The sequence below is a fragment of the Carcharhinus amblyrhynchos genome, chromosome 31 (genome assembly GCF_965287045.1).
Source record: "Carcharhinus amblyrhynchos chromosome 31, sCarAmb.v2.hapA, whole genome shotgun sequence".
NCBI lineage: Eukaryota > Metazoa > Chordata > Chondrichthyes > Carcharhiniformes > Carcharhinidae > Carcharhinus > Carcharhinus amblyrhynchos.
The window spans coordinates 19,641,388-19,785,566 of record NC_137354.1 but is presented as its reverse complement, the minus strand read 5'-3'; the positions used below and the strand labels follow the sequence as shown (position 1 = coordinate 19,785,566).

The 144,179-nt window shown below is 46.6% G+C and overlaps 1 protein-coding gene across 2 annotated transcripts; it reads left to right on the top strand.

The window, feature by feature from the left end:
* Window positions 1-45,014: 45,014 nt before the first annotated feature.
* Window positions 45,015-141,256, top strand: LOC145360420 (transmembrane protein 150A). 2 transcript variants are annotated; one of them, XM_080215620.1, is made up of 8 exons: window positions 45,017-45,304; window positions 46,552-46,675; window positions 73,335-73,382; window positions 95,346-95,429; window positions 99,146-99,213; window positions 117,844-117,971; window positions 138,092-138,269; window positions 140,538-141,256. In XM_080215620.1, exons 2-8 carry the CDS (start codon window positions 46,611-46,613, stop codon window positions 140,774-140,776), a joined length of 810 nt encoding a protein of 269 aa, XP_080071746.1. In that variant the 5' UTR covers window positions 45,017-45,304; window positions 46,552-46,610; the 3' UTR covers window positions 140,777-141,256. The 2 variants fall into 2 exon arrangements, with proteins under 2 accessions (XP_080071747.1, XP_080071746.1); XM_080215621.1 differs by lacking the exon at window positions 73,335-73,382 and having other exon boundaries at window positions 45,015-45,304.
* The last annotated feature ends 2,923 nt before the right edge of the window (window positions 141,257-144,179 follow it).

Below are 144,179 nucleotides of genomic sequence, written 5' to 3'. Positions count from 1 at the left end.
TGTTTGTGGATTTGGAGTCACATGTGGGCTAACTTCATAGAACCCCTGCAATGTAGAAAGAGGCTATTTGGCCCATCAAGCCTCCTCTGACAATGACGTCCCTGTAACCCCATGTATTTACCCTGATAATCCCCATCACACTATGGCGCAATTTAGCAATGGCCAATCCACCTAATCTGTACATCTTCAGATACTAAGGGGCAATTTAGCATGGCCAATCCACCTAATCTGCACATCTTTTGGACTGTGAGAAGAAACCGGAGCATGCAGAGGAAACTCACGCAGACACGGGGAGAATGTGCAGATTCCATGCAAACAGTGACCTGAGGCCAGAATTGAACTCGGGTCTCTGGCGGTGTGAGGCAGCAGTGCTAACCACTGTGCCACTGCGGAGGGTGTTGGTTACAGAACAGTGTCTTTTGAAGAAGTCTTCTCTGGCTTTAGTGGGTTAAATGTTAGTCTTTATTATCAGGTAAAACTATTTACACATGTATTAGCAAAGACAACAGTTTAGGAGATAACTCCAGATAAAAGTAAATTACTGCAGATGCTGGAATCTGAAACCAAAAGAGAAAATGCTGGAAAATGTGGAGGTCTGGCAGCATCTGTAAGGAGAGAAAAGAGCTGATGTTTCTAGTCCAGATAACCTGGACTGGAACCTGGACTTGAAACATCAGCTCTTTTCTCCTTACAGATGCTGCCAGACCTGCTGAGATTTTCCAGCATTTTTTCTTTTGGTAAGAGATACCTCCATTTCGTTTAGCAAAAATATACATTTTCGTAAAATAACAGAAAGAAACATGTCAAAATGTTTTAAATTGTCACAGCAGGAAAGTGCAATGATATTCACATTTTCCATAAAGATTAAGATGTTCTCTGAGGCGCTTCAGTACAGTATTGAGGACATTACAAACATTTCAATATTTTCATTTCAAATGTTTCAACATTTACTATACACAGTCAAGAACACGGTTTAAGTTGGAGGGGTTTTGCCTGGTTACTAGCCTTTTAATGAACCTTGGCTGAGAGGCCATACACAGTGATCATCACCCATTGCGCTTTGGCGACATGCCCCAAGCTTGAGTGCATCCCTTGACACATAGTCCTGGACCTTTGCAATGTGCCAGTCTCATTGCAAAGGACAACTCCTTGCACCGGAAGATCAACAAGTTTTGGGCTGACCAAAAAGTGTCTTTCACCGAGTAAGTCTCCTCTGTAAGTAACCAGTGGCCAATACAGACCCCTTAGGATGATAGGTCATAGTCTTAGGATTAGGGGTAGCAAATTTGAAACAGAGTTGATGAGAAAGTACTTCTCCCAAAGGGTTGTGAATCTGTGGAATTTGCTGCCCCGAAGTGTGATGGATGCTGGACAGTGAGTAAATTTAAGGAGGAGTTAGATTTTTAATTGGTTATGGGTTGGAGGGTTATGGGGAGAAGGCAGGAAAATGGGAATGAGGAGCATATCAGCCATGATCGAATGGCAGAGCAGACTAGATGAGCCAAATGGCCTAATTCTGCTCCTATATCTTATGAACTTATGATGTTCCTCCAGCAACAGTTGTTGTTTGTCATGGGCTATGCGTCCCTGGGAACAGCCCGTAGAGCACAGAATTCTGCGTTGAGGAGCTGTTCAGGAAGAACCTCGACAAGTACCACCTCAGCTTTCTAAATACCACCTCAGCTCTCTCCAGATTGTCTATGCAAAGGCACATTCCACAAGGAGGTGTGCAAATGTATCTTCCTTCCCCATCTTCAAAGGCAGTGGTGTCGAGATTTTGGGTGTACACGAAGGATTTGACGGGAAGTGCCCTTCTCATCACTAGCCAAGCTGGATCGTGATGTAGGAGCTACCTCCATGCTTAGGCCTTTACCAGACCCTGCTCAATATCACACTGATTCCTGGGTTGTACGTTACCGTGTGGATGGTATTGTACTCAATCCCGCGTTAACCCTCTATGGGTGTAACAGTGGCACAGTGGTTAGCAAAGCTGCCTCTCAGCGCTAGGAATCCGGGTTCGATTCTCGGCTTGGGTCACTGTCCGTGTGGAGTTTGCACATTCTCCCCATGTCGGTGTGGGTTTCCTCTGGGTGCTCCAGTTTCTTCCCACAGTCTAAAAGATGTATTGATTAGGTGCATTTCTAAATTCTCCCTCAGTGTATCCGAAAGTGTGCCAGAGTGTGATGACTAGGGGATTTTCATACTAACATTATTGCAGTGTTAATGTAAGCCTACTTGTGACATGAATAAACCCTCATACTACGGGCCAGACTGGGTAAGGATGGCAGATTTCCTTCCCTAAAGGACTTTGAAGAACCAGGTGGATTTTTGGACCAATCAATGACAATATTGTGACCATGAGATTGAGACGAGCTTTCAACTCCAGAGAATTAATTTATTATTTAAATGAATTTGATCGAAAAATCAAAGCAACCTTTTTTTAACTCACCCGAGGTGGAGAGAGTGGGAATACACCTCCTGGGCTTGACTTCAATCTATGCTCTGTTGTCGGCCACTCTTTGAAGCCCGTACTAACACTCTCATGGGGTCTGTCCTAAAGCAGCTGCCCGATGGAGTCCTAACTAGTGCCTGAATCTCACTGGGAATAAGCATATGAGACTGGTGGACCAATTGACCATGGTCTTTGTACTGGCCTCCTTAGGTTTGGACCCAATTCAATCGCTAGGCTCTTTGTAGTTAAGGAAGTATCTGTCATTTGCTCAAAATGCCATGAAGCCTTGACTCTGAAGAGTGAGGGAATGTGGATCACTCTCTGTCTTCATATCCCTCAGTTCTTCATGAGGGAGTTTGAGTGATGTGCCTCCATAATATAGTGTTGAAGACTGGTGTAAGGTTTATTGACCTTTCTGGCTGATATCTTTAACGTCTTATTGATGGGTGAATTGCTGAGCAATTGTTTTGATTACTTCATCCATGTTATCTTAATTATTGTCATATGCTTGTATCTTGTTTCTGTCCCAGGGTGGCTTCTGGGAAACAGCAAGATAACAGCGATTTACGCACAAAGGAACCTTTGGTTTGAAGCCCTAAAAGGATTGAGGTTTTGCAATCATGTGCTGTGAATCCTTTACCTGAAGTCTTGGGAGGGCTATTTTCAGTATGGTGAATCAGAAGCCCCTCTCCCCACCAAACTCAGCACCCTTCCCCAAACCCCAGCCATTCTCTCAAACTGCAATCCAGTGGGCTGTTAGCATTCTCAGTGTGGGGACATCCTCAGCCATATATCCTTGATGCAAGGTGTTGATAGAAAATCTGCTTAAGTTCTGACCAATACTATCAGGACAAAGTAGCCTGCTTGATTGCTATCTCTGCCACAAACATTCACTCCCTCCACCACCGAAGCTCAGTGGCAGCTGTGTGTACCATCTACAAGATGCACTGCAGCAATTCACCAAGCTTTCTTAGGCAGCACTTTCCAAATGCATGACTGCTACCACCTAGAAGGACAAGGGCAGCAGCCATATGGAAACATCACCACCTGGAGGCTCCCCTCCAAGTCACTCACTATCCAGGTTTGGAAATATATCACCTGTTCCTTCACTGTTGTGAGTCATCCTGAAATTTCCTCCCTAACAGCATTATGGATGTACCTACACCCTAGGGACAAGAAGGCAGCTCACCACTATCTTCAAGGGCAATAGGGATGGGTAATAAACACTAGCCCAGCCAGCAATGCCCACATCCCATAAGATGAATTTTTAAAAAAATCATTCCCATTCCCCACACCTTCCACTGCACTGGAACTTCCCACCCTCCCTCTGAGTAGGACCCAATCTTGATCAAACCAGGTTTCCCTCACTCACATGAGGGCTGAATTTACTTCCCGAGCAGTGTTTGAATTTGAATTCTCATGGTTCCATGCACACCCATCACAAAACTCACCCAATTTCTGCTTTGCAACTAAGGCAGAGAATATGTGTTTACATTCAAGTCTGGAAATATCGGCTACTGATGCCAATTGTCCCCATGCTTAGAGACTGTAAGACACAGAAGCGGAAGTAGGCCGTTTGGCCCATCAAGTCTGCTTCACCATTCAATGAGATCATTCATGACTGATGTGATATGACAATCCTCAACTGCACTTTCCCCCCTTATCCCCATAACCCTTGATTCCCTTACCAATTTAAAATCTGTCTATCTCAGCCTTGAACATATTTGATGACCCAACCTCTACAGCCCCCAGCGGTAATGAATTCCACAGATTCACTACCCTCTGAGAGACAGACCCCTTACTCTGAGATTATGTCCTCTGGTCCTAGCATCTACCCTGTCAAGCCCCCCTGAGACTCCTATATGTCTCAATAAGGTCACCCTTCATTCTTTTCTAAACTCCAATGAGTACAGGCCCAATCTACTCAACCTCTCCTCATAAGAAAATCCCTACCCAGGATCAACATAATGAATCTTTTTTGTACTGTCTCCAATGCTAGTATATCTTTCCTCAGACCTGTTCACAGGTACTGTATGTGAAATACAACAAATCTGCTTCTTTATTTCCCCTTATTTATATTTGTCACAACAATGTAGTTCCCATAGAGCTGCACTCATTGTGATCAGAGCTGTCACCATTGTGTTTGCTGCAATTGGGAGTGAGATACTGCATGCTAAACAAGTTTATCTTCTACTAAGTTCTTTCAGGCAGTATATATCATGAGGTTTATTTGCCTTCTGCACCAGCAGATGTGTTGAAACCATGCCCCGGGCTAAAACCACATGCCAAATTTATCGTTGGAAAAAAATTTGCACGAAAGCAAAATTTCTACAGCTGAACAAAATACTGTTCTAAATGTGTATACTTTCTGACTGGACTTGAGAAAATCAGAGTGCACCAAATCTTGTTTTGGATTGTAACACAAAATGAGTGGCATTACATTGGCTGCCAATTACTTGCCCTGTTTGATACTGATCTGTGGTACTGAGTGTTAATTGGCTACCATAAATGAGGGATCAGATAAACATAAGAAACAGGGAGTAGGAGTAGGCTATTCAGGCCTTTTGACACATTCAGAGAAGTCAAGGCTGCTGCCCTATTCCAATGCTATTTCGCTCCATAATCCCCGTCACCCTCTATGTTTTTAATATGTAGAAATCTATCGATCTCCATCATGAACATAGAACCACAGAACAGAACGATAGAATCCCTACGGTGCAGAAAGAGGCCATTTGGTCCATTAAGTCTGCACTGATTCCCCGAAAGAGCATTCCAGCCAGTCCTCCCCTCCAACCTATCTCCGTAACACTGCACATTTACCTTGGCCAATCCACCTAACCTGCACATCTTTGGACTATGTGAGAAAACCAGAGGAAACCTACGCAGGCACAGGGAGAACATGCAAACTCCACACAGACAGTGACCCGAGGCTAGCATCGAACCTGGGTTCCTGGCGCTATGAGGCAGCAGTGCTAACCACTGTGCCACTCATACTGAGTGACTGAGCCCTCACAGCCCTATGGGCCAGAGAATTCAAAAGAGTCACCAGCGTTTAAGTGAAGAAATCCCTCCTCATCTCTGTCCTAAATGACCTTGCCTTTGTTCTGAGATTGTGCCCCTGTTTGTAGTTCATCCTCCCATAGGAGAAACATTCTTCCTGTATCTACCCTATGGAGCCCTGTAAGAATTTTGTATATTTGAGTGCGATCACCACTCATTGTTGTAAACTCCAGAGAATAAAGGCCCAGTCTATTCAATCATTTCTCAGAGGACACCCTTCCATCCCAGGAACTAATTTAGTAGATTTTCATTATACCCTCTCTATGGCAAGTATATCTCTCTTTAGAAATGGAGACCACACAACACTCCACATCTGATCTCACCAAAGCTTGATATAATAACAGTAAAACATCTTTACTCCGACTGTCAAATCCTCTTGTAATAAAGGCCAACATAGGACAAACCGTTATGAATTATCACTGCCTTTTATGGTGTCAGATCTGTATTCATTATAATTTCACTTAGTGAAGGAAGTTAGTCATAGATTCTTCACCCTGAGAGATATTGCCTACAAGCACTTAAATAAGGTGATGCATGCCGCTCCCCACATCCCTTTTGAAGTTATTCTCCTACAGAAGCTGAAAACGTGACAAAATATTACCAGAAACACACCAGAGAAAAGCCTGGAAGTTGAAGGCAGAGACAGTCATTAACGATTGCATTGTATGTTGCTTTCAAGTAGGCTTCCATCCAAACAGGATGAACCCGCATTGGCAGAGTGTGATATTTTGTCCAGTCCCACAAGAGGGAGAACAAAAACAGAAAGTTTATTTATTAGTGTCGCAAGTAGGCTTACGTTAACAATGCAATGAAGTTACTGTGAAAATCCCCTATTTGCCACACTCTGGCACCTGTTTGGGTCAATGCATCTAACGACTGTGGGAGGAAACCGGAGCACCCTGAGGAAACCCATGCAGACATGGGGAGAACGTACATACTCTGCACAGACAATGACCCAACCCAGGAATCGAACTCAGTTCCCTGTGCTGTGAGGCAGCAGTGCCAACTGTGGTACCGTGCCAGAAGACACCGTAGCTGAGATTTCACAGCCCTGGGAAGTTCAGTGGCCCAGCCAGAAGTCCATTGACTTGCAGTGAGTGGGTCTGGATGATCCCAACAGCAGGTGGGGTTTGATGAAAAGGATGGAGATGCACCATCAGGTGGAGGGTGCAAAGGAGGAGGGTCAGTAAGAGGAGTGTGTTCCACAGAAGATAGAAAGCGCTGAAGGGCTACAACAGTGAAGAGGCAAGTAATCAGCAAATTCCAGGTGCCTGGAATTTAACTGACAGAAATAGACAAGTTCAAGGAAAGCAGTGGAAAAATTAAGAATGAGTGAGGGAGAGCGTCAAAACAATATGAAACTATGGGTGGAATTTTCTGGTCTGCATCCGCAGTGGGACCCATTGCAAGCGGGAATGGGGAAGTTGATGTTCCAGCCAAAACACCATCCACTCTCAGCAACACTGGGAGAATTCAAGGCATGAGTGAGGGTGGAGGATTTCAGGGTGCCAGAAGCTGCATAACCTGCTGAACATTTCCTGTTTCAGATTCGGAGAGTCTGCAGTGTCTTTCCTTTGTGATATTTAAGCAGTGTGAGTGGAGTGGTGTGAATAATTCTGTTTATGTTGCTCCCCTGCCCCCCATCCCTCCCCGACAGTGAGCTGCGAATTCTGGGCCAATCCTTTGTTGATAAAACCCACCAATGCAGGTCTTTGTTCCACTGGTGTGAAAGAGATTGAAGCCATCATCAGACCTTCAAGATGGTGAGGGCCAAATGTTGCTTGTGATCCTGGGTGAACGCAATCGCTGAAGGTCCTTTCAGGAGCTCGAGTGAGGCCATTGACCCAATTAGTACTCACTTTGTGTCTCGAACAAGCTGTCCTTGCTTCAAGCGTGTTATACAGATCCACAAGAAAATAAGCCTTTGTTTAGACTGCACAGGGCGCCTGAGTTACTCAGCGGCGAGAGGAAAATAATAACAGGAATTTAAATGGAACAAAGGCTTGAAAATAGGAGATGTGGCTCTTTGTACCCCAAGTGTCTCAAATAGGAATGACCTTCCTGAAATTGTTACTGTTATAATTTTTAGTCAAAGTCAATCTTGTCTGCCTTAACACAAGTGTCTCCCTTGAGATTTTTGTGGTTCAGATCCCAAAGTTCGATGTTGCTATTGACCTTGTGACTATCAAGTTCCTGTGCACTATCTTAAGAAAGGCTTTTGGATGCTAATATTAAATTACATAGAATTTAAAACGTGGAGTCAGACCATCCTGGCAGGCAGTACGTTGAGAACAGCTCACCGTGTAAAATATAAGTTTCCTGACCTCACCTCTGGCTCTTTTGGCAATCACCACAAATCTGTGTCCTTCAGTTAGCAGCCATCTGAAAACAGATTCTCATTAGTGATGTTGAATATCTCTATTGTATCTCTCCTGAACCTTTGCTTCCCCGGGGAATTGAATTGATTTATTATTGTATTGGGATACAGTGAAAAGTATTTGTTTCTTGTGTGCTATACAGACAAAGCATACTGTTCATAGAGTACACGGGGAGAGGGAAAGGTGCAGAATGTAGTTATTGTTGGGGTGTAGAGAAAGATCAGCTTAATATACGGTAGGTCCATTCAAAAGTCTGCTGGCAGCAGGAAAGAAGCTGATCTTGAGTCGGTTGGTACGTGTTTTCAGACTTTTGTATCTTTTACCCAACAAAATAAGGCGAGAAAGAGTATGTCCGAGATGCATGGGATCCTTGATCATGCTGGCTGCTTTTGCAAGGCAGTGGGAAGTGTAGACAGAGTCAATTGATGGGAGGCTGGTTTACATGATGGACTGTGCTACGTTCACAGCCCTTTTGTAGCTTCTTGCAATCTTGGTCAGAGCAGGAACCATACCAAGCTGTGATAAATCTGGAGAAAGCTATTCCAGTTTCTTCATTTTCAATTCTATTCCCTCTCCTAGTGGTACAATCAGGCACAAGAGCAGGGATGTCTTGCTGCAATTATACAGTGCCTTGGTGAGGCCATACCTGGAATATTGTGTGCAGTGTTGCTCTCCTTATCCGATCAAGGGATGTTCTTCCTATGGAGGGAATGCAGCAAGAATCCTGGGATGGCAGGACAGATGTATGAGGAGAGATTGAGTCAATTAGGATTATATTCTCAGTAGTTCAGAAGAATGAGGGGGATCTCATAGAAGCCTATAAAATTCTAACAGGACTAGCCAGGATCAACGCAAGAAGAATGTTCCTGATGGTAGGTGTTTCCAGAACAAAGATTCACAATCTGAGGATACAGGGTAAGCCGTTTAGGACAGACATGAGGAGAAATTTCTTCACCCAGAGAGTGGTCAGGCTGTGGAATTCACTACCACAGAATGTAATTGAGGCCAAAACATTGTGGGTGGGATTTTATGGCATCCGTCGTCCCAAAACCATAAAATCCCACTTGAGGTCAACAGACCTTTCCATTGTCCATCCCTCGCCCACTCCGATTCCCAGTGTGGGTGGGGTGGTAAAATTCTGGCCTGTATGTTTTCAAGAAAGAGTTAGATATAGCTCTTGGGGTGAAGGGGAACCAAAGGATATGGCAGGAAGACGGTGTCTGGCTATTGAGTTAGATGATCAACCATGATCATAATGAACGGGGGAGCAAGCTTGAAGGACCGAATGGCCTCCTCCTGCTCCTATTTTCTAAGATAGACTTTTGTCTGTTTCCATAGCTAGTCATTCCCGGAACAGGTCACTAGTCTGTTGCTAGGGGCTTATAGCTTGAGGGGTAGCCACTTCACATCAAGCTTGACTGACCAGGAGACTCTCCCACTTTTACCACCAGCCCATTGGCATGTTTGGAAGGATTTACAAGTTGACATTAAACCTGTTTGACCGCGTTATGAATGCGTCTTCCTCGGCCATCAGGTCCTGAGGTGGGACTCAAACCCGGAGCTTCTGACTCAGAGGCAGGGGCGCTAACGCACTGCGCCTCAAGGCCCCCAGCTCCTAACCTTTTAGTGAGCCAAAGCTCTCATCCCAAATACCATTCTAGTAATCTCCTCTGCACTCTCTTTAAGATCTGGACACTCTCCCTAAAGATAATGGTGCCCAGAATTATTCCTTATCACTGCTTTCTAAAGACATTTCTGCGCAAGGGTGGTAGATACTGATTTTGGATGATAATGCCTGCTTGCATTATCAAGTTATCCATTTTGCATTTGGAAAAGACGTTAAAAAAAGCCCAAATTATAACAGCTAGAACCTGTGGGGGGGGGGGGCGGAATTTCCTGATCTCGTCCATTCCCACCACAGCTGCCAGTGAGAACGGAGAATTTGGCGGCCAGCCAAAACTCCATTCACTGCAGTGGGACTGGAAAATCCCAGCCACAGATGGGGTCAGCGGTTTCTGGCGCAGATCTTTAACCTACTTTCTGCAAATTGAAGTCTAAACATCCACAGGCACTGGACCCTTTGTCTGGGAAGCCCGAGACTGGATATGTGCTGAATTTGGGGTCGGAAATCCAGCACGTACTTACAAAACACAAGACAAAATATGAAAAATGAACAATAAAATGATTTTATTTAAGTTGCTACTCAGAGGGACAGCTTTGAATGTCACTGGAGTTTGGATCCTTCTGGAGTTTGAGATATGGGATAAAGAGGTTTGACACCTGTACTGAAACAATATGTGACTATGCATTGCCTCTGAGGAAATATGGATTCTGACCACTCGGAACAGTTTTCTTTTCTTAGTCTGTTTGTTAACTTGGGCAACACTCCTATTCTGGGCAGGAATCAGTGCCAGAAATGTAAGGTTATCTCAGCCTTTGCACCCTTACATTTCAAACAAAAAGGTTTCGCAACAATGAATCTACTAATCCAACACCACAGAACAAATACAGGAACAAATAAACAGGACATTCAGCCCCTTGAACATTCAGTGAGATTGTGCTGATCTGCACCTTAATTTCACCAAACCCATCTCCTTGTCACATTGGGATATCCAAACACATTCTTTTCTTTGAACGTTTCTCTTCACCAGTTATAAAGACATTGAAAATTGGAAAATAAAAGTCAGTGTACCTGAACAGGCGCTGGAGTGTGGCAATTAGGTGATTTTCACATTAACTTCATTGCAGTGTTAATGGAAGCCAACTTGTGACTAATAATTAAACATTACTTTAACTTTTGTGTCTTCCTCCGTTGAGACAAAAATAAAGTAATGTTTAATTGTTCTGTCATTTCCTCGATTAGAAGTTCATCTGTTTCAGACTATAAGGGACCTACATTTGTCTTCGCTAATCTTCTTTTTATATACTTATAGAAACTTTTGCAGTCTGCTTCTCTGTCATTCGCAAATTTACTGTCACATTCTAGTTTAGCCTCTCAATCAACCTTCTTTGCTGAATTCTGAACTGTAACCAATTCTATTACTTTTTCTAGGGACTATCTGACTCCCCTTTGGATCTAATACTCTCCTTAATTCTTTTTGTAAGCCAAAGTTGAGCTGATTTTCTTTCTTTGTTTTTGCACCAGAAGGAGCAAATAATTGTTGCTATGCATGCCTTTGATCCTTCAGTATTAGCCAATGGCTATCCTCTATCATGTCTTTCAATGAAATTTCCCAATCTATCTTGACTAACTTATGCCTCATACTTTCGTAGTTATCACTATAATCATTGACAACCTTGGACTTTCTTTTTTGATTACATTTATTGATCTGATTTGATTTATTATTGTCACATGTATTGGCATACACTGAAAAGTATTGGGTGGGATTCTCCCCCAAAAATTCCAAGGGCCCCATTTTACCATTTTCATTCTAAGTGCTCCGCAGACTTGAACCTGGGAGTGTTTCAGATCCAACTTTTAGACCTGTTCTGAGGTGTCTGACTCTGCCTGCAAAAATATCAGTGAGTCGAATTGCACTGTGCAAGCCTGAGCACAATGCTTAACATGAAATCCTGCAACAGTGCGTTGCGCAGAAAAAAAAGATAGAATTCCGTTCCCCTGCCACATCCCTCCTGGGCCAGATAATGCCTCCCCCTGGTTCCCACTGACATTGCCCCACCCCCATAACATTACTGAACCACTTATCCCCCACCCTCTCTGTCACCCAGACCAATCTCAGACAGAGTGATCCATCCTCCCCATTCCCTTCCACCAATTGCAGGCAGAGTAGCAGCGGACCCCCTCACTAGCCCTCACTGATGGAGCGCCTGAATTGGACTTATATGGAGCACGTCTGTTTCACACTGTTTCTGGATGGGTAAACGCAGTGGTAAAGGGGGAAGTGCTGGTAAAATTGGCGTGCAGCCCATTAAGTCAATTTAAATGCATGCATTGCGTCCATTTTTGGGCCTTGGTAAAGGGGCACTGTGGAGGCAACCCGCCTCCCGCCTGACTTTACCAAGTTTTCACGCCCGAAAATGGGCACAACGTGATGGTAAAATTGGGCCCTAAGTGATGAATTTGCATAAAAACTAGAGTAAATCCTGCTGGTTTTTTCAGTGGGATTTTCGAAATGTATCTTCCCCATTCTGTGCGCTGCAAAGCGCCTGAGGGTGAATCATGCTGAAAAACAGTATTACTGCTGGAGAGGCTGGCAGTATAGTGGGCCTCTGTGCATGTGCCCGACCATCAGCGCTGAGATCGGTGCATGCGCAGTGGCCCCGCACTGCGGGCCACCTGATTGCTGGCCGTCTGACCGTCCCACCCCCTGATCGCTGGGCTACTGGATGTATCCAGGCCAGCCCCGACTCCTGTCACCCTCACCCTGCCCCTCAATCCCACCCCAGCTGTCCCAATCTCGTGAACCCCACTCCCCCGCAGCCCCAATCCCTCCCAACCCCACCCGACAGGCCGCCCTCAGTACCCCCCATGCCAATGACCAGCCCTAATTGCCAGTGTCCCTCCCTCTGTCACCACTGAGTGCAGAGTGGCAAAGGGACCCCCTCCATCCCCACCGATCACCCACTCCTGAGCGCCCTGCCCCCATCTGGACCAGCCCTCTTGGCACTGCCTCATGCCATGGGAAAAGGCTCATTCTACACTCTCTCCTTTCCTTCTCTATGAACAGTATGCTTTGTCTGTACAGTGCACAACAAATGATACTTTTCACTAATACATGTGACAATAATAAATCAAATGAAAAAATCAAAGACTCTGGGTGAAAATTCATCAAAAATGGCTGATCTACCTTATATTAAGTTGATCTTTCTCTACACCCCAGCTATGACTGCATGGCAGCCATAGCAGGCAATGCTGAGTGGCTACCTCTCTTACACCTGACCTGCTGGGGGGGCCTCGGTGGCCTCCCGTCACTCCAGCGAGGTTGGGCTCCAGCTTCCCACGAGTTGTGGTAAAGCCTGCAGGAATGAAATACTCCTGGTCAGGATGGAGGGAGGTTAGCGGGCCAGGACAATACAGTCCCAGGTCAGCTAACAATATTTAAATCCTCACTGCCATAATTTATTCAGCTTTGTGCCGATTTCAGTCACAGAGCTGATGATGTCAGAAATCCAGCGGCCAGAGATGTGTGGAGGCCTTGGCGCTCAGCGAGAAGCCTGCTACATGGCCTCCAGCTAAGTCTCCCAGCCCGCTGTGTTGCTATCGTCCCCATTGTTCCTTGCATACTGGACAGACAAAGCATACTGTTCATAGAGTACAAAGAGAAGTAGGAAAGGAGAGGGTGCAGAATGTAGCATAGTCGTAGGGTGTAGAGAAAGATTAGCTTAATATAAGGTAGGTCCATTCAAAAGTCTGATGGCAACAGGGAAGTTGGTTGGTTGGTACGTGACCTCAGACGTTTATATCTTTTTCCTTATAGGAGGAGGTGGAAAAGAAAATGTCCGGGTACATGTGGGTCCTTGATTATGCTGGCTGCTTTTCCGAGGCAGCGGGAAGTGTAGACAGAGTCAACGGATGGAAGGCTGGTTTGTTTGATGGACTGGGCTACCTTCACAACCCGTTGTAGTTTCTTGCAGTCTTGGTCAGAGCAGGAGACATACCAAACTGTGATATCTGGAAAGGGTGCTTTCTACAGGGCACCTGTAAGCTCTGTAGAAAGAAGTATATAGAAATTAGGAACAGAAGTAGGCCATTCAGCCCCTCAAGACTGTTCCAAAATTCAATGAGATTGTGGTTGATCTGTGGCCTAACAGATTTTGGTGAGAGTTGTAGCAGAAAATAATCAAGAAGGCTAATAGAATGCTGGCTTTTACATTGAGAGGCCTGGAGGCTGCAGCTTTACAAAACCCTCGTTAGATCCCACTTGGAGTTACTTTGAACAGATTTGTGCACCAGACCTCAGGAAGGATATATTGGCCTTGGAGGGAATGCAGCATAGTTTTACAGGATGATACCTGAATTTCAAGAGTTGAATTATGGGGAGAGATTATATAAATTAGACTTGTTTTCTCAAGCATTTAGAAGAGTAAGGGGTGATTTGATTTAAGTCTTTGAGATACTAACAGGAAAAGACAGGATGGATAAAGATAAACTATTTCCATTGGTTGGAGATTCTAGAACTAGGGAGCATAGTCTAAACATTAGAGCCAGACCGTTCAGGAGAGATGTTAGGAAGCATTTTTAATCACACAGGATGGTAGAGATTTGGAACTCTCTTCCACAGGTGGCACTTGATGTAAGATTAGTTGCTGTCTTTAGATCTGAGATAGATACATTTTTGTTAAGCAAAGGGATATAGGCCAAAGACAGGTACATGGAGTTAGGCCGCAGATCAGCCACAATCTCATTGAATTTTGGAACAGTCTTGAGGGGCTGAATGGCCCACTTCTGTTCCTAATTTCTATATACCATAAAAGGTTGGATTTTTTTTGGATATATTGTTAGCCTTTATTTTCCACTAGTTGTTTAGTACTGACTATTTCTTTTTACTTCCAAAGGTGTTAACTAATTTATTATCCAGATTACGTCATGGTTTTGACCATTGTCACAACTGTCTAAATGAAAAGCCTTAAAATCTTCATGAGCCAATTCTTCAGAGACATAAGGTCATCAAAACCTCTGCTGCTGCTTTCAAACTTGCAACAAGTCTGACCACCCATCTTCCTTGTGTTTGCTGAACCATCTTAGCTTCCAGTTCACCGAATCCTCAGTTTTAATGTTCTTACTCCTGTGTACTTTGACCCTGCGACCTCCCCTGGCCCAACAACCCTCTGTACTCCTCCAATTATTTCTTTTATTCATAGAATCCCTACCGTGCAGAGAGAGGCCATTTGGCCCATTGTGTCTGCACTGACAAGAATCCTACCCAGATTCTATCCCTGTAACCCACCATATTAATCCTGCTAATCCCTCTAACCTACACATTCTGGGTCACTAAGAGACAATTTAGCATGACCAATCCACCTAACCCGCACATCTTTTGATTCAATCAAGGGATGTGGACATTGCTAGCTAGGCCCAAAAGCATTGCCCATTCCTAATTGCCCCTTGAAAAGGTGATGGGTGAGGCACCTTCTTGAACCACTGCAGTCCATGTGGTGCAGGTACATCCACTGTGCTGTTAGGAAGGGAATTCCAGGATTTTGACCCAGTGGCCAATATATTTCCAAGTCAGGATGGTGACTGGCTTGGAGTCATTTACGGTACAGGAGGGTCATTCAGCCCATCAGTCTGTGCTAGCTCTCTGTGAAGCATTTCAGTCAGTCCCATTCCACTGGTTACTGCCTGTGGCCCTACAAGTGTGTTTGTCTCATGTGTCCATTTGATTTCCTTTTGATACCATCCATTGTCACATCTTGAGCCATCTTCACAAATGGTGGGTCTCTGGTTATTACTGAATTCTGGCCTCTTATTGTCATTCCCATCAGCCCCTCATTGGCAGCCGTGCCTTCAGCTATATAGGCCTTCACCTTTTCCCTAACCCTGTCCATCTCTCTCCCTCTTTTAAAACACCTTAAAACCTATTTTTACTTGACCAACATTTTGGTTGCCTATTTTAATGTCCCCTTCTTTAGCTTCAGAGATGTTCCTAGGGAGCAACTTGGGGACATTTTACGATAAGTCCAAGTTCTTGCTCTTGAGACCTTAACCACCGATGGTTCCACAGCCTCAATACCGACGACAGACTCGTGAGGTCCCACCTGTCAGTCGCAGGAAACCCCTTTCAATCGAGCACAGACTCTTTGGAACGCTGTTCCATAGAATCATGGAAAAGTTACAGCACAGAAAGAGGCAATTTGGCCCATCTTGTCCATGCTAGCCCAAGGACATCCAGATGCCCGTTATAATCCCACCTTCCTGCACCCAAGCCATAGCCCTGTGACCTACAGCACTTAAGATGTAGATCCAGATACTTGTTAAAAAGAGTTTAGGGTCTCTGCCTCCACCACCAACTGTGGAACCAAACTTCAGACATCCACCACCCTCTGCATAAAAAAGCTGTTCTTCATGTCCCCTCTACACCTACCACCACTTATCTTGAATGGGCGGCATTGTGGAACAGTGGTTAGCATAGTGCCAACGTCTCAGGTTCAATTCTAGCCTTGGGTCACTCTGTGTCCGTGTGTGTGCACATGTGTGTGTGTGTGTGTGTGTGTGTAGTTTGCATGTTCTCCCATGTCTGCATAGGTTTCCTCCAGGTGCTTCTGTTTCCTCTTGCAGTCTGAAAGATGTGCAGATTAGGTGGATTGGCCATGTTAAATTGCCCCTTAGTGTCAGGGGGACTAGCTAAAATAAATGCATGGGGTTATGGGGATAGGGCTTGTGTAGGATTGTGGTTGGTGCAGACTCAATGGGCCAAATGGCCTCCTTCTGCACTGTTGGGATTCTGTGAATCCTATTGCTAGAACTCTCCACCAAGGGAAACAATTTTATCCTGTCCACTATATCTCTGCCCCTCAATTTTGCACACCTCTATCAAGTCACCCTTTGTCAGCCCTTCTTTGTTCCAAGGAAAATAACCCCAACCTCTCCAATCCTTTAGAACCATATAACCCTACAGTGTAGAAAGAGGCCCTTCGGCCCATCGAGTCCACCCCGAACACAATCCCACCCAGGCCCTACCCCCATATCCCTACATATTATACCCACTAATCCCAGCTACCCTGGCCACTGAGGGACAATTTCTTAGTATGGCCAATCAACCTAACGCGCACATCTTTGGACTGTGGGAGGAACCTGGAGTACCCGGAGGAAACCCACACAGACACGAGGGGAATGTGCAAACTCCACACAGACAGTGACCTGAGCCAAGAATCAAACCCAGGACCCTGGAGTTGTGAAGCAGCAGCGCTAAACTCTGTGCTACCATGCCGCCCTTCTCACGGCTATGACTGGGTGGTTTTGACTGGGTAATGGGGCTATTATCTCGGTAACTTTATTCACCACAAGCTCAGCCAGCCTCACAACAAGGTGTGCAGCCCCACAGCACCACTGATGTTTTTGGGATTGGAATGCCTTGGGGAAAGGGGTGTCGGAGCGAGTCTGAATTCGGATCCTCAGAATGCTGTGGCCTGTCAGGGTGGCAGCTTCCCCCCAGGGGCAGCTGTCCAAATATAAAGTACCCTGTCCCAGAAGAAAGAACTCAAGGCAAAAACTGTTGTGGTAACACGGAAAGAGTGTGAATCCGGAGCAGACGGTGCTCAGAGACGTGGAGAGAGTGTGAGACAATGCCTTTAATTCCAGATCATTCCTGTATGGCTGGCCAATGCAGAGAAGATGGCCTTTGCAGCTTTGTTTGTGAAGTGATCTTCATTGTTTTTTCATTTGAGGGTGGACTGATTCCCCACATCTTCATTCAAGAACAGAAATTTATAAAATTGAGGGGTTTATAATAAGGTGAACAGTTGGACGCTTTCTCCCAGGGCAGAAACGACAATTACAAGGGGGCACCAGTTCAAGGTAGAGAAGGGAAAGGCTCAGTGGAGATTGTGCGGGGGAAGTTTTACACAGAGGGTGATGGTGACCTGGAATGCACTGCCAAATGAAATGGTTGAGGCAGATACATGAGTGGCATTTAAGACTTATCTGGATACACATATGAACAAATTGGGAATAGAGAGATACAGGTAGATAGGACAACATGATTGGCGCAAGCTTGAAAGGCTGAAGGGTCTATTTCTGTGCTGTTCTTTGTAAAGTATCTATTTGTAGAACAGAATTTTCAAGTATTTAGGAAAACATGCTCGCACAACCCATGATTTTACATCTTTTAACCTCAATGTCAGGTTTACCAGTGCAATCTTCTAACAAACCCAGGCACCAAAGATCACGCAATTGGAAATAAATCGTTAAATATCCAAGGTGCCTTAGATCTTTAAACCACAGCTCAAGGACCTCATATTGCCCTGTGTAAGTTCTGAATATTTATTTGCACCCAGTAAGGATCCCTAATGGCGGTCCTTTGTTTCCGCAATACAGATTAACAAGTTGCTGAAGGCTGATTGGTTCAGATGCACCAATGGAAGAAGACTGTGCTAGGGTGGCACAATGACACAGTGGTTAGCACTGCTGCCTCACAGCGCCGGAGATCCAGGTTTGATTCCTGGCTTAGGTTACTGTCTGTGTAGAATCTGCACGTTCTCCCCACGTCTGCGTGGGTTTCCTCCAGGTACTCCGGTTTCCTCCCACATTCTGAAAGACATGCTGGTTAGGGTGCATTGGCCATGCTAACTTATCCCTCAATGTACCTAAACAAGCGCTGGAGTGTGGCGACTAGGGGATTTTCACAGTAACTTCATTGCAGTGTTAATGTAGCCTTCTTGTGACTAATAAATAACCTGTAAAAATTTAACTTTCACTCTATAGGCCTTTGGCACCATCTTGTGGAGCTGTTGTGGACCTACAAGGGAGAAAATCATTCTATCTTTCTATATTTATTCATGGGTTGTGGACATCGCTGGGGCAGCATTTGTTGTCCATCCCTAATTGCCCTTGAACTGAGTGGCTTGTGGGGTCATTTCAGAGCGCAGTTAAAAGTCAACAATCTCGCTTTGGCCCTGGAGTCACATATAGGCCAGACCGGGTAAGGATGGCAGATTTCCTTCCTGACATTAGTGAACCAGATGGGTTTTTACACTAATCGATGATAGTTTCATGCTCACCATCACTGAGATAGGGCTCAGAATTCCCACATCCTGCCCGTGGCAGGAGCTGAAGAGTTGGAAACCCATTGGCATGGAAACGGATTGAAATTCTCCTGAAGGCGGGTTGATTATCTTGCCGGCTGGTGGTGTTTGCTCATTGCGTTTATTTGCTCATTGAAATGACTGCTCGCTTGAATCTCGTCAGGTCATCCGATCGAGTCTCGTGTTGGCCACAAACCCATTTGAAAAAGAGCGTTGCACAGAGGGAGGAGCTCAGCACATGCAAGAATTCATCTTTCAGGAAGGTACTTACCCTCCCCGCCATAGTGTGTGCTGTTCCTGTTGTCCTGGATGCCAGTCTGTCTGGGCAGTTGGGTTGGTGCCCTCCAGTTCCATGCCGAGCTGATCTTTATGGACGCTAGGTGCAAAAATAGCAAATAAGATTGGTTCTGTCATGGAGGGGTTTGAAGAAGTGTAGGAGGATCACTAAGGTGGACTATGGGGCTCCTTCTGGGAAGCTCACTCGCTTATTAAAAGTTTTAAAGTTTCTTTATTGGTGTCACAAGTAGGCTTACATTAACACTACAATGAAGTTACTGTGAAAATCCCCTAGTCGCCACACTCCGGCGCCTGTTTAGGTACACTGAGGGAGAATTTAGCATGGCCAATGCATCTAACCAGCACATTTTTCAGGCTGTGGGAGGAAACTGGAGCACCCAGAGGAAACCCATGCAGACATGGGGAGAACGTGCAGACTCCGCACAGACAGTGATCCAAGCCAGGAACTAAACCTGATGCTGTGAGGCAGCAGTGCTAACTATTTTGCCACCTTGCTGCTAGAGTGGACAGGATCCAATTACAAAGGGCAGAAAGACAAAAATGTAATAAATCACATTTGCTACATCCTTCATGAAGACCTAGCGCTACATGTGAGGTTGGAGGTCTCCCCCTTGCCAGTGGTCCTGAAGGTGATGGCAGCACTCAATTTCTCTGCCTTTGGGTCTTTCCAGGGACTAACAGGGGACCTGTGTGATAAATCACATTCCGCAATGCATCAGTACATAATGGAGGCCCTTTACAGAAGGGTCCATCGTTTTGTCAGGTTTGCCCAGGACGAGGATAGCTGTGCTCAAGTAATACCAGCTTCGCAGCGACGCAGGCCTTCCCCAGGGTCCAGGGTGCAATCGACTGTATCCATGTGGCTCTACGGGCTCACTGACTGCAGCCCCTAATATTTATAAACCACAATAGCTAACATTCCATCAATATCCTATACCTGTGATCATTGTAAGCATGTACTGCAAATGTACACACATTACCCTGGGAGTTGCTATGACTTCTACATCTTCAGTCACTCCCAGGCACCAGGGATCTCCAGGGGCCAAGGATGCAGGGATGGTTACTTGGGGAAGAGGGTTACCCACTGAAGTACTCACTCATGATGGTGGGCAGCACCATGGCACAGTGGTTAGCACTGCTGCCTCACAGTGCCAGGGCCCTAGTTCAATTCCTGGCTTGGGTCACTGTCTATGTGGAGTTCTCCCCGAGTCTGTGTGGGTTTCCTCCTGGTGCTCCAGTTTCCTCCCACACTCCAAAGATGTGCAGGTTAGATGGATTGGCCATGCTAAATTGCCCCTTAATATCAGGGAGACTAGTTAGAGTAAATGCATGGGGTTATGGGAATAGAACCTGGGTGGGATTGTAGTCAGTGCAGACTCAATGGGCTGAATGGTCTCCTCCTGCACTATAGAGGTTCGATGATGACGCCAGTGCTTCAGCCTCAGATTCTAGCTGTGGGAAGGTACAACACTGCTCACACCCACCACACCCTCCCTCAGAGTGCAGACCATTGAATTGCTGCAGATATGATTCAGATACTCGATCTATTCAGGCGCTTCTCTGCAATACGCAGCAGAGAGGGTTTGCTGCACCTTCGCGGTTTGCTGCTCCCCTTACAATCAGCTGGGCAGAGAGACGAGCCCTCTCCAGAAGGGGGATGGAATGTGAGCAACGTGGCAGAAAGGATGGTGAGTGATGTGAAAGTGTCCCTGAGAGAATGATTGATGTCACCCCGCTAGTTGCTGTGTGAAACCTGTGAAGACAGTCGCTATCTGAGTACACAACACCAGGAGAGACATCAGCCACCCAAGAGAGACACTTGCTTGCCCATAATTAAGGAGGTTCCAAGTGTGGAATTGGTCTCGAGCTTATGGCATTCCAGCTAACAGGAGTGGTGCTGTTGGAACCATCACAACCATCGCTTTTCAATGCAGATTTACTAATTGAATTTAAATTCCACTAGCTGCCGTGATGGGATTGGAACCTGATCATTTGGTGCGTCTCTTGATTAATGCAGTGACAATACCACCACGTCATGGCTTCAGTCATCTACCCTCTGTCATCACGTGCAGCAATAACTCTCCAGTGAGGTGTGTGATGTGGAGGGGACAAGATGTTACAAACAGATATGGACAGTAGGCAAAATGGTGGAAGATGGAGTTCAAAGTGGAGAGGTGCAAGGTCAACCAGGGTTAAAAGTTAATGCAGAGGTGTGTGAAGTGATTCATTTCAGTGAAAAGGACTTAGACCATAAGACATAGGAGCAGAATTAGGCCACTCGGCCCATTGAGTCTGCTCCACTATTCAGTCATGGCTGATTTTTTTCTTATCCCCATTCTCCTGCCCTTTTCCCCATAACCCCTGATCCCCTTATTAATGAAGAACCTATCTTTTTCTGTCTTAAAGATAGTCAATGACCCGGCCTTTACAGACTTCTGAGTCAGAGAGTTCCACAGATTCACCACCCTTGGACTGAAGAAATTCCTACTCATCTCTGTTTTAAAAGATTGCCCCTTTAGCCTGAGCTTGTGCCCTCTGGTTCTAGTTTTTCCTACTAATAGAAATATCCTCTCCATGTCCACTCTATCCAGGCCTCGCAGTATTCTGCAAGTTTCAACGAGATCCCCCCTCATCCTTCTAAATTCCAACAAGTACAGACCCAGAGTCCTCAACTGTTCATCATATGACAAGCTCTTCATTCCAGGGATCATTCTTGTGAACCTCCTCTGCACTCTTTCCAAGGCCAGCACATCTTTCCTTGGATACGGGGCCCAAAACTGCTCACTGTGTCCAGATGGGGTCTGATCAGAGCTTTATACAGCCTCAGAAGTACATCCCTGCTCTTGTATTCTAGTCCTCTCGACATGAATGCTAACATTGCATTTGCCTTCCTAACTGCTGACTGAACCTGCACGTTAACCTTAAGAGAATCGTGAACAATGACTCCCAAGTTCCTTTGTGTTTCCGATTTCCTAAGCATTTTCCCATTTAGAAAATAGTCTATTCCTCCTTCCAAAGTGCATAACCTGACACTTTTCCATATTGTGTTCCATCTGCCACTTCTTTGCCCACTCTGCTAGCCCATCCAAGTCCTTTTGTAGCTCCCTGCTTCCTCAATACTACCTGTTCCTCTACATATCTTTGTATTATTTGCAAACTTAGCAACAGTGCCTTCAGTTCCTTCCTCCAAATCGTTAATGTATATTGTGAAAAGTTTGTGGTCCCAGCACTGACCCCTGAGGCACACCACTAGTCCTGCAAACAAATCAACTGAATGTTGAAAAAGGGCTTTGTAAAAGTTTATCCTGATATCCTTGCTACTGGGACCCTTACTCAAAATCCAAGAAGCTTACCATTCTCCCAACTTGCCTCGCCACCTTCAGATTTGTGCACAGTTATCCCCCAGGTGCTGCTGCACAATCTTTAGAATTGAATTTTAGAATTGATATAGGTATATAATGTATGTTGGGATTTGGGATGTGTACTGCCCCTTTGAGAGTATAGCTCAGGTGATCCCTGGAGGATTAACTCCTCCTAGTGTGGGTTGTGCAGTCTTAGATCTGACTGTGGAACAGAGCACACTGACAAAGAACTCCTAGTGTTGAAGTTACCCAGCCTATCTCATGGTTCCTTAATCACCCTAAGCCAACAGGTGCAAATCTAACAGGACCCCTTATTTTGCTTCTCCAAGTCTTTGTCAAAGGAAGGTCATGTCTGACAAATCTGTTAGAGTTCTTTGAGAAGGTACCAAGGAAGTTAGATAAAGGAGAACCAGTGGACGTGATTTATTTAGATTTCCAGAAGGCCTTTGACAAGGTACCGCATAGGAGACTGTTAAATAAGAGACCATGGTGTTAAGGATAAGATCCTGACATGGATAGAGGATTGGCTGACTGGCAAAAGGCAGAGAATGGAAATAAAAGAGTCTTTCCCAGGATGGCAAAGAACGCTAACAGTTCCACGCTGGGAGGAGCTAATCCTCCAGGGATCACCTGAACTACAAAGGGGCAGTACGCATCCCAAATCCCAACATGCATTATATACATATATCAATTCTAAAATCCAATTCTAAAGAGTGTGCAGCAGCAGACGGACCTGGGGCATAACTGTGCACAAATCTGGAGGAGGCGGGGCAAGTTGGGAGATTCTGGGATTTTGAGTGAGGGGCCCTGTAGCAAGGATATTGGGATAAACATTTACAACATACCTCTTTCAACATTCAGTTGATTGGTTTGTGGGACTCCCATTTCATTCTGATTGGGGTCTGCTGAAGGAAATTAAACAGGAGTGAGTAAGTCTACAATTATCAGAATTGGAGTCTGCACGTTCTCCCCATGTCTGCGTGGGTTTCCTCCAGGTGCTCCCACAGTCCAAAGATTTGCAGGTTAGATGGATTAGCCATGGGGAATGTGTGGGGTTACGGGACTAGGAGCTGGGTAAGTTATATTATCAGAGCGTTGACGCAGACTCAATGGGCCGATTGGCCTCTTCTGCATTGTAGCGCTTGTATGAATTGTACCTGGTGTTGAAAGGGGCCACTGGTCTTATCCTGCTTTCTGATTGATATATAGTTGTAGAGCATCTCCTACAACTTTTCTTTATAGCAGTGCTGGACAGCCAGTTAGGGTCAATTGAGGGTCCAATTAAGGGCAGGATGCTTCCACTGCTGGACCAGTCCCGTGCTGAACTGGGAGGCCAGCTACAAGGCAAGATGGCTGCCCTGCCACAGAGCAGAGGGGCCAGTGCTCCCTCATCTCCATTATCATGCTACGTAATTGCAAAAGAAGGGGACTGGACCAGGCCCTTTCCTGTGGGTGTGTTTCTCCTCCACCCTGACGGGCCTATGAGTTGTGGACTTTCCAAATCTTAGGCAGGCTTTTCCAAGGGAGCCATTGTGTTTCCCACCTGTCTCCGGAGCACCCACCATCATGATGGGGCTGCCATCCAATCAGGCACTGCAGCCCTCTGATTGGACCTCCTGTCTCAAGAACCCACCCACAGTCCTAACAGGATGGTGAAAGAGGCCAATAGCTCCAATTAAATATTTTGTCACCACTCCATCTCCTAGTCACAAACTCCATCCCTCCCCCTGGCAACAATCTGAGAGATTAAACCACAACAGCAAAAATAAAATACTGTAGATGCTGGAGATCTGAAACAAAAACAGAAAATGCTGGAAAAACGCAGACCAGGCAGTGTCCTTGGAGAAAGAAGGAAAAGAGAGTGAACTTTATGTGTCTGTATGACTCTTTACCAGAGCCTCCTCTTATGAAGAGTCTTGCAACTCAAAACATTAACTTTGTTTCTCTCTCCACAGATGCTGCCAGACTTGCTTAATTTTCCCAGCATTTTCTGAGATTAAACCATTCTTTTTTTAACCCCGGTGTCACATTTGACCCTGAGATGAGTTTCTGACCTCATCTCTAACTCCGGAACATCACTTGTCTTTGCCCCAGTCTCAGCTTAACTGCAGCTGAAACTCTCATTCCCACCCCCGTTACATTGAGGCCTTTCCACATATGCCAGGTTGCATTCCACCCTCTATAAACCGGAGACTATCAATACTCTGGGACATGTCATTATGTTAAAGATGCTATGGGAAAAGTTATTGTGGTTTAACCCTGAAATCTATCATTTTACGGATGTTAATTATCTATCTCATTCTCTTAGTTGTTCTCCCTCAATCTCTTAAACACTCTTTATCTCCATCACACAATTTCCCTCAATCCTTCCATCTTTCTCTCAATTTTCCTCAATCCCTCCACCTCCCTCACATGACTTCCCTCAATCCCTGCATCTCTCACACAATTTCCCTCAACCCCTCCATCTCTTTCTCTCTTTTGCTGGTATTACCTTTCTGTTTCCTTTGCTCTTTCATATTCCCACTGGAACTATCACATCAGAAATTGCTGCTTTTCTGAATTGTTTTAGACATAACCTTACTAAGTTCTAGCACTGGGTGGCGCTCACAGCCGTACATTCCAACATAGGGTATATTGAAGGAAAACTGATGATGAATTGATGTCCCAGTCTGTGAATATTGGCTGGCAATTTCTGGATCAAACAGAAACTATACTGGGATTTAGGCTGGTTTCAGCATCAAATTTATGAGCCCAAATCTCTTTACTGGGAAACCCATCAAACCGCTTTGACCTGCTGAACTTGTTCGGGGGGCCTTTGGGAGAAGTTGGATGTCTGACAAATTTCCAGTATATTGAGATTGTTGGCACTTCAGTGAAATTAATAGACCTTCAGGTGAGGCCAAAATGTTGACTGATTTCAAGAACAAATTAGATATAGCTCTTGGGGCTAAAGAGATCAAGGGATATGAGGGAAAGGGGAGGAATCAGGATATTGAATTCAATGATCAATCATGATCAATGGTAGAACAGGCTCAAAGGGCCGAATGGCCTATTCCTACCTCTAGTTTCTATGAACAATCATAGAATCCTACGTTACAGAAGGAAGCCATTTGGCCCATCAAGTCTGCACTGACTCTCTAATAGAGTATCTTACCCTGGCCTGTCCCGATAACCCCACATATTTACCCTGCTAATCCTCCTCACCTACACATCTTGGGACACAAAAAGGCAATTTAGCATGGCCAATCCACCTAACCAATACACCTTTGGACTGTGGGAGGAAACCCATGCAGACACGGGGAGAATGTGCAGACTCCACACAGTCACTTAAGGCCAGAGAGAGAGAGAGATTGGAGATTGAGGGATTAAGAAAGCGAGATTGAGGGAAAGTGCTTGAGAGGTCAGGTCTCAATAAGAAAGCTTCAAAAGGGAATACTGCCTCAAACTCTCGAAGCTTCATTGACATCAGGCGGCTTTGTATGAATGTTTGTTGACCTGAATCGACACTAGTGATCAAAAGTCATAAAACATTAATTTCTGCTCAGGTTTTCAGAGCTAATTACTTGTTGAGAGCATCGTCATCACGCATCCTGTTTGAGTACACCCTGGTTTGGGATTCTGATGTTGGGACCGAATCCAGGTTAGGGCTTTGCAACATTATCGGAGTGGTCAACTGGCATTGGTTTCCTGGTGAGGTAGCCAGAAGGTGTGCCGGTTGCCCAAATTCAGAACAGCGGGTGCTGCACTCATAACCCGGCCTTCTCAAAAAAGGCTGGAGTGTAGGTTGGTGCCAGGAAACTAGCATGTCAACCTGAGGTACCAAACTGCATGCACACCCAACCTCCCTACTCCATCAGCCTTTGAAAGTCTTATCCCTATGCTCGATATTCCATCACCATTTCTGAAATCTACCCTTTCAGATTTCAACAGTTGTAATTTCTCCCTTTATCATGTCTGTATATAGGGATAAACATCAGGAGCATTTGTCAGTTATGCCATTCTTCATAGAATCCTGAGAGTGCAGGAGGAGGCCATTTGGCCCTTCGAGTCTGCATCAGCTCTCTGACAGAGAATTACCCAGGCCCTCTCCATCACCCTATCCCGTACGTTCACCATGGCTAACCCATCTAACCTATGCATTTTTGGATACTAAGGGGCAATTTAGGATGGCCAATCTACCTAATCTATGCATCTTTGGACTGTGGGAGGAAACCAGAGCACCCAGAGGAAACCCATGCAGACACAGGGAGAACGTGCAAACTCCACACAGTCAGTGACCCAAGATCAGAATTAAGGCTGGGTCCCTGACACTGTGAGGCAGTAGTGCTAATCACTGTGCCACCCTATCTGGTGACCTATCTATTAATTTTAGCTGCTGCCTTTGAGCAACAGCATTAACATATTACAACAGTATTAATGAGATAACATGAAGGTTGGAGAATTGTGCCTATAGAATCTTTTGATTTGTCACATGTATTAACATACAGTGAAATGTTATTTCTTGCACACTATACAGACAAGGCATACCGTTCATAGAGAACATAATGAGAGAGTGCAGATCATAGCTAGGGTGTAGCGAAAGATCAATTTAATACAAGGTAGGTCCATTCAAAAGTTTGATGGCATCAGGGAAGAAGCTGTTCTTGAGTCGGTTGGCACGTGACCTCAGACTTTTGTATTATTTTCCCGATGGAAGAAGGTAGAAAAGAAAACGTCTGGGATATATGGGGTCCTAAATTTGGCTGGTTTCCCAAGACAGTGGGAAGTGTAGATCGTGTCAATGGATGAGAGACTAGTTTGAGTGGTGGACTAGGCTTCGTTCATGACCATTTGTAGTTTCTTGTGGTCTAGGACAGAGCAGGAGACATACCAAGCTGTGATACAACCAGGAAGAATGCTTTATTTCTTTGATGCAACTCCACACATGATTCTTCACCAACCTCTAATGCCACCTGTGGCCCCTTTATATATTAGTGACTTCTATTGGATAATTGACATCAAATTAGGACTTAGTTGGAAGGTCTGTTAACCCATTCCTAACTATCTCCCCTTCCTTGGAGAAAAGATATTTTGATCACTGTTGTTTCCACAGAAAAAACAAAACATGCTCTATTTCCTCTTCCTTTTTATAAAAACACATTTCTTGAAGAACAAAAACAGAAAGATAAGCCCTTCCTTAATAATGTCCAAAAGTTTCTTCAAACTAGACCCGAACTGTAATTGATAGCTATTATCCACCAATTTAATGTTTAATATTTCTTTCCACTTTGTCCAGCATCTGCTTTAAACTGGCTATGACAATACTCAAATTCTCACTTTTGCTTTTTGTGGAATGCTATTTTCCCACAGGGATTTATTGTCAATGTAACACTCATAGAAGAAGAGTAGAACTCATAGAAACCCTACAGTACAGGAAGAGGCCATTCAGCCCATTGAGTCTGCACCAACCACAATCCCACCCAGGCCCTACCCCATATCTCTACATATTTACCTGCTAATCCCTCTAACCTACGCATCTCAGGACACTAAGGGACAATTTTAGCATGGCCAATCAACCTAACCTGCATATCTTTGGACTGTGAGAGAAAACTGGAGCACCCAGAGGAAACCCACACAGACACGAGGAGAATGTGCAAACTCCACACAGACAGTTGACCCAAGCTGGGAATTGAACCCAGGTCCCTGGAGCTATGAAGCAGCAGTGCTAACCACTGTGCTACAGTGTCGCCCAATGGGTATTTTACCCGAATTCCCTAACCCTACAATTTCTGGGATATATATAAGGCACTGTATCTACAAGGCTTAGTATCTTGGCGTTGTACCCATTATACTTTTTAACCATGCTTCTCATTTTTTCTCCCATTAAGGGGGCAATATTTTCCATTTTCCCCTCCAAAAGAAATATTATAAAACCTTTTGTGCTTGAAAACCCATCACACATTGGCATAGGATGCAGCACTATAAACTACAAGTTTCAGATGCCTGAGATCACCCAAAAACAGGAACCTCAAAACACTCCTGCATTCTTAGTTTGGTCAATGTTTTGCTTACTCTCATTATGGCCTCCACTGTAGGTCATTCACTTTTGTACACAACTCTAGGACATCAAAACTAGCATCCGGTCCATCCTATCTACTTAGCCAATTCAGTTGCCCAATCAAACTTTGGAGTGCCTCTTTTTTTCCATCTTAGAAACCACCGTGTCCTTTTATGAAGCCATTCCACAACTAATTGCTATTGTGCTGATACTCTCCAAATAGGATTGCTGAGGTAAAGACTCAGTCTGTCCCATTTCCAGCCCAATATATTTGAAAGCTTCTGAAGCCTGACTTCCAACCCTGAATTCTAACCCTGAATTCCTTCCACAGCCCAGAAACTACAATAGCTTCAAAATCATGACTGCCACACTATAAATCATTGATGTGCAGCATAAAAATATCAGAAAGATTTCCTTCATAGTGCCAATAAACATCGCAGGTTCTGCCTTCAATTGGCAGTAACCTAGTTTTAATAAAACCTTACTAAAAAATACCAAACTCTAGATGCATCATTTAGCCCATACACACTTTTATTTAACTTCCAAAGTACCCTTTCTGTGTTATCAGTCTCTTTCGGAGGACAGAAAAAAATGTCTCCCTGAAGCTGATGCTCCTGTAAAAAGGCAGCTTTTATATCAATAGATTTTCATTCCCATGCCTGGGGCTAACAAAGCCAGGAAGATCTTTAAAATAACCTTTCCTGCAGTAGGTGAATCCACCCTAAATGTCCTGGTCTAAATTTTCTTCAAATCCCCCTACCACAAGCCTGGCCTTTGCCTATAAACTCCATCAAGAAGCACCTTTTCTGTGCAAATCCATTTGTCAGATAGTGCTCTTTGTCCCCTATCTGGTACCTTCGTGTATACCCCAAGTTCCCTCCAACTATGCAGTTTGGCATGTTTTATAACTTTTTCATCTAATTTATTGGAGTTTTACGAGCATGTAGGCTTCTACTCCTAGTAGCATTCGTAGTCTTACCCCTATTCCGAGACCGTGTCAATCTACGCCCCCTATCCTGTCTGATAACTTGTTCTGGACAACCACTGCTTGATCTTTCCCTCCTGTTGTGGGATGTTTTTTCAATAGTTCTCAATCTCTCCCTGTGATCAAATTGGACTTATTTTCTGAACTGACACCTTGTTTCTGAGCACTCCATTTTTGAATTTCGTGTTCCCAATCCGTGGTCCTGATGGCCCTCCCCTGTACTCTGTACGTTTAACCAGTGTTTATACTTCATAGTGGCCTGCCCTACTGTACTAATGACAGTTACATCCTTCCATTGACTGAACCCTTCAGGCAAGTATGTCACTTTTGTACCAACTTTTGGCAGTTATCCTTTTGGAAAAATGGTCTGTTCAAGTTTATCAGAAGTATTGTGTTCCTCTACAGGTGCCCTGTCTATTTCAGCTAACTGGTCCTCATAGTTCTGTAAAATGCGAGTACTAATGACCCTGGGTTCCTCATCATGTTTGTCTACTCTTTATAAATTCACAAGCTTGTAATCTGTACCCATTATCCTTGATGACCCTAACAGTCTGATTACCATGTGGCAAAACATTAGGTTTAGGGGGCACAGCCTCAAGATAAAAGGGGGGCGGTTTAGAACGGAGTTGAGGAGGAACTTCTTCACTCAAAGGGTGGTGAATCTCTGGAATTCTCTGCCCGTTGAAGTGGTGGAGGCTACCTCGCTAAATATTTTTAAGACGCGGGTTGATGGGTTTTTGATAAGCGAGGGGATTAAGGGTTATGGGGAGAGGGCGGGAATGTGGAAATGAGCCACGACAGATCAGCCATGATCTTATTGAATGGCAGGGCAGGCTCGAAGGGCCAGATGGCCTACTCCTGCTCCTATTTCTTATGCTCTTAAAACATGTTTGCCAACTATGCCTATTCTTTCCCTGGGCCTTTCCATTCATTAACATTCTCTCTCGTACAGTATACTATGTCTCCTTGCTGGAAAACAGTGCTTGATGGCTCTACGTTGTGCTTTAAATCTTTGCAAATTCTTTCAGAAGCTTCTGCTTCCAGAAATGCATATTTATATGCATTTAAATGCTTAGCTAAGACAGAACTAATTGTAGTCCCTCCCTAAGCTGGAAGCTGGTCAAAATGGACAGAATTTTAGGATTTCTACAAATACTAATTGATAACGGACTCTAGCCCCTAACCATCTGCAACAAATTCTTTGCATGTACTACACATGCTGCGGCTGAATTTAACTTACTGAAAAAGTTTGGCAGATACACCAAATCGTAAGAAGTTTCATAACACCAGATTAAAGTCCAACAGGTTTATTTGGAATCATGAGCTTTTGGAGCACTGCCTCTTCAGCAGTTGAGTGGACATCAAAATTTTCCAGAGCATGTCATCTATTACTGCATGGTTCCTCTCACACACCCCATTACTAAATGGGCTTCCTGCAGCCATTTTCACGACTATGACATTCATGTTTTCGCACATATTCCCAAACTCATCATTAGCAAATTCCCCTCCCTCCCTCACCCCGCCATTGTCTGTAAGGAACTTTGCCGATGGCCCTATTCCTGTTCCTATCCATTTTTCCATGATCTGGTCCAGGATTACTCTTTTCTTTATTATGGACAGTGGTTGATTGATTAAATCTGGTGGCTAAAACTACAAAGTGAAAAATGAATATATTGTTTGCTGTATCCCAGATTTTAAGGTCCATGGCCACAATGTCGTTAAAATCTTTGGCCAAACATAGAGTTACTATCGGTCCTGATGGTGCCCTTCCGTCCTCCCTAGTAACCTCTCACAAATTACTGACCTGTTCTATAAGCTTAGTATAATCCTCATCTCTTGCCTCTTAGTGTCCAAAGATATGCTGGTTAGGTGCATTGGCTATGCTAAATTCTCCCTGAGTGTACCTGAACAGGTGCCAAAGTATGGTGACTTAGGTATTTTCACAGTAACTTCATTGCAGTGTTAATGTAAGCCTACTTGTGACAATGATAAATAGACTTAAAAAAATAGAGAGATGCAACGGGGGAGTGGGGAGACAGAGAGAGAGAGACAGCTGAAGGGGACAGAGAGGGATGGAAGAGAGAATTTCACTGGTGTACTTGTTTTAGTAAACCGCTGGAAAGCAGAGCACCTCTGTGGAAATGAATGGAAACACGGCAATTGTAAGCAGAATTGCTTGGGCCAAAGAGGAACAAGAGAAAGCCACTTCAGGACCAGTTGAAGATCTATCTGGCTGGAACTGATAGGAACAAAGTTTGAACTGGCCTCAGCTGGATTCTATCGGGAGCAACCAATTAATTGCCAAATCTTCTGGATTCAGCAGAATTCCAGCAACATCTCCATAGGTTTTGAGTTAGTTTTTCAGCTGGAATCCTTTCACCTGTTGTCAACTTTACAAAAACCAGTACACCAGTGAAATCCTCCCCCCCATCCCTCTCTGTCCCCTCCAGCTGTCTCACTCTCTCTGTCTCCCCACTCCCCTGTTGCATCCCTCTTTTTTTTAATGTTTATTTATCATTGTCACAAGTAGGCTTACATTGACACTGAAATGAAGTTACTGTGAAAAGCCCCCAGTTGCCACACTCCGGCTCCTGTTCTTGTACACTGAGGGAGAATTTAGCACGGCCAATGCATCTAACCAGCATGTCTTTCAGACTGTGAGAGGAAACCGGAGCACCTGGAGGAAACCCACGCAGATACAGGGAGAACGTGCAGGCTCTGCACAGGCAGTGATCCAAGCCGGGAATCGAACCCGGATCCCTGGCGCTGTGAAGCAGCAGTGCTAACCACTGTGCCAGGGAGTAGGCTAATTTGATTGGCCATGATAAATTGCCCCTTTGTGTCAGGGGGCTTAGCAGGGTAACTATGTGGGGCTACAGAGATAGGGTCTGGGTGGGATTGTTGTCGGTGCAGGCTCGATAAGTTGAATGTCTTCCTTCTGATTTGATTTACTTTATTATTATCACATATATTGGGATACAGTGAAAATATTGTTTCTTGCACGCTTTACTGTCTCCCTCAATCTCCGCTCTCCCCACTTCTGCACCCCCTCACCTTGATTTTTTATTGTCTCCAACGGCTCAATCACTAACTCATTTTTCAAAGCTCCCTCCAGAAGCAAAATTGCAAGTATTACCAGTGACAATTTTAATGTTGATGTGCAAGTGTTTGAATCGTGATCATATTTAGCCGTTCAGAATAAACTCAGGTGAATTTGCGATATTGCATCTCACAATGACAATAAAAAGATGATTTAATCATCTCAATTACACACTGTCTTCATTTCATTTCAGGAATTTTTATCTGGATTAGATTTACTCTTCTGCACCCATCCTCCCCCCCCCCTCCCACACACACACACACGCAAGTGTGTGCACACATACACACACAGCACAGCCTAATCAACCAGATGCGCCAATGCTCCCTGCCCCACACCGCCCATCCCCACCTTGCCATCAGCCCTCACACCCCTTAAGCCCCAGATTGCAGCAAATCCACCACCCCCCTCCACTGGCAGCACCTTTGCCGTTAACCCCAAGTTACAGAACCTCCCCCTTAACCCCAAATTACAGCACCTCAGTCCTTAACCCCTGATTACGACACCTCATTCCTTAACCCGAAATTACAGCAACTCCTCCCTTAACCCTAAATTATAGCATCTTCTGCTTACTACAACACCTCACTCCTTAATAATAGGAATAATGGTAGGAAGGGTTATTACTTAAGTGGCGAAAAACTGCAGCAGGCGACGGTGCAGAGGGACCTCGGGGTCCTTGTGCATGAGTCACAAAAACCCAGCTTGCAGGTGCAGCAGGTGGTCAGGAAGGCGAATGGGATGCTGGCCTTCATAGCGAGGGGGATTGAATATAAAAGTAGGGAGGTCTTGCTGCGGCTGTATAGGGCATTGGTGAGGCCGCAGCTGGAGTACTGTGTGCAGTTTTGGGCGCCGTACTTACGCAAGGATATTTTGGCCTTGGAGGGAGTGCAGAGGAGGTTTACTAGGCTGATGCCGGAGTTGAGGGGGTTGAGCTATGAGGAGAGGCTGAATAAATTAGGCTTGTACTCGTTAGAGTTTAGAAGAATGAGGGGAGATCTCATTGAGACGTATAAGATGATGAATGGGATGGATAGGATAGAGGTGGAGAGACTCTTCCCGCTCAGAAAGGACAGTAGGATTAGGGGGCACAGCCTCAAGATAAAGGGGGGGCGGTTTAGAACGGAGTTGAGGAGGAACTTCTTCACTCAAAGGGTGGTGAATCTCTGGAATTCTCTGCCCGTTGAAGTGGTGGAGGCTGCCTCGCTAAATATTTTTAAGACGTGGGTTGATGGGTTTTTGATAAGAGAGGGGATTAAGGGTTATGGGGAGAGGGCGGGAATGTGGAACTGAGCCACGACAGATCAGCCATGATCTTATTGAATGGCGGGGCAGGCTCGAAGGGCTAGATGGCCTACTCCTGCTCCTATTTCTTATGTTCTTATGTTCTTATTAACCCCAAATTACAGCACCTCACTCCTTAACCCCAGATTTTAGCACCACCCCCTTAACCCCACATTATAGCACTACCCCCCCTTAACCCCAGATTACGGCACCACCCCGTTTAACCCCAGATTACAGCATCCCATCACTGCCCCCCCACCACCCTGTATTCCAGTCAAACATAATGAATCAGTGAACAGATGAATGTTCTGTTGAGGAAACAATTGCTGCTATTCATCCATTTGCAAATCAGAATCGAAACATGAAAACAGGGATCTGGTCAGTGACTGACGCTGTTGTGATTCTCCATGACGAATCAGACTCGATGCCCAGGTGTCCCCAAGCTGGGGCCTTCCATTTACGTCCAACTATTTCAGGAGTTTAAGCTGGCATCACCGAGTGGTTGCCAGACCCAGGCTGGCAGTGAGGAACCTGACCCATGCCCTGCCCACGCTGCCTGGAGCCTTCTCACCTTTGCTGCACACTCAGTAAATCTGCCCTCTGACCTCTTCACCTTATCCTATCCTTCAGCCAATACCTGACGTTCCTCTTTCCATGTGATCTTTGATCTCGGGAACGCCGGATCTGGGATCAATTTCTGTTTATTTGCTTCACTTGAGAGAAAAAAAGTGGACTAGCTGACCTCCTGTGGCATTGATTTGATTTGACATGATTTATTATTGTCACATATGTTAGTATACAGAGAAAAGTATTGTTTCTTTCACGCTATACAGACAATGCACACCGTACATAGAGAAGGAAAGGAGAGGGTGCAGAATGTAATCTTATTGTCAGAGCTAGGGTGTAGAGAAAGATCAACTTAATGCGAGATACGCCCATTCAAAAATCTGACAGCAGCAGGGAAGAAAATGTTCTTGAGTTGGTTCGTACATGACCTCAGACTTTTATATCTTTTTCCCTAATGGAAGAAGGTAGAAGAGAGAATGTCCGGGGTGCGTGGGATCCTTGATTATGCTGGCTGCTTTGCTGAGGCAGCGGGGAGTGTAGACAGAGTCAATGGATGGGAGGCTGGTTTGCGTGATGGATTGTTTGTGGTAGGTGTTACTTCTGGCATTTGCACTGGGGTCATTTTTCCAAAGCTACACACCCACATGAAATCTTACCAGCCAGGATTTTCCACATGATCCCACCCCAGCTCTTGCATCCTGACTGTGATATTCCAGGATGAATCTTCTAGGAATCGTAGCCGGCAGGAAAAAAAATTTGGCGGATCATTTAAAGATCCGTTGACCTTGGATGGGAATTTCTAGTCTTGGGGCACGCGCTACTGGAAAATCCCACCCGGATCTTACAGTAGAAAATCAGGAAGACCACACCCAGATGTGACAGAGCGGTGCACAATTCCACACACAATGCAACATTTTGCTGAAATGATCCCTAAACATCATTCCTAATGGTGTGCCTGGCAAAATAAAATATTCCCAATTTTCCAGTCACTTCCACGGAAGGTGTTAGGATAGCTCAGTATCAGCATGCACCCACCTGAATCAGAGTAGTGGTAGGTTCGAGTCCCGCAAAATGAAAGAGATTGTCATTGACTTCAGGAAGCGTAGTGGAGAACGTGCCCCTGTCTATATAAAGGGGGTTGAAGTAGAAATGGACAACAGCTTCAAGTTTTTAGGTGTCTTGGTTCCGCCATGCCGACACTATAATTAAGAAAGCCCACCAACGAAGACTAAGGAAATTTGGCATATCAGCTGCGACTTTCACCAACTTTTACAGATGCACCATTCAAAGCATTCTTTCTGGTTGTATCACAGCTTGTTATGGTATGGTATGGTATGCCTCCTGCTCTGCCCAAGACTGCAAGAAACTACAAATGGTTTTTGACGTCACTCAAACTGCCTCTCTCTACACTTTCTGCTGCTTTGGAAAAGCAGCCAGCGTAATTAAGGACCACATGTACCCTGGACATTCTCTCTTCCACTTCTTCCGCCAGGAAAAAGATACAAAAATCTGAGTTTACGTACCAGTCAACTCTAGAATAACTACTTTCCTGCTGCCATCAGACTTTTGAATAGACCTATCTTGCATTAAGTTAATCTTTTGCTACACCCTAGCTATGACTATAACACTACACTCTGCACTCTCTTCGTTCCTTCTTTATGAATGGTATGTTTTGTCTGTATAGCATACAGGAAACAATACTTTTCATTGTATGCTAATACATGTGACAATAATAAATCAAATCAAATCACGGCAGGGACTGGAGCACATAATGAAGGTACACACTCCAGTGCAATACTAAGAGAGTGCAGCATTGCCAGAGGAGCCATATTCTAGATGAGATATTAAACCCAGTCACTGTCCTCCCTCACAAGTCTTATCATTTCTGAGGAGAGCATTTGAGCTAGCTATAAGGAGAGACTGGATAGACTAGGGTTGATTTCTTCAGAGCAGAGAAGGATGAGGGGGGACTGATTGAGGTATATAAGATTATGAGGGCTATGGGCAGGGTGAGTAGGGAGAAGCTGTTCCCCTTGGTTGGGGGGTCAATAACGAGGGGGCATAGGTTTAGCATAAGGGGCAAGAGATTAGAGGGCAGCACTGGCATGGTAGTATTGTCACTGGACTAATAAACTAGAGAGCCAGGGTAATGTTTTGGGGACCTGGGTTCCAATCCCAGCATGGCAGATGGTGGAATTTGAATTCAATAAAAAAAATTGAAATTAAAAGTCTAATGATGACCATGAAACCATTGTGGATTGTAGTAAGCATCCATCAGATTTACTAATAGCCTTTAGGGAAAGAAGTCTGCCATCCTTATCTGGTCTGGCCTACATGGGATTCCAGAACCACAGCACTGTGGTTGACTCTCAGCTGCCCTCTGAAATGGAGGGCAGTCAGGGATGGGCAATAGATGCTGCTCTGCCAATGACGCCCACATCCCATAAATGAAGATTCAGAGGGGATTTGAAAGAAAAATTCACTCAGAGGGTGGTGGGAATGTGGAATGCGCTAACTGGGAAAGTAATAGAGGCCAGAAACCTTACGACCTTTAAAAGGTATTTGGATGAGCACTTGAAACATTGTAACATCCAAGGATATAGGACAAGTGCTGGAAAATGGGATTAGTTTAGTGGTAGTTATAGTGGTATTGACTTTGGTGGTAGCTATTGTTAGTGCTGACTTGATGGGCCAAAGGGCCTTCCTGTGCTGTACAACTCTATGATTCTATGAGAGTTGCTTCCTCCCTGACATTTTTCAAAAATGATTTCATTTGATTTATTGTTGTTACATGTATTAGCGTACAGTGAAAAGTATTGTTTCTTGCGCTATACAGACAAAGCATACTGTTCATAGAGAAGGAAAGGCAAGGGTGCAAAATGTAGTGTTACAGTCACAGCTAGGGTGCAGAGAAAGATTGACTTAATGCGAGGTAGGTCAATTCAAAAGTCTGATGGCAGCAGGGAAGAAGCTGTTCTTGAGTCAGTTGGTGCATGACCTCAGACTTTTGTATCATTTTCTCTATGGAAGGTGAAAGACAGCATGTCCAGGATGCGTGGGGTCCTTGATTATACTGGCTGTTTTTCCAGGGCAGCGGGAAGTGTGGACAGAGTCAATGGATTGGAGGCTGGTTTGAGTGATAGACTGGGTTACGTTCATAACACTTTGTATTTTTTGCAGTCTTGGACAGAGCAGGAGCCATACCAAGCGATAACACATCAGAAAGAATGCTTTCTATGATGCATCTGTAATGAGAGGTTCTTCCCAAAGCAGTTTCTATGTTGTGCACAGCAAGATCCCACAAACACATTGACTGGATATTTTGCTGGATGAGGGAATAATTATTGCCTGGGAGAAATTCCCTGCTCCGCTTCAAAATATTGTGGCAAGATTCTTCCTCGCACCTGGGGCTCCGTTTAACACCTCATTGGACAGACACTCCACCCCACAGCGCAGCACTCCCTCCGGAGAATGGGGGATCTTTCTGGAATGAAGGATTGCTCATATCATCCCTGAACTCACAGGGGAGGGTGTCAGCACTGAGCGTTGCCTGATATCCACTGAATCCACCCCCAGCTAAGATACTTGCCCAATCAATCATTTTTGACTATCATCAGCATCAAGTTATGTCAATCTAGCACCTACGTTCGGTTATGGTTAATCAGTCTAAAAACTGACCATCTACTTAAAACAATAGTGGTGCTATCAGAAGATGATGACTAGTTCAGTAGATCAACACATTAATTGGGTTACAATAGGAGTCTGGACTGCTGGTATCCCAAGCTGTAAGCTATTGTGCAACACCCACACAGTGGTGATCCAAGTGTCTGTGTGTGGAACACCCCCCTCTATTTCTATCCCTAACCTTTTCCGCCCTACCACCCTCCCAGAACTCGGCACTCTTCTGTTGTGGCTGTGCCTTCAGCCGTTAGACCCTAAGCTCTGGAATTACTCCTCCCCATTTACCAACTCTCCTTCCTCCAAAGTACACTCCTCAGATGCCACCACTTTGACCAGACTTGGCCACCTCGAGCACATGTTGACTTGTTGTCAAGTTTTTGTTTGATAACTTTCCTGCGAGCTACCTTGCGATGTTTCACTATATTAAACAAGCCTTTTTTTTAATTCGTTCATGGGATGTGAGTATCGTAGGCTGGGCCAGCATTTGTTGCCCATCCCTAATTGCTTTTGAATCTCACTCAGCCATTTCAGAGGGCATTTAAGAGTCAACCACATTGCTGTGGCTCTCGAGTCACATATAGGCCAGTCCAGGTAAGGACGGCAGATTTCCTTCAAGATAAAGGGGGGGGGCGGTTTAGAACGGAATTGAGGAGGAACTTCTTCACTCAAAGGGTGGTGAATCTCTGGAATTCTCTGCCCGTTGAAGTGGTGGAGGCTGCCTCGCTAAAAATATTTAAGACGCGGGTTGATAGGTTTTTGATAGACAAGGGGATTAAGGGTTATGGGGAGAGGGCGGGAAAGTGGAACTGAGCCACGACAGATCAGCCATGATCTTATTGAATGGCGGGGCAGGCTCGAAGGCCTAGATGGCCTACTCCTGCTCCTATTTCTTATGTTCTTATGTTCTTCCCTAAAGGGACATTAGTGAACCAGATGGGTTTTTAGGACAATTGATAATGGTTTCATGGTCATCACTAGACTTTTAATTCCAGATTTTTATTGAATTCAAATTTAAACATCTGCTGTAGTGGGATTTGAACTGTTTTACTTGTGTTGGTATCACAGACTGGTATCCATATCCTGCCAACGTTTATATGGGTAGCACTAGCTAAACTGGGCATGAGCAGCCAAGATGGTCATTTGATGGTGAAAAATTTTAAATGGAAATAATGTAAAGGTGGATCTTATAGCTCATAGAACCCTACAGTGCAGAAAGAGGCCCTTCGGCCCATTGAGTCTGCACCGAACATAATCCCACCCAGGCCCTACCTCCATATCCCTACATATTATACCCACTAATCTTTGCATCCCTGGACACTAAGTGGCAATTTCTTAGCATGGCCAATCAACCTAACCCTGCACATCTTTGGACTGTGGAAGGAAACCAGAGTACCCGGAGGAAACCCACACAGATACAAGGAGAATGTGCAAACTCCACACAGACAGTGACCCGAGCCAGGAATTGAACTCGGGTCCCTGGAGCTGTGAAGCAGCAGTGCTAACTACTGTGCTACCGTGGTCTTGGAGAGTTCAAGTGATGGGACTGTCACTATTTCCTCAGGGAAGAAGCTGTTCTTGGGTTCAATCATGGCCTCAGGTGACTGTGTGGAGACACGTTCTCCCTTAAACTGCGTGGGTTTCCTTTGCGTGTTCCAGTTCCCTCCCATAGTCTAAAGGTCTGCAGGTTTGCTGGATTGGCCATGGTAAATTGCTCTTAGTGTCCAAAGGTGTGCAGGTTAGGTGGATTGGCCATACTAAATTGCCCCTGAGTGTCCAAAAATATGCAGGTTAGGGGGCCTGGTCATGCTAAATTGCCCCTTAGTGTCCAAAGATGTATAGTTAAGAGGGATTGGCTATGCCCCTTTGTCCCTTAGTGTCCAAAGACGTGCAGATTTGGTGTTATGTATGGTAAATGCATGGAGTTGGAGCATAGGTCAGGGGTAAGCTCCTGGGTGGGATGCTGTTTTGGAGAGTTGGTGCAGACTTCATAGGCTGAATGGCCTCCTTTGGCACTATAGGGATTCTATGTTCTACGGTTTATTCATTTATTCCAGCATGGGATTGCCTTTGGGTAGAAAGATTGTTTACACACTGTCTTGGAAACAAATGGTTTGTGTTTGTACAGGTGGTTACCACGTGTTCTGTCATTCCTGGATGGCATGAGGCATTTCTTTCTGTCAACCCCTGCCCCTGCGCCCCCCTAGTACATTCCACACTTTACAGGATATGCTCAGTCAATTCTTTTCCTCTCCTTTGCTATTCCCATTCCAAACTTTGAAACTGGTTTATTTCCCACACTGAATTATTTAGACCCATCTATGGATTACTTCCATCTAATTTTTATCTAATCTGAGACCTAAAGTTTTAAAGATTGATTTTTAGTGTCCAAGTAGGCTTACAATAACACTGTAATGAAGTTACTATGAAAATCTCCTAGTCGCCATACTCTAGAGCCTATTTGGGTAGACAGAGAGAATTTAACATGGCCAGTGCATCTAACCAGCATGTCTTTCGGATGAAACCGGAGCACCCAAAGGAAACCCACGCAGACAAGGGGAGAGTGTGCAGACTCCATGCAGATAGTCACCCAAGCCAGGAATTGAACCCGGATCCCTGGCGCTGTGAGACAGCAGTGCTAACCACTATTCCACTGTGCCACCTCTAAACTGTGCCACCATGCCATGACCTGGCCTCACCTACAGTGTAGCATTCTCGTGCTAGACGCTGGAGTGTCAACACTGTCATTCTGAGCTGAAATCCCTGGAGTGGGGCTTCTGAGTTGAGGGTGCTACCAAAATGGACATGTCAATATTTATGCTCCATATGAGTCTCTTGTCCCACTCACCACTGGAATATCCTTTCATGTTTACCCAGCATCTCCCACTGTCCTGACACAGATCGCCAGCTTCTAAATAGAGTCATGTTACCCAATTAAAGAGTCAAAACTAGCCATATGATTGATTAGATTTGATTTGAATTGATTTGTTATTGTCACATGAATTGGGATACATTGAAAAGTATTGTTTCTTACATGCTTACATGCTATACAGGCAAAACATACCGTTCAAAGAATACATAGGGGAGAAGGAAAGAAGAGGGTGCAGAATGTAGTGTTACAGTCATAGCTAGGATGCAGAGGAAGAGGTAATGTGAGGTAGATCCATTCAAAAGTCTGATGGCAGCAGGGAAGAAGCTGTTCTTGAGTTGGTTGGTACATGACTTCAAACTTCTGTATCTCTTTCCTGATGGAAGGAGGTGGAAGAGAGAATGTCCGGGGTGCATGGGATCTTTGATTATGCTGGCTGCTTTTCCAAGGCACTGGGAAGTGTAGAAAGAGTCACAGGATGGGAGGCTGGTTTGCTTGATAGACTGGGCTACGTTCACAACCCTTCGTAGTTTGTTGCGGACTTGATCAGAGCAGGTGCTATACCAAGCAGATACAACCGGAAAGGTTACTTTCTTGGGTGCACCTGTAAAAATTGTTGAGAATCTTAGCAGACTTGCCAAATGTACTTCGGCTTCTGGGAAAATAGAGGCATTAGTGGGATTTCTTAACTAGCGTGGGGGTACCAGGACAGGTTGTTGGTGATCTGGCCACCTAGAAACTTGAAGCTCTCAACCATTTCCACTTTGCTTCCGTTGATGTAAAAAGGGGCATGTCCTCCACGTCACTTCCTGAAGTCAATGACTATCTCCTTTCTTTTACTGACATCGAGGGAGAGGTTATTGTCGTGACACAAGATCATTTCACGAGATTGTCTTTCCTGTACTCCACCTTGTCATTGCATGAGATCTGACCCGCTACAGTGGTATCATCAGCAAACTTGAAAAATGAAATCTCAGCTAATTGCACCCCTGCGTTTCAGTGAGAAATATAATCTCAGCTTCACTTCTGGCTAATATACGGGGTTCATAAGAGATGTTGATTTATTTTAGTTTGGGAAGTGGCGTCTGGGAGATGATCATTTCTAAGAGATAAACCATAATTAAAGAAATGGAGATGTTGTTCATTACCCGGGTGCGCCACAGGCTCAAACTAGTCAGGGGTAATTTTGTGACTGATATCAGAGATTCTTCACACATTGATGTTCAACAGTTCAACAAACTCCAAGGGAAAGAAAAACCATCTGAACAATTTTTGCAGTGATGGAGGTAGTTCAAAATCTCTCTCTGGGTGGATCAGTTGAAGTAGGGCAGCTTTAGCTGCGAAGACTTTGCATTTATATGGTGCTTTTCACAACCTCAGGACATTGCAAAATGCTTTACTGGTAAAATGAAGCACAGTGGTTAGTGTTGCTGCCTCACAGCGCCGGCACCTCTGTTTGATTCTAGCCTCAGGTCACTGTCTGTGTGGAGTCTGCACATTCTCCCTATGTTTGCGTGGGTTTTCTCTGGGTGCTCCAGTTTCCTCCCACACTTCTAAGATGAGCAGGTTAGAATCATAGAATCTCTACAGTGCAGAGGGAGGCTATTCAGCCTATCAAATCTGCACCAACTACAATCCTAGCTAGGCCCTATTTCTGTAACCCCACGTATTTACTCTGCTAATTCCCCTGACACTAAGGGGCAATTTAGCATGGCCAGTCTCCTAACCTGGGTGGGGGGTCAGTTTAATATTTTATTCAACCTCTGATGATCCAGCACTCCCTCAGTGCTGCCCAGAGGAGTCAGCCTGAGCTCTGGCCGTCTGGAGTGAGAGGTGTCAACTACAGCACTTCGTCACAAGTGATGATAGTGTGTCCCCTCCACTTCCTGAGTGTCCTTACTCCCACTTACTGAGTGACTCCCCCTCCCGAGTGTCCCTACTCCCACTCCCTGAGTGAGTCCCCTCCTGAGCGTCCCCACTCCCACTCTCTGAGTGAGTCCCCTCTCGAGTGTCCCCATTCCCACTCCTTGAGTGACTCCCCTCCCAAGTGTTCCCACTCCCACTCCCTGAGTGACTCCCCTCCCAAGTGTCCCCCCCACTCCCTGAGTGACTCCCCTCCCGAGTGTCCCCACTCCCACTCCCTGAATGAGTCCCCCTCCTGAGTGTCCCCACTCCCACTCCCTGAGTAAGTCCCCCTCCCCAGTGTGTCCCCCTCCCGAGTTTTCCCACTCCCACTCCCTGAGTGAGTCCCCCTCCCGAGTGTCCCCACTCCCACTCCCTGAGTGAGTCCCCCTCCCGAGTGTCCCCCTCCCGAGTGTCCCCACTCCCACTCCCTGAGTGAGTCCCCCTCCTGAGTGTCCCCACTCCCACTCCCACTCCCTGAGTGAGTCCCCCTCCCGAGTGTCCCCACTCCCAATCCCTGAGTGACTCCCCCTCCTGAGTGTCCCCACTCCCAGAGTGACTCCCCCCTCCCAGAGTGACTCCCCCTCCCGAGTGTCCCCACTCCCACTCTCTGAGTGACTCCCCCTCTTGAGTGTCCCTACTCCCAATCCCTGAGTGACTCCCCCTCCCAAGTGTCCCCATTCCCAGAGTGACTTCCCCCTCCCAGAGTGACTCCCCCTCCCAAGTGTCCCCACTCCCAGAGTGACTCCCCCCTCCCAGAGTGACTCCCCCTCCCGAGTGTCCCCACTCCCACTCCCTGAGTGACTCCCCCTCCCGAGTGTCCCCACTCCCACTCCCTGAGCGACTCCCCCTCCCGGGTGTCCCCACTCCCACTCCCACTCCCACTCCCTGAGTGAATCCCCCTCCGGAGTGTCCCCACTCCCACTCCCACTCCCACTCCCTGAGCGACTCCCCCTCCCGGGTGTCCCCATTCCCTGGGTTGGCGCTCATACCCTGGTAATGTGCAATTTCATTTGAATCTGATCTCCCCACCCTCCCTCAAATACAGAAAGTGGAGTCTGAGATCACTCTTTCAGTCTCCGTCTCTGTCTGTCTGTCTCTCGCTCGGTCTCAGTGTCCCTATCTCTCTCTCTCTCTCTCTCTGTGTCTCAGTGTCCCTATCTCTCTGTCTCAGTCTCTCTCTATCTGTCTCTCTCAGTCTCAGTCTCCCTATCTATCTCAGTCTCTCTCTCTCTGTCGCTCTGTTTCTCTGTCTATATATCTTACTCTCTATCTGTCTCTCTATCGTTCTCTATCTCTCTATCTGTCTCAGTCTTTCTATTTGTTTCTTTGTCTCAGTCTCTCACTCTCTCTCTATATATCTGTCTCTCTCTCTTTATGTCTCTATCTATCTCTGTTTCTCTCTATCTGTCTCAGTCTCTCTATCTGTCTTTCTATCTCAGTTTCTCAGTCTCTCTATCTGTCTCTCTGTCTCAGTCATTCTCTTGCAGTCCCTGGATCTCTCTTCCTCAGTCACTGCTGCCTCTTCAGTTTTCCAGTGTACCCCTCTCTGTTTCTTTACAGAATCAGCTTCTTTGTCACTCCTTCCCATTCCCTGTCTTCCTCAGTCTCTCTGTCAGTCTCCCAGCTAGTCTCAGCTTATTTCTCCATCTGCCCTTTTCTCCTGTCCCTCCCACCCCATCCCCAACCTCACTCTCTGTCAGTCAGACCTCCCTGTAAGTTTACCAGTCTCTGTCTGTTTTATCAGTACCTGTCCCTCTTTGGCCGTCTAAATTTTTCAGTTATTTTAGCTCTCTCTTCTTGTTAGTTTATCCCTGTACCAGTCTGTCTCTCTCTCTTACCCTGTGAGTGTACCTCACTGTCTCTTTGTCTTTTCTCTTATTAGTCCATCTGTCTCAATCTCTCTCTCTGTCCCTTCCCCTGTCAGTGTACCTGTGTGTCTTTCTCTCTCTTTCTGTGTGTGTTCCTCTGATCTGTCTCTGTCTGTTACACTGTCAGGGTACCTGTGTCTCTCTGTCTCTGTGAGTGTACCTTTTTCTGTCTGTGTTTTTATCACTGAGTCCCTCTGTCTCTTTGTGTGTATGTCTCTCTCTGTCTCTCACTCTTTCTCTCTGAGCATCTCACTCCCTCTCTCTCTCTGTCTCTCACCCCCTCTGAGTATCTTTCACTCTCACTTTGAGTGTCTCTCACTCTAAGTGTCTCTCTCTCGCTCTCCGAGTGTCTCACTCCCTCTTTCTGAGTGTTTCTCATTCCCTCTCTGAGTGTCTCTGTCTCTGCGTGTCTCACTCCCTATCTGTGTCCCTTACTCCCTCTCTGAGTGTCTCTCTCTCTCACTCCCTCTGAGTGTCTCTCGCTCTCTCTCTCTGAGTGTGTCTCTCTCTCTGAGTGTCCCTTATTCCCTCTCTGAGTGTCTCTCTCTCACTCTCTCTTTCTGAGTGTCTCTCACTCTGCCTATCTCAGTCTATGCCAGTCTCAGAGGAGCCCTCTAGCGCCGCACTGACCCACTCGGACTGCAGTTGCAGCAGAAGGGAAGGGAAGGGAAGCGAAGCCGCTTTTGGAGCAGTGAAGTTGCAGAAATTGATGTGTAGCTGACACTTCCCGGAGGCTGGGGGTCCCCGGAGCAAGGTCCACACCAGTAAGTGATGGAGAGAGAGAGAGAGAGATAGAAGGAGGGAGAGAGTTAGAGGGACTTCTATTTCACTGAGGCTCTTCCGAACTCTGGATACGGGACTGAGCTGAATGAAGCGAAATCCCATCTGTGTAAAAACAGCAGCTGAGCGCAGGGAGAAGTCAACACAAGCAGAAAAAAGGGAGAGAATGAGTAACATTTATTAATGGGACAGTGCTGGGGCTGTGTTTATTGGAGGTGGGTTAGTGCCGGGGCTGTGTTTATTGGGAGTGGGTTAGTGTTGGGGCTGTGTTTATTGGAGGTGGGTTAGTGCCGGGGCTGTGTTTGTTGGAGATGGGTTAGTGCCGGGGCTGTGTTTGTTGGAGGTGGGTCGGTGCCAGGGCTGTGTTTATTGGGAGTGGGTTAGTGTTGGGGCTGTGTTTATTGGAGGTGGGTCGGTGCCAGGGCTGTGTTTATTGGGAGTGGGTCGGTGCCAGGGCTGTGTTTATTGGGAGTGGGTTAGTGTTGGGGCTGTGTTTATTGGGAGTGGGTCGGTGTTGGGGCTGTGTTTATTGGGAGTGGGTCGGTGTTGGGGCTATGTCTGTTGGGGGTGGGTCGGTGCCGGGGCTGTGTCTGTTGGGGGTGGGGTCGGTGCCGGGGCTGTGTCTGTTGGGGGTGGGGGTCGGTGCCGGGGCTGCGTTAGTTGGGGGCAGGGGCGGGGGCGGAGCTGGGGCCGGGGCTGTGTCTGTTGGGGGTGGGGGTCGGTGCCGGGACTGCGTTAGTTGGGGGCAGGGGCGGGGGCGGAGCTGGGGCCGGGGCTGCGTTTGTTGGGGGAGGGGGCGGAGCTGGGGCCGGGGCTGTGTTTGTTGGGGGCGGGGGCGGAGCTGGGGCCGGGGGGCCGCGTTTGTTGGGGGCGGGGGCAGAACTGGGGCCGGGGGGCTGTGTTTGTTGGGGGCGGGGCCGGGGGGCCGTGTTTGTTGGGGGTGGGGCCGGGGGGGGCCACGTTTGTTGGGGGCGGGGGCACCTTTGTTGGGGGGGCGCGTTTGTTGGGGGCGGGGGCAGGGCCGGGGGGCTGCGTTTGTTGGGGGTGGGGCTGGGGGGGGCCGCGTTTGTTGGGGGCGGGGGCAGGGCCAGGGCCAGGGCTGCGTTTGTTGGGGGCGGGGCCAGGGCCAGGGCTGCGTTTGTTGGGGGTGGGTGTTTGTGCTGGGCTGCAGTCTCTCTTGCTCCTGGTTCCAATGTGACCCTCTAACTCCTGCTCCCGGTTGTGTTTGCAGTGACAGACTGAGACTGTCCACATGTCTCTCACCGTGCCAGAATCTGCCTGTCTCCTGGAATGACAGCCTGGCTCATCCTGCCCGTTAGCCTCTCCGTCTCCACAATCACTGCCCTGTGGGTCGTGTGAGTATCCCACAAAGATACACACACACACACACACACACACACACACACACACACACACAGATAGACAGAGTCTCACACACAGACAACCATAAGCAGATATACACACAGATGTACTCACACACACCACTTCACTCATGTCTTAATATGTTCAGCTGTTATGTGTCTGTTGCCAGCACTGTACTAGCCACTATCCCCTCTCTACTATTCCCGAAATAGCTATGTTCTCTCTTCATTATCAATATCTTGCTGAATGTATTCTTGCATTTCAATACACTCTGTGCTGTAGCTTGCTCTCAGTGCTGTCTGTACTGATACCTTTCAGTTGTAGATGACATTGATATGGCTGTTATCGTGGTAAACAATCCCTCCTCCCTCTCTCTGGACTTGTCTGTGGCTTAACCCTGTCCACCGCAACTCCTGTTCTTAACTAAATCATTTGCAATGCAATCTCTCCTGGCTTCCCCTCTGTTAACTCAAGTACCCTTCCCTACACCCTGAGCCCAAGGATCCAGCCCTGGCCCCACCCTTTTTCCATCCTGCCCATGGTGGGAATCGTAGAGAATTTGGCAGATTGTTTAAAAGTATGTTGACCCCAGGCAGGAATTTCCATTCTTGGGGTGTGTGCAACTGGAAAATCCCATTTCTTCTTTCTCATCTACATTCAGCCCCTTTGTGACATGGTATGAAAACATATCATCAATGACATATTCGTTGACAATGCCCAGTGTGACCTTGCCAGCACCTCTCTCTTGACCTTTGCACTGTTGCGGATTTGTCACACTGCCTGCCTGTCTGACACCAGGGACTGATCCAGCCCAGGTTTCTGCCAACTAATTACCGGGAAAGTCAAAGTCATCGGGTGGGAGTTTCAAGCCCATACTGCTGATGGGATCTTTGGGACCTAGAAGAGGACCCCTCCCTCCTTCCCTCCCCCGCCACCCCTCCCCCGCCACGCCACCCCTCCCTCCTTCCCTCCCATGCCCCGCCACCCCTCCCTCCCCCCCGCCACCCCTCCCTCCCTCCCCCCCGCCACCCCTCCCCCCCTCCCCCCCGCCACCCCTCCCCCCCTCCCCCCCGCCACCCCTCCCCCCCTCCCCCCCTCCCTCACTCCCCTGCGGAGGATTCCCTGACAGGTGGAACAGGCAAGCAATGCAAATTGCTGGAGACATCGGTGGGACTGAAAAATCCCATGGTGAGCTGCCTCCTCTGTTGGAAAACAGGTCATGGTGGAGGCTGGAAAATCTCCACACCCCACCCCATTTTAAACCCTGGACTCTGCTTTCTAGCTACTCACTGCATCTTGCAGACTAGGGTCTCCCCCCCCCCACCCTAGGCAATAGTCTGAGTTGTACCAAGATATTTGAAACTTTGATCTTGTTTTTGACCCTGGAATTTCTTTCTGACCACTAATGAGTACCAACGCTGCCTATATCTACCTCCGTCTCATTGCCTGACCTCACCTCAGCCAATCAGCTCCTGAGACCCTTGTTGCTAGGCCGCACTATTCCCCCCCCTGCCCCCCCATCCTGCCACACATCACCCCTGTGTGCATTGACACACATTGGCCCCTGGTTCTTGTGGGGCTTTTGATTTTCATATTCTCATCCTGGCTTTCAAAATCTTCCCCGGCCTCCCTCCCTCCCTCCTCCTCCCCCCCCCCCCGTTCCAGTTTCACAACTCTGAGTCATCTTTTAAACCTGCAGTTTATAATCTCTGGCTTTTACTGCCCTCCGTGGCCTGGCGTTCTGTTGTCTGAAACCCTTGATTTCTGTCATTCCACCTTATGACTGCCTCTGGTCTTAATACGCTCCTTAAAATCTATCCCTCTGTCCAAGCTTTTGGATATTTGTCCCACTATCTCCTCGTAGCAGGGTTCACACTCCAGTGAAGTGCTATGTGTTGTTTTACTGTGTTAATGGGTTATATGAATGCAAGTTATTGTTGTTGCTCGAGGGGGTTTGAGCAGTTATCTATTCTTGATGTATTGTGTACAGCAATAGAGATCATAGAACCAGTAGGTAACAGTGGAGAGAGAGCCTCATGAGTGCAGGTGACTGTACAAACAATGATGGTTTTGCCAATGCAGACCTTGTCAAGGTTGGGTGGCAGGACGTGACTCGCCATCAGCAATAGGTAACAGGATCAGATTCTAGCAATTCTTTATGTGCTGGATTATAATTCCAATGAGTGGCACTCATCAAAACAGTGGCACAGTGGTTAGCACTGCTGCCTCTCAGGCGAGGGACCTGGATTCGATTCCTGGCTTGGGTCACTGTCTATGCAGAGCCTGCATGTTCTCCCCGTGTCTGCATGGGTTTCCTCCTGCAGTTGAAAAAATGTGCAGGTTAGGAGGGTTGGCCATGCTAAATTACCCCTCAGCGTCAGGGGGATTAGCAGGTAAATACAGGGATAGGGCCCGGATGGCATTGTTGTCAGTGCAGACTCGATGGGCTGAATGGCCTTTTCTCAACTGTAGGGATTCTATGAAATGAAGTAGTTTCATAGATTTCACAGAACCCCTACAGTACAGAAGGAGGCCATTCGGCCCAATGAGCCTGTGCCAACAACAATCCCCATATTTACCCTGCTAACCCCCCCTCCCCCGAAACTGGGATCAATTTAGCATGGCCAATCAACCTAACCTGCACATCTTTGGTTGACGGTGGCTGACACTTTGTTAATGGCCAGATGATGTTGCAATGGAGACATCAATGGATTAGTAATCAGGAAGCCCAGGCCCCTGATCTGGGCATATGGCTTCCAGTCGCAACACTACAGTGGGTGGTATTTAAATAGAACAAATTACTAATTTTAAAAGTAAGGAATTAGATGTTTGCCTCTGTGATGGTGACCATGAAATTGTCACTGAGTGTTGTAAAAACCCATCTGGCTCACTAACGTCCTTCAGGAAAGGAAATCTGCTGTTTTTACCCGGTCTGGTCTACGTGTGACTCCAGAGCCACAGCAAAGTGATTGACTCTTTACCCCCTCACTGTGTGTGGGTGTACCTGCGCCAGATGGACTGCGGTGGTTCAAGAAGATGGCTTGTCACAGTCTTCTGGAGGTGCAGTTGAGGATGGGCAATAAATTCTGACCTTGTAATTGATGTCCATGAATGAATTTAAAAAGATCTCTCACCTCCTGAAACTATAATCTGATTTTAGGGTCACTACTCTTGCTTCAAACTTCACTGGTCTGAACTGTCATTGATACACTCTGTGCTGGGACATACTCTCGATGTAACCGGCATCACTAGATTATTCATAGAACCCTACAGTCCACTCTTTAATGGCACTTCCTACTTCTTTTAAGGAGTAAAGAGAGTATTTACAGGTGGATGTCTTGTCCATAGTGATTGCAGTGTCTCAGAGCATTATCCACAAGTCAGGAGTGTGACTTCAAGCTGCTTTTGAAACTTTCCAGGGCCTTAATAATAGAGTGAAGGACAGAGTTCCTTATTGAGGTGGAGTTTCTAGACTTAGCAGGTTTTTCTTAATCATTCGTAGGGCATGGACATTGCTGGCTGGTCAGCATTTATTGTCCATTCCTAGTTGCCCAAGAGCAGTTGAGAGTCAACCACATTGCTGTGGCTCTGGAGTCACATGTAGAGTCATAGAATCCCTACAGTATGGAAGGAGGCCATTCAGCCCATCGAGCCTGCACTGATGACAGTTCCATCCAGGCCCTATCGCTGTAGCCTCACATATTTACCCTTCTAATCCCCCCAAAACTAGGGTCAACTTAGCATGGCCAAGTGAATAATTTGCCGGGTGTTAGAGATGGAAAGGTGGTAGGACTGGAGGGTCTCAATGACATTACTGTTACTAGAGAGGTGGTGCTCGACAGACTGGAGGGGCTGATTGTGGACAAGTCCCCAGGACTGGTTGGAATGCATCCGAGGGTTCTGAAAGAAATGGCGGAGGTGATAGTGGATGCCTTGGTGGTTATTTTCCAGACGTTGCTGGATTCCAGGGAAGTGCCGGAAGATTGGAAAGCGGCTAATGTCACGCCGTTGTTTAAGAAGGGTGCCAGGCAAAAGGTGGGGAATTATAGGCCGGTTAGTTTAACGTCTGTTGTAGGTAAAATGTTGGAATCCGTCATCAAGGAGGAAATAGTGAGGCATCTTGAGGGGAATTGCTTGATAGAGCAGACGCAGCACGGTTTCGTTAAGGGGAAGTCGTGTCTGACGAATTTACTGGAGTTCTATGAGGATGTGTCTAGGGCGGTGGATAGAGGAGAGCCGGTGGATGTGGTCTTTCTTGATTTTCAGAAGGCATTTGACAAGTAACCTCACAAGAGGTTATTGCAGAAGGTCAGGGGACATGGAGTTGGGGGTAGGGTGTTAGCGTGGATAGAGGACTAGGAGGCAGAGAATAGGGGTCAATGGGTGCTATTCGGATTGGCGGTTGGTGACTAGTGGAGTGCCTCAGGGGTCGGTGCTGGGGCCTCAGCTATTTACCATTTATATAGATGATCTGGAGGAGGGAACCGAATGTATCGAGTGTATGGTGTCGAAATTTGCTGATGACATCAAGATTGGTGGAAAGGCAAATTGTGCGGAGGGTGTGGAGAGTCTGCAGAAGGATCTAGATAGGCTGGGCGAATGGGCCAGGAACTGGCAAATGGAATTTAATGTTGGCAAGTGCGAGGTGGTACACTTTGGTAGGAATAATGGTAGGAAGGATTATTACTTACGTGGAGAAAAACTGCAGCAGGCGACGGTGCAGAGGGACCTCGGGGTCGCAAAAACCCAGCTTGCAGGTGCAGCAGGTGGTCAGGAAGGCGAATGGGATGCTGGCCTTCATAGCGAGGGGGATTGAATATAAAAGTAGGGAGGTCTTGCTGCGGCTATATAGGGCATTGGTGAGGCCGCAGCTGGAGTACTGTGTGCAGTTTTGGGCGCCGTACTTACGCAAGGATATTTTGGCCTTGGAGGGAGTGCAGAGGAGGTTTACTAGGCTGATGCCGGAGTTGAGGGGGTTGAGCTATGAGGAGAGGCTGAATAAACTAGGCTTGTACTCGTTAGAGTTTAGAAGAATGAGGGGAGATCTCATTGAGACGTATAAGATGATGAATGGGATGGATAGGATAGAGGTGGAGAGACTCTTCCCGCTCAGAAAGGACAGTAGGACTAGGGGGCACAGCCTCAAGATAAAGGGGGGGCGGTTTAGAACGGAGTTGAGGAGGAACTTCTTCACTCAAAGGGTGGTGAATCTCTGGAATTCTCTGCCCGTTGAAGTGGTGGAGGCTACCTCGCTAAATATTTTTAAGAAGCGGGTTGATGGGTTTTTGATAAGAGAGGGGATTAAGGGTTATGGGGAGAGGGCGGGAATGTGGAACTGAGCCACAACAGATCAGCCATGATCTTATTGAATGGCGGGGCAGGCTCGAAGGGCCAGATGGCCTACTCCTGCTCCTATTTCTTATGTTCTTATTATCAGCCTAACCCACACATCTTTGGACTGTGGGAGGAAACTGAAACATCTGGAGGAAACCCACGCAGAGATGGGGAGACTGTGCAAACTCCACAGACAGTGACCCAAGACAGGGATCAAATGCAAGTCCCTGGTGCTGTGAGGCAGCAGTGCTAACTACTGTGCCGCCCCTGTAGACCAGGCCAGGCAAGGACAGCAGATTTTCTTCCCTAAGGGATATTAGTGAACCAGATGGGTTTTTCTGACAATTGACAATGGTTTCAAGGTCATCAGTAGATTCTTAATTCCATTTTTTTTTAATTGAATTCAAATTCCACCATCTGCCGTGGTAGGATTTGAACAAAGTCCCCAGAACATTAGTTGAGTTTCTGGATTAATAATCTAGTGATAATATCACTAGGCTATTGCTACCCCAAGCTGTCACAAGGTTTAGGGTATTGCAAAGGGTGTTAGGATGTTGGGAGCCCCTCAACACTTTCCGCACTGGGCCAGGGTCTTTGTGCAGCAATTCTGCACAGGTGGGACTTTGTAGGGAGCCCGGATTGCCGCTGTAGTGCTCCCCTTCCCAATGAATGACTCTCATTTCTGAAGACTGCCCTCTGTGCACAGAGCTTCACTTCATCCCTGAGGAAGCAATCTCCTGACTCGGTACTTACTGAACAAGCTGAAAGGAAAAAGGGGAGTCACCAAGGTCAGAAATGGATTTGGTAAAGGTAAAATCTCCATCGTTCCAAATGACCTATGAGGGGGAGAGCTGACTGGTGGTGATTTAACATGGGGGCCACCACACCTCGGGCAAGGGGTAAGGTTGAGAAGGCAGGGCCGGTACGGGAATTGAACCCATGCTGTTGGCATCACTCTGTATTGTGAACCATACGGATGACGAGGGGTGACTTGAAATACATAAGATCCCGAACATCCTTGGGAAGATGGACGTTGAAAGAATGATTCCTCATGAGTGAGTCCTGAACTAGGGGGCACTGTTGCAAAATTAGGAGTCACCTTTTAGGACAGAGATGAGAAAGTTTCTTCTCTGTGGGTTGTACAACTTTGGAACTCTGCCTCAGAAGGCGCTGGAAGTGGATCATTGAATATTTTTAAGGCAGAGGTACTTGGGCAAGGGAGTCGAACGTTATCCGGGGTAGATGGGAATGTGGAATTCGGAACACAAACAGGTCGCTGCTGCCTCACAGCACCAGGGACCTGGGTTCGATTCTGGCCTTGGGTGCCGGTCTGTATGAAGTTTGCACATTCTCCCCATGTCTGCGTGGGTTTCCTCCAGGTGCTCCGGTTTCCTCCCACAATCCAATGATGTGAAGGTTAGGTGGATTGGCCATGCTAGATTGCCCCTTAGTGTCCAAAGATGTGCAGGTTACGTGGATTAACTATGGTAAACGCAGGATTGCTGGGATAGAACAGGGAGGTGGGGCTGGGTCAGATGCTCTTTTGGAGGCTGTTGTGGAGTCAGTGGGCTGAATGGTTTCCGTTTGTACTCAAGGATTCTATGGCTCTAAGGTAATATGTAGGAGGAAATAAATGGGTTGTGTAAAAAAAAAAGATTCTGCTATAATCACAGGTACTTTCAACCTATTATTTCACATTCACCTGAAGTGTCTGACAGCACTGCAACAGTGCAGGACCCCTGGAGCAGCTGAGGCTCATTTAGTAACTACAAACGCACCTCACAAGGAAATACATCTCCCCAGCCAGCCTTAGAGGTGCCGTGGCCTACACTGGCGCTCGGGAGGTGCCGTGGCCTACACTGGCGCTCGGGAGGTGCCATGGCGTACACTGGCGCTCGGGAGGTGCCATGGCGTACACTGGCGCTCGGGAGGTGCCATGGCGTACACTGGCGCTCGGGAGGTGCCGTGGCCTACACTGGTGCTCGGGAGGTGCCATGGCGTACACTGGCGCTCGGGAGGTGCCATGGCGTACACTGGCGCTCGGGAGGTACACCACTTTCTTTGTGGTTGCTTTCCTGCAAGCATTTATTTAGGCTGATTGCCCAGAACAGATACTAATCTGGAGACGTGTCATTAGCACTAATTTGGGTTGAACTAAACGTCAGTGGCTCCAGATGTTCTTTACTCTTCTCTACTCCAGCCTTTGAGGTGTGTCCAAAGTAACACATGGGAAGTGTTTTTGTTTTCTTAGTGGAATTAACATAGCCCTCCAAATCCCTTAATGAACATTTGTGATTCTAATCACCCCTGCTGGCTTTTAAATACTTGCAAGGGTGGTACAGTGATTAACCTCACAGTGCCAGAGATCCAGGTTCAGTTCCAGCATCGGGTGACTATCTGTGCGGAAGTTGCACGTCCACCCCTGTGTCTGTGTGGGTTTCCTCAGGGTGCTCCAGTTTCCTCCACAGTTCAAAATGTGCAGATTAAGTAAATTGGTCCTGCTAAATTGACTCTTAATTGCTGAATTTTGTGGCCTCGCTCAGGTGAGACTGTAAGATCCCACCTGAGGTCAACAAAGATGTCTGTTGTGGGACCCTCGCCCGCACTGATTCCAGAGCTGGCGAGGTGATAGAGTTTGGGCCTTAGTGTCCAAAGATGTGCAGGTTAGGTGGATTGGCCATGTTAAATTGCCCCTTAGTGTCAGGGGAACTAGCTTGGGTAAATACGAATAGGTGGAATTGTGGTTGGTGGAGACTTGTTGGGCCGAATGGCCTCCTTCTGCACTGTAGGATTCTATTATTATCTATGTGTGGGTTAGGTGGATTGACTATGCTAAATGTGTGGGGTTACGGGGATAGAGTGGGGAAGAGAGCTTGGGTGAGATGCTCTGTCAGAGTTGGCGCAGACTGAATGGGTCAAATGGCCTCTTCTGCACTGTAGGGATTCTATGATTCCATTGTAACAATATCTCAGAGTTATTACTAGGGTATTGCAGTTAACAATCTCATATTAGAACTGGCTGGTGCAGTTCAACTCAAATGAAATATAGCTTTCTTGGTTAAGTTAAGACAGTAAAGTTACAGCAGTGTTAAGGCTAACCTTGCATGTTAGACCATAACAACCAAAGAAAGAAGAGTTGGGGTAAGGCCATTTGGCCCCTCGATTCAATACGATCATGGCTAGTCTTCCCCTTCTATCCCACCTTTCAGTAATCGACAGAGGGCTCACGGCCATCATTAGACTTTTAATTCTGATATTTATTGAATTCAAATTTCACCATCTGCCCTTGGTTGGATTCGAAATGTGGATTATTAGTCCTGGGACAACATAAATAGTATTTTCCCCTAACAGGACGGTACTTCCATGCGAAAAAGACATCGGGGTAAATTTTACTGTCCCACCTGCCACAGGAATTGTAGCGGGTGAGGAGTGGACCATGGAAAGGTCCATTGACCTGGGCAGGATTTTCCTAATGATGGCCGTGAGCCCTCTGTCGATTACTGAAAGGTGGCATGGAAGTGGAAGACTAGCCATGATCGTATTGAATCGAGGGGCCAAATGGCCTTACCCCGACTCTTTTTTCTTTGATTGTTATGGTTTTGGGGTGAGCAAGGCTGGAAAATCCTGCTCATCCTGCCTACACACAAATTGAGTCAAGTGGTATATGAATTTCAATGTCAGTGCATTGCCAATTTGTAGGCCGTGTGCTTCAAGTGCCCAGTGATACCCAAAAACAAGTTCCTTTGACTGATCACAATAGAAAAGTGATGACTGTACTCAACCAGTTTGGGCTATCGAAACTCATATGTACATTTCCTGCAGTGCAGAAGGAGGCCATTTGGCCCATCAAACCTGCACCGACAACAATCCCACCCAGGCCCTATCCCCATAACTTCCATGTATTTACCCTGCTAGTCCCCCTGATGCTAAGGGGCAATTTAGCATGGCCAATCCACCTAACCCGCAGATCTTTGGACTGTGGGAGGAAATCGGAACATTCAGTGGAAACACAGAGGGAGAACATGCAAACTCCACATGGGCAGTCACCCAAGGCTGGAATTGAACCTGTGTCCTTGGCGCAGCGAGGCAGCAGTGCTGACCATTGTTCTGCTGCCGCTCAGAACATAATGTCTAACATTAGGTGTGGTTCTGAGAATGAGCAGCACTGGCTGCACAATACTAGTGTGCTAGGAATTAAGTTAACGACCAATTAAAGCCATGATGTGGAGATGCTGGCGTTGGACTGGGGTAGGCACAGTAAGTAGTCTCACAACAACAGGTCAAAGTCCAACAGGTTTATTTGGTAGCACGGATTTTCGGAGCATTGCCCCTTCATCAGGTGAGTCCTGATGAAGGAGCAACGCTCCTAAAGCTCATGCTACCAAATAAACCTGTTGGACTTTGACTTGGTGTTGTGAGATTACTTACTGGACCAATTGAAGATTATCAGTCAGGGTCACCATACACTTGCTAGAAGTGACATTTACTCATGCATAAGAACCTGTCCCCTGCAAGAATAAGGAACATGGCCAGGCATTGTGCTTTTCTTTATATAAAGCAAAAGCTTGAGGGAACAGTAGTTCCCTGGTGCATCCTCTATGGCAACACATTGACCAATCAGACTTGACTTGCCAACCAATCAGAACCCTTTTTTTTCCACGGAGTATAAATTGTTGCTGCCTTTGAAATTTGGCATTCTTGTATTTGTCCTGATGAATGGAATTTGAAAATCTTTGCCAATGTGTCTTTTTTTTTAGCCATTTCTTCAGTAATCGGTCTGTCACCACTTGAAAAAAATATTCTGCTCAATTATTATCCTTCCCAAAGTGGATACTTCTCCCACATTGGGCCCATGCTGCCTGGAGTTTAGAAGAATGAGAGATGATCTCATTGAAACAGGTACAATTCTGACAGGAAAGAGTAAGGCTGTTGCTGCTGGCTGGAAGATTTGAACAGATCAAGGGAGCATCGTTTTGGGATAAGGGGCTGATCATTCAGGACTGATCAGAAATTTCTTCACTTAAAGTGGTTTATTTTATTAGTCATAAGTTATGCTTACATTAACACTGCAATGAATTTACTGTGAAATTCCCCTAATGTGTTGGCAAATCTTTGGAACTCTACCACAGAGCATTGTGGGTGTTCCATTGTTGAATAAATTTGAGGCTGGGATTGAGAAATCTTTGGACTCTGAGATTTAAGGCTTATGGGGAATGGGAAAGTGGAAGTCCAAAATCAGCCATGATCTTGTTAAATGGTGTACCCATGTGTAGGGGAGTCAGTGGCATAGTGGCATTGTCACTGGACTTGTAATTCAGAGACCCAGGGGAAGATGCGAGTTTGAATCCCGCCCCAGCAGGTGGTGAAATTTGAATTCAATAAAAAAAATCAGGAATTAAAAAGTCTACTGATGACCATGAAACCATTGTCGGAAAACCCCATTTGGTTCACTAATGTCCCTTTTGGGGAAGGAAACTGTCCTTACCTGGTCTGGCCTACATCTGACTTCAGAACAGCATGGCTGATTCTCAACTGCCCTCTATAATGGAGGGCAGTGAAGGACAAGACAATAAATGCTGGGTCCAGCCAGAGATACCCACATCCCGTAAAATGAATAAAGAAAAAAACCCAGGCTTGCCAGAGTGGATGGTCTATCCTTGCTCCTATCACTTGTGTTCCTGTATTGTATTCCATTCACTGCAGCCACTCACTCAACTATCTGAATCCTTTTGCCGAGAGAGATGGACTGCCAGTCCTGATAACTGTTCACAGCTTGTGTCTTTCTGTCTCCCTGCAGGTGATCAAAACACTCAGGGTTGGGGCAAAGGGGAGTGGGTGTGACAAATGTTGCAATAGTCAGACTGAATTTGACTTGCATTACTTCTTGCCTTAAAATAAAACATGTTTCCTGACAGTTCAACGTTTAGATCGCAGGCCCAATCAGTCCATTGGGCCTAGCCCCCCACCCCACTTTCCATCTGATATGAATTTATTTAAAAAGCAGTAGGCCATTTGGCCCTTTGAGACAGCACTACCATTCAATGAGACCATGGCTAATCCTCCAACTCAACACCATATTCCCATGCTCATTGATGCATTTAGCATCTAGAAATCTATCTAAGACCGTAAGACATTGGAGCAGAAGTAGACCATTTGGCCCATCAAGTCTGCTCTGCCATTCAATGAGATCATGACTGATCTGGTGGGATAATCCTCAACTCCGCTTTCCCATCTTATCCCCATAACCCTCGATTCCTTTACTGATTAAAAATCTGCCTATCTCAGCCTTGAACATAATGACCCAGTCTCTGCAGCCCTCTGTGGGAAAGAATTCCACAGATTCACCACCCTCTGAGAGAAGAAATTCCTCCTCATCTCTGTCTCAAATTCATATCCCCTTTTTTTGAGGTTATGCCCTCTCATCCTAGACGCTCGCACAAGGGGAAACAGCCTCTCAGCATCCACCCTGTCAAACCCTCTGAGAATTATATAAATCTCAATAAGGTCGCCTCTCATTCTTCTAAGCGCCAATGAGTACAGGCCCAATCTACTCAACCTCTCCTCATGAGGAAACGCCTCCATACCTGGGATCAACCTAGTGAACCTTCTCTGGACTGCCTCCAATGCCAGGACATCTTTCCTTGGACAAGGAATCAAAACCAGATGTGATTATAATCATTTGCAAATCAAAATAGCGGAACTCCCTCCCTAACAGCACTGTGGGCTACCTGAACATAGGGATATAGGCATAAGGAGCAGAAGTAGGCAATTCAGCCCTTCGAGCCTGCTCTGCCATTCAATCAGATCATGGCTGCTCTCTCTCTGGTCTCAAATCTACCTCCCCACCTGTCCCCCATATTCCCTTATCCCTTATTTTATCAAAAATATATCTATCTCCTTCTTGAAACCAATTAATGATTCAGACTCCCCCGCACTATGGGGCAGTGAGTTCCACAAGTTTACCACCCTCTGAGAAGTAGTTCCTCCTCAGCTTAATTGTAGATCTATCACCTCTCAACCTATACCTGTGATCTGTTGTTCGAGATTGCCCCACAAGGGGAAACATTTGGTCTACGTTTCCTTTTAAAATTTTATATACCTCAATCAGATCCCCTCTCATCCTTCTTAACCAGCGAGTATAAACCCAAACAGTTTAATCTCTTCTCATACATCAACCTTTTTATCCCCGGAATCAATCTGATGATCCTCCTCTGAACTGTCTCCAAAGCCACCACATCCTTCCTCAAATAAGGAGACCAAAACTGGACACGATAATTCAGATGTTGCCTCACTAACACCCTATACAACTGCAACAACACTTCTCTGCTTTTATCCACTGCGGGGACTGCAACTATTCAAGAGGACAGACCACCACCACCGCAAGAGGGTTAATACGTGGGGTTACAGGAATAGGACCTGTGTGGGATTGTTCTTGGTGCAGACTCGATGGGCCTAATGGCCTCCTTCTGCACTGTAGATTCCCATGATTCTATTCTGAAGGGAAATTAGAGATAGTCAATAAATGCTGGACTAGTCAGTGACACCCATGTCCTGTAGAATAAATTTTTAGAACATTTTTAAGTGTTCAGACAGCAATTTTAGCTCAGGCAGTAAGCGTTTCAGAACAATGCCAGCAATCTTTAAAGTGTTTTATTGTTTAAGGATTGTGTGAGTTGGAGGAGATGTTGTGTTCTGGCACCCACAGTGTTGTACTAGCTGGATTGAGACATGGCAGATGAAATGTAACTGAGAAATATGAAGTTATTCCTCTAATGGGGGAGGGGGGAGGGGTGGGAAGCGAGGTGAGCCAATACAAACTAAATGGTGCATTTTTAGAAGGAGTTGGCAGGAGATGCTTCAGCTCAGACCAATCTTTCAATGAGGACTTGTGAGGACACTCATTTACAGATGTAAGAGAATGAAGCCAGTTTCCATCACATGACCATTATTTGGCTCTGACCAATATGGTGGGTTGTGCATTGCCAGATGACATTTGAGCTTGTAAAGTATGGTAACTATTGAGGACTTAGGATGCCACAAAGTGTGTAAAAAATGCTGCATAGCTGAATTTCTGACTTCAACTCTTCCATCCCTTCGTTCCCGTTTTCCCCCCCCGCCCCATCGCCCTCCCCCACCACCCTCCCAACCAATATAACTGGTGATAAATACACAGCCTGTTCTAATGTGGATCAAGACGTCCTCATTATTAGGAGCAGTAGTAGGCTACATGGCCCCACCTTTCATTAACACCATTGACAAATGTTTGTATTAACTGCCACATCTCCATATTCCTGAGTGTCCAACAATCTCTCAGTCTCAATCTTCAGTAGGCTCATCAACTGAGCATTAACATCTCGCTGGGGTAGAGATTTCCAAACATTCACAGTCCACTGACTACGGAAAATTTCCTTCCTAAATGGTTGACCCTTTATTCTGAGATTAAAACCCTTGGTTCTGGACTCCCCTGCCAAAGGAAGCTACTTCTCAGCAGCTATCCTATTAGTCATGCTTAGAGTTTACGGATGGGATTTTCCAGCCCCTCCATGTGTTGTATTTTTCAGAGATGGAGGCAGCCTCCCATTGGCTGTTGGTGAGATCTTCCAGTCCCACTGATGTTGACAGGGCTTTGCATGCATTGCAGTCTCCACCGCCAGAGAACATGACATGAGGGTGGGGGTGGGGATGGGGGTGGTGTGGTCATCAGGACTGGAAGATCCCACGTGGGAAGTTCTGGAAAGTTTTGGCCTACTTGTTTCAAATTATATCATCTCGGTCCAAATTCCAGGGAATTTAGTGTCAGCCTTGGACCCGTTGGCTGAGCCAGAGGTGCTGAGTTCCACTGGAGATGGTGGTGTAGTGGTAATGGCATTGACTTAGTCACGCAGAGGTCTGGCAGACATGGGTTCAATCCCACCTCAGTAGCTGCTGGAATTTAAATTTGATTAATTAGTAAGAGTCTGGAATTGAATCTGGTGTCAATACTGGTAAATCAGTTGTTGCAAAAAGAAATCCAGTCTGATTCACTGAAGACGGGAAAGTTAACAGCTGCCCTTGCCTGGGTTGGTTTACATGCGATTCCAGACCTTAGCAATGTGGTTGGCTCTCAAACTGAGTGGCTTACCAGGCCATTTAACGGCAATTAGGGATGGGCAGTGAACAGGCCTTGGCCAGTAACACACGTCAGATGAAAGAATAAACAAGTCTCAATCCAAACTTAGGCAAATAGCCATTTGCTTCAATAACTACTTGCCGTGCTGGTGAGACTTGCGGACAAGGACACTTAAATCCTTTTGCACTCCAGGTAAGGAAGTGAACGTGGGGGTGGTCTTTTTGGGAATAGGAAAGGAAGCCCCCCCCCCCCCAACTCAGTTGATGCTCAAATGCTGGGATTCCCTGGCTTCCCCATGGCGTTTTATTGGGCAGTGGGAGGTGACACGCCATTGGCCAGTGGCAGGATCTTCTGGTTCCGCTGCATTAATGGGAATTCCCATTGAATCCACTCCACACTGCCGGAAATCAGTGGCAGAGGGTGCGCCGTTAGTGGGAACAGAAGATCCCGCTCAATGCTCAATTTCTGGTGATGGATCTAAATTGATATTTTGTTTCATTCATTTGTGGGACATGGGCGTTGCTGGCTGGCCAGCATTTATTACCCATCCCTAGCTGCCCGAGAGCAGTTAAGAGTGAACCACATTGCTGTGTCTCTGGAGTCACATATAGGCCAAACCAGGTAAGGACAGTAAATTCCCCTCCTCAAAGGACATTACTGAACCAGGTAGGTTTTTCTGACAATCGACAATGGTTTCATGGCCATCAGTAGATTCTTAATTCCAGGTATTTTTTTATTGAATTCAAATTCTGTCATCTGCCATGGCGGGATACGAACCCTGGTCCCCAGAACATTAGCTGAGTTTCTGGATTAATAGTCTAATGATAATACCACTAGGCCATCACCTCCCCTAAATGGAGGGACATAGCTGGGCTCCACACCTCTGCTGGACATGTAACCTTATTTGGATGCTTTTCCATTGCATTTCTTTAGACAGAGTACTACATTGTAAGTCAGCTGGTCCCTGCATCCAGATACTGCTACCATCCCACCCCCACCACCCTGTCCTGTTTCATAGCACTGAGAGAGCGAATGCAAGTTTGTAGTCACTGAAAATTGTTGCCAGTCATGATGAAGATGCTTTGTAGCCATGGAGCGAATCATACCAGTGGCACAGTGGTTAGCACTGCTGCCTCTCAGCTCTAGGGACCAGCTTGGATCACTGTCTGTGTGGAGTTGCATGTTCCCCGTCTGTCTGCGTGTGTTTCCTCCGGGTGCTCCAGTTTCTTAGCACAGTCTGAAAGACATGTTGGTTAGGTGCATTGGCCATGCTAAATTCTCCCTCAGTGTACCTGAACAGGCACCAGAATGTGGTGACTATGCGATTTTCGCAGTAACTTCATTGCAATGTTAATGTTAGCCTACTTGTGACAAATAAATAAACTTTACTTTGCTTTACAGTGCATAGGGGAAGGCCATTTGGCCCATCGTGCCTGTGCTGACTCTCCCCACATCCCTGCAATTTCTTCCTCCTTTTTGAAAAGAGATTCGGTCCCCGTCTTATGAAATTTGGCTCTTGGCACTCCATCACAGCTTTGGCCTACGTTGTTGCATTGTTCTATGTCCAGTTTTCATTGGGGAGGGGCCCGGGGAGATGGTCACTGACTCAAAGGGTGTCCAGTTTAGCCACACGTCCCTGTCCACCTCTATGTCATCTCATTCAGTTGGTGGCTATGTGTTGACCATTAGAATTTCCCACAGGCTACAATCCCACAGTGTGAAATTCTCGGTCTCCTTCAATCCTGACAGAATCTGCTTTCCGGGAGTTGAAGATAACTAATGAAATGTGGCTTTTCCTAAGAACAATTTGGAAGAAACAGGGGCCAAGAATGTTAGGATGAGATTTGTGTTTTGGACAGAAATGGTTTGGAGCAAGAAGTTTCTCTTTGGATTACAAAGTAGAGCAAGGTGCTGTATTATCCAAGGGGACAGCGGTAGTGTCATTGGACATAAGTTATACCTCGGGGAATGGGTGACTGACCTCCTCGTGACAGGCAGTGAAAAATAGTCATGAGACTAGATGGGTTTTTTGACTTATTTCCACGTGGGCTGCTTTTCCCAAGCTTGGAAAGCCTGGCAGCTGAAGGAAAGTGAGGTGGGCTTGTTCCAGTGGGTAAGGAACTTTCCAGCACTGCTTGTGGGTCAGGAGGAGAAAGAGAGATCCCTACCTCAACACTGGCCTTTCAAGAAAACATGCTTCCCACTCCAAGCTTGGCTATGCTTTCCCTGCTGAGCTACAACAGATTCAACTCCGCTCCCTCGCTCCCAGTGCCCTACTCCACCTGCCCCTCCACCACCTTCACCCCAGCTCTGCCTCCTCACTGCTCCTTAGGTGTGGCGTACCAGAACAGGCCTCTCTAGCCTTGTAGTGGACCCCCATGTTAACTTTCTTATCAGCTTGCCTGGGTGCATCAAATTGCACCCACACCACTCACCCTCCTCAATGCTGCATAAATACTGGGCCAAAAGTATCACTCGAGTCACTGAGATGGGGATGGAGGTTTTACAATGTGCTCTGGGTACAATTCAGAAATCACATAACAGCAGCTGGCTTATACCACACTATTTCCCTTTCAGTTTTTTTTCATTCATTCATTGGATCTAAACATCGTTGGCTAGGCCAGCATTTATTGCCCATCCTTAATTCCCTTGAGAAGGTGCTGGTGAGCTGCGTTCTTGAACCGCAGCAGTCCCTGAGGCGTCGTTACACCCACAATGCTGTTAGGGAGGGATTCTGACCCAGCGACGGTGAGGAATGGCTGATATATTTCCAAGTCAGGATGGTGAGTGGCTTGGAGAGGAACCTCCAGGTGATGGTGTTCCTGTGTTTGTATTCACAATATATATTAATGATTTAGGTGAGAGAATTGAATGTAATATCTCGAAATTTGCAGATGACACAAAGCTGGGTGGGAGGGTGAGCTGTGAGGATGATGCAGAGATGCTTCAGTGTGATTCAGACAAGTTGAGTGAGTGGGCAAATGATTGGCAGAATCAGTAGAAGGTGGATAAGTGTGAGGTTGTCCACTTTGGTAGCAAAAACAGGTGGATTATTATATGAATGGCTATGGAATTGAGAGAAGAGAATGTGCAATGAGACCTGGGTGTCCTTGTGCACCACTTACTGAAGGTAAGCGTGCAAGTGCAGCAAGCGGTAAAAAAGGCAAATGGTATGCTGGTCTTCATTGCGGGAGGATTCGAGTACAGAAGTAGGGATGTTTTGCTGCAATTATACAGAGCCTTGGTGAGGCCACTCTTGGAATATTGTGTGCAGTTTTGGTTTCCTTATTCGAGGAAGGTTTTTCTTGCTCTCAAGGGAATTCTGTGAAGGTTTACCAGACTGATTCCTGGGATGGCAGGACTGATATATGAGGAGAGATTGAGTCGGTTAGGATTATATTTGTTGGAATTTAGAAGAATGAGGGGGGATTTTATAAAATTGTAACAGAACTAGGCAGGGTGTGTGCAGGAAGGATGTTTTCTGTGGTAGGGGAGTCCAGAATCGGGGGTCACAGGCTGATTATACAGGGTAAACTATTTAGGACTGAGATGAGGAGAACTTTCTTCACCCAGAGAGTGGTAAATGAATGGAATTCACTACCACAGAATGCAGTTGAGACTAAAACATTGAATGGTTTCAAGAAGAAGTTAGAAATAGCACTTGAGGTGAAGGGGATCAAAGGATATGGAGGGAAAAGTGGGAACAAGTTACTGAGTTGGATGATCAGTCATGACCATAAGCATGGCAGAGCAGGCTTGAAGGGCCAAATTTTTTCTATATTTCTATGTGTTCCTGCGACCCTTGCCCTGCTAGGTGGTAGAGATCACGGGTTTGGAAGATGCTTTTGAAGGAGCCTTGGTGAGTGCGTTCTGTAGATGGTATATACGCCTGTCATTGTAGTGGAGGGAATGAATGTTTAAAATGGTGGCCGAGCAAACTGGGCTACTTTGTCCTGGATAGTGTAGAGCTTCTTGAACGTAGTTGCCATGTCAGCAAGCGTAGAGTGAGTGTGCTGTCCACATTATATGTGGACAACCGTAGTGACAGGATCCATGTCTGTGTCTCAGACCACACTGACGTGGAATGTGTTAAAGATGTGCAGACGGCAGCGAAAGGCTGATGTCGAAGTCGAGAAGCTGAGTCATTAACACTGGGAGCCAACTCTAAAATAAACAATTATTACTCGTGTCAGGCCAAAAGGGAACTGAAAGCACAAACTTGGAGGATCATCACAGGTTCCACAAGTTGATGTCGCTTTTAATCATTTCTGAGGAATCAGTCAGAATTAAAGCATGCTGGCATTTTCACTCAGAAAGCAGACTTTATTTTCCTTGGCTTTGTGTTCTGTTTTCTCAAAATTATCTTCATCTGATAATCAGCTGTCACCGAAATTACCTCTTCTACTCTCACCCTAAGGCTCCTTCCCTCCCTTTGGAGCTCTGGGCTGTCTGACCCAGCTCCTCCGCGAGAAGCAGCAGCTCCTGGATATGGACTTAACCTCAGGGCCTACCTGGCTAGGGTGAACATTGGACCCTTAGAGGATGAGAGGGGGGACTTAGTGGTGGGGGATGGGGAAATGGCTGAGGCCTTGAATAACTTTTTTGTTTCGGTCTTCACGGAGGAGGACGTGAATAGTTTGCCGGGTGTTAGCGATGGAAAGATGGTAGGAGTGGAGGGCCTGAATGACATTATTGTTACTAGAGAGGCAGTGCTCGACAGACTGGAGGGACTGACTGTGGACAAGTCCCCAGGACTGGATGGAATGCATCCAAGGGTTCTGAAAGACATGGCGGAGGTGATAGTGGATGCCTTGATGATTATTTTCCAAACCTCGCTGGATTCCGGGGAAGTGCCGGAAGATTGGAAAACGGCTAATGTTACGCCGTTGTTTAAGAAGGGTAGCAGGCAAAAGGCAGGGAATTATAGGCCGGTTAGTTTAACGTCTGTTGTAGGTAAAATACTTGAATCCATAATCAAGGAGAAAATAGCGAGGCATCTTGAGAATTGTTTGATAGAGCAGACACAGCATGGTTTCGTTAAGGGGAAGTCGTGTCTGACGAATTTATTGGAATTCTATGAGGATGTGTCTAGTGCGGTGGATAGAGGAGAACCGGTGGATGTGATGTTTCTTGATTTTCAGAAGGCGTTTGATAAGGTGCCGCACAAGAGGTTGTTACAGAAGGTTAGGGGGCATGGAGTTGGGGGTAGGGTGTTAGCGTGGATAGGGGATTGGCTGTCAAATAGGAGGCAGAGAGTGGGGGTCAGTGGGTGCTATTCGGATTGGCGGTTGGTGACTAGTGGAGTGCCCCAGGGATCGGTGCTGGGGCCTCAGCTATTTACCATTTATATAGATGATCTGGAGGAGGGAACCGAGTGTATGGTGTCGAAATTTGCTGATGACACCAAGATTGGTGGAACGGCAAATTGTGTGGAGGGTGTGGAAAGTCTGCAGAGGGATCTAGATAGGCTGGGCGAATGGGCCAGGAAATGGCAAATGGAATTTAATGTTGGCAAGTGTGAAGTTGTCCACTTTGGTAGGAATAATGGTAGGAAGCACTACTACTTACATGGCGAAAAACTGCAGCATGCTACAGTGCAGAGGGACCTCGGGGTCCTTGTGCATGAGTCGCAAAAACCCAGCCTGCAGGTGCAGCAGGTGGTCAGGAAGGCGAATGGGATGCTGGCCTTCATAGCGAGGGGGATTGAATATAAAAGTAGGGAGGTCTTGCTGCAACTGTACAGGGCACTGGTGAGGCAGCAGCTGGAGTACTGTGTGCAGTTTTGGTCGCTGCACTTACGCAAGGATATTTTGGCCTTGGAGGGAGTGCAGAGGAGGTTTACTAGGCTGATGCTGGAGTTGAGGGGGTTGAGCTATGAGGAGAGGCTGAATAAACTAGGCTTGTACTCGTTAGAGTTTAGAAGAATGAGGCGAGATCTCATTGAGACGTATAAGATGATGAATGGGACGGATAGGATAGAGGTGGAGAGGCTCTTCCCGCTCAGAAAGGACAGTAGGACTAGAGGGCACAGCCTCAAGATAAAGGGGGGGCGGTTTAGAACGGAGTTGAGGAGGAACTTCTTCACTCAAAGGGTGATGAATCTCTGGAATTCTCTGCCTGTTGAAGTGGTGGAGGCTGCCTTGCTAAATATATTTAAGACGCGAGTAGATAGGTTTTTGATAGGATTAAGGGTTATGGGGAGAAGGTGGGAAAGTGGAACTGAGACATGACAGATCAGCCATGATCTTATTGAATGGCGGGGCAGGCTCGAGGGGCTAGATGGCCTACTCCTGCTCCTATTTCTTATGTTCTCCCAGGGTGGAGGGTGACAGACTGGGCCCCTGGCGCTCTCACAGAGCAGGTTGGACAGGGAGAAAGGGGGCTGGTTCCCATTGCTAATGGACGATCTCTTGACTAGTCAGTGGACAAGACCCGGAGTAGAAATCTTATGTTCCTCTTCACCACCACCACCACCACCAGCACACACCGCCCCCACCCCCCCCACCCCTCTGCCAATGAGTTTGTAAGGGGGTGGGGGTTGGGTGGAGCCAAAATTCCTCGGCTGGGCTTCCCACTGGTCCCACTCACCCTGATCTTAATGCTGGAGCAAGTGAGGCCTGGGATGGGCTGCATGCCCTTTTCCCCAATTGAAGCCCTCAAGTAGCCAACTGTTGACAACCTAAGGGCTGTTCCCCGCTCAGCCTCAATTTTCAGAAGGTGGGCGAAATGTCAGGGGAAGCAGAAAAATAAATTGGATCCAGGCTTCATGTGGGAAGTGGGGTGGAGAGGGATTCGCCTCCATCATCAGACCTCCCACCCACCACCTTACTTCCAGTAACCTTAGGACCTGCTTCCCCAACCCCCCACAGCCTCTCCACCGACACCTCACCCCTCTTTCTTCAAGCCCGCTTGCAGTTCCAGTTGTGGCTACCGCAGTTACTGCTCCTGCAGGGGGAGAGAGATTGTCCGGCATTCCAAGGCGGGAATTGCTTCCGAGTGTGATTCGCGAGTCCCACCTGCACTGCACTAACGCTTGGCGAATGGGGAGATGGCTGTGGGATGGGCAGTGTCGGCAGGGATGTGCTCCCCCCGATGGGGAAGGGATTCCCCAACCCTCCAAAAAACCCTGGTCCTGTCGGAGTGGAGCTTGCATTAACCAAGCGCCTGTCGCCTCTTTGAGGCAGCCCAAAGGGAATGTGGCCGGTTGCAGTGAACGGAAAGATGGAAGCCCTTTGGCACCCAGGTGCCACACGCCGCAGTGAGGCAAATGGCAAACTATTCAGAATGCAAAGGGTAGCACAGTAATGTGCTCTGCTGCCCCACAGCGCTGTGGACCTGGATTCAATTCCCAGCTTAGGTCACTGTGAGGAGTCTGCACATACAAAGAACAAAATCAGCCCGGGAAACAGGCCCTTCGGCCCAACGAGCCCGCCCCGCCATCTCAACACCACCAGTCCACCTCCCTACCCACGACCCCTGTCTAATGTTTTATGGCCATCCAGATTGAGGGAAACTGATTTAGGGACAATTTATTCCTGCCAATCACCCTAACAGCACATCTTTGGGGTGTGGGAGGAAACTGGAGCACCCAGAGAAAACCCACGCAAGCACGGGGAGAATGCGCAAACTCCCACAGACACCGGCCCAAATCCATGTGTCTGCACAGCAATCAGTGATAGTCACTGAGCTGTCATCTTGCCCAGTATCTGGTCCAGTTTAGGCACACACTAACGACATGAAGCACTAGGCCAATCTCGAACAACCAAGAGCAGCCCCAGTACGACCCATCGCGTGTATGCCCCTCGTTGGACACGAGGTGGACCGACTTAAAACCTGTGAATGAAAAGAGAAAAAACATCATCATCATACTATACCCATTTACATTACCAGGGACGCCCCAATGCTAATGACCCTTATTTAAAAGGATCTCCTATATCCACCCATCTCCAACTCAGTCATGTGCCTGTCTAAGTTACTCTGAAAGGACTCTAGCGTGTTTGCCTCCACCACCTTCCTTGGCAGAGCGTTCCATACCCCCACTACCCTCTGTGTGAAGAACCTCCCTCTAATATCTGTGTTGTACCTCTCCCCCCTCACCTTAAGTCCATGGCCCCTTGTCCTATGTGCCTCTATTATAGGAAATAGCTTACCTCTGTTTACTCTATCTATACCCTTCATAATCTTATATACCTCTATTAGATCCCCCCTCAGTCGGCGTCCTTCAAGGGAAAAGAGCCCCAATTTCTTCAATCTTTCCTCATACCCCAGTCCTTCCATACCAGGCAACATCCTGGTAAACCTCCTCTGCACTCTCTCCAGAGTCTCCACGTCCTTCCGGTAGTAAGGCGACCAGAACTGGACGCAGTACTCCAAATGCGGCCTAACCAATGTTCTGTACAACTGCAACATTAGACTCCAGCTCTTATATTCTATACCCCTTCCTATAAAGGCTAACATACCATAGGCTTTCTTCACCACACTCCCCACTTCCACTGCCACCTTCAAAGACTTGTGCACTTGCACCCCCAGGTCTCGCTGCGATTCTATACTCCTTATGGGCTTACCCTTTATCATATAACTTCCCCCTACATTATTCCGGCCAAAATGCATCACCTCACATTTATCCGGATTAAACTTCATTTGCCACGTATCTGCCCAATCAACCAGCCTATCAATATCCTGCTGTATTGCCAGACACTGCTCCTCACTGCCTGCCAATCCAGCCATCTTGGTGTCATCAGCAAATTTGCTGATCACACCACCTACCCCCTCTTCCAGATCATTTATATACACTACAAAGAGAAGAGGTCCCAGTACCGAGCCCTGCGGCACACCACTAGTGACAGACCTCCAGCTAGAAAAAGACCCCTCCACTGCTGCTCTCTGACTCCTCTTTGCAAGCCAGTTCTCTACCCATCTAGATACCTGACCACATATCCCATGAGCTTTAATCTTCTGTACCAACCTACCATGAGGGACTTTGTCAAACGCCTGACTGAAATCCATATAGACGACATCAACGGCTTGACCTTCGTCAACCGTTTTTGTCACCTCCTCAAAGAATTCTACCAGATTCGTAAGGCAAGACTTCCCCTTGACAAAGCCATGCTGCGTATCCTTAATCAGATCGCAACGCTCCAAGTGCGCATACATCCCATCCCTAAGAATCCTCTCCATCAACTTACCTACCACTGACGTTAAGCTCACTGGCCTGTAGTTACCCGGGTTATCCCTCCTATCCTTTTTAAACAATGGTACCACGTTTGCTATCCTCCAGTCCTCTGGGACCTCACCTGTGTCCAAAGAAGAGACAAGGATTCGCGTCAGAGGCCCAGCAATCTCATCCCCCGCCTCTCTAAGCAGCCTAGGATAAATGCAATCAGGCCCCGGAGATTTATCGGTTTTAATGCCCTCTAAAAGCCCTAACAGCTCTTCCCTCGTAATCGATAGGTCTTTCAATTGGTCTACTGCCCCCTCAATGACCGCACTAGACATCAAGCCCCTCTCCTTCATGAATACCGACGCAAAGTATTCATTCAGGATCTCCCCCATTCCCTCTGCCTCTAAGCACAATTCCCCATGCCAGTCCCTGAGAGAACCGATTTTACCCCTAGCCACCCTTTTGTTCTTAAGATAGGAGTAAAACGTCTTTGGATTCTCCTTAACCCTTCCTGCTAAAGCCATCTCATGCCCCCTCTTTGCTCTCCTAACTCCCCGTTTGAGATCCCTCTTACTCTCTCTGTATTCCTCCAACGCTCTGTCTGTTCCCAGCTGCTTAGACCTGACATACGCCTCTCGTTTCTTCCTAACCAGGTCTTCTATATCTCTAGTAATCCACGGCTCCCTAATCCTACCTTTCCCATCCTTTCTCCTAACCGGCACATGCCTTTCCTGCACCCTTTGCAGTTTTCCCTTGAAAAACTCCCACATGCCTAACGTGGTCTTGCCTTCCAACAGCCTATCCCAGCCTGTATCCCTAAGCTCCTGCCTAATCTGGCTATATCTAGCCTTCCCCCAGTTTAGCACCCTCCCCTTAGGACAGCTCTCATCTTTTTCCATTCATATCCTAAAGTAGACAGAGTTGTGGTCGCCATTAGCCACTTGTTCGCCTACCGCAACCTCAACCACCCGACCCGGCTCATTGCCCAGAACTAAATCCAGTATAGCCCCCTCTCTAGTCCGGCTATCTACATACTGTTGCAAGGATCCTTCCAATACACATCTTACGAATTCCTCCCCATCAGACCCCCCAGCTCTAGGCACCTTCCAATCCACCCCAGGGAGATTAAAATCTCCCACTACAACAACCCTATTCTTCCTACACTTATCCAAAATGTCCCTACATATACCCTCTTCCACTGCCTGTGGGCTATCGGGCGGCCTATAGTACACTCCTAGCATAGTAATGGCCCCCTTCCTATTCCTCAACTCCACCCACAGAGACTCAATTCCCAACCCCTCCATGTTATCCTCCCTCTGCACTGCTGTGATCTGCTCCCTAACTAAGAGCGCCACTCCGCCTTCTCTTTTCAACCCTCCCCTATCACACCTAAAACACTTATACCCTGGAACATTTAGCTGCCAGTCCTGCCCCTCCTTTAACCATGTCTCTGTCAGTGCCACCACATCTAAATTCCTTGCGAACATCAAGGCCCTAAGTTCATCTGACTTTCCCGTCACACTCCTTGCATTAAAACAGATGCACCTAAGACCCTCAGGCCCTCTCGGATCCTCCTTCTCCTGGGGGATTTTCCTATCAACTAGACTTACCCTGACCTCCAACTCACTCCCAGTGCCTGAGCTGTCTCTCTCCTCCCCACCCCCCCCTCCATACTAGTTTAAGCCCTGTGTCTGCATGGGTTTCTTTCAGGTTTCCTCCCACAGTCTGAAAGATGTGCGGGTTAGGCTGATTGGCCATGGTAAGTTGCCTCTAGTGTCAGAGGGACTGGCTAGTGTAAATACATGGGGTTATGGGGATAATGCCTGGGTGAGATTGTTGTTGGTACAAGTTCAATGAGCCGAATGGCCTCGTTCTGCATTGTCAAAATCTATGAATAAATCATAGAATCCTTACAGTGCAGAAGGAGGCCATTCGGCCCATTGAGACCCTATCCCCATAACCCCACATATTTACCCTGCTACTCCCTCTAACCTAAGCATCCTAGGACACTAAGGGGCAATTTAGCATGGCCAATCAACCTAACCTGTACATCTTTGGACTAATCTTAGTTGAAGGTGAACATTGACTGGGACATTGAGAGAAGCTCCCCACTCTCCTTCAATAAAATCTTTTACATTTTGCACTAGGGCAGGTCGGATTTAGGCTAATGTCCAAGGTCACCTCTAGAAACGCTTCAGCAGTGCGCTAAAATATAAACACAGATTATATGCCCCTGTCTTCCCATCAGGATTTGAAGCTGCAGTTTACTGACATTGAAGCAAGCTGATATGGTGGTATCAGGAGCATTCGGGGACTCTCTCCAGAACAGAACATTTTGTACAGGCATGGTGATTCTGAAAGTTGAACTTATACAATACAGACTGTTTGGTTGAATTACTATAAACCATGAGTTTATGAATAGGTTATCAATGTCACTTTGATTAAACCCCTCACTGACGCAGCAATCTCTGAGTCATTCTCGTTTGTGTGTGTGTGTGTGTGTGTGTGTGTGTGTGTGTGTGTGTGTGTGTGTGTGTGTGTGTGTGTGTGTGTGTGTGTGTGTGTGTGAGAAGGTGCAACTTGTACACAGACTATTCTTGAGTGAGGGATTCCAGGACTGGGGGGCCCATTGCTTCAAAAAAATTTGGGAATGCTGTTCTTCACGCAGTGTGGAAATCAGGAACTACCCCCTGACTCCATGTACCACCCCCCTCCTCCTCCTCCTCCTCCTCCTCCTCCTCTCTCTCCCCCCCCCCCCAAAACAAAACAAAACCCGCTGTCAAGGCTTGACGGTCAAATAGAAATCTGCAAAGTGAAGTTGAGAAACTTTTGGGCTGAGTGTATTCAGGGTTTTGGATGCAAGGTGGATTCAGTCATGGATCAACCGTACTCTAATTGGATGGCAGGTTAGGCTGGAGGGGCTGAATAGCCTTCTCTTGCTTCTGTTTTCAGTCCCTCATTGAATGTTCCGGAATTGCTTTTCTTGTTGAGCTGGCCAGAATAGGAATTGAGCAATCAATTAACTTGACCTCTGGTTTGTTTTGAACAGGTATGCGGTGGCAGTGCGGAATCACCACGTTTGCCCTGTGGATAACTGGTACGGTACCCTGGTGTTTACTTCTTTGCCGTAGAGTGATTGGGAACCAACACAGGTTTTCCAAGTGTTTATCTGCCCTACAAATCTGCTCTGCGACACCCTTTCGCTGGGCAGTTTCCAGCGATGGTTATTAATGTAATGTCAATGGGGTCTGCTTCCCTCGTTCTCTTCACCGGGTTTGAAAATATGAGAATGACCTGATCATTGAGGGGTCAAGCCACAAATTTGGTTTAGAAATTCCCATTAAGGCTAGGGGGATTTGTGGGGAGGGGGAGTGTTGTGTGTGTGGCAGTCCAGCTAAAGGTCCATTGACTTTCAGCGGGACCTGAAGATCCCAGCGGCAGTGGGGGAGGGGCGGTGGCTGGTAAATCTCACCCTTAGTGTTTGCCAGGGCTGAGGGGCTTCAGTTAGTTGAAGAAACTGGAGAGATGTTCTTCGCAGACCGGATGATGTTAAGGAGAGAGTTAGTAGAGGCATTCAAAATTACCAGGGGGTTTTGATAAAATAGGGAGTAATCATTGCCTCTGGTTAGTGGGTTGGGAAGCTGACTCTGGTAGATGTGTTACCATGGAGAATGCACCATGTTCTTTGCAGACAGAAAGAACATATATGCTCATTGCTCCAGTTTCAGCTAAACCAAATAGGTGATAGCAATTCACTGGTTCATTCCTCAGGGCAGTGTCTTGATCAAGCAGAGTCAAACTTACCTGGTTCAAAGTTCAAACAATGCTTGGCATTTAACTGTTGCTCACTATCAATGGTGTGTTTTCCATGGGAGCACCTCTACCGAGTTAACAGTTGGTCACCATCAACTGGTGCATTTTCCATGGGAGCACCTCTACCAATTGGAATCAACTTACTAATCAATCAGCACTCTCTTCATATAAATATGTTGTTTCCCATTGACATTTGGTATTTTCTTGAGAATGTCCTGATGAGTGGAAGACGCAAAGCTTTGACAAAAAAAGTCTCTTTTTTCAGCTATATTCCATATGTTGTAGTCTCAGGAAGGTGCATTTCCAATCCCCGAACTGGTTGTGGTATCTCATGGAGGCCTGGCCTCCTTGCTTTGCCCTGAGCTTGAGTAGCATCCCTCAAGCTACAAGCTACCAGAATTGTCTCTTTCTAATAGACAGAGGTGCCTACGGTCCTTTGGAACAATAGCAAAGATGTTTCCAGGCACGTTTTCGGAGTGGGTAGATTTTGACGTGTTTGGGGCCTTTGCTCAGGGCTGTCCAGAGTGTTGCTGGGGATATACACTGGTCCCTAACTTCTATTATTGCTTTGTCGAAATTTCAGCTGAAATGTGATTGAAATCCTGTCCATGGACAGAAATGGGGATCCTGTCACATTTCTTGTGCTATTCAGGCTCAATATTTGGTCCTTCTATTGCGATTAATGCTTCTAATTCTCCAATTCCATTTTCGATCTTTTGTGAACTCACACATCCTGACCACAATATTTTGGCTTCTTCTTTTCATTTCCCCTTCTTCTAGAAGGAGAAACATAGAAGATATAAGCAGGAGTAGGCCATTCAGCCCACCGAGTCTGTTCCGCCATTCAACAGGATCATGACTGATCCACCATCTCATCATCAAACTCTTGTTCTCCCCCCATTCCCTGTGACCTCTTTAGTGCCTGGAAATCTATCTATTTCCTTCTTCAATACAATCAGTGACTTGTGGCCTTCATAGCGTCCTGTGGTGGAGAATTTCACAGGTTCACCATCCTCTGAGTGAAGAAATTTCTCCTCATCTCAGTCTTAAATGGCCTACCCCATACCCTGAGACTGTGAAGACGACGACCACCACCCGCCCCCAGCCAAAGGAAACAACATCCCTGCGTCCAGTCTACCCATCCCTTTTTATATGTTTCAATTCGATCCCCTCTTATTCTTTTAAATTCCAGTGAATACAGGCCCAGTCAACTCAATCTCTCCTCATACGATGATCCTGCCATCCCAAGTCTCAGTCTGGTGAACCTTCACTGCAGTCCCTCCATGACAAGCATATTTTTTCTTTGGCAAGGAGACCAAATCTAGACACAATATTCCAGATATGGTCTCACCACTTTCTGAGCTGCAGTAAGACATCCTTGCCCCTCTACCCAAGTCCTCTGACGATGAAGGTCGACATACCATTTAACTTCTTAACTGCTTGCTGTATCTGCATGTTTGCTTTCAGTGCCTGGTGTACAAGGAATTCCAGGTTTCTTTGTACATCAACGCTTCCCAATCAATTGCTATTTAAATAATACTCTGCCGTTCTGTTTCTCTAGTCAGATGGACTAGGGAAACATCTAGGGATGGGCAATAAATGCTGGCCCAGCCAGCGATGCCCATGTCCCACGAATGAATAAAAATAATCCCATTGATATTTTCTAAGTGTCCTGTTATCTATCACATTCTTTATAATAGATTCTAGCATTTTCCCTACTACTGATATTGGGCTAACCACTCTGAAATTTCCTGTTTTCTCTCTCCCTCCTTTCTTAAATAGTGGGGTTACATTTGCCACCCTCCAATCTGCCAGGACTGTTCAAGAATGGACAGAATTTTAGAATTTGACAGCCAACAAATCCACTATTTCCATGACCACCACCTGTTAGAACCCCGGGATGTAGAGTAGCAGGCCCTGGGCGCTTGTTGGCTTTCATTCCCATTAACCTCTCCAGCACTATGTCTTACTAATACTAATTTCCTTCAATTCCTATTTCTCACTAGACCCTTTTTTGCCCTGGAAAGCTATTTCTGTCTTCTGTGAAAGCAGAACTAAAAATTAATAGCTGCTTAACTCACAGAATCAAAGGTTATGGGAAAAAGACGGGAGAATGGGGCTGAGAAACATATCAGCCCTGATCGAATGACAGAGCAGACTCGATGATTTGACTTGATTTAATTTGATTTATTATTGTCACATGTATTGGGATACAGTGAAAAGTATTGTTTCTTGCGTGCTATACTGTCAAAATATACCATTGATGTAGAGATGCCAGAGTTGGACTGGGGTAAACACAGTAAAAAGTCTCACAACTTTTCGTCAGGTGTGTGGAACCTTCCACACACCTGACGAAGTAACATCGTTTCTGAAAGCTTGTGAGATTACTATCAAATAAACTGATTGGACTCTAACCTGGTGTTGTGAGACTTCTCACCAAAATATACCATTCACAGAGAAGGAAATGAGAGTGCAGAATGTAGAATGAAGTTTTAAAAGCATAGAAAGAGAGTAAAAGAATTAGAAAGTATGCTGGGCACAGCTTGCAAGAAGTTGCCTCGCTCTGACGTCATCTTGGAAAAATGGCCTAATCCTGCTGCTGTATCTTATGATTTTATGGTTAGTTGGGATGCCTGAGCTCTAGTTTGCTCCAGTGTGCTCCTAAAAGGTAACTTGCCTTTGCCTTGAGCTTCTCCAGGGCTCGAAGATCAGTGACTGAAGTTAAGAAGCTTGGCTGGGAATCGGCTATCTGGGTGGTTTCAGTTCCATGCCAGAGCACTGTGTTCATCCAGTCCCTCACTGCTGAGATTGCTGCTCTTCAATCTTGATATTTCCTTTATGACTCACAAATATGAGAAGCAGGAGGTCAAACGTGCCTTCACAAGTTAAACCTGGAGCTTTGCAAGGCCAGCCTTGAATTACTGACCAAGGCCTGGAATTCTGCAGTGAGCAGGTGTCCAATGGAGTGAACGGAATGGCCTCTGTGTGAAATCTGCAATTGTGCCTACTGTGCAAACTGTATCTAAAAGGAGCAAATGTTTCTGACGTCAGATTATGCAGTTAATTTCCATTTGCTTTCTGTGAAGTATTATTTGCCGAGCTGTGGGGACTTTTTTTTGGGGAGGTGGGAGCGGTGCGATTAGTAATCCAGAGGCCCAGGGTGAAGCCTGCACTCCTGTTCGGTTTAACTTAATACATGATTTGGTCCAATACTTGGTGTCAGGTTTTTGGGGATTATAAAGGTCCATGGGGATGTATGTGGGGTTGGGTGGGGGGGAACATAGGAGTATGAGGAGCCTTGTGGCGGGTAGGGGGGCATGTGTTGGTATGAGGATGTCGAGGCCATGGGGATGTTGGGGTCATGGGGATAAGTGGGGGGAGTTGTGAAGTGGCTTAATTGTATTTCATTAGTGTCACAAGTAGGCTTGCATTAACACTACAATGAAGTTACTGTAAAAATCCCCTACTCACCATACTCCACCACCTGCGTGGGTACACAGAGGGAGAATTTAGCGTGGCCAACTCTCCTAACCAGCACGTCTTTCGGATTGTGGGAGGAAACTGGAGCACCTGGAGGAAAACCGTGGGGAGAACGTACAGGCTCCACACAAACAGTAACTGGAGGCTGGAATTGAACCCGGGTCCCTGGCACTGTGAGGCAGCAGAGCTAATCGCTGTGCTGCCCCAAGCTAGCATAGATGGGGTACCAGGAATCAGTTGGGGGGGGGTGAGGGCTGAAGGGTAGCTTGAGGGCAGCCATTTTTAAATGTGGTGTTCCCAAGGCTGGGAATTCTCCTATCTCTGTGCCCCTTACCCGGGAGAGAGAATCTGGGTCAGTGTATCTCGTACTGCGAGTTGGATGTAAGATCGGGGCTACGTGATTGGGGCTGCACAAACAATAAGTATTTTTTTCTTTATTCTTTTATGGGATGTGGGCGTCGCTGGCAAGGCCAGCATTTGTTGCCCATCCCTAATTGCCCCTTGAACTGAGTGGTGAGCTTGCCCATTTCAGAGGGCAGTTGAAAGCCAACCACATTGCTGTGGCTGTGGAGTCACTTATAGGCCAGACTGGGTAAGGATGGCAGATTTCCTTTCCTAAAGAACTTTAGTGAACCAGATGGGGTTTTTCTAACAATTGATGTTAGTTGTCATGGTCACCATCACTGAGATTAACTCTTCAATTCCAGATTCATTTGTTGAATTTAATTTCTACCAGCTGCCATGGTAGGACTTGAACCGGTGTCCCCAGGGTATTAACCTGGGTTTCTAGATTACTAATCACTATGCTACCCTCCCCCCAAAAATCTGGGGGGGTAAGGCTGGGATGTGTACACAGTGGGTTAGGCTGAGGTTGGGATGTGTACGCAATTGGTTGGGGTGAGGCTGAGATGTGTACACAGTGGGTTGAGGAGTATGATGGGATGTATACACAGTGGGTTGGAGGGTATGGATGTGATGTGTACACAGTAGGTTGGGATGTGTACATGGGGGTTGAGGTTAAGGCTGGGAAGTGTACACAGTGGGTTGGGGTGAGGCTGGGATGTGTCCTTTTGGATTGGGGCATGGTTGGGATGTATACACAGCAGGTTGGGGGGTAAGACTGGGATATGTACACAGTGAGCTGGGGTATGGGTGGGATGTGTACACAGTGGGTTGGGGGATATAGGTGTGATGTGTATAGAGTGAGTTGGAGATCTGTCTGATCACATTAGATCACCTGAGGAGCTCTGGTGATCTTTCACCATTTGTTAACAGCTGGGGGAGTGAAGCTTCCTGACTCCCCCGGCCCTGTGAAAAATGGATCATTCCCGTCACATTCAGTGCTCGCTTTGGGTGTCATGTAAACTTTCTCCTGTGGATTTTAACTCTGACCATTAGCAATAGGGTTTTGATGAAAGTCTGTTCCAGACCTCTGCACAGGGAAGGTACGATTGGCTGGGTGCTTGGAGGCTGGCTGTGCAAGCTTCTAGCTCAACAGTCATCCCCGTGCATGTGTCTTTAGCACAAGTTAATGCTGTTAGTGAGACAGAAAATCAGACAAAAATAAACAATTATAGAAAAAGACATGTTAAAAAGTTCTGAATTTTCCCCAGAGTACAGCATAAGTGTACCCTGCAAATATCCGCAGGCTTTAGGCTCTTGCGATGTAATCTGAAGCTCCCCACCACTCACCCCACCCTGCCTTGCTCTCCCTGAACCACCTGGCACCTCTCGCTCTACCCCCACACCGCCCTGCTCTCCAGCACTGCTACCTCACCCCTCAAGAGACTTGGGTTCTATTCCGGCCTCGAGTGACTGTGTGGAGTCTGCACATTCCCCCCATGTCTGCGTGGGTTTCCTCTGGGTGCTCCTGTTTGCTCCCACAGTTGAAAAGATGCGTGGGTTAGGCGGATTGGCCGTGATAAGTGTGGGATTACGGGTAAAGGGAGTGGTTAAGACAGTCTGGCAGAGAGTTGGTGCAGACGTGATGGGCTGAATGGCCTCTTCTGCACTGTAGGAATTGTATAAACTGAGCAGTGACCTGTCCTCAGTTACCCTTGTATTCCGTGTCTTTCCCTAGGTACTTCTAACTTTCAAGGGACTCCATTAGTTTCTCCACAGTGGTCAGTGGGTCAGAGACGGGACATCCTGACCTTCTGAAGGGGGAGTTCCGCACAGGGTCAGCTTTCTCCTCTCATTACTGAGGAGATAATGGCTGGAGTTTTCCATTTCTCTCCCATGTGCCTGACCAGCCAAGAAAAGCAGAGGGCAGCTCGTCAGTGACACAGCTGACATTTCCTGCCACGTTGTCCAATTTTATCCAATTGTTCGTATTTTAACATGCTGGAGGTGTGTCCCACACTGGTGGGAGGGGCATAAGCCACCCCTAGTCAAGTACCCCCCTTGCAAAGCCCCCCTCACAAGCTCCCCCTTGCAGGTTTCCCCCTCCATAAGCCCTTCCCCTTGCAGAGCTCTCCTGCATGAGCCCCCATCATTGTGCATCCCCCCATCATAGCCACACCCCATGGCACTACCCTGGTGCACACAGTGTCAGTGGGCAGTGCCAGGCTTCCCAAAGGGCACTTCCCGCCATGTCTCTGACTGCCGGGGGGCTTCAGTGGCCTCCAATCTCTCTGGCGTGGCCATCATACCTGGTCTCCACTGTGGGGACCAGCAATGATTCCCACTGGTGAGACTTCTCGTTGGCAAGTGGGGGAGGGAGCATTCAAGAGGCCAGAAGCAGCCATCCCGGACATGCTAATGGGATTGAAATTAAGACAATCACTAGCAAAATAGGACCTGGAACATTGCCATTATGAATAGTGACTGTCTGTTACTTGACACTATCGTTGGCACAAACTGGAGTTTTGGCCTTGCATGCAAACTTACTGGTGGATTGGCATGGTGATCCAGTAAAATCGCACCCTGCATCTGAAATACTGGGTGGGAATTTCCAGTTATACCTGCCCCGAAAGCAGAAATCCCCACCCGACCTTTCAATCGTCTGTCAGTTTTTCCATCCTGCCCGTGACCATTCCTGCGGTGGGCAGGACTGGAAGATTTACCTTACTGTGTATGGTTTTGGTCTACACGTTTGAGGAAGGATGTACTTGCATTGGAGGCAATACAGCAAAGGTTAACTGGATTGGTCCCTGGGATGAGGGTTCTGCCCAACTTGAGAGGCTGACTGAAATGGATGTTGAACCTCTGGAGTTTAGCAGAATGGGAGGTGATCTCATTGACAGCAGCAGAGGTGATTGATAGTTGCAGGCAAAATTTGCATAGGTGAAGTCACTGCGACTAGAAGGTGGTCTGTGGAGGAGCTGTTGTAAAGGGACAGTTAAACCCCAAGCACTACTTCAGTGTTACCCTCCCTACCTTCTCCTCTAACCAAAACAAAAGATGTCGGGAGGGCCACAAGCAAGGAAAAGTTGAGTTGAGATTCTTTTACCTGTATAAGGGCAGTGGTATGCTCCTCCTGTCAGATGTGGGAAATTAGGGAGCAATCTAGTCTCCCTGACAACTTTGTCAGCAGGAGCTGTCCAGTTACAGCTCCTCACAGACTGCATTGTTTGGATGGAGCGGCAGGTGGATGCACTGCAGGGCAGACAGGAGGCAGAGAGTGTGATAGACACTAGTTACAGGGAGGTTGTCACACCGGACATTCAGACAGATAGATGGGTGACCGCCAGGAGATGCAGGCAGGTAGTGCAAGAGTCTCCTATGGCTATTCCCCTTTCAAACAGGTACACCGTTTTGGATATTGTTGAGGGGGAGAGCCTGTCAGGAGATACCAGCACCAGCCAGGCCTATGGCACCACATCTGGTTCTGCCGTAGAGCAGGGTCGGGCAAAGACAAGCGAGCAGTAGTAATAGGGGACTCGCTAGTTAGAAGCACAGACAGGCGTTTCTGTGGCTGTAATCAAGACTTCAGGATGGTGTGTTGCCTCCCTGGTGCCAGAGTCGAGGATGTCTCTGAGCAATTGCAGGACATTCTTAATGGGGCTGGTGAGCAGCCAGAGATCATTGGACATATTGGTTCCAATGACATAGGGAGGAAAAGGGATGAGGTCCTGAAATGTGACTATAGAGAGTTAGGCAGAAGACTAAAATGCAGGATCTCGAATGTAGTAATTTCTGGACTACTACTGGTGCCATATGCTATTGAAAGTAGGAATAGGAAGATTAGGCAGATGAATGTGTGGCTTGAGAGCTGGTGTGGGGTGGGGGAACAGCACAAAAGTTAAAGACAACACATTAAATAGTAAAGGCAGTGTCAGTAATCCTAGTGCTGGACAGATCAGGCAAAAGCAAAACAGAGAGCAAGGGAAGTCCAGATTAAACTGCATTTATTTCAATACAAGAGGCCTGATGGGCAAGGCAGATGAACTCAGGGCATGGATGAGTACGTGGGGCTGGGATATTATAGCAATTATTGAAACATGGCTAAGGGAGGGACAGGACTGGCAGCTCAATGTTTCAGGGTACAGATGCTATAGGAAAGATAGAACTGGAGGTAAGAGAGGAGGGGGAGTTGCACTTTTGATTAGGGAAAACATCATGGTAGTACTGAGAGGAGATGCTTCTGAGGGTTCAGCCACTGTGTCTATATGGGTAGAATTGAGAGATAAGAAGGGGGAAATCAATTTGATAGGTTGTATTATAGGCCCCCAAATAGTCTGCGGGAAATTGAGGAGCAAATATGTAAGAAGATTACAGATAGCTCCAAGAAAAATAGGGTGGTAATAGTAAGGGATTTTAACTTTCCCAACATTGTTTGGGACAGCCATAGTATTAGAGGGTTGGATGGAAAGAAATTTGTTGAGTGTGTTCAGGAGGAATTTCTCATTCAGTGTGTGGATGGCCTGACTAGAGAGGGGGCAAAACTTGACCACCTCTTGGGAAATAAAGAAGGGCAGGTGACAGAAGTATTAGTGAGGGATCACTTTGGGACCAGTGACCATAATTCTATTAGTTTTAAGATAGCTGTGGAGAATGATAGATCTGGCCCAAAAGTTAAAATTCTAAACTGGGGCAAGGCCAATTTTGATGGTATCAGGCAGGAACTTTCAAAAGTTAATTGGGGGAGTCTGTGGGAAGGCAAAGGGGCATCTGGCAAGTGGGAGGCTTTCAAAAGTGTGTTAACCAGGGTTCAGTGTAAACACATTCCTCTTAGAGTGAAGGGCAAGGCTGGCAAAAGTTGGGAAGCCTGGATGATTCAGGATATTGAGGCTCTGGTCAAGAAGAAGGAGGAGACACAAGATATGCATAGACAGCTGGGATCAAGTGAATCCCTTAAAGAGCATGGGAGGTGTAGGAATAGAGTTGAGAGAGAAATCTGGAGGGCAAAAAGGGGACACGAGATTGTTTTGGCAGAGAAGGCAAAGGAGAATCCAAAGGGTTTCTACGAATACATAAAGTGCAAAAGAGTAACAAGGGAGAGAGTAGGGACTCTTAAGGATCAACAAGGTCATCTATGTGTGGACCCACAAGAGATGGATGAGATCCTAAATGAATATTTCTCATCAGCATTTACTGTTGAGAAAAGCATGGATGTTAGGGAGCTTAGGGAAATAAATTGTGATGTCTTGAGGAGTGTACATATTATTAAGAAAGAGATGCTGGAAGCCTTAAAGCGCATCAAGATAGATAACTCCCTGGGGCCTAATGAAGTGTATCCCAGGACATTATGGGAAGCTAGGGAGGAAATTGCAGGTCTCCTAGCAGGGATACTTGAATCATTGATAGTCACGGGTGAGGTGCCTAAAGATTGGAGGGTGGCAAATGTTGTGCCTTTGTTTAAAAAGGGCTGAAGAGAAAAGCCTGGGAACTACAGGCCAGTGAACCTCGTACCTGTGTTGGATAGGTTGTTAGAAGGTATTTTGAGAGACAGAATCTACATGCAGTTAGAGATGCAAGGACTAATTAGGGACAATCAGCTTGGCTTTGTGAGTGGAAAATCATATCTCACAAATTTGATTAAGTTTTTTGAAAGGGTAGCTAAGAAAGTAGATGAGGGCAGTGCAGTTGATGTTGTCTACATGGACTTTAGCAAGCATTTGACAAGGTACCGCATGGTAGTTTGTTACATGAGGTTAAATCTCACGGGGTCCAGGGTAAGAATCTAAATGGATACAGAATTGACTTCTTGACAGAAGCCAAAGGGTGGTTGTAGAGGGTTATTTTTCAAACTGGAAGCCTATGACCAGTGGTGTGCCTCAGGGCTCAGTGCTGGGCCCAGTGTTATTTGCCATTTATTTCAATGATTTGGATGAGAATATAGGAGGCATGGTTAGTAAGTTTGCAGATGACACCAAGATTGGTGGCATAGTGGATAGTGAAAAAAGTTATCTCCGATTGCAACAGGATCTTAATCAATTGGGCCAGTGGGCTGACGAATGGCAGATGAAGTTTAATTGAGACAAATGTGAGGTGATGCATTTTGGTAGATTGAACCAGGGCAGGACTTACCCAGTTAATGGTAGGGCACTGGGGAGAGTTACAGAACAAAGAGATCTAGGAGCCCAGGTTCATAGCTCCTTGAAAGTGGAGTCATAGGTGGACAGAGTGGTGAAGAAGGCATTCAGCATGCCTGGTTTCATTGGTCAGAACATTGAATACAGGAGTTGGGATGTCTTATTGAAATTGTACAAGACATTGGTGAGGCCACACTTGGAATACTGTGTACAGTTCTGGTCACCCTATTAAAGAAAGGATATTATTAAACTAGAAAGAGTGCAGAAAAGATGTACTAGGATGCTACGGGGACTTGATGGTTTGAGCTATAAGGAGAGGCTGGATAGACTGGGATTTTTTTCTTTGGAGCATAAAGGCTGAGGGATGACCTTAAAGAGGTCTATAAAATAATGAGGGGCATAGATCAGCTAGATAGTCAATATCTTTTCCCAAAGGTTGGGGAGTCTAAAACTAGAGGGCACAGGTTTAAGGTGAGAGGGAAGAGATACAAAAGTGTCCAGAGGGCTAATTTTTTCTAACAGAGGGCTATGAGTGTTGGAACAAGCTACTAGAAGTAGTAGTAGAGATGGGTACAATTTTGTCCTTTTACAAAGCATTCAGACTGTTACATGGGTAAGATGGGCAAAGAGGGATATGGGCCAAATGCGGGCAATTGGGATTAGCTTAGGGGTAAAAACAAAAAGGGCGGCATGGACAAGTTGGATCGAAGGGCCTGTTTCCATGCTGTAAACCTCTATGACTCTATGAATGGTACAAAATTCGGAAGGGGGCCTGATAAGGTGGTTGCTGAGAGATTGTTTCTGCTAGTCGGGGAATCTGAAACATGGAGGCACCGTCTCAGGATAACAGGGCTAGTCATTTAGGACTGAGGTGAGGAGAAATTTCTTCACTCAAAGGGCTGTGAATCTTTGGAATTCTCCACCCTAGAGGATTGTGGATAAGGTTTGGGGGATTCAGAATTTTGCTCTTGGAATTATGGGATATCGAATAGTGGGTGGGAAAATGGAGTTGATTGACTTATTATTGTTACATGTGTTGGGATACAATGAAAAATATTGTTTCTCATGCGCTATACTGACAAAGCACTCTCTCCTTTCCTTCGCTATGAACAGTATGCTTTGTATAGTGCACAAGAAACAATTTTGACTCTATGCTAATACATGTGACAATCATAAAGCATACCGTATATAACCTTTTTTATTCATTTCATGGGACATGGGCATCACTGGCTGGCCAGCACCCATCCCTAGGTGCCCCAGGGCGGTTAAGAGTCAACCACATTGTTGCAGGCCAGCCCAGGCAAGGACGGCCAATGTCTTTCCTTTATGGGATATTAGTGAACCAGATGGGTTTTTCCAACAATCAACAATGGTTTCAGGGTCATCAGTAGACTCTTAATGTCAGATTATTGAATTCTAATTTCACCATCTGCTGTGGCGAGATTCAAACCCAGGTCCCCAGAACATTAGCTGAGTTTCTGGATTAATAGTTTAGTAAATAGTCTCCAAATTCATTCATCCCTGACTTGCTTTCTGAGAAGGAAAGGAAAGGGTACAGAAGTTGAAGCCCGAGATAAGCCAGGATCCGATTGAATTGTGGAACTGGCCCAATGGGCCAGGTTTCCCCCTGCTCCATTTTCTTGTGTTCTTGTGGCTTCTAGAGATTTCAGAGTTGCCGTAGTCTGCAAGGAGCTTGGAACATGCTGAAGGTCTGGCTCCCAGGATTTTCTACAAACCATTTCCTACCAGATGTGATGTGGTATGAATTCCCCTTCAGGTTGTGTCCTCATGTTGGCAAATGTGAGGTTGTCCTCTTTGGTAGGAATAATGGTAGGAAGGACTATTACTTACGTGGCGAAAAACTGCAGCATGCGACGGTGCAGAGGGACCTCGGGGTCCTTGTGCATGAGTTGCAAAATCCCAGCCTGCAGGTGCAGCAGGTGGTCAGGAAGGTGAATGAGATGCTGGCCTTCATAGCGAGGGGGATTGAATATAAAAGTAGGGAGGTCTTGCTGCAGCTGTATATGGCACTGGTGAGGTCGCAGCTGGAGTACTGTGTGCAGTTTTGGTCGTTGCACTTATGCAAGGATATTTTGGCCTTGGAGGGAGTGCAGAGGAGGTTTACTAGGCTGATGCCGGAGTTGAGGGGGTTGAGCTATGAGGAGAGGCTGAATAAATTAGGCTTGTACTCGTTAGAGTTTAGAAGAATGAGGGGAGATCTCATTGAGACGTACAAGATGATGAATGGGATGGATAGGATAGAGGTGGAGAGGCTCTTCCTGCTCAGAAAGGACAGTAGGACTAGAGGGCACAGCCTCAAGATAAAGGGGGGGCGGTTTAGAACGGAGTTGAGGAAGAACTTCTTCACTCAAAGGGTGGTGAATCTCTGGAATTCTCTGCCCGTTGAAGTGGTGGAGGCTGCCTCGCTCAATATTTTTAAGACGTGGGTTGATAGGTTTTTGATAGGCAAGGGGATTAAAGGTTATGGAGAGAGGGCAGGAATGTGGAACTGAGCCACGACAGATCAGCCATGATCTTATTGAATGGCGGGGCAGGCTCGAGGGGCTAGATGGCCTACTCCTGCTCCTATTTCTTATGTTCTTATGTTCTCTGTGTTAGTGTTTAGCTAAACCCATTGCTGCTGCCTCCTACTCCCTGTACTGCTTAATTCTATGTATTAGTCCATTGATTGACATAAAAGTAATGTCCAATCATTTTCTGATAAGCAGCCATAATTATTCCAAGTCTTTGCAAGTTGTTATTGCCTAGGTATTTACATTGGCGATGTGAATGGGCAATTGGCTCCTAGCTGGTACAGATGTGTATAAAAAATATTTAATTCCTTAAAATAGGACTAATGCCAGTGAGAGGCCAACGGGGAAGGAGCTTAGAGCATTAGGGAGCATCTCCAAAATCCTCCAATCACCAAAACATTTCATCCCAATCCCTTGTGTGGGAAGTATCCCTAAAATCACTTCTCAACTCCTGGAATGTAGAGATTTTCCCTGCACTGGGGAATATCTCAAAATACTCATGCAGTCTTCCTAAATATAAGAGAATGTCTCTAAATTCTCCCCAGTCTTCCTGAATGTAAGGGAATGTCCTCAAATTCTCTCTCGGGCTTCCTGAATGTAAGGGAATGTTACCAAATCTTCGCACATTCTTCCTGAATACAAGAGAATGTCTCCAAATTCTCACACAGGCTTCATGAATAGGAGGGAATATCTCAAAGTACTGAATGAGCAAAATTAAAATCAACATTAAAAAAGTTTGTGAAATCGGTCTTCACATATAAGGGAGGCAACCTTAAATTCTTTCACATAATTCTTAAAAGAGAGAATTTACAGACAGGATAAAGATACAGTAAGAAGTCTCTTAATACTGCTTAAAAGTCCAACAGGTTTATTTGGAATCACGAGCTTTTGGAGCACTGCTCCTGCATCAAGTGACTCACTTCACCCACCTAAGGAAGGAGCAGTGCTCTGAAAGCTCGTGATTCCATATAAACCTGTTAGACTTTAACCTGGTGTTATGAGACTTCTTACTGTGCCCACCCCAGTCCAACACTGGCATCTCCACATCAAGGATAAAGATAGGTAGGAAAGATGGGCATTCTAAACAGATAGGAGGTCCTGTGGCACAGTGGGTTAGTGTCCCTGCGTCTGAGCCAGAAGCTCTGGGTTCGAGTCCCACCCCGGGATTTGATGGCTAAGGAAGATACGTCCATAACACAGTCAGATGGGTTGAGTGTCAACCTGTAAATCCTTCCAGACGTGCCAATGGCTGGTGGTAAGAGTGGGAGACACTCTTGGACAGTCACATGATGGAAAGGACTGTGGAGCCTCTACCATCCCTGGTGCCACCCTCAACCTGCAACATGCATGTAAATGTGTACATTGCCATGGCAACCTGGCCTTCCTGAGTGAACTTTAATACCACCACTAAATAGAGCATCATCACTGTACGTTGTTAAGTCAGTAGCTCTGGAATCTAGGCTGTTGAAAGAAGCAGTGGTGCAAGCTGTGGAGGCAGTGATCACAAATATTCAATTCTCATTGTGTATGGGGGTATTTGCCAGATTGATACATCAGAAGTGGACAGCACAGTGGTTAGCACTGCTGCCTCATAGCGCCAGGGACCCGGGTTTGATTCCCGGCTCAGGTCACTGTCTGTGCAGAGTCTGCACATTCTCCCTGTGTCTGTGTGGGGTTTCCTCCGGGTGTTCCAGTTTCCTCTCACAGTCCAGAGTTGTGCTGGTTGGGTAGATTGGCCACGCTAAATTGCCCTTTAGTGGGTATGAGAAAGATGCTCTGTGGGAGACTTGGTGAAGACCTGATGGGCTGAATGGCCTCATGCTGCACTGTAAGGATTCTAGAATGAAATGCTTGGTCAAAGTGCGGGTCTTGAAGCAGAACTGCAAGAGAGGGGCGTGGACAGGGGAAGGATTCTGGGGAAAATTCTAGAACGTTGGGCCTAGATGGTAAGCACAGCTTGCAAATGTGGAGTGAAAGAACTGGCGGGATGCAGAGGAGGTCAGAGTGGGAGAAGTGAAGGGTTGTTGATGCATCTTAGCCATTGTCCCAAAAGGCCACACACATCTTCCTCCATCTGAGAGACAGTTTGGTAGCTCAGAGCTTGAGGGACACCAGCCCACAAGCTCAGGGTAAGGCCCCTCCATGGGATTGAGTGAACCTGCACTGCCATTGGTATCATTCTGCCTCTGTCACTGCTATCTAACCAGCAGAGCTGACCAGTCCCTCACAGGCCTGTAAAACTTGATGTGAAGACTGAGATAGGGTTGGGTGAAGATTTGAAGACCAGGATGAGAATTTTATCATTGAAGACATTGAGAGGTGGGCGTTGATCAATAACTCACAGGTGGACAGGGTGGTGAAGAAGGTATTCAGCATGCTTGATTTCTTTGTTCAGAACATTGAATACAGGAATTGGGATGTCTTGTTGAAGTTGTACAAGACATTGACAAGACCACACTTGGAATATACAATTCTGGTCACCCTATAATGGAAAAGATATTATTAAACTAGAAAGAGTGCAGAAAAGATTTACTAGGATGCTGCTGGGACTTTGATGGCTTGAGTTATAAGGAGAGGCTGGATAGACTGGGACTTTTTTCCTTTGGAGTATAGGAGGCTAAGGGGTGATTTTATAGAGGTCTATAAAATAATGAGGGGCATATATCAGCAAAATAGTTAACATTTTTTCCCAAAGGTAGGGGAGTCTAAAACTGGAGGGTATAAATTTAAGGTGAGAGGAGAGAGACACAAAAGGGTCTAGAGGGGCAATTCTTTCACACAGAGGGTGGTGAATGTCTGGAACGAGCTGCCAGAGGTAGTAGTGGAGGCGGGTACAATTTTGTCTTTTAAAAAGCGCATGGACAGTTAGATAGGATATGGGGCCAAACACGGGCAATTGGGACTAGCTTAGTTATTAAAAAAAAGGGTGGCATGGACAAGTTGGGCCGAAGGGCCTGTTTCCATGCTGTGAGTCTCTATGACTATATGTCAGTGAGCACAGTGAACATAAATAAGAGTGAGAGTTGGTACAGGATAGCGTGCTCATGTTTTGTCCACTTTTACTGAAGATAATGAATATCTCCAGAATCTTCTCTATCAGAATGAATGCTGCCTTCTCAGAATCAAAACCTAATGGTGGACAGGGGAAGGATTCTGGGGAAAATGGTTTTGATTCCCTCATGAGTTTTTTTAAATTCATTCATGGGAAGTGGGCATTGCTGGCTAGAGCAGCATTTATTGCCCAACACTAATTGCCGCTTGAGAAGATGGTGGTGAGCTGCCACCTTGAACCGCTGCTGTCTATGTGGTGTAGGTACATCCAGAGTGCTGTTAGGGAGAGAATTCCAGGATTTTGACCCAGCGATTGGAAAGGAATGGCTTTATATTTCCAAGTCAGGATCGTGAGTGGCTTGGAGGGGAACTTGCAGGTGGTGTTGTTCCCCGTAAGTTTGCTGCTCCTGTTTTTCGAGGCGGTAGAGATCGAGAGGATGAAAGGTGCTGCCTAAGGAGCCTTGGTGAGTTGCTGCAGTGCATCTTGTAGATGGTAAACACGGCTGCTACTGAGTGTTGATGGTGGAGGGACTGGATGTGTCTGGGTGTGGTGTCAATAAAGTGGGCTGCTTTGCCCTTGATGGTGTCAAGCTTCTTGAATGCTGTTGGAGCTGCACTCATCCAGGCAAGTGGGGAGTATTCCATCAGACTCTTGACTTGTGCCTTGTAGATGGTGGACAGGCTTTGGGGAGTAAGGAGGTGAGTTACTTGCTGCAGGATTCCTAGTCTCTGACCTGCTCCTGCACAGTGTTTAAATGACTGGTCCAGTTCAGTTTCTAGTCAGTGGTAACCCACCCTGGATTTTGACAGTGGGGGATTCAATGCTGGTAATGCCATTGAATGTCAAGGGAAAGTAACCAAAGGGGAGAAAACAAGATTCTCTCTTTTTGGAGATGGTCACTGCCTGGCACTTGTAACTTGCCACTTGCCCACTCAAGTCTGAAGATTGTCCAGCTTTTGCTGTATTTGGACACAGACTGCTTCAGTTAATCACTGTTAAACATTTCAACAACTCAACTTGCAGCCTGGATTCAGTGTTATTAGTGAGCATCTAATGAAATAACTTAAAACCCTCCAAGTTTAAGTAATGCCTCAAAACCTGTCTCAACTTGTTCTGTTTCTATCTGTGCCAAACGCAGAGTGGAATAAAACTGAGACTAGTGGGAAATAGGAAGAGAAAGTGCTGAAAACACACCAACAGATGAGCCAGTGAAAGAATTAGAGGGATTTACAACTGGGAAATGTATATGGGGGAGGAAACACAAACAAACATATAAACACAAACTAACACATAGACTAATACACATAAACGCACACAAACATACATACAAACACATACCGAAATGAACATACTAACACGCACTTAAACACACATACAGACACACATTCAAACATACACATGCATACAAGGACATGCACAAAGACTCACAAACGTGCATTACCATGCACACACACGAACATATGTAAACATACACACGTTCACACACACAAAAACATACAAACGGAATCAATACACATACAAACAATAACATGCACAAACAGATACAAAAAACTATATATATAAACACACTTCCAAACAGACACAGTAAGGCACCCATGTGCACATGTTCACAAACTCACATGCAAACATGTTTACAGACACATAAACTCTCAGACGTAATCACAAATACTGTCTCTCACACACGCACACGCACATACACACACACAAATACATTCTCACACAGATACACACAAATATGTCTGAGGACACACGCATCTCCATCAAGGACGGTCACCTCAGCACCTCACTGTACCGCAAGCCCACAGACAATCTCTCAATGCTCCACTTCTCCAGCTTCCACCCTAAACATGTTAAAGGAGCCATCCCCTATGGACAAGCCCTCTGTATACAGGATTTGCTCAGATGCGGAGGATCGTGACAGACACCTCCAGACGCTGAAAGATGCCCTCATAAGAACAGGATATGGCGCTTGACTCATAGATCGACAGTTCCGATGCGCCACAACGAAAAACCGCACCGATCTCCTCAGAAGACAAATACAGGACACAGTGGACAGAGTACCCTTCGTCGTCCAGTACTTCCCCGGAGCAGAGAGGATACGACATCTTCTCCGGAGTCTTCAACATATCATTGATGAAGACGAACATCTCGCCAGGGCCATCCCCACACTCCCACTTCTTGCCTTCAGACAACCACGCAACCTCAAACAGACCATTGTTCGCAGCAAACTACCCAGTCTTCAGGAGAACAGTGACCACAATACCACACAACCCTGCCACAGCAACCTCTGCAAGACATGCCAGATCATCGACATGGATACCATCATCACACGTGAGAATACCATCCACCAGGTACACGGTAAATACTCTTGCAACTCGGCCAACATCGTCTACCTGATACGTTGCAAGAAAGGATGTCCTGAAGCATGGTACATTGGGGAGACCATGCAGACGCTACGACAACGGATGAATGAACATCGCTCGACAATCACCAGGCAAGACTGTTCCCTTCCTGTTGGCGAACACTTCAGTGGTCATGGGCATTCAGCCTCTGACCTTCGGGTAAGCATTCTCCAAGGCGGCCTTCACGACACACGACAGCGCAGAGTCGCTGAGCAGAGACTGATAGCCAAGTTCCGCACACATGACGATGGTCTCAACAGGGATCTTGGGTTCATGCCGCACTATCTGTAACCCCCGTGACTTGCCTGGGTTTGCAAAACCTCACTTACTGTACTGTCTGGAGACAATACACATCTCTATAACCTGTGATCAGTGCTCCTTCCACTCACATTGTTAGCCACTTTAAGACTTGAACAGCAGGTTAGGTGTAAAGATTCGCATTCTAATCAGTAATCTGTAAACTGTCTGTGCTTTGTATGTTCTGTCTGAGGCCAGAGCTCTCCATTCACCTGACGAAGGGGCTAACCCCGAAAGCTACGGAGTTTACTATCAAATAAATCGGTTGCACTGAAACCTGGCGTTGTCAGACTTTTTACTGTGTTTACCCCAGTCCAACGCCGGCATATCCACATCATGACCCCTTGTAATTGACACTTCCACCCTGGAAAAAAGCCTCTGACTATCCACCCTGTCTATTCCTCTCATAATTTTGCAATCAGGTCTCCTCTCAGCCTCTGTCTTTCCAGTGAAAACAATCTTAGTTTATTCAACCTCTCTTCACAGCCAACACCCTTGAGTCCAAGCAATATCCTAGTGAACTTTCTTTGCACTCTCTTCAAAGTTTCCATATCCTTCGGGTAGTGCGGTGACCAGAACTGCATGCAATACTCCAAATGCAGCCCAACCTCAGAGTGGCACAGTGGTTAGCACTGCTGCCTCAGCACCAGGGACCCAAGTTTGATTCCAGCTTAGGTCACTGACTATGCGGAGTCTACATGTTCTCCCTGTGTCTATGTGGTTTCCTCCAAGTGCTCCAGTTTCCTCCCACAGTCTGAAATGCATGCTGATTAGGTGCATTGGCCATGCTAAATTCTCCCTCAGTGTTCCCGAACAGGCGCCGGAGTGTGGTGACTAGGGGATTTTCACAGTAACTTCATTGCAGTGTTAATGTAAGCCTACTTGTGACATTAGTTAATCAACTTTACTTTAAACTTTAAGCAATGTTTCATATAGCTAAGTACTGTGTGCAGTTCTGGTCATCTCATTATAGAAAGATGTAACTGCGTTAGTAAGGGAGGAGATTTATGAGGGTGTTGCCAGGGCTGGAAAATTTCAGCTATGAGGAAAGATTAGATAAGCTGGGGTTGCTCTCCTTAGAATAGAGGAGGCTGAAGGGAGATTTGATTGAGACGTACAAAAATTGTGAGGGGCCTGGATACAGTGGATGGAAAGGACCTATTTAGTTTAGCAGAGAGGTCAGTGACTAGGGTGTACAAATTTGAAATGATTGGTAGAAAGATTAGAGGGGAGATGAGGAAAAAATCCTTCACCCAGAGAGTTGAGAGATCTGGAACTCATTGTCTGAAAGGGTAGTCAAGGCAGAAACCTTCAACTCATTGAAAAACTGTCTGGATTTGCACCTCGAGTGCTGTAATCTGCAAGGCTACGGGGTAAGCCTGGAAAGTGGCATTAGACTGCGGAGGGCCTGTTTTTAGATTCATTGACATGATGGGTCAAATGGCCTCTTTCTATGCCCTTCCAGAGTCATCCGATCTGTTGCTGTCCCGATCTCTGTCCTGTAAATCGTTCGGTCAATCTCAAATTCCTTCTTGAAACTTGCCTTTGAACATGTTTTCTCCTCCCCCAACCCCGCCCAATTCTTGCAGGCTGTGTAAAGTGTAGATCACACAACTTGGCCAGTTAAACAAAATCCTTTTCATTTCTTGCTGGTATCTTTGCCAGTTATCTTGAGGCTATATATAATAGACAACACAACACTCAACTGAAACATTGGCAAATTTCCCAACCTGGCCCAAAGAACCCCAAGAACATTGGCCACATTGCGTCTTTCTCTTGTGTTTGACTCCCACATCATGATGTGCCATGACTTGTCAATTGTGGCAATAATTTACAGAGAGATTCTGGCCTGTTTTGGAAAAAGTACCGTCCTGATACTATTTCCATAATTTGAACATTGAGTTGGGTTAAAAGAGCAACTGGACTTTCTCTTAAGTGATCTGAAGGAAAAAGAGAATTGTAGCATTGAGTAATTCATATAAGGGGAGGCATGGTGGGGGGGTATTGTCGCTGAACTAGCAATCCTCAGGATAACGCTCTGGGGACCTGGATTCAAATCCAACCTTGGCAACTAGTGTAATTTAAACTCAATAAAGCATCTGGAATTAAAAATTTAATGATGACCATTGCCATAAAAACTCATCTGGGCAGCGCGGTGGCACAGTGGTTAGCACTGCTGCCTCACAGTGCCAGAGACACAGGTTCAGTCCTGCCTCTGATGACTGTCTTGTGTGGAGTTTGCACATTCTAACCATGTTTGCTGTGCATCCTCCAGCTGCTCCGGTTTCTTCCCACATTCCAAAGATGTGTAGGTTAGGTGGATTGGCCAACCTGAATTGCCCCTTGTATCCAAAGATGTATAGGTTAGGTCAATTGCCCAAGCTAAGTTGCCCCTGCGTGTCCAAAGATGTGCAGGTTAGGTGGATTGGCCATGCTAAGTTGCCCCTTAGTGTCCAAAGATGTGCAGGTTAAGTGGATTGACCATGATAGATTGTCCCTTAGATTCAAAGATGTGTGGGTTACATGATTAGCCATTGCTAAATTGCCCCTTAGTGTCCCAAGATGTGTAAGTGAAGTCAGTTGGTCCTGGGAAGTGTGTGGGGTTATGGGGGTAGGGCGGGGGACATGGCTTAGTTATGATACTCTGTCAGAGAGTCGGTGCAGAGCCGATGGGACGAATGGCCTCCTTTTGTATTGTAGGGATTTTATGGTTCCTCATTGGTTTAAGATATTTCAGTGCTGCTTTCTCTTCAGAGTATAACACCTGGAGCGAAGCTGATAAATAAACACAATCGATATATGTTCCCTGACACTTGTAACTTTTCCCTCAGCATTTGCTAGCCGGTTCAGGGGAAGTAAAATTTGTTTTATAATCTGGTGTCCTGGACTCCTGAGAGGAGGGGACTGGTTGCTGAGGAAGAGAAAATGGTTTTCCATTGTGCCTCCAGTCTCAGTGTGGGATGTGTAAAGCTCGAGGCTCACAGCAATCTTCCTTTCTCTTTGCAGGATCTACAATGAATCGTGTGGTGTGGTCACAGTGCAGGGTGAACCCAAAGGATGTTGCACTTTGGACGACATCCCATTGGTCAGGTAAGAGAATGTCCATTGCAGCTCACTGACTCCAGCATTTGTGGAAATGTACAGCACAGCTGGAGACCATTCAGCCCATTGTGCATGTACTAGCTCTTGAAACTGCTATCTAATTAGACTCACACCCCAGCTCATGTTTCTCCTCTTTAAATGTTCTTTCAAGTCCCCCTTTGGCTTTGACAGATCATTGGCTTTTGTTTTATTATTATAACGCCAGTTGGCGATGGTCAGGGGATCCGGTCTGATCCGGCAGTAAATGGCGGAACCAGTTCGTCATCGTAAATGTTCAAGTCTGCAGTTGGTGAGCGGAGAGGGGGGAGGTGCCTTGGGGAAGGCCTGAGGGGTGGGGGTTGAGTGACCTGGGTGAGAGAGAGCAATCATTACAATGGGGGCAAGGGCAGTGTAGATGGAGCTGAGGGGGTGGTTTGACAAAGTAGTAGCTGTAGCAATGTTCATCTGAACAAGAGGCAGAGGTCTTTGGACATTTGAAAGGACAGTTTTAACTGGTATTTGATTGGGAGTGAAGTTGAAGGGGTTAGAAGGGAAAAGGAATGCAGGGTGGGCATTTGCAAATTTCCTGATCTTTCCGTAATGGCTTGGTTAATTAACCCCACAGCAGACGAGGAGAAATGGTTCCTGCTGGCAGGAGGGCTGGCAACCAATGGATGGAGATTCAGGTTACATGGCAAAGACTTGGATGGGATGAGAGGAAAGATTTTACGTGATGAGTTGTTCTAATCCTCAGCACATTGACTGGTGGAGATTCTATAGTAACTTTCAAAAAGGGATTGAAGGAAAAGCAGGAGGGAAAGAGCTGGTAAAATGGAGCTAATTGGCTATCTCCTTCAAAGAGCCAGTATAGGCAGGGTGGACTGAATGGCCTCTTTCTGTGCTGTGTGGTACTATGAAAACCGATTCCAATTCTCATGGGAATTGCCAGTTGCGCAGTGTGAACCACTTCAGCTATGAAGAGAGACTGGTTAGGCCCCTGACAGACCTCCAGCCCGCCCAGAACATTAGCCTCCCTCCAGCCCCAACTGGTCCTATCTGCAGAGTGGCAGCGGGACCTCCCATCACTATCAATTGCCCACAATAGGCCCCACTCCCTTGGCACTGTCCATTGCTGGTGGGCAGTGCCAAGGTACCCCCTGGGCATGGGCACTTTGCCACTGGGCAGTGACTGCGCCTTCTCTCCGGCTCTGGGAGACGCGCATTTGTCGGTAACGCGTGCACAAATCCTGCGAAATGGCCGAAATGCAGTTCTCTCAACCCGTCAACCAAAGAACATGCGTGTTGGGATGGGGGAATCAGGCCCCTTGTTTCTTCTGATATCCATGGAGTACATTCCTAACAAATAAAACTACAGGGTTGTGTCACCTTGACATAACTGAGTGATAAAAAGGCCGATTACATTGTTAACAGGAGAGAAAATGGATTGGAATCTGAGTCTTTTAACTATAAAATACACCTATTGATTTTATAGAATTATAGAATCCCTACAGTACAGGAATAGGCCATTTGGTCCATCGAGTCTGCACCGACCACAATCCCACCCAGACTCTAACCCCGTAACCCTAAGTATTTACCTGGCTAATCCCCCGATACTAAGGGGCAATTTACCATGGTCAATCAATCTAACCTGCAGTTCTTTAACACCAAGAGGCAATTTAGCGTGGCCAATCCACCTAACCTGCACATCTTTGGACTGTGGGAGGAAACTGGAGCACCCGGAGGAAACCCACACAGACACAAGGGTGATGTGCAAACTTCGCACAGCTAGTCGCCCGAGGTCGGAATTGAACCTGGGTCCCTGGCGCTGTGAGGCAGCAGTGCTAACCACTGTGCCACCGTGCTGCCCATTTGGTGAGGAGTGTTAAGAATGTCATTGATGCTACCCGCAAGAGTGTCTCAAAACCCCAAAAGATAGCTCGAAACATTGGGTCTTATTGATATATATTTGTTTGGAATAATATGAGGAACAATGCAGTGAGGAACCAATCCAGTCAAAGCGTAAACAATTAATAAAGAATTGTTATTAAAGTAAAAGAAAAGAAAAATGCATGATGAGAAAAGCTAATATACTTAAGTATCGTAATAACTAAACACACAGTTTTATGTGTTGTTATCTCTTGTTAACAAAATATACCCACGTTCCCTGAACTCACTGGGACACCCATTTCCCAAACAGCATCCACTTTAGTAATTCTTCAGTTTAGTAACTCTTAAGTCAAATCCAGCTCATAGTCACCAGACAATGCAGGCGATGAACAAATGTGGGAAAATGTCTACGCCTGTGAAATCGAGTAGACAATATCTGCAACCTGCCTGTGCTCTAAACATTAGTTGGAACAGGTTTCCGTGGCTCTGATCAGAGATGGAACTAGCTGCTCTGAAGACTTTGGCCTGCCTGGCTGTTGGATGGAAAACTAGCCTCCTTCCCCAGTGAGAGTGCCAGTAATTATACTGTCCAGCCACTTTGATATCCCACCCCCTGGTTTTGGCTGTCTATCACTCAAATTCCTTCCTTTAGAAGTTATCAATTTTGTATAGCCTTCCCCCCACCCACCTCCCCGATCTCTGGTAAATAATGTTTCTGATATTTAAAATCGCACTTCAATTTCTCTGGATGCCTGCTAATCTTGTTACCGGGCAAATCACATCTCAGCATTCCTCAGGATGCTTGTTACTTGTTTGTTATTTTTGTTGCCATCTCAAATTCACTGTTAACCTCGTTAACATCCAAATTCCTAACAGGAGAATGTGAATGACGTGAATTCTTTGCTGAACCTTTTGTTTCTCTTTATTTCGATCTTTGCTTCTCTGGGTTATAAACGCAAATAGTAGAAAAGATTATTGCTACCCCTGTACCTTCATTAACTGCTTTTCTGGTTGTTTTAAGATACACATTGAGAAAAGTTGAGAAAGAGAATGCCTTTTTTGTGCCAAAAGAATGTTCTGTTCTCTATCTCTCCCTAAGACCCACTCTCATCCTCTCTCTCTCTTTTTCTCTTTCTCTCTCTCTCTGTAGCTCGCTCTCTCTCATTCTCTCTCTCTCTATCTACGTCCCACTGTCACCCCTCTCTCTCTGTAGCTCTCTCATGCACTCTCTCTCTCTCTCTCTCTCTGTCCCACTGTCATTATGTGTGTGTCTCTCTCTCTGTCTCTGTAGCTCACTCTGTGTGTGTCGCTCTCTCTCTCTCTCGGTCTCTCTCTAAATGTCCCACTGTCATCCTCACTGTATCTCTGTAGCTCACTCCCTCTCTTCCTATCTATGTTCCACTGTATTGTGTGTGTGTCTCTCTCTCTCTGTCTCTGTCTTTCTCTCTCTCTCCCTATCTATGCCCCACTGTCATCCCCTCTCTCTCTCTCTTTATCTATGTCCGACTGTCATTGTCTCCCTCTCGCTCTCTGTAGCTCGCTCTATCTATCTATGTTCCACTGTCAACCCCTCTCTCTCTCTCTTTACCCCCCCCCCTCTCTCTAGCTCATGCTCTCGTTTCCTCTCCCTCTCTGGCTCAGACTGGGAATTTAATTAATCCAAATGTTTTGGTTACTCCAGCGACTGAAATTCCTGAACTGCCCTTCCAGGAAACCGGAGCAGAAATAGAATTGGGTGGAAGTTCACGGGACTGCTGGTTCTGTTTGTACAAGAGCTCCTGGAATAGTCACTCAGTATCTTTTCTCAATCTCTCTCTCTCCCCTCCTCCTCCTTACAGTAAGTGTGGTACCCTCCCTCCAGAGAGCTGTCTCTTCAGCCTGATCTGTAGTGTCGGTTCTTTCATGGGTGAGTAACGTGCTTTTACCACATTGCAACAGAAGTTGGCTCATTGAGTGTATCAGTCACTTGAATGTTCCGCATGTGAAAACAATGTGACGTTATCTTTCTGTGGTGGTGAACGAAAGGTTCCGCGAACTCTAAATTCATGTTGCTTGGACTTGGGTTATTATGTCTGTTTAAGCAGTCCTGTTTGTCTGTAATATCAGTGCCTATCAGCACATTGCCCATTGTGTGTTTACAATAACAAGATAAGATCTATTCTGCCCCCCTGCCCCCCCAATTCTTTTTCCCTCTGCCCAGACAAGTTTTTGCTGAACTAAGCTAAACATTGAGCAAGGATTTGAACTCCACACGGACCGTCAGCCAAGGCTGGAATTGAACCTGGGTCCCTGGTGCTGTGAGGCAGCCATGCCGCCCTCGATTTTTAAAATTCATAACCTCCTGTTCAAATCCCATAGCCTTTCCCTCTGCTGGGCTGGAATTCTCCAGTCATGCACACTGTGCTGCCAGTGAGAACGGAGAACTTGGAGCTCAGCCAGATCTCTGTTCACAGCAGTGTGACTGGAGAATCGACTGGTGAAGGCGAGGTTGGAGAATTCCAGCCTTGATCTGTCCGAAGACTCTGCGTTCCTCCAACTCCGCACTCGTGTGAAAGCCCCACTTCTTTGACCTCAATGTTGATGGCCGTGTGTGGGGTGGGGTGGTGTAGGTGTGGGGGGTGGCTGGGGAGAGAGGGTGGAGGGTGGTGGGATTTGCAGGGGAAGGTGTATGGTGGGGAGAAGATGGGGATGGGGGGGTTAGTGGGGAAATGGGGGTGGGGAGAGAATGTGGGGAGAGTGGGTGGTGGGATTTGCAGGGTAGAGGGTGTGATTGGGAGAAAGGGCATTGGTGGAGGGGGGAATCCCAGCCTGTCTCTTTGAGCAAGCTTTTGATCACCTGACCTCATGTTTCCCCCAGTGGCTTGGGGTTTATTTGCCTGGTTACGGTCTTGTGCTTTTTGCTCCTTGTAGGCACTATATAAATGCAAGCTGTTGAGAGTAGATACTTCTGTACCTGTTGAGGTGTTAAATATGCAGGTGTTGTGGGGAGCTGTATCTGTCAGGAATGGGTAGCAGACGGTAGCCAATTTCGCAACAGTCACACAAGGAAGAAATCAAACAAAATATCAGTTGCGGTAAATTGATCATTATTAAATGCTTGACGTGAGGAATATTCTGTTCAGGATTCTGTACCTGTGGAAACTTGTCCATCTTTGCTGTTAAGTTCCATGACGTTTGATGTTAGAGCCTGGGAACAAGTGAAGCTGGGAGCCAGGGAGGCTGGAGTTGTTAAACAGAGTGTGCTTCCTTTATGAGTGGTGCTCACAAAACTCAGGGGCACACAGAACAAGAATGGCAGCATTTCATGAGCGTGGCATCGTGGGGTAAATTTTCCAGCCCCCTCCACCAAGGAAATTGTTGATTGAAAGGCCCACTTGTTGGGTAATCCCAGCCAAAGTCAGTGGGAGTCGGGCTGCTGCAGTAACAACAGAGGTTGCCAGATACAGACCCAACGCCACTGGTGTTAGAACAGACTGTAGGTCCCCAGGCCTGTCAAAAAAAGGAAGGTAGAATCATAGAATCCCAACAGTACAGAAGGAGGCCATTTGGCCCATCAAACCTGTACTGACAATAATACCACCCAGGTCCTATCCCCACAACCCCACATATTTACCACGCTAATCTCTCTAACCTACGCATCCCAGGATACCAAAGGACAAGTTATTATAGTCAGTCCACCTAACAGGACATCTTTGGACTATGGCAGGAAACCAGACCATCTGGTGGAAACCCATGCAGATGTGGGGAAAATGGTGCAAACTCCACACAGTGATCTGAGGCCAGAATCGAACCCCTGTCTCTGGCAGTGTGAGGAAGCAGTGCTAACCACTGTGCCACTGTGCTGCCACTAGTTCCATGGTTATGGTTGTTGGAGGTCAATTACCTCAGTGTCCTAGGTCCAAACATCTTCAAGTGCTTCACCAATCATTGCCTCCATCAGAATATTGTTAGGGACCAAAATAGTGAACCCCAAGATATGTTAGGACGTTAGTCTAAATGCAACTTCCGTTTTTGATTTTGGCATTAGTGTGAGGATAAGGTGTTCCACTCCGGGTATGATTCTGTTGACCCACTGGGAAGCTTTTGGTAAAACAAATATTATTTAACAACACCATTAAAATATAACAAAAGAATTAGTGTAACATTTACCAATTGGAAATACTTAAACATGACAAGGCACAATTCTTAATAGTTAGCTATCATCTGTGGTCCTAATGTAAGCAGTATTCACATAGACATTAATCCCTCTTCAAAAGAGATCTGCGCCTGTGGGTGCTAGTTGCCATCTTATCAACCCCTCTGAACAGATAGAGAAGGGCACCTGTCTTCTGACTCCCAAACAGCAACCCCCAGAGAAAGATCTATCCCCAAACAGCAGAACTTCAAAGAAAGAGATTTATTTCCTGATAGATCCCAGTCTCAAAATCCAGACAGAAAAGAAACACTGAGAGAGTGATCGCTCTCCAAAGAACTCAAACAGCAGAGTGAGCTTGATTTCTCAGTGTAAACCTAGCTCCACTTGATTTTGCTGTCAATCAGTCTAATCAAGCACTACTCTGCAAAACCCCAGGAGAAAACAGCAAAATGATGATAGTAGTACTCCAGATTAAAGCAAACACTCCAGCAATTAGGCACAATTATGCTGCTGCAGTAACAACAGAGGTTGCCAGATGCAGACCCAATGGCACCAGTGTTAGAACAGACAGTTTTAAAAAAGAATTCTGCCCAAAAACCTGACTCAAATACATTTCTTTAAGGCACAGTATCGTTACAAGATCAGGAGCGGGGAAGATCTCAGACCTCAATTCCTCACATAATGACATGTTCAAAAAGCTCCCAGTGTGGGTCTGTCACCCTCCAAAATGACGGATGTATGCCTAGCCTTGCTGTAGGGCAGGCGTTGGGGGCTGGCCTAAAAAGGACAAAGCAAATTGACCATAGTTTGCTCCTAGCAGCTAAGCATAGAACAAACCAGGAACACAAAGGGACTTGGGAGTCAATGTTCAAGATTCTCTTAAGGTTAACGTGCAGGTTCAGTCGGCAGTTAAGAAGGCAAATGCAATGTTAGCGTTCATGTCGAGAAGGCTAGAATATAAGAGCAGGGATGTACTTCTGAGGCTGTATAAGGGCCTGGTCAGAGCCCATTTGGAGTATTGTGAGCAGTTTTGGGCCCCATATCTAAGGACGATGTGCTGGCCTTGGAAAGAATCCAGAGGAGGTTCACAAGAATAATCCCTGGAATGAAGAGCTTGTTGTATGAGGAATGGCTGAGGACTCTGGGTCTGTACTCATTGGAGTTTAGAAGCATGAGGGGGAACTTATTGAAACTACAGGATACTGCGAGGCTTGGATACAGTGGATATAGAGAGGATGTTTCCACTAGTTGGGAAAACTAGAACCAGAGGGCATAACCTCAGGCTAAAGGAATGATCCTTTAAAACAGAGATGAGGAGGAATTTCTTCAGTCAGAGGGTAGTGAATCTGTGGAACTCCTTGCTGCAGAAGGCTGTGGAGGCCAGGTCATTGAATGTCTTTAGAACAGAGAAAGATAGGTCCTTGATTAATAAGGGGATCAGGGGTTATGGGGAAAAGGCAGGAAAATGGGGATGAGAAAAATATCAGCCACGAGTGAATGCAGAGCAGACCTGATGGGCTGAGTGGCCTAATTCTGCAGTTATAGATAGCTCTATGGCCTGATAAGTATGGATATGATCGGTGCAACTTGTGGGCCAAAGGGCCTGTTTGTGCTGTAGTGTTCTATGTTCTATGTCTTATGGTCTTGTCAAGCGAGCAATACCATGGGAGGCAATTTCAAATGTCACTGGACTAGTAATCCAGAGAGCCGGGTTAGTATCTCTGGACACACGGGTACATGTTCCGCTAGTGGAATTTGAACTCAATTAATTAAATCTGGAATTGAAAGTTAATTTCACACTCACCATTGCAGAGACTATCACCGATTGTTGTAAAAAACCCATCTGGTTCACTAATGTCCTTCAGGGAAGGAAATCTGCCATCCTTACCTGGACTACACGTGACTTCAGAGCCACAGGTTGACTCTTAACTGCCCTCTGAAATGGCCTAGCAAGCCACTCAGTTCGAGGGTAATTAGGGACGGGCAACAAATGCTTCCCAAATCCTAGGAAACAACAAAACAAATTTTACATTGCTGAAGTAGGCCATTCAGCCCAACAGGTTCAGGCTATTATACACAGTGCGTCATTGCAAAGGGGGGCAGGGTGGGTGGGCAGTGGATGTTTGAGGTGGTGAATAGGCTGCTTTGTTCCCCTGACCCCTTAACACTCAATGGAACGGCCAGTTCTTTTTCCTAGAATCCCTACAGTGCAGAAGGAGGCCACTCGACCACAATCCCACCGAGGCCCTATTCCCGTAACCCCACCCATTTACCCCACTAATCCCTTTAACCTGTGCATCCTGGGACACACTAAGGGGTAATTTAACATGGCCAATGCAGCTAATCTGCACATCTTTGGACTTTGGGAGGAAACCAACTCAGACACAGGGACAATGTGCAGACTCAGCACAGACAGTGACTCGAGGCCAGAACTGAACCCGGGCCTGTTGTGCTGTGAGGCAGCAGTGCTAACCACTGTGCCACCATGCTGCCCCGATAAACATTACAATCCCCACTGCATGTTCCAACCAATGCTCCCCGAAACCAAGCAAAGATGTTTGGCACATTTTTGGAAAATGTACACTCCAGAATTTTAGGATTCCTTTACCAACCCCCTCCCTCAGCTCCTTCATTTCTCAATGTGGCATTATCTATATCGATGGGCCTCCCCAATTCCCCCGCACAGTTACTCTCTGTGACTTCATGTAAACTCAACTCACTTCTGAAATTTTCCAGTCCTTCCCTGCTGGCGGAATCTTCTGGTCCTGCTGATGGCGAGCTCACCCTACGGCACATTCTCCGATGGAGAATGGGGAGTGACACCCAATGGACATCAGCAGGACTGGAAGATCCCACCGCCAGCCAATGGCAGGCCACCTCTGCTGCTGGAAAATACACTGCGTATTTTTTCACTGAGTGGTGAGTGTCTGGAACAAGCTGCCAGAGGTAGTAGTAGAGGCATGTATAATTTTGTCTATTATAAGCATTTAGACAGTTACGTGGTTAAGATGGGTATAGATGTTTAAGAACACAAGAACTAGGAGCAGGAGTAGGCCATTTGGCCCCTCGAGCCTGTTCCTCCATTCAATAAGATCATGGCCCATTTTTTATGGACTCAGTTCCACTTACCCGTCCGCTCACCATAACCCTTAATTCCTTTACTGTTCAAAAATTTATCTATCCTTGCCTTAAAAACATTCAATGAGGTAGCCTTAACTGCTTCACTGGGCAGAGAATTCCACAGATTCACAACCCTTTATGTGAAGAAGTTCCTCCTCAACTCAATCTTAAATCTGCTACCCCTTATTTTGAGGCTACACCCCCTAGTGGACTTGGGGAGCTGCTGGACTGGCTAGTTCCCCGTAGTCTGAACAGCGTTAGTGGAGGAGTTGAAGCTAACTCAGAACATGGCTTGCAGAGTGAACTGCAGGATGGGGTGATGTGCTGGAGCTGAGCCCCGCACTAGGTTGTTGAGCAAGGCCAAACTCTGTGTCATTACAGGAGCGATCCAGATCCTCACCAGTGAACCTTGTCACAGCCTCCTTGAGTTCATGGAGAGTAATGATCTTTGCCATTCCTCCACCACCACCACCACCACGCTGCACCCCCCCCCGGCCTCACCCTCCCCCAGTCTGGGCTTGTTCTTGCTGAGTTTGGCCTGTTTGGGGACTAGAGATAGAGATGTGATGGGAGAGGTTGGAGCAAAGGTGGAGTGAAATGTAAGCCCCCTGTGTGTGGTGAGCCCACCTCAGAATGGACAGAGATTGGAATTGGAGCAACAAAAGTTTTAACATTTATTTATTAGTGTCACAAGTAAGGCTTACATTAACACTGCAACAAAATTAATGTGAAACTCCTCTAGTCGCCACACTCCAGCACCTGTTCGGGTACACTGAGGAAGAATTTAGCATGGCCAATGCACTTAACCAGCACATCTTTCGGACTGTGGGAAGAAACCGGAGCACTGGAGGAAACCCACACAGACACGGGGAGAATGTGCAGACTCCGCACAGACAGTGACCGAAGCCGGGAATTGAACCCAGGTCCCTGGCGCTGTGAGGGAGCAGTGCTAATCACTGTGCCACCATGCTGTTCCCAAGACAGCTGTGGTGATGGTGTTGTGAAAGTCTTGTTGAGAGAGTGAGTGTTGATACGTGTCTCCCGAGACTGAATGTGTGAGATTCGTGAAGGGAGTTGCTGTTTGAGTACACGATGCCCTGCTGAGAGTTTGATAGTGGAGGGAGGTGAGAGAGGACAGACCCTGATGGGGTGAGTAAGATCATTCCCCCACACCCCACCCCACACTGGATGGTGCTTGGTGGATGGGTTGCACTGGTCTCCTAGGCCATGGTTTCCCAGGCCGGAGAGGTGAGGTTCGTGTGATTCTTTGATCTGTCCCTTGAATCGTGGACATGCCGTTGGGGCCCAGGCTCCCCGGATGAGGGCTGCGGGGGTCTTGGCAGTGAAAGGTGGTGCGGCTGCCTTCTGGAGGGTGCCCACCTTTTCCCTCTGGGGTCCTGACATCCTGCACGCTCTGGTGAAGACAGCGGGGCTGGAGAAAGTGAGATGAATGATTGCAAAAAGGCTAGATTTTAAGTGTTGAGAAATGTTAGAATTGTATAGCGTGTTGGTGAGACCACATCTGGAGTATTGTGTCCAGTTTTGGTCTCTTTTTTTGAGGAAGGATGTGGTGACATTGGAGGCAGTTCAGAGGATTTTCCCCAGATTGATTCCGGGGATGAAAGGTTGTACGAGGAGCAGTTGGATAGCTTGTGTTTGTACTCACTGGAGTTCATAGGAATGAGGGGGATTTGATTGAGGTTTATAAGATGTTAAAGGGGATTGATAAGATGAATGTTGAATGGTTATTTCCCCTTATGGGACAGTCTGGAACAAGAGGTGATAGGTATACACTGGTATCTTCCCATCCCACCTGCCATGGGAATTGGAGCGGGTGAGGGGGTGAATCACGCAAAGGTCTGTTGACCTCAGGTGAGGTTTCAGGGTGAGTGTGGCTGGAAAATCTCAGCTGTGGAGTGAGAGGAGGTAGGTCCAAAACTGAGGAGGAGGAGAAACTGCTTCTCTCGGAGGGTTGTGAACCTGTGGAGCTCATGCCTCAGAGTGCACTGGAGGCAAAAATCAACCAACAAGAAAGAGACAGATGTGTTTCTGTGGAAAGCAGGATAGAGGGAGCAGGCAGGAAAGCGGGATTGAGACCAGGATAAGATCAGCCATGATCCTGTTAAATGACGGAGCAGGCTCGAGGGGCTGAATGGCCCACTCCCACTCCTGATTCCTCTGTTCCTATGAGTGTGCTGGACTGGTGTTTAAATATGGCGTCGGGACCTTTGAGTCTGCCAGCCTCCCCGCATCTCCCCCACCCCACCCACTCTTTATTTGGATGGGAATTCCCCTGTGCATAATTAATGAGATTCCAAGTGCCAAATCTGGCATGGAATCCCACGATTCAGGCCAACAGGACAGGTGCTGCCACAGTTACCCGACCCTCAAAATGGGAGAATTCCGCGCAAAGTGTTCACGGCTGGATTTTTAACTCCGAGCAGGTTTAGTTGAACAACTTTTGCAGTGGATTTTGAATTGACAATGTAGCCTGAGCTACATGCTTTGGAGTTTCTCCCCCAGGTCTGAGAAATCAGCATATAGTGATGATGTTTGAAAGGCCTCTTGCTCGCTCTGCGTTCTATCATCCAAGGTAGTTTCTCAAGGATGAAATTCAGCGCACATTAGTGGACAAACAGGAGCGTGGGACGTGAGAAAAGCGTCTGATGTTTATGCGGGGGATGATTTTAAACTGAGGGTTGTGCGGGATTACAGAATGAAGACTCTGTGCTGTAATCTACTTATCCCCCCAGAGATAGTGAACTCGAGCTGACTTATTGCCTGTTCTGGAGCACCTTATCAGATCTCGTTCAAGAACAGCGTTTCATTGTTCTCAGATTAATGTCAGCATTTATGTAATGTTTTGGCTGCTGTTCTAATGTACATGGCCAACGAAACTGAGAAAAAGGTGAAGAAATATGATCATTGCGCTTATTTAATCTCTCGGTGTAACACTGCAATAAACATGTATCATTATTCCCTCTATGTAACTCTGTTATTTGTTATCAATTTAACCCCTCTATTGATTTGATTTGATTTATTATTGTCCATGCATTAGTATACAGTGAAAAGTATTATTTCTTGTGTACTGTACAGACAAAGCATACCATACATAGAGAAGGAAAGGAGAGAGTAGAGGACATAGCTAGGGTGTAGGGAAAGATCAACTTAATGTGAGGTAGTCCATTCGAAAGTCTGACGGCAACAGGGAAGAAGCTGTTCTAGAGTGGGTTGGTAGGGGACCTCAGACTTTCATACCTTTTTCCGACGGAAGAAGGTGGAAGAGAGTAGGTTTGGTGTCCCTGGGGACTTGATCATACTAAATGCTTTTCTGAGACAGCGGGAAGTGTAGACAGTGTCAAGGGATGGGAGGCTGGTTTGAGTGATGGATTGGGCTTCGTTCACGACCCTATGTAGTTTCTTGCAGTTTCTTGGACAGAGCAGGAGCCATACCAAGCTGTGGTACAGCCAAAAAAAAAATGCTTTCTATGCTGCATCTTTAGATGTTGGTGAGTTGTAGGAGACATACCAAATTTCTTTAGTCTTCTGGGAAAGTATTGGTGGGCTTTCTTAACTATAGTGTTGGCATGGAGGGACCTGGACACAAAAAAATTGAACCCATGATTGTGATGAATGGTGGAGCAGGTTGAAGAGTCAAATGGTCTCCTGCTCCCATCTTCTATGTTTCTATGTAAGCACTTGACCATTTCTACTTCAGCCCCATTGATGTACACAGGGGTATGCAGTAAGTATAGAATCAGAAACATCTGGGGTTAATGAGGCATTGCACTTTCAGTCCTCTATAGGTCAATGTCAAAAATATTGGGGTGAATTTTACCGTTGTGCCCACCATGGGAATTGTAGCAGGCGAGGTGCGGACCATGGAAAGATCCGTTGACCTCGGGCGGGATTTTCCAGTTTTGGGACAAGTGAAGCTGGAAAACTCAGCCCCCAATTAAAGTTTATTTATTAGTGTCACAAGTCGGCTTACATTAACACTGCAATGAACTTACTGTAAAAATCACCTAGTCGCCACACTCCGGTGCCTGTTTGGGTACACTGAGGGAGCATTTAGCACAGCCAATGTACCTAACCAACACATCTTTCAGACTGTGGGAGAAAACTGGAGCACCCGGAGGAAACCCATGCAGACAGGAGGAGAATGTGCAAACTCCACACAGTCTCCAAGCTGGGAATTGAACTGAGTTCCTGGCGCTGTGAGGTAGCAGTGCTGACCACTGTGCCACTGCGCTTGTTTGCCAGACCATGGTATGTGATTTATTTTTAGATATAACTTTCTTTCTTTCCGTTGACAGAACATGTGCACACACGTGTGCCTGTGTGCGCATGTGTAGGGGGGGAGGTAGACGAAGGTGAGGTAGTTGGGGTGCAGTGGGGGTATGGAGCTAGAAGAAGAAACGCAGGATGTGAACACTTCTGTGTCTGCTTGTTTCTCTTGTGTCTTAGGGACTTGCTTCGACTTCCCCACACCCCCACCAACAGCTACAACCTTCCCACCCTCCCCTCTCACCTCAGTGGGCCTGCAGTCTCTCAAACCACACCCCAGTGAGAAGAACCTGCAGTCGGAGCTGTGAGGGTGGGACGCCAGGGGAGGTTGAGCTGGAGGAGGAAGATGTGGGCAGCAGAGGAGTACAGGGAAGGAGTAAATGGCCATTACACCAATGACAGCACTACACTGACAGATTCATTTCCAGAAGGCATTTGGTGAACTGACAAAACATAAAAGCTCATGGTGTAGGGGATAACATGTTGGCATGGATAGAAGATTGATGGTAAACAGGAAGCAGAGAGTAGACATTGGTAAGGCCACACTTGAAATACTGTGTACAATTCTGGCCACCCTATTATAGAAAGGATATTATTAAACTAGAAAGAGTGCAGAAGAGATTTACTAAGATGCTACTGAGACTTGATGGTTTGAGTTATAAGGAGAGGCTGGATAGACTGGGAATTTTTTCTCTGGAGCGTAGAAGGATGAAGGGTGACCTTATAGAGGTCTATAAAATAATGAGGGGCACAGATCAGCTCGATGGTCAATATCTTTTCCCAAAGATTCCCATAGAGGACATAGGTTTAAGGTGAGAGGAGAGAGATATGAAAGTGTCCAGAGGGGCAGTTTTTTCACGCAGAAGGTGGTGAGTGTCTGGAACAAGCTGCCAGAGTTAGTCGTGGAGACGGGTACAATTTTGTCTTTAAAAAGCATTTAGACGTTACATGGGTAAGATGGGTATAGAGGGATATGGGTCAAATGTGGACAATTGGGACACATTGCTTAGGGGTTTTGAAAACAAGGGCGGCATGGACAAGTTGGGCCGACGGGTCTGTTTTCATGCTGCAAATCTCTAAGACACTCTAAGGAGGCATAAATGGGTCATTTTCAGGTTGGCAAGGTGTAACGGGTAGTGTGCCACAGGGATCAATGCTGGAACCTCAACTATCCACAATTTATGTAAATGACTTTATATCGTGCGGCACAGTGGTTAGAACTGGTGCGCCTCAGTGCCAGGGACCCAGATTCAATCCCGGCGTCGGGTAGAGTTTGCACATTCTCCCCATGTCTGTGTGGGTTTCTGCTGGGTGCTCCGGTTTCCTCCCACAGTCCATAGATGTCTGGGTTAGATGCATTGGCCATGCTAAATTGCCTCTTTGTGTCCCAAGATGTGTCGGTTAGGGGAATTAGCCATGTTAAATGTGCGGGGTTACGGAGATAGATCAGGAGAAAGGGCCTGGATAAGAAACTCAGTTGGAGAGTTGGTGCAGACTAGATCGACTGAATGGCCTCTTTCTGCATTGTAGGGATCCTATGATTTTATGACTTGGATGAAGGGATGGTTGGCAAATTTGCCAACTACAAAAATTTAGGTAAGAAAGTAAATTTTGAAAAGAACGTAAAGAGGCTCAGAGTTATAAATAGGTTGGCTGGAATTTTACCGTCTCACCCTCACGGGAATCGGTGTGGGCAAGGGGCGGACAATGGGAAGGTCCATTGACCTCGGGTGGGACCTTACAGTTTCAGGATAAGTGAGGCTGTAAAATCCTGCAGTGAGTGGACAAATATCTGAATGAATTAAATAAAAGAAAAATTTCATTAATTTGAAAAAGTACAGAGAAGGAAAAGAAAATAAAAACTTGTATATGTATAAATTATTTCACAGACTGATCCAAATTGCTTTGCAACCGATGAAATAATTCTCATTGCTGTAAGGTTAGAATGTAGAACTACAGGAATGATAAGGAGGGACAATGAATAAAATGTAATGGGGATAAGTTGTGATTCTGGACGGAAGAGGAATGAGGAAGAATCTCCTTGAGTTTGAGGAGTGTAGCTATCTTCATGTGTGAATTGGACAGAGGGCCACACTCTGAAACAACCTACTATTGCCTCACTATAGGGAAGATGTGAATGCACTAGAGAGGGTGCATGGGAGATTCACCAAGATGCTTTTCTTATCTTTATTTATTAGTCAAAAGTCAGTTTACAGTAACACTAATCAAGTTACTGTGAAAATCCCTTAGTCGCCACAGTCTGGTGCCTGTTTAGGTACACTGAGGGAGAACTTAACATGGCCAATGCACCTAACCAGCATATCTTTTGAACTATGGGAGGAAACCGGAGCGCCCGGAGGAAACCCACACAGACACAGGGAGAATGTGCAGACTCTGCACACAGTGACCAAGCCTGGATATTGCCTGGGCTGGAGTGTTTCAGCTATGAAGAGATGCCGGTTAGGCTGGGGTTGTTTTTCTTAGAACAGAGAAGGCTGAAGGAGGACCTGATTTAAGTGAACAAAATTATGAGGGACAGAGATAGAGGAGATAAGAAGTTTTCCCCTTAGCATAAACGTCATTAACCGGGGCGCTCAGACTAATGCAAGGGGACAGAAGATTTAGAGGGGATTTGAAGAAAACCTTTTTCATCCAGCGGATGGTAGGAATCTGGAACTCACTGTTTGAAAGGATGGTAGAGGCACAACATTGAAGAAGCATTTAGATGAGCATTTGATACACCCTAGCATACACGGCTACAGACCAAGTTCTGGAAAATGGGATTAGAATAGATAAGTATTTGATAACTGGTCAGACACAAAAGGGCCAAAGGGCCTCTTTCTATGCTGTAAACTCTATTGGCAGGATTTTCTGTCTGCGCTCGCCCCAAGACTGGAAACTCCTGCCTCAGGTTAATGGATCATTCCATGGTCCACTCCTGCCCACTACGAATCCCATGGTGGAAAGGACGAGAAAGTTTTGCCAATATGACGATTAGGAAGCTGGGCCAGAAAAACCTTTGCTGGAATTTTCCAGCCATTCATGCTGGTGGGATTCTCCAGTCCCGCTGTAATGAACAGAGATCTGGCTGAGCCAGCAAATTCTCTATCCTCACTGGCAGTGGAGGCAGGATGTGAATGGCCGGAGATATTCTCATTCTCTCTCTCTCTCCCTCTCTCATCACCACCACCACCACACACACACCCCCCAACCCCGATATTTGATATTTCTGTGGACTCGTGGGCACGATCTCTACTCCTGGCAAAGTTGGGAAGATTTTGTTGGCTCCAGATAATGTTGAAGATCCATCAAGTGCAGAGCTGTGATGAAGTTGTTGCTTTGGGTTGCTAACGCAGCCTCTCCATCTTACATGATGTTATTAAGAGCACTGAGGTCATTAAAAGTAGCCAGTATGATTTTATAATCAATAGGTCAGTAACCAGCCAGATTTCTCTGAGGGGGGGCAGTGTACAGGTTTTGCTAGGAGGTCTTGTGGCGCAGTGGGTTCTGTCCCCTTCTAACCTGCCTCTGAGCCAGAAGCTCCGGATTCAAGTCCCATCCCAGGACTTGATGGCCAAGGAAGGTTCATTATGCACCAAACAGGTTAAGTGTCAACCTGCAAGTGCTTCCAAATATGCCAGTGGCTGCTGGTAAGAGTGGGAGAGACTCCTAGTCAGCCACGCTTAATAAGGAACAGTGCCCCTCAAGTGAGAATCCCTCTGGTGACAGATTAGTGACCTGTACCTGGAATTACTAGAATTACAGAATCGTACAGTGCACAAGAAGTTCTTCAGCCCATCAAGTCTGTACTAACACGCAAGAAACATGTGAACTCCCACCTAATCTCAATTACTAGCACTTGGCCTAGAGCCTTGAATGTTATGACGTGCAAAGCTCTTATCCAGATCCTTTTAAAGAATCCCACCTCTATCACCCTCCCAGGCAGCGCATTCCAGACCCTCATCATTTTCTGCGTAAAAATGTTTTTCCTTACATCCTTAACCTCCTGCTCCTCTCCTTGATCCTATGTCCCCTGGTGACTGATCCTTCAACTAAGGGGATCAGCTGCTCCTTATTCATTCTGTCCATGTCCCTCATAATCTTGTACACCTCGATCAGGTCGCCCTCTGTCTTCTCGGTTCCAATGAAAACAACCTCAGCATATCCGGCCTGTCCTCACAGCTGAAACTCTCCAGCCCAGGCATCCTGGTGAGTCTCCTCTGCACCACCTCCAGCACACTCACATCCTTCCTATAATGTGGCGACCAGAACTGCACACAGTACTCTAGCGTGGCCTCACCAAAGTTCTGTACGACTCCAACATGATTTCCTTGCTTTTGTAATCGATGCCTTGATCCCATATGTCTTTTTACCACCCTACTAACATACCCTTCTGCCTTCAGAAATCTGTGGACAAACACGCCAAGGTCCCTTTGTTCCACAAAACTTCCTCATGTTATGTCATTCATCGAATACTTTCTTGTCAAATTACACCTTCCAAAGTGTATCACCTCACACTTTTCAGGGTTAAATTCCATCTGCCACTTATTTGCCCGTTTGGCCATTCCATCTATATCTTCTTGTAACCCAAGACACTCTGCCTTACTGTCAACCACCCGTCCAGTCTTTGTTTCAACCGTAAACTTACTAATCCTACCCCCCTCCCCCCCCATGTAGTTAAGGACAATGCAGTGGCACAGTGGTTAGCACTGCTGCCACACAGCGCCAGGGACCCGGGTTTGATTGCTGCACTGTCTGTGCAGAGTTTGCATGTTCTCCCCGTGTCTGTGTGGGTTTCCTCCGGGTGTTACAGTTTCCTCCCAGAGTCCGAAAGACGTGCTGGTTGGGTGCATTGGCCGTGCTAAATTCTCCCTCAGTGTACCCGAAACAGGCACCCGACTGTGGCGACTAGGGGATTTTCACAGTAACCTCGTTGCAGTGAGCCTACTTGTGACACTAATAAATAAACTTTAACTTAAACCTATGTTGTTTATATAAATGATAAATAATCGGGGATCTTGTCAAAGGCTTTGCTGAAATCTATATAAACTACGTCAGCTAGCATTTGCTAGCTTTGGAAACAGACAAAAGTCTGCCTTAGCGCAGCAGTAGGTGCGGGAAGAGTATTGGAAAACATTCTGAAGGTCAAGGACATTAATTATCTGAACTGGATTCTCTTGTGGCTATTATTTTGCCTCTGTTTTAACAGTGTCTACATATCAGAGAGTGCTCCCCTGGCTGCAAGTTGGGGCACCCTGCAGTTGTGAAAGGTGCTGTACAAATTCAAACTTTCCCTGTGCTCGAGCATCCAGTTTATATCCCCTTTCTCTGGCGCAGCACCTGTCTGGTGTGAGCAGTCTCGAAACATTTGCCTGGGTTCCAGATGCTCGCTAATTGAGACCAATGAAAATTCCCCTGCTTGAACCTGGAGCTTGCAAATACAGGGAAGTTTGGTCGGAAGGCATGTGCATTCCTAAGGAAACCCACCCAACTGCTCATCCTTTTCAATTAATCGTGCTCCTTTTCTGCGGGTATTTTCCATTCCCTCTTCCCCCGGTTCCCTTCCCCTGCAATGTTCCTGTATCCACTCATGAGAGCCACTGCAGGGGGTGAGTTAGGACCAGAAGAGTCTATGGTCCTATTTCCCCCACCCCCAGAATGTCAAGCATTAAGCAACTGATGCAGAAATGTTGGTCTTTCTGGGTTATTTCTCCCCCCGCAGTACCTTTCACAACTGCACAGGCTATCCCAAAACCTCTCTACAGCCAGTGTGGTGCAGTTGCTGTCGCAAATGCGACGGCCGATCTACGCACAGCAAGATCCCGCAAACCAGCAAAATGACAACGACCAAACTGTGGGGTAGCGCAGTGGTTAGCACTGCTGCCTAACAATGCCTGGGGCCCAGGTTCAATTCTGGCTTTGGGTGAAGCTGTGTGGACTTTGCACGTTCTCCCTGTGTCTGCATAGGTTTCCCCAGGTGCTCCAGTTTCCTTCCGAAAATGTGCAGGTTAGGTGGACTGGCCATTGCTAAGTTGCTCCTTAGTGTACACAGACATGTAAGTTTGCATTGGAACATCAGCCTTGAATTTTGTGCTCAGTTCCTGGAGTGAAACTTGAACCCACAACCATCAGAAGACAGTGTAACCAATTAAACGACAGAGGCTAAAGGCAAGGCATGGTTGCTTTAGGCTTTGGGTGACAATTGCCCTCTGAGATAGTAAGATGATATCTTTTGAGGGGGATCTCGGGCTGGCAGCTTGTTAATGAAGCAAGAATTGTGAGATGTATTCAATATTAGGTCGGTCACCAGTGGAGTACCCCAGGGATCTGTTCTAGGACCCTTGCTGTTTGTCATTTTCATAAATGACCTAGATGAGGAAGTGGATGGATGGGTTAGTAAGTTTGCCAATGACACAAAGGTCGGTGGTGTTGTGGATGGTCTGGAAGGATGTCAGAAGTTGCAGCAGGACATAAATAGGATGCAAGACTGGGCGGAGAAGTGGCAGATGGACTTCAACGCGGATAAATGTGTAGTGGTCCATTTTGGCAGGACCAATGGGATGAACAAGTACACTATCAAGGGCAGGAATCTGAGCAGTGTTGAAGAGCAGAAGGATCTTGGGGTCCGGGTCCACAGGACTCTTAAATCGGCCTCACAGGTGGAGGATGTAGTCAAGAAGGCGTATGGTGTACTGGCCTTCATTAATCGAGGGATTGAGTTTAGGAGTCAGGAGGTAATGCTGCAACTTTATAAGTCCCTTGTCAGGCCCCACTTGGAGTACTGTGCGCAGTTCTGGTCGCCTCACTATAGGAAGGACGTAGAAGCTATTGAAAGGGTGCAGAGGAGATTTACAAGGATGTTGCCTGGATTGGGAGGCATGCCTTATGAAAATAGGTTGAGGGAGCTGGGACTCTTCTCCCTGGAGAGGCGTAGGTTGAGAGGCGACCTGATAGATGTTTATAAAATGTTGAGAGGAATAGATAGGGTGGATTCTCAGAGGCTATTTCCCCGGGTTGAAATGGTCGCTACGAGAGGACACAGATTTAAGGTGCAGGGAAGCAAGTACAGAGGTGATGTTAGGGGTAAGTTTTTCACTCAGAGGGTGGTGAGTGAATGGAATCGGCTGCCATCAGTGGTGGTGGAGGCGAACTCGCTGGGGTCTTTTAAAAGACTTCTGTATGAGTATATGGAATTTAATGGGATTGGGGGTTATAGATAGGTCTATGGATTGGTAGGTATTGATGTGGTCGGTGCAACTTGTGGGCCGAAGGGCCTGTTTGTGCTGTAGTGTTCTATGTTCTATTATCCAGAAGAGCAAAGGAGGATTTGGATGTCTTGTGGTTCAGGGAGTGGTGTTCCAGCCTTTGAACCAAAAGCTATGGTTTCAAGACCCACTCCAGGGCCTGGCAGCCATGGAAGGAGTGCTCGTGATGGCGTTTCTGTAGATTGAGTATCAGCCAGTGAGTTCACTTCAACATATCCCCATTGATACCCAACAGGGGAGAGAAGAAACTCTGTGTGTGAACATATCAGATAAGCAAAGGAGCTCCTGAGGAATGCTGGACAATAATGGGTCATATAAACATGTGAACAAGGAGCAGGGGTAGGCCATTCAGCCCCTCGAGCCTGCTCTGCCATTTAATAGATTATGGCTGATCTGATAGTTACCTCAAATCTACACCCTGCCAACTCCCGATAACCTTTCACCCCCCACCTTGCTCACCAAAAGAATCTTGTGAAGTAATCTTGTGCCACGAATCTTGTGTCACGACAATAACCTCTCCCTCGATGTCAGCAAAAGAAAGGAGATAGTCATCGACTTCAGGAAGTGTCGTGGATGACATGCCCCTTTCTACATCAAGGGGACGAACTGGAAATGGTTGAGAGCTTCAAGTTTCTAGGTGTCCAGATCACCAACTACCTGTCCTGGTACCTCCATGCTAGTTAAGAAATCCCACCAACGCCTCTACTTTCCCAGAAGCCGAAGTACATTAGGCAAGTCTGCTAAGATTCTCAACAATTTTTACAGGTGCACCCAAGAAAGCAACCTTTCCAGTTGTATCAGCTTGGTATAGCACCTGCTCTGACTTTACTATAGCGCCTTTCAAGGAGAGAGTTCCAAAGACTCGTGACCCTCTGAGAGAAAATATTTTGCCCTTCTGTTTTAAATGAGTGAGCCCTTATTTTTAAACAGTGATCCCTAGTTTCTTCCACAAGAGGAAACATCCCCTCCACACCCACCCTCTAAATACCCCTCAGGATCTAATCCATAATTGACCAAGTTGTCTCTTACTCTTCTATATCCAGTAGATACAAGCCTAGTCTGTTTAAGCTTTCCTCGTAAGATAACCTGCTCATTCCAGGTACCAGTCTGGTAAACCTTCTCTGCATTGCTTCTAATGCAGTTACATCCTTCCTTAAATAGGACATAATCCTCCAAATGTAATCTCACCAGTGCCCCATACAACTAAAGCATCACCTCCCTTCTTGTGGCATAGTGGGTTAGTGCCCCTGCCAGAAGCTCCAGGTTTGAGTCCCACCCCAAGACTTGATGGTCAAGGAAGGTGTATTCATAACGTGGCTAAACAAGTCAAGTGTCAACCTGCAAAATCCTTCCAAACACGCCAATGGCTGGTGGTAAGAAAGGGGGAGACTCCTGATGAGCCATGCTTGATATGGAGTGGCGCCCCTCAAGCTATAAGTCCCCTGGTGACAGACTAGTGACCTGTTCATGGAATTAGTAGCGATGGAAACAGGCTGCCTTAGTGTACCACTAGGTGCGGGAAGAGAATTCGATTGGATAACCTCCCAACTTCTGTTTTCAATTCTCTCCGCAGTGAATGATAAATCCTATTTGCTTTCCTCAATGTCAGGTTGGGGCAGCAATGGAATTGTTCCGTCTAGGTTCCTCTTTGAGAGATTTTTCTTGTCTTTGGAATGTGAGATGTTACGGATAACTGGGCTGACGTGACACCGTATCCTTTTTGTTTTAGTGATGCTGGTGGGTTTCCTCAGATATGCCCAGGTCATGGAGAGACACCAGAACTCCTTACTGAATACGGCAGCACTGGTCTCGTGCTGGATTTGTGCTGCCGGCCTCATCGTGGTGGGAAACTTCCAGGTAAATTATAAAGAAAATGTTGAGGTTTAGAAGTTGGTGCTTGCTAACCTGCTGACTGACTCCCTCCTCTATCATTTGCCTGCCTGTTATGTTGAACAGTTGCAAACCCAGGGGGCGTATATAACACTTTACAACACCAACAATGACACTTCCACACAAAACGAAAAACACCTGCATTTATGTGGCACCTTTTACATCCTCACAATTGGTGGAATTTTTCCGTCACGTCCACCATGGGAATCGTAGCGGGCGGGACAGAACATTCGGTGGACCATGCACAGGTCCGTTGACCTCAGGCTGGAATTTCCGGTCTTGGGGGTGAGCGTGGCTGGAAAATCCCGCCCAATATTCCAAGGTGCTTTATAATGGATGGATGGGCATGGGTTGTTTTTGTTGGAGCAGAGAGGGGCGACCTGATCGAGGTGTACAAGATTATGAGGGGCGTAGACAGAGTGGATAAGGAATAGCTGTTCCCCGTACTTGAAGGATCATGAAGAAGGGATGGGAGGTTTAGGGGGAATGTGAGGAAAAGCTTTTCTACTCAGAGGGCGGTGACGGTCTGGAATGTGCTGCCTGGGAGGATGGTGGAGGCAGGTTGCCTCATATCCTTTAAAAAGTATCAGGATGAGCACATGGCATGTCATAACATTCAGGGCAATGACCCATGTACTGGTAAATGGGATTGGGTGGGAGGTCAGATATTTCTCATGTTGGTGCAGACCTGATGGGCCAAAGGGCCTCTTGTGCACTGTATTTATGATTTATTCTGCAAATGGAGTCACTGTTGTAATGTTGGAGATGTGAGGCCAGCCAAGTTGTACACAGCAGGATCCCACACAGAGCAATGAGGCAAATGACCAGTCGGTCTGTTGTCAAATGTTGGTTGAGGGATGAATGTTGGCCAGGAGCCAGGAGAGAACTCGCCTGCTGGCCTTTGAAATTCTGCCATGGCATTTTATAATGTGTCTCCATTGAGATGGCAGGAGGGGTGATTTTCCAGATGCACGCGCCCCAAGATTGGTTCCCACCCGAGGTCAACGGACCTTCAAATGGCCTGCTGAACTTTCTGTCCCACCCGTTCTATGATCCCCGAAAAGGGTGGGACCAGAATATCTCAATCCAGCATCTCATCTGAAAACTGGCATCTGTGATGGTTTGGTATCCCCTCAGTTTGGCAGAGACTAGATTGTTGTGCTCAAGTTTGGAATGGAATGCACAATCTTCTGACTCAGGGAATGTTTGTATCTAGAATTAAGAATCTACTGATGACCTCGAAACCATTGTCAATTGTCAGAAAAACCCATTTGGTTCTCTGATGTCCTCCAGGGAAGGAAATCTGCCGTTCTTTTCTGATCTGGTCTACATGTGACTCCAGAGTCACAGCAATGTGATTGACTCTCAACTGCCCTCAGGCAACTAGGGTTGGGCAATAAATGCTGGTCAGTCAGCGGCGCCCATCTCCCATGAATGAATTAAAAAAAAGATTTATGGAAAGTGTTTCAAGCCATTCTGGGAGGTCGTCAGAAAGCCAAGATCTTTCAGTTGAAGTTTAACACAGAGAAGTACAAAATGTTGCAACAAAGAAAGGAAAAAAACAAACAAGACATGTGTTCCATAAATGGTGTTGCAATAGCTCAGATGGAATAATGCCAGCAGTCTGCACTGATTTAACATTAAGCATGTTGAGTCGATGCAGAATAGCAGTCAACAAGGCCAGTCGGCTGTTAAACTACACAGAAAAGCAGGACACAGGTCAACCCGCGTGGAGTTCTGGTCAGCTTGAACCTTCGTGGTGATGCAGCTATTCAACCACTAGAGGCATTGCAGGGATGAACCATGAGGCTGACCCCCAGGGTCAGGAAATTGGCATGACTGACACAATGGTTAGCACTGCTGCCTCACAGCACCAGGGACCCGGGTTTGATTCCCAGCTTGGGTCACTGTCTGGGTGGAGTCTGCATGTTCTCCCCGTGTCTGCGTGGGTTTCCTCCGGGTGCTCCGGTTTCCTCCCGTAGTCTAAAAATGTGCAAATTAGGTGGATTGGCCAACTCTCTTGCCCCTTAGTGTCAGGGGGAGTAGCTAGGGTGAATGTATGGGGTTAGGGGGATAGGGCCTGGATGGGATTGTGATTGGTGCAGACTTGATGGACCGAATGGCCTCCTTCTGCAAAGTAGGGATTCTATGATCAGGAAGATAGATCACGGCAGGGGAGTATTCACAGTTGAGGAGGGCGAGTGTGCCAGAGTGATAGTCTTTTTTCTCTAGGACTAAGCACGACTGTGGCTCTTGTGTCCTGTGGAGCTGGTTGGAGTGGGCCCCATGCAGGTTCCAACCAGTTCCTGCCTTAAATGGCAATCCGGGTCCTCCTCCTCTCCAAAGAACTCGATTGCCATTAAAAAGAATCGAGCCTAACTCAGGCACGAGCTTTGGCCACTTGGCAGTAGGTCCCTTTAATAATGGTGCCTGTGGTAACAGGGTGAGAGGTCATTACCGTCCGGTCAGGCGAAGGGCATCAACCCCGAACTCAAAGACTGACCAATGTGCAGACGTCCAGACAAGGTAATGGAGACCTAGGCCTGGGAAACATGAAAAGAAACCAATTGTACCCTACAATGGGAAGGTATTAGGATCTATCTGGGTGAGTGATGGGCAGCCTGGGGTCATCAGGATTCTGACTGTGGCCTCACAAGGCATTGTGTTGACCGTTGCCCATGCACAGGGTTGTCACGTTCTAATGATTTCTGTCGGTGTAGTTTTTTTTTCCACTGATGTGACTGAAGTCACTCATAGAGGTTTACGGCATGGAAACAGGCTCTTCAGCCCAACTTGTCCATGATGCACTCTTTTTTTTTAACCACTAAGCTACCCCCAATTTCCCGATTTGGTCCATATCTCTCTATACTCATCATACCCATGTAACTGTCTAAATGCTTTTTAAAAGCCAAAATTGATCCCGCCTCCACTACTACCACCTCTGGCAGCTTGTTTCAGACACTCACGATCCTCTGTGTGAAAAAATTGCCCCTCTGGGCACTTTAGCATGTCTCCTCTCTCACCTTAAACCTATGCCCTCTAGTTTTAGACTCCCCTACCTTTGGGAAAAGATGTTGACTATCTAGCTGATCTACACCTCTCGTTATTTTATAGACCTCTATAAGATCACCCCTCAGTCTCCTACACTCCAGAGAAAAAACCCCCAGTCAAGCCAGGCTGCCCTTATAACTCAAACCATCAAGTCCTGGTAGCATCCTAGTAAATCTTTTCTGCACTCTTTCTACTTTAATAATTTCCTTTCTATAATAGGATGACCAGAACTGTACACAGTATCGCACGTAAAGCACAGACGAGTGAGGTGAGGTGCGTGCTGATTGCTGACAACCTTGAGTGTGAGAGCCATGTGCTCCCTTTGTGTCCAATGTGTCAATATTCCTTGTTTTTACCATTTGAAGATGATAGTTCTATTAAACTATAAATGATGAAGCATTTTCTGTAACTCGTTATGAAATATTTGGTGTGTATTAAATGTATTTTATTCAGGGGGTCATGATTAGTGAACAAGCCCAATTTCAATCTTGTGAACCACTGAGAAGCAGGAGGGCCACTCACTCGCTGAGGTTGACCATCACTGCCCTGGAGGAATGAACTGAGATGGGCCAGATGCGTTTGGATGTTGAGGGGATATGGAGCTAATGGGTAAATAGAGTTGATTAGTCATGATCTAATCATAATCATTAGGGGCAATGACAGAGTGGATAGTCAGAAGCTTTTTCCCAGGGTGGAAGAGTCAATTACAAGGGAGCATAGGTTTAAGGTCATAGAGAGGTTTACAGCATGGAAACAGGCCCTTTGGCCCAATTTGTCCATGCCACCCTTTTTTTAAAACCCTAAACTAGTCCCAGTTGCCTGCATTTGGCCCGTGTCCCTCAATACCCATCTAACCCATCTTGGGTGCAAGGGGCAAGGTTTAAAGGAGATGTATGAGGCAAGTTTTTTTATACAGAGGGTGGTAGGTGCCTGGAACTCTCTGTTGGGTGTGGGGGCGGGAGGGGCGGTTAGTGGAAGCAGATACAATAGTGACTCTTAAGGGGCTTCTTGACAAATACATGAATGGGATGGGAATAGAGAGACACTGTTGCTGGAAGATTGGAGGCTTTAGTTCAGATGGGCAGCATGGTCGGTGCAGGCTTAGAGGGCTGAAGGGCCTGTGGCTGTGCTGTAGTTTTCTTTGTTCTTTATGACCTGACTGAATTGTGGAACAGGCTGAAGGGGCTGAATGGCCTCCTCCTATTCATGCATCTCTGAGTGGCCTCCCTCATCTTGTGATTCTGTAAAAAATGAGTTAAACTTTCTGTCAGGCGAGCTGTTGGAAAATCGCATCCAAATGTGCTCAGTGTTTATGCCACCGCTGTGAGCCAGATGGGTGAGTTCCAGCTTGTGTGGGTCTCTGTGTACCTTATTTAAACAATCTGTTCTGACTGGCCAGCAATATATCAGCTTAAGGAGGGGGGGAGGGGTAGGGGGTGTAGTGTGGGTCTGCTAGCCTATACTGTTGTGTTAAAGGGCCCTCTGTCCCTTCCTTGTCCTTGGACCTGATTTTGGTTCCTCATTTAGCAGCCGACACAGCTCCTCTGTACGTCCAGCCTCAGCTGTGTACACTGAGTACACTCAGCCTCAGCTGTGTACACTCTGCTATCGCCACTCTTAGTGCGTGCAGCCTGAATAATTAAGACAGGAAGCTAGATTTGAACTTCCCACCCCTCCGGTGAGCCACAGACTTTCAAAGAAAGCTTCTGTAAACGAACGTCTGTTTCAGTAACATGTTTCCAGCCAGATTGCCCCTAGCAAGAGAGGAATTGGGAAAGAGAGTCCATTCTGCCCTTCGAGATCATTTGCTCAATAGACTGTGCACCGAATTTCTCTGTCACGTACCTAACCGAAATTGTGTAACACCACTCTGTCCAATCATCACTGCTGTCCCTGCTAATTCCCAGTTCAGAGGGCCACAATTCTGAGGAGCCAGTATAATTCAGGACCACACGCATCCCGAACGTTCTGTCTTCCATCAGGAAAAAGATACAAAAGTCTGAGGTCACGTACTGACCGACTAAAAAATCAGCTTCTTCCCTGCTGCCGTCAAACTTTTGAGGTTCGGTTCCAGCCTCAAGTGATTGTCTGTGTGGACTTTGCACGTTCTCCCCATGTCTGGTTTCCTCCGGGTGCTCCAATTTCCTCCCACAGTCTGAAAGATGTGTAGCTGATGTGAATTGGCCATGCTAAATTGCCCCTTATTGTCCAAAGATGTGCAGGTTGGGTGGATTGGCCACGCTAAATTGCCGCTTAGCATCCAAAGATGTGTAGGTTAGGTGGATTATGGTAAATGCGCAGCGTCATGGCGATAGGCTGGGGTGGATTAATGGGCTGGGTAAGGTGCTCTTTCAGAGAGTCAGTGCAAACTTAATGGGCTGAACGGCTGCCTCCTGCACTGTAGGGAAACTATGGACCCAGTTCAATATACTCACTGTTTCAATCCACCCGCATCTCCTGTGCCCACTACCTCTCTTCTCAGAATTGAATTTGGATGACTTGGCGATTGTTTTCTTGAAATGGATTTTGGAGATGGTTCCCCCCAACAGATGTTGAAATATAGCCTGGTTCTAATCTAACTGCACATTTAAGAGATGTGGAGAACATTTCTTCCCCCCAGCCATCAGAAACTCTTGTGTTCCAACTTCAAAGCACAGCGTGGCTCATTGTTTAAGGAACTTGGCTCACGTTGGGGGCGGTGACTTCATAATCAAAATTATTTTTGAATGAAAAGTTAGTTTAACTGATAACATTAATTTCACATTCAATGTTGTGAAAAAGGAACAGAAATTGAAAGATAACTGTGGATCAGATTTGGGTTCCAGAGAAGTTGAGTCACCACCCTTTGAGAGAGTTGGGACTTGTTGTTTTCCTGTTGTGCGTGGGTTCTGACTGAGATTCACAGATTGTGAAAAATGTCAGGAAGGCTGCCATGATGTTTGAACTTCTTTCATTATATTTTCCACTAACACTTACAGCAGAATTCCCCTCACCGTGGAACAGGAAATTCCCTCCTAGTGGGAGTCGCTGGCTGGGCCAGCACTTATTGCCCATCCCTAGTGGCCCGAGGGCAGTTGAGAGTCAACCACATTGCTGTGGCTCTGGAGTCACATGTAGCCTAGACAGGGTGACGATGGCAGGTTTTCTTCCCTAAAGTACATTAGTGACCCAGGTGGGTTTTTACCAAAATTAACCATCATCAGACTTTTAATTCCAGATTTGAATTTAAATTTTTCCATTTGCAGTGGTGAGATTTGAACCCAGATCCCCAGAGCTTAACCCTGGATTACTAGCCCCGTGACAATACCATTAGTTTAAAGTTTAAAAGTTTATTTGTTCGTGTCACAAGTAGGCTTACATTTACACTGCAATGAAGTTACTGTGAAAATCGCCACATTCCTGTTGGGGTACACAGAGGGAGAATTTAGCACAGGCAATGCACCTAACTAATTCGCCTTCAGACTGTGGGAGGAAGCCAGAGCACCCGGAGGAAACCCATGCAGGCATGGGGAGAACATGCAGACTCTGCCCAGATCTAAATCGGGAATTGAACCTGGGCCCCTGCCACTGTGAGGCAGCAGTGCTAAACACTGTGCTACCGTGCCACCACCAGCCAGTCTTTCACATGAAATGACATCTAAGACAGGCATATCCTCATAGTGAGAGTGGAGCCTAACCAATGGCCATACACCTCACTTAGCTGGGTGGCACAATGGTTAGCACTGCTGCCTCACAGCACCAGGGACCCGGGTTCAATTCAAATTCAATTCAAATTGGGTCACTGTTTGTGCGGTTCTGCACGTTCTCTCCATGTCTCTGTGGGTTTCCTCCCATAATCCAAAGATGTGTAGGTTAGGTGCCTTGGCCATGCTAAATTGCCCCTTAGTATCCAAAGGTGTGTAGGTTAGGTGGATTGGCCATGCTAAATGTGCATGATTACAGGGAGGGACCTGGCTGGGGAGCTTTTTTGGAGAGTAGGTACAGACTAGATGGGCCGAATGCCCTCTTCTGCCCTGTGGGGATCCTATGATACCATGGTTATCTAACCCAGAGAGCTTAGGCCCAAAGAGGGCGGGGGGGGAGGGGGGGTGAGGTCAAGGATTAGTGAATTGCCTTTTTGGAGAGATTTGTGGAGTTCAGCTTAGCTGGGCAGGAAAATTGTTCCTATAATGTGGGTTGGGAATCATAGAATCCTACAGTGCAGAAAGAGACCGTTTGGCCCATTGAGTCTGCACCAACCACAATCCCACCCTGTCGTGGAATGCCGTGTACAAACGTGAATACTTCCTCTCATCAGGCCGCCCTTCCTTCCATAGATACTTGACGCCTTTAACCAAGTGGCCTTCTTATGTAGGTGACAGTTTATTTTCATTGCAGCAGTTCTGTCAACATCTCTACATATCTGTGGCCAAGTCTGTGGCCAAGCCTGTGGCCTCCTTGCATTTCAGTGATTTGAATGTACAGGGAATCCTTTCAAGAAGCTGAACCCTAAGGCAAGATGGGCACAAATTATAAAGATGACTGAGAGCGACAGTCAATACTGAAAGGCTAGATTGTGATTACAGCTGCAGGAGAGATTTGGCACACTCTATCTGGGGCGATGCCAAGTTGTCTCCCCTTGGCATGTGGGGCCTCCAGAGCTGCTTAAAGGTATCTCCTATTTCATTGCAATACTGCAACGCCTCAGCAGCCAAATAAAGGTTCAATTATGGCTGTTTGATTTGGCCCAATTGGCGTAGATCAGATGGTCCTGTTTGTGGTGAAGCTGGCATGTCGCAATGTCCTGCCTGGTCCTGCCTATAAATAGGACATCGGTCAGATGACAGGTGCCACCCACTGAACCAACCGGGCAAAGGGAGGTTTGCAGTGAATTCGACCTGAGTCGCAGCCTTGGTCTGAGTTGCGCCAGGGAATGGATCCAATGCTTTGAGTGGCCCAGCCTGAGTAAGGGTCAGGGCACAATGCCAGAATTGTGCACCTCTATGTTGCCAGCCCACAAAAAAAATTCCCATATTCCATAACCCATGTTTGCAGTGATCTTGATCTGAGGACCAGAATTGGCGGCATGGTAGCACAGTGGTTAGCACTGCTGCTTCACAGCTCCAAGGACCTGGGTTCGATTCCCGGCTTGGGTCACTGTCTGTGTGGAGTTTGCACATTCTCCTCGTGTCTGCATGGGTTTCTTCCGGGTGCTCCAGTTTCCTCCCATATTCAAAGATATGTGGATTAGGTTGATTGGCCATGCTAAAATTTCCTCTTAGTGTCCTGAGATGCGTAGGTTAGAGGGATTAGTGGGTAAATATGTAGGGATATGGGGATAGGGCCTGGGTGTGTTGTGATCAGTGCAGACTCGATGGGCCACGTGGCTTCTTCCTGCACTGTAGGGTTTCTAAGCTGTCTAAGAATTACAGAGCAACAGGTCTGTCACTTGGCTACAAAAGTTACATCAATTGTACCCTGCATATAGACGTAGAATCCCTACAGTGCAGAAAAAGGCCATTTGGCCCATTGAGTTTGCGCCAACCACACTCCCACCCAGACCCTATTCCCATAACCCCCACATAATCCCCTGACACTAGGGTCAATTTAGCATGGCCAATCAACCTAACCTACACATCTTTCAGAGCACCCAGAGGAAACCCACGCAAATACGGGGAGAATGTGCAAACTCCACATAGGCAGTGACCTAAGGCTGGAATTGAACCTGGGTCCCTAGCATTGTGAAGCAACAGTGCTATGCACGATACCACCGTGTCGTAGATGTTTACAGCATGGAAACAGGCCTTCGACCCAACTTGACCATGCCGCCCAGTTTTTACCATTAAGCTAGTCCCAGTTGCTGGCTTTTGGCCCATATCCCTCTCTACCCATCTAACCCACACAACTGTCTAAATGCTTTTTCAGAGACAGAATAGTATCCACCTCCACTCTACCTCTGGCAGCTCATTCCAGACACACCACCGCTCTGTGTGGAAAAAACTGACTTGCTGGACCCTTTTGTATCTCTCCCCCTCACCTTAAACCTATGCCCTCTAGTTTTAGACTCCCTTACCTTTGAGAAAAGATATTGACTATCAAGCTGATCCGTGCTCCTCGTTATTTTATAGACCTCTATAAGACCACTCCTAAGACTCCTAGGCTCCAGGGAAAAAAAGTCCCAGCCTATCCAGCCTCTACTTATAACTTAAACCGTCAGGTAGATGGTTTATAACTTAAACCATCAGGTTTAAGTTATAAACTATCTTTTCTGCACTCTTTCTAGTTTAATAATATCCTTTCTCTATTCTTTAATTATAAAATAATTAAAAGTACTTCAGCTGCTGAAACACAAGCCAGGATTTTACTGTCCCGCTTGCCATGGGAATCAGAGTGGGTGAGGGCCGGACCATGGAAAGGCCCATTGACCTTGGGTGGCATTTTACGGTGTTGGGATGAGCGAGGTGACACAGTGGTTAGCACTGCTGCCTCACAGAGTCAGGGACCCGGGTTCAATTCTAGCCCCGGGTCGCTGTCTGTGTGGAGTCTGCACGTTCTCCCCGTGTCTGCATGGGTTTCCTCTGGGTGCTCCAGTTTCCTCCCACAGTCCAAAGACACGTGGATTAGGTGGATTGGCCGTGCAAAATTGCCCCTTAGTGTCAGGCGGATTAGCAGGGTAAATGTGTGGAGTTTCAGGAATAGGGCCTGGATGGGATTGTGGTTGGTACAGACTCAAAGGGCCGAATGGCCTCCTTCTGGACTGTAGGGATTCTATGAGGTAGTAAAATCCTGCCCACTGGCTCCTGAGGTTAGGCAGTAGATATAGGATTCTAAATATTTCAAGTGAGATCTTGTACAAAGGAAATATTAGAACCCTACAGTGCAGAAAGAGGCCCTTCAGATCATTGAGTCTGCACCAACCACAATCCCATCCAAGCCCTACCCCCATATCCCTACATATTTTACCCGCTAATCCCTCTAACCTAAGCATCGTAGTACACTCGTACATGTAGTACATTAAGGGGCAATTTTAGCATGGCCAATCAACCTAACCAGCACAACTTTGGACTGTGGGAGGAAACCGGAGCACCCGGAGGAAACCCATGCAGACACTGGGAGAATGTGCAAACTCCACACAGACAGTGACCCAAGCCGGAAATCGAACCCAGGTTCCTGGAGCTGTGAAGCAGCAGTGCTAACCATTGTGCTACCATGCTGCCCGTATTGAAGACAACATGTCCATTGAATATTAGATAATTAATCATTGTGGGATAATGTACACTGTACTAAATGCAGGAATGAGGAAAGGTTACAGATTGACCTTGCTGGCTTGAGGAGAATCATTAAAATTAAATGGGTGGATGGAAGTCATTGATTGTCTGGGATGGCATGGTGGCACAGTGATTAATTAGCACGGCTGCCTGACAGTGCCAGGGACCCAGTTTTGATTCCTTGGGTCACTATCTGTGTGGAGTCTATATGTTCTCCCCATACTTGTGTTGGTTTCCTCCAGGTGCTCCGGTTTCTTCCCACAGTCCAAAAGATGTGCGTGTTAGGTGGATTGGCCATGCGAAGTGCCCTAAGATTAGGAGGATTAGTGGGATAAATATATGGGGTTATGGGAATAGGGTCTGAGTGGGATTGTGGTCGGTGCAGACTCGATGGGCTGAATTGCCTCCTTCTGCACTGTAGGAGTCTATGATTTTTTTTCCATAAAGTAATACGTGTGAAGAAATTGTTATGGGTCGTAGAGGAGAGGTGTCTGAAGATGTACTGCAGAATGGGAAGACCTTTGATTGAATTGGTTTTGAATTTTTGGTGGTGCGTATTAATTTAAATTTTTATTTATGCTGAGGGAGGATAAAGAGATGGATATGTCGGATGTGATAGAGGAAGGGGATTGGGGATTTGAAGAGAGGTCATGATCCAAGAGCGGTGTTATCGTCAGATTTGGAGATTGGCATCAGTAAGGTCTACTTACCGATTATACTGGTGACGACCCCACCCCCCGATCCCCGATTTATTATCGTTGACTATATTGGGATACCGTGAAAAGTATTGTTTCATAAGTGCTATACAAACAAAGCATACCATTCATAGAGTACATAGGAGAGAAAGAAAGGAGAGGGTGCAGAATATAGTGTTACAGTCATAACTAGGGTGTAGAGCAAGATCAACTTAATATAAGGTAGGTCCACTCAGAAGTCTGATGGCGGTAGGAAAGAAGCTGTTCTTGAGTTGGTTGGTACATGATCTTAGACTTTTCCCAACAGAAGAAGGTGGAAGAGAGCATGTCTGGGGTGCATGGGGTCATTGATTATGCTGGCTGCTTTTCCAACGTAGCGGGAAGTGTAGACAGAGTTTACAACCTTTGTAGTTTCTTGTGATCTTAGGCAGAGCAGGAGCCATACCAAGCTGTGATTTAACCAGAAAGAATGCTTTCTATGGTGCATCTGTAAAAATTGGTGAGAGAAAGTTTAGGGAACCCAGTGTTATAATAAGGGAGTGCAATCTGAGTGGGGATATGGAGTGGAGTAATTGAGATCAGCAACATCAACGCAGTAGTACCTGATAAAGACATTCAGGAAATGCAGAGTTCTTAAAAAATTCTTTTAACAGATGTGGGTATCACTGACTAGGCCAGCATTCATTGCCCATCTCTAACTGCCATTCAGAAGGTGGTGATGAACTGCTGCAATCTGTGTGCTGCAGGTGTACTGCCAATGCGGTTGGGGAGGGAGCTTCAGGATTTTTACCTAGCGACAGTGAAGGAACGACTGATATATTTCCAAGTCAGGGTGATGTATGGTTTAGAGGGAAACCTTCAAGTAGTGGTGTTCCCAGGTATCTGCTGTTCTTGTTCTTCTAGATGGTAGAGATCTTGGGTTTGGAAGGTGTTGCATAAGGAACTTTGGTGAATTGCTACAGTGCATTTTGTAGATGGTACACACAGTTGCCACTGTGCGTTGGTGGTGGAGAGAGGGAGTGTTTGTGGAAGGGATAGCAATCAAGCAGGGCTGCTTTGTTCCAAATGGTGTTGAGCTTCTTGTATGTCGGTGAGTGAAGGGTCTTGGAGGGTAGTGAAAGAGTAGAAGATATGAAGGCAGCCCCCTCCTCTCCCCAGCCAAAGCAGAAAGCTCCTGGCCAAAGGTGAAGTTCCCATTAGCTTGAGTATGGGATTTTTTAGGGTGCGGGCGTCCAGAGATGAAACCAGGGCCAAGTTGCTCAGGGTCAAATGGTAAAGGTCAGAGATAATGGGTGAAGATAAGGCAAGAGGTGAAATGAGGCAAGATCAGGATAGAGGCGATGAATGAAAAGAAGGATTGTGAGTTAGACTCGCATCTGAGGGATGAAGAATAAGTATTTTTATTCAAATGCTTATAATTAGTGACAGTTGCCACAAAGCATTCCATTGTCTGGTTATGTGGTAGACAGTGTGGCTTGAGTGTACAGATGTTTACTTAAGTCATGTAAAGTCATGTTAGAACATTCCCAATGAAAAGAGGGAATTCCACATATGGTTTTTAACAAACCAGAGACTTCAAACCCATCCCTGTCCCTTGTTTTGAGGCATTCCTTTTCATTTCTGTCTTCAACACTAAGTGGAGAATTGTTTCTGGCATGCCATGGTGAGTTTGGAGCCGGTGGGTGTTGGGGAGGGAGTGATGCCACATCAAGAGGCTCCCTAGAGAGAGGGGCCAGCAGCAGTGAAGGCCACTCGCACGGACAAAACGCTGCCAGTGGAGGGGTTTCCCCCTCCACTCCGAGGGGCCTGACTGAATTTTTATTTTGAATTTATTTCCCACCCCCCCCCCAACTACTGATTTGACCCCATCATCTGGGTCCCAAACCCCATGGGAACATCCACATTAACTCTTTGGGTGGAACATTCCTGTTCCTCCTGCCATGGGAATTGTAACGTGTGAGACAGAAAATTTGGTGGGCTGTGCACAGGTCTGTTGACCTCAGGCAAGAATTTCGGGCCTTGAGACGAGCACAGCCAGAAAATCCCACCTCTTGATTCCCAATCTTTTTCTTTGGCATATTGTTACTTTGGGGTGGCACAGTGATTAGCACTGTTGCCTCTCAACGCCAGGACCTGGGTTCGATTCCCGGCTTGGGTCACTGTCTGTGGAGTTTGCACGTTCTCCCCATGTCTGCGTGGGTTTCCTCCAGGTGCTCCGCTTTCCTCTCACAGTCCAAAGATATGTGGGTTAGGTGGATTGGCCATGTTAAATTGACCCTTACTGTCAGAGGGACTAGCTAGGGTAAATGTATGGGGATAGGGCCAGGGTGGGATTGTGGTCGGTGCAAACACAATGGGCTGAATGGCCTCCTTCTGCACTGTAAAGATTCTATGATTCATGCCTCCCAATTGACTTAATTTGTAAACTCAAGCTCAGTGTCTCCCTAATCCCATCAACCTCGGATTGTGACTAGCGCTTAGGCCCACTTTCCTCAATTATTAAAAATAAGGGCTCGCGTAACTTTAGACTTCCTAAATCTGTCATCTACACATATTTCCAATAACAATAATAAAATCCACAGAGAAATGGAAAACAAAATTCTCCAAACGCTTATTAAAAAGGTGAAGTGACTATGGAATGATGTTTTCTGTTTGATCCTTCTTGCCTTTTGGCTGTACATTCAGCATAACAACAGTTATTGAGATTGCCTCATCTTACCTCAACTCGTCAAAAGATTAGACATAGTCTTCAGTTTTGAGATGGAATAATTATTCCCTTGCGGGTTTGGAATTGCTTTGAGTTTGAATGGGGGCTCTGTGCCGTTGCCTCCATTATCTTTTTTAAATTAAATCAAACAGCAAGAGTCCTTGAGAAAAGCAAAAGTATAACAGATGTGTTTTTCTCAGGTGAATAAATGCACACAAACATCCTGGTGCCATGGTGGTTAGCACTGCTACCTCACAGCGCGAGGGACCTGGGTTCAATTCCCGGCTTGGGTCACTGACTCTGTGGAGTCTGCATGTTCTCCCCCGTGTCTGCGTGGGTTTCCACAGGGTGCACCAGTTCCCTTCCACAGTCCAAAAGACGTGCTGGTTAGGGTGCATTGGCCATGTTAAATTCTCCCTCAGTGTACCCGAACAGGCGCCAGAATGTAGTGTTTAGGGGATTTTCACAGCAACTTCATTGCAGTATTAACGTAAGCCTACTTGTGACACAGATAAATAAATAAATAAAATAAACTTTAACTTTAAACAATTCTATCTGCTCTCCAGCAAATTCTATCAAATCTAGCAAAATCTGTTCCACATTTTCTGGTTATTGTTTGAAGTGTCCCTATTAAGCCCACTCAGCACCGTCCCCATAAAGCAGTCCCACTCAGCACCGTCCCCATAAAGCAGTCCCACTCAGCACCGTCCCCATAAAGCAGTCCCACTCAGCACCGTCCCCATATAGCAGCTCCACTCTGCACTGTCCCTATAAAGCAGTGATACTCTTCACTGTCCCTTTAAGAAACCTATTGTGATCTTTTCCCTAGAAGAAGCCCACTCTCAGTGAGTCTCAGGGCAGAATGGGAACATTGCTGATCTGAGATGGGGGTACAGGGTTTAAAGGGCCACAGCCAACTGTCCTGGGAATGAGCTCCAGCCAACAGGACGCTTGAACCCAGTGGTTAGGCTCGGAACCCCAGTCCATGGGAGATTGAAAACCCCTCATATACAGGACCAGGATTGTCCTCATCATAGCCCAAGAATTTCTGAAACATTGTGCAAATCCTTTCACTTCCTTACGCTGCAAGGAAAATAGCACTGCTCTTTAATCCTGGTTCCTGCATCAGCCTATATCTTCCTTTCAAAGCTGTTTAGAGTCACACCATGTCATCTCTCGCTTGCTCTTAAGTTTGCTATATCTTGTTGCAATCTCTCTCAGCGACAATTTAATATCCGACACATTTTCCTTCTCTTTAGTTCCAATGAAGAGTCAAATGGACTCAATGTTTTGTCTCCCTTAAACCCCTTGCCTATCAAAAACCTATCAACCCACGTCTTAAAAATATTTAGCGAGGTAGCCTCCACCACTTCAACGGGCAGAGAATTCCAGAGATTCACCACCCTTTGAGTGAAGAAGTTCCTCCTCAACTCCGTTCTAAACTGCCCCCCCTTTATCTTGAGGCTGTGCCTTCTAGTCCTACTGTCCTTTCTGAGCGGGAAGAGCCTCTCCACCTCTATCCTATCCATCCCATTCAACATCTTATACGTCTCAATGAGATCTCCCCTCATTCTTCTAAACTCTAACGAGTACAAGCCTAGTTTATTCAGCCTCTCCTCATAGTTCAACCCCCTCAACTCCGGCATCAGCCTAGTAAACCTCCTCTGCACTCCCTCCAAGGCCAAAATATCCTTGCGTAAGTGCAGCGACCAAAACTGCACACAGTACTCCAGCTGCGGCCTCACTAGTGCCCTATACAGCTGCAGCAAGACCTCCCTACTTTTCTATTCAATCCCCCTCGCTATGAAGGCCAGCATCCCATTCGCCTTCCTGACCACCTGCTGCACCTGCAGGCTGGGTTTTTGCGACTCATGCACAAGGACCCCGAGGTCCCTCTGCACCGTCGCACGCTGCAGTTTTTCGCCACGTAAGTAATAGTCCTTCCTACCATTATTCCTACCAAAGTGGACAACCTCACATTTGCCAACATTAAATTCCATTTGCCAGTTCCTGGCCCATTCGCCCAGCCTATCTAGATCCTTCTGCAGACTCTCCACACCCTCCGCACAATTTGCCGTTCCACCAATCTTGGTGTCATCAGCAAATTTCGACACCATACACTCGGTTCCCTCCTCCAGATCATCTATATAAATGGTAAATAGCTGAGGCCCCAGCACCGATCCCTGGGGCACTCCACTAGTCACCAACCGCCAATCCGAATAGCACCCATTGACCCCCACTCTCTGCCTCCTATTTGACAGCCAATCCCCTATCCACGCTAACACCCTACCCCCAACTCCATGCCCCCTGACCTTCTGTAATAACCTCTTGTGAGGTACCTTGTCAAACGCCTTCTGAAAATCAAGAAACACCACATCCACCGGCTCCCCTCTATCCACCGCCCTAGACACATCTTCATAGAACTCCAATAAATTCGTCAGACACGACTTCCCCTTAACGAAACCGTGCTGCGTCTGCTCTACCAAACAATTCTCCTCAAGATGCCTCGCTATTTTCTCCTTGATCACGGATTCTAAATTTTTCCTACAACAGACGTTAAACTAACCAGCCTATAATTCCCCGGCCTATAATTCCTCTGACAAGGGGGAGACCCTGTGAGCTTTATTGAAAGTACTTTGGAGAATTGCGAAGCTGAAATCTTCTCCACAGGGAATGGAAATATTTTTGCTGCCAGTCAGTGTACAGGTCACACTTGGATAGTGAAATTCAGCCCCATCAATCCCCTGCACAACGAGTGTGATAGGAGACTGTGGGAGCTACAGGATTGAACACACAACTGGCTCACCTGTAACCATTCATCCTCCCCCTCCACAGAATACCCCTCACCTCACACACCCTCTCCCATACACTTATCACACACACACACCTCACATACATACCCACCCCTGCCCCACACACACACACACCCAACACCTGACCCCCACACACACCTGATCCCCACACACACACACACACACACACACACAACACATATCACACACACACACACCCAACACCCACACACACCTGATCCACACACCACCCCCCACACACACACACCTGACACCCACACAACACATATCACACACACGCACACATCACACACATACCCACTGCCTGCACACACACCCCCTACACATCCCCATACGCACCCCCTCTTTCACACACACTCTCCTGATACATACCTGACCCACACACACCCATCTCTCATACAAACACACACACCCTCATCCATCCACACACCCTACACAACCCCACACACACCCTCTCTCTCTCTCTCACACACACACATCCCACACACATACCCACCAACCCCTCACAGACACCCTACACATCCCCACACGAATCCCCTCTCTCTCACACTCCCCCACACACACCCCCCCACACACATACCCACCCCCCACACACACACACATGCACCCCCCTCATGCACACCTGACATCACCACATGCACCCCCCTCATGCACACCTGACCCACACACATCCCACACATATGACACCCACCCACACAATACCCACCACATATACAAGTGCACACACACTCCCACGTGCACCCAAACACACACATACTAACCATCCCCCCCACGCACACACAGACGCCAACACCCCGACTCATACGTGCCCACATGTACAGTGGCACAGTGGTTGGCGCTGCTGCCTCACAGCATCTGGGCCTGGGTGATTCCCAACTTGGGTTGCTGTCTTGTGGAGTTTGCATGTTCTACCCATGTCTGCGTGGGTTTCCTCCAGGTGCTCCAATTTCCTCCCACAGTCCAAAGATGTGCGGGTTAGGTGGATTGGCCATGTTAAATTGCCCCGTGTGTCTCGGAATGCGTAGGTTAGAGAGATTAGCCGGTTAACTACATGGGGTTACGGGGGTAGGGCCTATGTGAGTTTGTTGTGAGGGCAGACTTGATGGGCTAAATGGCCTCCTTTTGCACTGTGGGGATTCTATGATAAACCCCTTTATTCCTACTCTCTGTTTTCTATCTGTTAGGCAATCCATAATCCATGCCAGTCTATTGCCTCCTGTCCATGTTTATTTGCTGTTTGTGTGGTGTGCATATTTGGAGCCTAGAGTATGTCAGGATCCTCTGAACAGATCTTCTCTTCAGTTTCAATGTAGATTCTAGGTTGTGCTTGTCTCTGTTTGTCTTATCTCTGTATGTAGATGTCTGTGCTGTAATAATCAAAGACCTTGACGTGTTTCTCTTGCTCTGTCTCTGGCTCAGAGCTAATGAGACCTGTGTTGGGTTCCCTGTACACACTACCCTCTGCTGTATCCAACATGTTACTGCTTGGAATGTTACTGATTTAAAATTCCTGCATGCTGTGATTCCTCTTACTGCCCGCTGCCTCTTCTACTGAGACCCCGAGCTCTGAGGCTCCTTCTTTAAACCCCTCTGCCTCGTCCCCTCCCATTCCACCTTAAACCCTACCTAAACTCCCCTCCTATATGGCTCAGAGTCCAGTCAAATTTAACAAAACTCCTTTTGATTTGGTTTGATTTATTATTGTCACATGCATTAACATACAGTGAAAAGTATTGTTTCTTGCACGCTGTACAAAGCATACCGTTCATAGAGAAGGAAAGGAGAGAGTGCAGAATGTAGTGTTACAGTCATAACTAGAGTGTAGAAAAAGATCAACTTAATGCGAGGTAGGTCCATTCAAAAGTCTGACAGCAGCTGGGAAGAAGCTGTTCTTGAGTCAGTTGGTACTTGGCCTCAGTCTTTTGCATCATTTTCCCCGACGGAATAAGGTGGAAGAGAGAATGTCTGAGGTGCGTGCTGTAATAATCAAGGACCTTGACGTGTTTCTCTCGCTCTGTCTGGCACAGGGCTGACAGGACCTGTCCTGCAAAGCACCTGGGACATGCTACTGAGTTAAAAGGGCAAGATTTTGTTACTTTCCTATACAGAATCCCGATTAATGCTGATGGAGGCCATTGTGTCACACCGACTCACTGAAAGAGTATCTTACCCAGGCACCCCCTCTCCCTATCTCCATAACCCTCTGTACCTAACATGACCAACCTACTCTAATCTGCACATCTTTGGACACGAAGAGACAATCAACCTAACTTGCAAATCTTTGGGAGCAATTTAGCATGGCTAATCCACCAGCATGTCTGGGAGGAATCCGGAGCACCTGGAGGAAAACCACACAGGCACAGGGAGAACGTGCAAGCTCCACACAGACAGTGACCCAAGTCCAGAATCGAACCCGAGTCCCTGGCACTGTGAGGCAGCAGTGCTAACCACTGTGCCATCATGTCAAACCCAAACCAAGTTGTTGGTTTGGCACTGAGTCCTGTCCATTGATCTTCCGGTATAACACTCTGAGACTCACTCATCTCCCACAACGGATTTGATCTTTCGCATTTTGATTGACAAAATGGCTGATTACAAGGTGTCAATCAGCTAACCTTTAGGCTACAAACATGAGAAAGAGGAGCAGGACGAGACCATTCGGCCCATCAAACCTGCTCCAATAACGATCATGGCTGATCTTAGGGTTCAACTCCATTTCCTGCTCACTCCTTATTTCCCTTAATTCCCCGATGCACCAAAAGTCTATCCAATCCCAACCTTAAATATAATCAACGATGGAGCACCCACAACCCACTGGGATGGAGAATTCCAAAGATTCCCAACCCTTTGTGTGAAGAGATTTCTCCTCATCTCACTGATTAGGCCTCTTTATCCTGAGAAGTGCCTCCGTGTTTCAGATACTCCAGCCAGGGGAAAGAATCTCTCAATGTCCATCCTATCAAACCCTATCTGATGGGGAGGCAGTGGCATAGCACTATTGTCACTGGACTAATAATCCAGAGGCTTAGGACAAGGTCCGGGGTCCAGGGTTCAAATCCCACTATGGCAAAATTGAACTCCAGAAAAAAAAGTCTAAAATTAAGAGTCTGATGATGACCATGAAACCATTGTCGATTGTTGGAAAAACCCACTAATGTCCTTTAGGGAAGGAAATCTGCCACCCTTACCTGGTCTGATCTACATGTGACTCCAAATTCACAGCAATGGTGTTGACTCTTAACTGCCCTCTGAAATGGAGGGTAGAGATGGGCAATAAATGCTGGCCAAACCAGCAATGCCCACATCCCATAAGCGAATCAAGAGAAAAAAAGAAAGACCCTCGTTGAGTTTTGAAGGTTGCAATGCCTCTGAACTCCAGAGAATGTTGACCCAATTTACGCCGGCCATGGGACAAGCCCCTCGCCAGGGACCAGATTGACTTTCTGACCATGTGATTTGAGAGAAGGAAGTCTCGGCATTTGACTTCATTGCTGAAGAGGCTGTATTGAAAGGGCAGTCACAGGGAGGGTGGGGAGATGTCTGTCTAATGGCTGAATTCTCTTGTGATTGGCAGGTTGACAACGCCAAAGTGCTGCACTATGTTGGTGCCGGAGTGGGATTTCCCAGCAGTATGCTCTTCATCTGTTTCCAATCCGTGCTCACCTACAGGATAGCCAAGAACTCACTGGACCACCGGATAGGTCACTGCCGGTCCTGCCTCACCATTGTGGCCTTCATAAACCTTGTTCTGAGTATCCTTTATGCAGAGCACCCCTTCTGCAAGGTGCTCGGAGGCAGCGGTATAACTTCTGTCCACCAAGGCCACCTTGTTTTAAACTAGAATGGGAATGGTATCATAGAATCAAATCATAGAATCCCTACAGTGTAGAAGGAGGCCATTCGGCCCATTGAGTCTGCACTGACCACAATCCCTCTATCCCCATAACTTCACTCTGCTAATCCTGCTAACCTACACATCTTGGGACACTAAGGGTCAATTTAGCACGGTCAATGCACCTAACTCTCACATCATTGGACTGTGGGAGGAAACCAGAGCACCCAGAGAAACCCCCGCAGACCTGGGGAGAACGTGCAGACTCCACACAGACAGTGACCCAAGCCGGCAATCAAACCCGGGTCCCTGGCGTTGTGAGGCAGCAGTGTGACCCACTGTGCTGTTATGGTTTAGCAGTGCCTGCTGTACATGGTCCACGATTCTGAGCCATTTCGGAGGGTGAATATCACGACTGCTCTGTAGAGTATGAGCTTGGTACTGGATCTGAGACCCTGATCTTCAAACACTCTCTCCCTCAGGCAACCAAAGAACCTGGCGTTGGACTTCACCGTCGATGTCTGCCCTTGTTGGCAATGAGTTCCCAGGGTATAGAAAGTGGATCACGTTGCCCAAGGCCTCATTGTAGATTTCTATAATCCGGAAGAAGACCTTTGTCTTAAGGATGTGAGGGCTCTGGTATGCATGTATGATACAAAGAGCTGCAAAGCATATCACTGAGTTCAGACTGGAAGCTGCTGTGCAGGAGTACCCTAAATATACCCCACATCTGAGGCTACATGCCCTGTCTCAGCCCCTCTCTCTTCAACTGCTCCGACTCATCCTATTTCAGAGCTGTTTGAGCCATTTTCAATTCACTGTTATTCTTTGCCTTAGTCAAACCGTCATCAGGAAAGATTACTTAATACTGCCCTCATGACCCTTCTGTCCCTTTACTTCGTGCTGAACCCACCCCTTCTTCTGACCTTGCCCTTTGGCTTACGTTCACCAATCCCTACCCTAAATAACACCTTCCATTGACCAATCCCTGCTGCACCAACTCCTCTGAGTTTTCTCAACCTTATGTTCATTGATAAATTAACCTCCAGAGGAAAGCTCGGCCTATCATTTCTCTAGCAGATTAACTCCCAATATGCCATCCAACAGTATTCTGAATGCCCCCTAATACCTGTCTCAAAACACTACCAGCCTTTACAGCAAATATTTGAGGGAAACAGTTCTATAATTTGAACTAATAACACTGGCATTTGTCAACAATAAATTGTCTTTTTCATTCCAATAGACATCCTCTGCACTGACATCATGTTGTTGGACAGTCTTCCCCTCTTCCTCTCACAGAAGCTGTCGTTCAAAGTCAAACCTTAAAACAAATAGTTAATTTGTGAAGTTCTATTCGAATGTATGACTAGAAACTGGAATTAACTCATAAATGTTTTAAAGTTTATTTATTAGCGTCACAAGTAGACTTACATTATCATTGCAATGAAAATACCGTGAAAATTCCCTAGTCGCCACACTCCAGCACCTGTTCGGGTACACTGAGGGAGAATTCAGCACGGCCAATGCACCTAACCAGCACGTCTTTCAGACTGTGGGAGGAAACCCGCACCGACACGGGGAGAATGTGCAAATTCCACACAGTCACCCAAGCTGGGAATCGAACTCAGGTGCCTGGTGCTGTGAGGCAGCAGTGCTAACCACTGTGCCATCATGCTGCCCTATGCCACTGTGCCACCCTAGATAACATAGCCAGACAGTTTCAGGTCATTGAGTGCATTCATGTTTAATCTTTCCGCCATTTCAAGTTTTTGATATCTTTACACAGCAAGCATCTATTCTTCTCTGCCTTGAATATTTCACTTGGTTCCTTCCCTAGTATCCATGGCCACTGATGAGATTTTGTGTGAGAATATGCTTAGTGAATTAGTGCCTAAGTGGATCTGATTGAATCTTAAGATTATGTCCCCTGCAATCCCCCACCAGTGGAAACGTCCCCTGCAATCCCGCACTTTCTCTTGTCTCCATGATTTTGAATGTTTTTCATCATTTTCAAGGTCTCAGATTTTGAATCCCAAGGTGGTACAATGTATGTAAGGGGTCCTCACTGGTAACACAGTCTGTAGTTAAACCCAAGATGCATCTAGAACCCATCTAGAAATCTACGCCGATGGCAACATCCTTCCCCAGTTTCACCTTGTTTTGTAAATTCCTTAACCCGCCCCTCCAGGCGGGGTCTTCTTTATTCAGGAAAGCTCGCAGCTCCAACACGCGGCCGCTATCTGCGAGTGGATCTTCACCATCACCATCCTTGTCTTCTACGGGACCTTTGCTGTGGAGTTTGGCTCCATCACTCAGAACACCTTCCTGGAAATGCTGGCAAAGATAGGCCAGAAGAACCACTTCAAGTCGGGCAGCACCAGCAGCACGGGCCCCAGCCGCGCCCAAGATGCGATTGTCATGATCTAAGCTTCGAGGTCTCCCGCGAACGATTCCGGTACACCCGTAACTCTGCCTTAAAACATTGATATAAATCCGACCGGGGGCTGGAGGGAGGGAGGGGGAGAGGTGGGGAAGGGATTTGTGGAGCATTACAGCCTGATGCAACATGAGGACTAATCACTAGATAACCTCTGATCCTCGGGGAAATAAGGACACCATTACACAAAAGCCAACACAAGAGGACCAAAGGTCTCCTTTTCCAACGGTATTTTTACAACCTTTGTACGGAATTTAATTTTTTTTTATAAAAATTTGATTTTTATAATAGAAAAAAAGAATTATATATTTTATGACTGCGAATAATTCGACCATTCAGAGTACTATGAAAGGAGTTTGATGTCTTTTGAGTTGCTTGTAATGCTGACTCTTGTAAATGGGACAGTTTAAATGTTCAAATGGGAGTTATCGTGCTCAGCTTTTAAAAAAGAGATTTCCATTTATCAGAGATTGATTCTGTGTGTTTCTGTGTCATTCTTTACTGCCAGGGCAGATGGGAATGATGTTGTTTCTAAGACATTGCCATTCCCATTTACTAGGAGTTGTCCAAGGACAATGTAGCAGCATGGTGGCAGAATGATTAGCATTGCTGCCTCACAGCGCCAGGGACCCAGGTTCAATTCTGGTCTCGGCTCACTGTCTGTGTGGGGTTTGCACGCTCTTCCTGTGTCTGTGTGAGTTTCCTCCGGGTGCTCCGGTTTCCTCCCAGAGTCTAAAGGGAAGAATTTTAGAACCATTTCCCTCAAATGTGAGGAATTTTTGCTGTAAGGGCCAGTAGTGTTTTGAGACAGACATTAGGGGCCACTCGGAATACTAAGCGGATTAGATGGATTGGCCATGCTAAATTGCCCCTTAGTGTCAGTGAGATTAGCAGGGTAAATATATGTGGGATTATGGGGATAGGGTCTGGATGGGACTGTTGTTGGTGCAGGCTCAATGGGCTGAATGGTCTCCTGCTGCACTGTAGGGATTCTACAATTCTAAGGGGGTCCTAACAATGCAGCATTCCCTCAGTGCTACAGCAGCTTCACTTAGTGTGCTTCGCTCTTGGGTCAGACTTCAGCATGTTTAAAGTTTATTTATTAGTCACAAGTAGGCTTACATTAACACTGCAATGAAGTTACTGTGATAATGCCTTAGTTGTCACACTCCAGCACCTGTTCGGGTACACTGATGGAGAATTTAGCATGGCCAATGCACCTAATCACATGCCTTTCAGACTGTGGGAGGAAACCGGAGCATCCAGAGGAAACCCACACAGACACGGGGAGAATGTGCAGACTCCACACAGACAGTGACCCAAGCCGGGAATCGAACCTGGGTTCCTGGCGCTGTGAGGCAGTACTAACTACTCTGTCACCATATGACCCCTGACCATAAGGCTATAGCAGGTCACTATAGCTGGCAAGTAAACAATTTATCAAAGTCCCCCTGAGCCATCAGAAGAGGGGAATCTCTTCACATCTGCTAATTGCTAACAACCGCGAGACTAAGCCGATGCCTCGGAAGGTTTAGTGTGGCAACTGATTGTCTGAGGTAACTGGATTACTGACTTCAGTTACTCTCTCACTGTGGGGAGAGGGTGGAGGATATTATCCTACCACTGTGTGTGTGTGTGAGCAGGCGAGCGAAGGCCACGCTGTGTTCAAGAAAGCTGCTGAGGTTTTCTGTACACGTTTTTGTGCCACTCTGTTACATTTCCACCATTTTCATTCAACTCAAGGCCACTTGCATCTGATATCAGCAAACTGGGAGCAGGCCAAGGGCACAGAGCTAGGGGAGGAGTCGTCGGAGATGTCATTAATATAGATCACTCTATATATATAGTAATATATATATATGTATAGTAATATATATATAGTAATATATATACTCAGTATATGCAGTCAGGAACTATGAACTTGACATCTTACTTTCCAGCACTCTCCCCTCCTTCCCTGATCATGAGCAGGTAAGTGTGTTGCTAAGTAGGCCCAAGTAGGCCCAAGCCTGGGTGAAGTTAGGGTGACAGTATGGGCATCAGGATGGGTGGCTGATGGCCCCTGGCATAAAGGCTGGGTGAGGAGGGGATGAGAAGATGAAATTAGCTGGAGTATCCATTATCCAGTTCCCCTTCCCCCCCACCACCATCCCTTATTCCCTGAGATACCCCCAGTTAGTTGCACCTTCGCAATGATTCGAGCCTGGTTCAGATTTGAGCACCGCAGTGAGACTGATGCTCCGATGCAGTGCTGAGGGAGTGCCGCTCTGTCAGAGCTGTAGGTGAAACAAACCAGTTGGGTGGATCTCTAATTCAGGGTGGCACTAATTCATGGACAAGCTGGCGAGATCTCCCCCCACCTCCTGAGCAATATTTACCTTTCAACTCAACCTCATCGCATTGCCTCTCGTGTGATCTTGCTGTGCACAAATTGGTTGCCAGGTCTCTGAGAACTACGGCCACACTTCATTGATAGTGAAGGACTTGGTGAGGGTTGTGATAGGCGCCATATAACTGAAATTCCTTCTTTTTCCTATTTGGGAATCATTCAGAGTGGGATTTTCTGGCTGCCCTCATCCCGAAACCAGAAAATCCCACCCGAGGTCAATGGACCCTTCCGGGATAGGAATACTTGCCCCTCAATGTTGGGTGTTGGTGAAGCTGAAGATTGGATTAGACTGAGTTGGGATTCGACAGGCATGGACACCTGAACACCAGGCACTCTGACTGAGAACCCCCATCAATACCGGTGCCTTTGAGGGGCAAGGATTGGAGTGGGGAAGGAGAAACTCTTTCCTGAACAATGTGTCTGGGGGGGCAAAACACAGGTCATTTTGTCTGATAGAAACAGGTGTACATTGAACAGGTTCTCTGGATATTAGAATGATGAACTGGGATGCCAGCTCTCTGCCCACTTAATGCCCCCTGCAATAGTCCCAGCAGCACTCCTTCCGAGCTCCATGGCACCCTGAGTTACAGGGCAGCACCCTTCAAATGTCATAATGCATTAAAATACTTAAAGAAATAGACATAGGGAGATGCAGGTAACATGTTTCCTATTGTTGGGGAATTTAGAACCAGGGGGCACAATTTCAAAATAAGAAGAAAGCCACTTAGGGTGGAGACGAAGAGAAATTTCTTCATTCAGAGGGTGATGAATCTTTGGAATTCTCTATCCCAGAGGAGGCTCAGTCATTGAGTGTGTTTAAAGTGGCACAGTGGTTAGCACTGCTGCCTCACAGCACCAGGGACCCGGGTTCAATTCCCGGCTTGGGTCACCGTCTGTGTGGAGTTTGCACATTCTCCCCATGTCTGTGTGGGTTTCCTCCAGGTGCTCCGCTTTCCTCTCACAATCTGAAAGATGTGCTGGTTAGGGTGCATTGGCTGTGCTAA

Bases quoted from the DNA above. Each gene is read 5' to 3' on its own strand.
- LOC145360420 (XM_080215620.1), top strand. From the start codon at position 46,611: ATGACAGCCTGGCTCATCCTGCCCGTTAGCCTCTCCGTCTCCACAATC. The intron at 73,383-95,345 runs GTACGGTACCCT...TTCTCTTTGCAG, and splicing joins GTTTGCCCTGTGGATAACTG to GATCTACAATGAATCGTGTG. The intron at 138,270-140,537 runs GTATCCTTTATG...CCGCCCCTCCAG, and splicing joins CTTCATAAACCTTGTTCTGA to GCGGGGTCTTCTTTATTCAG.